The sequence below is a fragment of the Phocoena sinus genome, chromosome 13, assembly GCF_008692025.1.
Source record: "Phocoena sinus isolate mPhoSin1 chromosome 13, mPhoSin1.pri, whole genome shotgun sequence".
NCBI classification, from domain to species: Eukaryota; Metazoa; Chordata; class Mammalia; order Artiodactyla; family Phocoenidae; genus Phocoena; species Phocoena sinus.
The window spans coordinates 36,136,322-36,280,500 of NC_045775.1; the positions used below are offsets into that span (position 1 = coordinate 36,136,322).

Genomic DNA, 144,179 nt, shown 5'->3' on the forward strand with positions numbered 1-144,179 from the left:
CAAAATCAATGGCTCTTTTTAGATTTTCCAGCAAGACATTATTTCATGCCTACCATGTTTAGCATAAAAAGCATTAACAAAGAAATAAGACACGTGGTCATAGCCTCAGGGTCTACAATCTAGTTGAGAAGAGAATACAAAACACACCTAAAACAATTAGAGACTAGAAAAAAACAGTATATAATTAAGTGTTAAATTTCAGGACACAGAAACATTACTATCATACAAGAGACAGATCAAGATCCTTGTGGCTTGAATGGGCAGAGCTGAGAGAGGAGGGGGAAGGGTTCCACAGTGAGCAAACCAGCAGGACTGGAGAAGAGGGTTCCCATGGCTAATTGGTAGGAAATTTGCTTAAGAATAGTTCTCTTATTTCTGATTACTAGCTTCTGGTTGGTGGAGAGTTCTCTTGTAATGTTGGGAAATTATGAAAGCACATTGCTTTAATTGATGTTGTTCTTCTCTGTAATCTCATAGCATTTTCAATGCTCAGTCTGCTTTCACTCACTTCAGCTTAATATAAGGAGATTAAATTTCCTGAGGCCAATCAGCTCTTTGTCCTACTCAATGAAGTATTTTGTAAAAAACATTAACAATTGTGTCTAAAAATCTCACTTTCTTTATTGTATGTTGTCCTGTATGACGATGATTAATCGCAAATAAACCAAATACAGTCATCTAAATATGAACAAACGTGAATATTCATGTAGCAATTAAAATTCACAAAGTGTTTTGCTTTATAAAATAATCACCCTACAGTAAGTACATAGAAGTAACACCAGGAAGTTATAATAAAAGAAAATTGTTACAGTCATTATATATAATCTTCTAAGACACACAAAAAATATAGCCTGGAGAATGAAACAAAAATATATGTACAGGGCTTCCCTGGTGGCACAGTGGTTGAGGGTCCGCCTGCCGATGCAGGGGACACGGGTTCGTGCCCCGGTCCGGGAGGATCCCACATGCCGCGGAGAGGCTGGGCCTGTGAGCCATGGCCGCTGGCAAGGTTAACACCAAATAAAGGTCATTGTTCATTAATTATACAGGTCAATTCTGGAATTCTAATAGTAGTTTCATAATAATGTCATAAAAGAATGTACATATATATCTATTTTTTGCAGCATGTGGGCCTCTCACTGTGGTGGCCTCTCCCGTTGCAGAGCACAGGCTCCGGACGCGCAGGCTCAGTGGCCATGGTTCACAGGCCCTGCCGCTCCGCGGCATGTGGGATCTTCCCGGACCGGGGCACGAACCCGTGTCCCCTGCATCGGCAGGCGGACTCTCAACCACTGCACCACCAGGGAAGCCCAGCAGGCGGATTCTTAACCACTGTGCAGCCAAGGAAGTCCCATATTTGTTATTTTTTAAATGTCATATTTTAAATTTATAATTCAGGCATAAATACTATCTAAACAAAATTTAAAACATATTTAGATTAAAATGTTAATTTAGGGCTTCCCTGGTGGCGCAGTGGTTGACAGTCCACCTGCCGATGCAGGGGACACGGGTTCGTGACCCGGTCCGGGAAGATCCCACATGCCGCGGAGCAGCTGGGCCCGTGAGCCTTGGCCGCTGAGCCTGCGCGTCCGGAGCCTGTGCTCCGCAATGGGAGAGGCCACAACAGCTAGAGGCCCGCGTACAGCAAAAAAAAAAAAATGTTAATTTAGAATAGTAACGCTTTTGTCTTAAATTGTTTTTAGAAATCATTTTACATAAGAAACTCAAAATGAGGGTTCACAGATATTACTTTCAAAATATAACTCAGAAGCAAAGCAAGGTAAAATGTAGTGTAAAACTCCAGTCTGGACTTTCTTTTGCAATTCACTTGGCAACAAAATATTCAAAGAAAGAATCATACATAAGAAGTTTACCAATCTTGAAATACCCCATTCTTAGACAAAAAATAGGGACTTAGGGGAAAGGAACCGGCATTTATTAAGCTTCTATGCTATGCTAGGCATTTGCATAATTATCTCATAGTAATCCTTACTTTACAACGTAGATACGATCTCCTTCTTATGTAGTAGAAAATGAACCTCATAGCAGCTAAATAACTTCCTCAAGGAGTCCTGACTAGTGATTGCTGGAACCCAATTATTATCGTGTAAATTCACAGTTTGCTCTTTTCCCTTCAGTAGCTATTTTATTTGAAACTGTGTCAACCAATGATCAGGTTAAATTTCAAAATCTCAGAATCTCAGAACAGGAATTTCTTTTTCTGTAATCAGATGAAACTGAAAAATGTCTCTCTTATAGAATTATTTAACATTATTAAAACTGTTTCTACAACTCCCTATCTCTTTTAAAAGTCAATGAAATAAAGAAAGAGGGAGGGAGTCAAGATGGCATACCAGGAGGACGCAGAATTCGCATCTTCTCACAACTAGGGCACCTACCAGGCACTGTGGGGGACCACAAACACCTAAGGGGACGGGAGGAACCCCCAGCAACTGGTTGTTTCCATTATAGTTTTACTCTTACTAATATATTCTTTATCTTTCTAATTTTATTTCCTTTTTTACTCTTTGATATTTTACTGTTCCTTTTTTCTTTCTTTCTTTCTTTTTTACTGCGCCACAAAGCTTGTGAGATCTTGGTTCCCAGGATGGAGGCTGGGCCCGAGCTCCTGTGGTGGGAGCTCTGAGTCCAAAGCGCTGGACTAACAGAGAACTTCAGACCCCAGGGAATATTAATTGGACTGAGGCATCCTGGAGGTCCTCATCTCAGCACCAAGACTCAGCTCTATCCAACTGCCTGCAAACTCCAGGGCTAGACGTCTTAGGCCAAACAACCGGCAAGACAGGAATACAGTACCACCCATCAAAAAAAAGAAACGACAAAAAAATATCTTACAGATGAAGGAGCAAGGTAAAAACCTACAAGACCAAATAAATGAAGATGCAATAGGCAACCTAACTGAAAAAGAATTCAGAGTAATGATAGTAAAGATGATCCAAAATCTTGAACACAGTATGGAGAAAATACAAGAAACATTTAACAAGGATCTAGAAGAACTAAGGAGTAAACAACCAGTGACGAACAACACAATTACTGAAACTAAAAATACTCTAGAAGGAATCAACAGCAGAATAACTGAGGCAGAAGAACAGATAAGTGACCTGGAAGATAAAATGGTGGAAATAACTGCCAGGGAGCAGAATAAAGAAAAAAGAATGAAAAGAATTGAGGACAGTCTCAGAGACCTCTGGGACAACATTAAACACACCAACATTCAAATTATAGGGGTCCCAGAAGAACAAGAGAAAAAGGGTCTGGGAAAATATTTGAAGAGATTATAGTCGAAAACTTCCCTAACATGGGAAAGGAAATAGTCAAGTCCAGGAAGCACAGAAAGTACCATACTGGAAAAACCCAAAGAGAAACACGCCAAGACACATATTATTCCAACTATCAAAAATTAAATAAAAAGAAAAAATATTAAAAGCAGCAAGGGAAAAGCAACAAATAACATACAAGGGAATCCCCATAAGGTTAACAGCTGATTTTTCAGCAGAAACTCTGCAAGCCAGAAGGGAGTGGCAGGACATATTTCAAGTGATGAAAGAGAAAAACCTACAACCAAGATTACTCTACCCAGCAAGGATCTCATTCAGATTCAGTGGAGAAATTAAAACCTTTACAGGTAAGCAAAAGTTAAAGCACCACCAAACCAGCTTTACAACAAATGCTAAAGGAACTTTTCTAGGCAGGAAACACAAGAGAAGGAAAAGACCTACGATAACAAACCCAAAACAATTAAGAAAATGGTCATAGGAACATATATATCGATAATTACCTTAAATGTAAATGGATTAAATGCTCCCACCAAAAGACATAGACTGGTTGAATGGATACAAAAACAAGACCCGTACATATGCTGTCTACAAGAGACCCACTTCACACCTATGGACACATACAGACTGAAAGTGAGGGGATGGAAAAAGATACACCATGCAAATGAAAATCAAGAGAAAGCTGGAGTAGCAATCCTCATATCAGACAAAGTAGACTTTAACATAAAGACTGTTACAAGAGACAAAGAAGGACACTACATAATGATCAAGAGATAAATCCAAGAAGAAGATATAACAATTGTAAATATTTATGCACCCAACATAGGAGCACCTCAATACGTAAGGCAAATGCTAACAGCCATAAAAGGGGAAATCGACAATAACACAATCATAGTAGGGGACTTTAACACCCCACTTTCACCAATGGACAGATCATCCAAAATGAAAATAAATAAGGAAACACAAACTTTAAATGACACATTAAACAAGATGGACTTAATTGATATTTATAGGACATTCCATCCAGAAACAACAGAATACACTTTCTTCTCAAGTGAACATGGAACATTCTCCAGGATTGATCATATCTTGGGTCACAAATCAAGCCTCGGTGAATTTAAGAAAATTAAAATCATATCAAGTATCTTTTCTGATCACAATACTATGAGACTAGGTATCAATTATAGGAAAAAACTGTAAAAAATACAAACACATGGAGGCTAAACAATATGCTACTAAATAGCCAAGAGATCACTGAACAAATCAAAGAGGAAATCAAAAAATACCTAGAGTCAAATGACAATGAAAACACAACAACCCAAAACCTATGGTATGCAGCAAAAGCAGTTCTAAGAGGGAAGTTCATAGCTATACAAGCCTACCTCAAGAAACAAGAAAAATCTCAAATAACAATCTAACCTTACAGCTAAAGGAACTAGAGAAAGAAGAACAAACAAAACCCAAAGTTAGCAGAAGGAAAGAAATTATAAAGACCAGCGCAGAGATAAATGAAATAGAAACAAAGAAAACAATAACAAAGATCAATAAAACTAAAAGCTGTTTCTTTGAGAAGATAAACATAATTGATAAACCATTAGCCAGACTCATCAAGAAAAAGAGGGAGGGCTTCCCTGGTGGCGCAGTGGTTGAGAGTCTGCCTGCCGATGCAGGGGACACGGGTTCATGCCCTGGTCTGGGAAGATCCCACATGCCGCGGAGCAGCTGGACCTGTGAGCCATGGCCGCTGGGCCTGCACATCCGGAGCCTGTGCTCTGCAACGGAAGAGGCCACAACAGTGAGAGGCCCGCGTACTGCAAAATACATAAATAAATAAATAAAAGCATGTAAAGAGATTGATGGGATCCAGGGCACACTACCCCAAAACATGGAAAACCATTTCCTCCTCTACAAGATATAACAAACAAATGCAATGCATACAACTTTATTGGATCCCGTTTAGGAAAAAAACAAATAGAAGAGATATTCTTGGGACAATGGGGAAAAATTGAATAAGAACTGGATATTGAATGACATAAGTGAATTAATTATTAATTTACATTGGGTAACATCTTACGGAAAAACCCGAATGAACTTTTTGGCCAACCCAATATTTAAGAGGTAAGTGTTATGATACCTGCAATTTATTTTTAAATGATTCAGCAACAGTATAAAATATGTATAGATAGTTCATTGGTGACTGATGAAATAAATATGGTAAAATCATAAAAATTGTTTGATCTGGGTGGAGAGTATACAGATATTCATTGTAATTTTCTTAAATTTGTCTCCATGTATGAATAAGTTCATAATAAAAAGGTTAGAGAGATAAAAATCAAGTGTGTAAACTTCTGCTTAACCTCAGTTTTTTTTTTTAAGGACACCACAAATTATGTAAATTAAATAGATGAACTTCAGTCAACTGTCCTACAAATTCAAATCAGTTTCATTCAAAAAGTGAGTTTTATTCATTTGTTGAGTATCTACTCAGTTGATAACATTGCATTCATGCAATGCTGATTCAAAAGTGATGGAGAAGACAAGAATACAGCGTTTGGGATTAGGATTAGCACATGTTAAGAAATTAGGATAATAACGAGTGTTGGAGAGTTTAAGAGTAATGGGAGATCTCTGAGGACTGCACTGGTGGGATCTCGAGCCTATCCTTTAAAAATGGGGAGGATTTGAAAAGGAAGAATTAAAAGATTACAGTTGAGTGAATCAAAATGAGCAAAGACATGGAAGTGAGGAGGAGTTTACATGTTTTATAAATCAAAGGTATAAAACTGTCATTCTAAACTTCAGATCTCTTGGAGAATACTGGTACTTCTTCATTGAGTTGGCATAATTCCAGACTAAAAGTAAGAAATGTGGTCAATGCCACAATATTACAAGTAAATGCATGATTTCCTTTAGGTTTTTTGAAATATTGAAAATAGCTATGTTAACCAAAATTTCAGAAATGGAGACCTAATTGAAATTAAAAGGTGCTTATTTGGGGCCTTTAGAAGCCTCCCCCACTTTGTATTTGGGGTTTGTTAGGACTGCAGCCCAGGAGACACAGATTCAAAAAGCACTTGAACTATTATACAAAGCGGAGGAGGCTTTTAAAGGCGAAAACAGCAACGGTACATTAATTACATGAATTGTTTATCAAGAATTATAATTGGAGCTGGCAAGAAGTACAGGTGCTTGTTAAATAAAGATTAGTTGGGGTCTAAAATGGTTGCAGAGTTACAAGGGGAAACTCTGAGACCCATAAGGTTGCAGTTGGCAGGTGCTATTCTGAATATGGCAGGTGGTGTCCTTGGGTCTGGTACAATTCAAAGAAAGTTCAAGGCCTCAGAGATGGTGCAGAGATGTGTCTAAGACTAGATCCTGAATGGCTGCCCAATGCATTTTTGTGTGCCTGAACTGTGAGCTCTTAGGTTCCTTTGATTAATTTTGCACACCATTAGAGGTGTTAGCTACTAATGTAGGGGCTGGTAACTTTCATTGCCAGTAGCTATTAGGTTCTTTAGGTGTGAGGAGATGTTGGTCTGGGCTAATATGGTAGGCAGTAACTAGTGGCAGCTGGTAAAATAGGCCTCATGTAAAAGCTAATCTGGGCCCCTCCACGAGGGGCTCCAACATATAAGGGAGATGAACAGATGATCTCTCTGCACATTGTACGGAGTTAGGCAGGCCATGAAGTCATTCTCAGAAGTATCGTCCCTGGTTCTTTTTTGTGTGTGTGGTACGCGGGCCTCTCACTGCTGTGGCCTCTCCCGTTGCAGAGCACAGGCTCCGGACGCGCAGGCTCAGCGGCCATGGCTCACGGACCCAGCCGCTCCGCGGCATGTGGGATCCTCCCGGACCGGGGCACAAACCTGCGTCACCTGCATCGGCAGGCGGGCTCTCAACCACTGCGCCACCAGGGAGGCCCGTCCCTAGTTCTTATAAACATTATCTTAGCCAATTTTAATGACGTTCTTTTTCACATAAAACTAAGGCCTACTTGAAACCTGCTGAGTTATCGAGGGTTATGGGGTTCTGATATTCATAAGCTAAAATTAGTGATTTGTTAGAATTTAGTGAGGACTAATGCAGTGTTCTTCTAGGAAGATAGGGTGCATGCAAAGCTATAGCATATGCACATAAATGGTTGGTGGAAATTCCCACAATTTTCAGGAAGGACACTTTTGTTATCATTGCTTCATCAGTATTCTTTTAGGTTGGTTATGGTTTTCCAAAGTTGCTGTTCTTCCATTCCATGCTCAATTCTACTGCCTAAAGCTGTCATTGGCAAAAACTGTTTGAGACCAACAGTTCTGTTCCTATTACCTGCTATTCATAAATGCCAGAGCTTTCTCTTTTTATGAACAAAACAGCAATCTAAATTATACAGGGTAAATTTGACAAATACTATGATCTATTAATATTAAAATATCCATCTGTTTACATTTCTTCTCTAGAGTATAAAATTGCTAATCTGAGAAGCAAGACACTGATGGCATTCAGACAACAGAACTTTTCTAAAAGGATTGTTTTAATGGTCAGCCGTTAAAAATCAACCCAATGAAGTGATGTAAGAATTATTTGCTGTAGTAGTAGTTAGAAGTGACAGCATGATCTACTTAGGATATAAATGATGGCTTAATTTTTCTGAGAAACTGCTGTTTCAAAGTGTTAAATTGAAATTTTATATCTGTACATATGTTACATGAATATATAAAATGTATATGAATATTAGCTATTAAGCTTATAATAGATAAAATGGTAAAATGTCTCTTTTTTTTCTTTCATCATGCACTTTAGGATACCTAAACTCCAGAAAATTCTTTGCTCTGTTAAAGATTAAGCCACAGAAATTTAGCATGAGTGATTACTCACTGTTCTGTGTAATCTGAGTTTACGGGTGTTTTTTCAGTTATGAGGATGGACCGTAAAAGATGCCGTTGATAGGCTGATTGGTCTAACACTGGCAGAGGTGTGTTTGGCCCAGGCAATTTTTAAAAAGGAATTGAATTAATTCTTAATATTGGAAAACTGGGAAATTTACATAAAAGTCCAGATGCGAGGTTTCTCTTGGGAAAAAAATAAAAAAGAGGAATGCTTTTGCCACTGGGCCTTTATTCACTACTTAGCCAGAGTGGTGAATTAGCTGGTCCATTAGCTGGATACCTGTTATTCCCTGACATGGATACTGAGGACCAACTGCCATTTAATATCATGCTAGTGCTGTATGTTTTTTTATACTCACGTGCTTCACTCAGTTACTTCTTGGCCTCTGTAGGCATTTGAGTATAGGATATCTGAGTTAACTTACAGAGACCTTGGGATATTTATGGAATTTCACCTACTGTATTATCATGTAGGCTCAGTCCCATATAAAAGTGGGAGACAGGTACCAATTTCAGAATGCTGCCCCTGTATTTTTAATGAAAATCCAACTACAGTTGATTTCTATTCAAGTATAATTTCATTTGTTAGCTAATGTTATCGTGTTCATTAAAAATACACTTCCTTAAACATTTTTCCAGTTATGTTCTGTGGAACTCCAGAAAATGGTGACTGGAAAACAAATGCCTCTCTAGTCAATTAAGTTAGGGAAGCACTGAACAGTAGTGTCTCCTCTTGATTCTTAATGCACAGAAGCGTGTAGAAGGCTCTGAGAAGTCCTGGAGCAACTTTATTTAATGGTTAATCGAATAAACAAACTTATTTGGCAGAGGAAGATTTCTTTCTCTGAAAAATTATTCACTGAAAAATCTTCACTTGGAAAATGCCTCATCCATCCCTCCATTCATTCATTCAACAAATAGATATTGAATACCCACTATGTGCTAGACTCTGTGAATAAGACAGAGATGGCCATGACCAATATTTTTACATTATATAAGCCCCTCACTTCTCATGAAGGCATTAACTGCACTATTTTTTGTCTTGCCAGTAAGAGTAACTTTGTTAATGGAGAGAAAGAAAAAGTTGGAAAGAAACATTGACAAGGGCTTCCCTGGTGGCGCAGTGGTTAAGAATCTGCCTGTCAATGCAAGGGACACGGGTTCAAGCCCTGGCCTGGGAAGATCCCACATGCCGCAGAGCAGCTGAGCCTGTGCACCACAACTACTGAGCCTGTGCTCTAGAGCCCACAAGCCACAACTACTGAGCCCACATGCCACAACTACTGAAGCCTGTGCACCTAGAGCCTGGGCTCTGCAACAAGAGAAGCCACTGCCATGAGAAGCCCCCACACCACAACAAAGAGTAGCCCCTGCTCACCACAACTAGAGAAAGCCTGTGCACAGCACCAAAGACCCAACACAACCAAAAATAAATAAATAAAATTGACAAAACTGGCTAGATATGGGGAATTATATAGAAGACTGAATGGGGAAATCGCAGTGCCTTGAAAGAGGCAATAAACTTGAGCAAGCTTTGGGGAAAAGAAATCTTATTTGGGGCATATGTATCAATTAGGATGTTTTGGGCTATGAATAATAGAAAATTCAACCGAAGAGACACATATAATAAGGAAAATTATTCTCTCCCTTACTGAGAAATTCAGGGATAGAATGATTCCAAGGTTGTTTAATTCAGTAACTTGACATCAGTGATTAAGGTCCTTTCTACATTTCGTCTCATGTGCAGTGAGCTGGTCTTTCTCCTCAAGCTTGCCCCTCCATAGTCACAAATGGCTGCCACAGCTCGAAGCATCACGTCCTTATAAAATAATAATAATTGCTAAAATTTACTTCATACTTTTATTTATTTATGTATTTATTTATTTGGCTGCATTGGGTCTTTGTTGCTGCACGCCGGCTTTCTCTAATTGCGGTGAGTGGGGGCTCCTCTTTCGTTGCTGTGTGTGGGCTTCTTATTGTGTTGGCTTCTCTTGTTGTGGAGCACGGGCTCTAGGCACACAGGCTTCAGTAGTTGTGGCTCGCGGGCCCTAGAGCGCAGGCTCAGTAGTTGTGGTGCACAGGCTTAATTGCTCGGCGGCATGTGGGATCATCCTGGACCAGGGCTCGAACCCATGTCTCCTGCATTGGCAGGCAGATTCTTAACCACTGTGCCACCAGGGAAGTCCCTACTTCACACTGTTGATAGGCCAGATACTGTTCTAAACACTTTACATATATTAATTCCTTTGTCCCTTACAACAACAACGCCATGAATTGTTTCTGTCATCCTATTTTACAGATAAGAAAATTGAGGTGTGGAAGTTATGTAACTTGTTCAGAGTTACCTAGCTAGTGAGTGGCATCACTGAGATACAACTGCAGGCAGTTTGGCTCCAACAAAAGAAGAGCATACCTTTTTCATGTTCCCTTATAAGGGTAAGGACAACTCTTTAGAACCCCCCATTTCCTGCCTCTTGCCCCTCAAGTGTCACTGGCTAGCCTGATTCGCATCACATGCACATTCCTAAACCAAATCACCCTAAGGGGAATGAAATTATCATAGATAGTTTAGACTAACCAAGAGTAATCTCTGGGGCTGGAGGGTAACTAAACCTCCCCCTATACATCACCTAAGTGAGGTTCTTCAAAGGAAGGGGCTTGTGCTCCACATTTGGGGCTCAGATTCACTGAGGCAGTAGCGGGAGTCACAAGAATGGGACAAATTTCTGAGGGAGATGGTATAGAAATCAGAGGGCTAAAAACTGAAACTTAAAGAAGTTGAGGGGAAGGATGGTTGAAGCAATATAGTCCAAATGTTGAGAACTGTTTACGCTATGCGGTAGGTACATGGGGTTCGTTATATAATATCACTGTCTATTTTTGTGTGTGTCTGAAAATTTCCCTAATAAAATTTTTGAAAGACAAAGTAAAACAAAAACCAACCATGGAGACTCTGGAAACTCTCACTTGGAAGGGACTTCCTGTCCTTGCTTCCCCAACCCCTCTGCGGCCTTGTACCTTCCGTAACCCTTGTCTAAGGTTTGAACCCACTCTGGGACTTTGAGACAAGTTCTGGTCCCAGGCAGGGAAAACATAAGAAACCCTAGTTTGGCCTCTCACTGGTTCGGTTTCCATTCATTTCTGCTGCTGATCTCCCCTGGCTGTTCTCGGATTCTCTGGCTTCCTCTCCTGTCGCCATTTCTACTTGGCCTCAGAGCCTGAATTTCTCAACCCTGATCTTCAATCTTTCTGTGGCCAGGTCCTGATAAGATACCTGCCTCTGGACTAGTTATCTAACTGCTGGGGTCTCTGCTATTTTCCAGAAATATAAGGCCTTTATCTAAAGGACATTAAATGTGGGCCTTATTATGAAACATTTTAAACTAATAGCATTCAAGCCCGGCATGTCCCTTTCATCATGAATTTTTCATTTGAGAGTTTTCTTACAGCTATATCCCTCCATACTTGTCGCTAACATACCCAACCTGTGACTTTACTCCTGTGCTCATCACCTTGATGACTGCTTCATCCTGACAGTCTGCTTAGATTCTCAAGATCAGCACTCGTATCCAGCTTTAATAGCAGGAGATAAAGAGCTTTCAGACAAGGTAAACAGGAAAGGAGTACTTGCAGGTGTGGAAGAAAAATAAGGGAAAAGTAGCCCAATGTTTCCCTTTAGGTTTCTGAAACATGAGCAAACTACCAGATTGCATAAGCAAATGGAAGTGCTACCAAGAAGCAAAAGATGAAAAGTTGGCAGAAATGTACAGTTTACTGTAAAAAGAAAATAAAATATAACAAAGCAAATGAATAATGTAAATGAATTTGGGCATAAATGCTCAACATAAATGCCTGATAGTAGTTTTATACAGCCAAGCATTTAAACATTTTGTAGTTTTGCAGAATTTATATCGCTGGGCTCCAAGTAAAAAGTGTTTCTGATAACACCCCCTGTGTTGTAACCATAGTCTCAATGATCTCTTATGCATGACACTCACTTTAAAACACAGAGGCGCATCTAGCTCTGAGGCAGCCAGCTTTGGCCTCCAAGGCTGTGGGGATTGCATGCAGGATGGCGAGAGCTTGATCAACTTCCTCTCTTCAGAGGAAGCAGGGCAGGGCCTGCCCAGCCTTGGCAGAGTGGCATTGAGGAAGGGGAAATCATCCAGTGAACCACTCGAGATCCCCCGAATTCAATTCAGTAAGTGATTATTGAGCAGCCACTGTGTACGATGTACAACAAAAGAAATAACATCTTTGCTGAACTGGAGATTACTGTCTCAGCAGGGTTATTACTCCTGAGAGTTTACCTTTTCTTTTCTTTTCTTTTTTTTTTTTTTTTTGCAAAGGGTTCCTTTGGTGAATCCTGTGGATCCCTTCCCAGGATAATGTTTTAAAATACATAAAATAAAGTTCATAAGATTTCAAAGGAAACCAATTATATTGAAATAGTCATCAAACTTATTAAAGAAGCAAATTTGTGATACAGTGGTATATATATTTCTTTATGAATAAAAAGATGTAATGGTGAGTCTGATAATTCCTATAATTTCAAAATAGTGTTGATTGTAAATATTTTGAGAGCTCTGTAACAACTCTAATATGATATAAAGAGATCAGCAATCTATGATGATAAAGTCACAGTACAATTACTGCTACTGTGGTATGTTGTCTACATTCATAAGAAAGAAAGGCTAAATTTCAGTTAGAGGTTAATAAAAATAAATGTGTAGCTTTTTTCCCCTCCAAATTCATAAACTTGTGAATTCAATCCCTTGGACTCTGGACCTCAGGTTAAGAACTTCTCATTGGGGGTGTGTGTGTGTGTGCACACATGTGCTCATACACGTGTCCTTCAGACGGGGTAGCATGTTGGAATTATAAATTACCTAAATAATTAAAATATGAGGTAGAATAGAGTAAGTGCGGTAGGATTGCAGCAGCAAAGTGCTACAGGGATTCAATAGGGAGAGGAAATCTGAAAAGGCTTAAAAATAGGTAAAGGGGAAGAAAAGAGAGTGGAGAGAAGGGAGGCAGGTATATTAGCTTCTGGGTCATCCTTTTCTTCCCATCCTCCTACTCCTCAGCTCATTAAACTACCACTGGCTTACTTTTGGATCTGGCCCTAGGTGGAGTATGATTTAGAGCAGTTCTCAAACAGTCTGATGTCAGTATCCCTTTGCACTCTTATAAATTATTGAGTATCCAAAGAGCTTTTGTCTGTGTGGGTTATATCTATAAATATTTATTATACTAGAAATTAAAATTTAAAAAATTTATCAATTTATAGTATATGTTACATAAATAGCATTTTTTGGTGACACATCACTATTTTCTATAATAATAACAAAAATATTAGTGAGGAAGGAGACATTGTCTTATATTTTTGCAAATCTCTTTAAACTCTGGCTTAATAAAAGACAGTTGGAGGGGCTTCCCTGGTGGCACCGTGGATAAGAATCGGCCTGCCAATGCAGGGGACACAGTTTCGATCCCTGGTCCGGGAAGATCCCACATGCTGCGGAGCAACTAAGCCCATGCGCCACAACTACTGAGCCTGCACTCTAGAGCCTGTGAGCCACAACTACTAAAGTCCGCCTGCCTAGAGCCCATGCTCCACAACAAGAGAAGCCACTGCAATGAGAAGCTCGTGCACCACAACGAAGAGTAGCTCCCGCTCGCTGCAACTAGAGAAAGCCCACATGCAGCAACAAAGACCCAACACAGCCAAAAAAAAAAAAAAAAAATCCTAGTTAAAAAAACAAAAAAAGACAGTTGGAATCTGTATTTGCTTTTGCATTCAGTATGTTGCAAAAGCAACATACTGTTATATAGCCCCTGGAAAGCTCCACTGTATTCTTGTGAAAGAACAGGAGTGAAACAGGCAAATAATGTCTTAATATCATTGTGAAAATAGTTTTGACCTTGTAGACCCTCAGGGGTCCTCAGACTTTGAGATCTTTGATTTAGGGATTTCTTCTAACATTTTTCTTGTTTTATGACTTGAATTTTCTTCAACTACGGAAAAAGACGAATTCTATAACTAGAAATAAATATGTGTGTGCTTGTTGTCTTCAAATATATGTGTGTTGGATATCTCTTGGTGTCCCTCTAGACATCCAGGTGTCCCTCCATTTCTCCATCTTGTTCTGTGACCTATATGGATAGCATCAACAGGCTCCAGTTGGGTTTGGCCAATGGGTAGCACCTGTGGGAGATCAAAGGGAGGGAGGAGAGTGAGGCTGGGGTATTTATCCCCTACTTGAAGAGGGCTTACTTTGTCCTTCACCACAGGTCAGAGTTCTTTTTTTTTTTTTTTTTTTTTTTTTCAGAGTTCTTGTCATGGAACCCTCTGCATACAACGCTCTCCAGGTACAGGTTTCTGGAAGCCCTTCCTACTCTCATCCCTTCAGGAACAGAGGTGATACCATGCTTCCCTATTACTAGCCTGAGGGGATTAGACTTTATGATTTATCTCTACCCTGCCTGCATCTTTGAAAATAGTCCCTTTATTACACTCTCCTCAAAATTCCTAATTTGGTTGCACCAACTGTTTCTTGCCCAACTCTGATTAATGCAAGCTTTGAGAGTTACATGACCTTAAGGATAAATTTCAGTTAAAGTATCATCCATGGCACCAGATCCACTTAATCTTCATGGAAGTTAGAAAGCTGTGAAGCCCTGGTGTCTCAGAGCCTAAGGTCTTTAATGGCTTGGGAATGAAAGAGCTAGGTGTGTTGAGGACCTACTGGTATCTGCAAAGATTTCTTGGTTTTGCCTCCGCTTGATTTTACTTTCATCTGTGCGTGCATAGATAAAACAGAAACATGGCTGCAAAACTATGTTTGGATGAAGACCAAATATATATTTCTTATTATACCACAATATCAGTTAATTCCACAGGCAGCAATGCCTATCACCTACCATAGTACCTGATTCACAGTGAATGCTTAATACATATTTGTAGAGTGGAGCTGGTGAAATTTTTTTAAGAAAACAGGTTTATTAGTGGAACATTTCCAGTGGTTAAGAAGGGAGAGGATCATTCTGCTCAAATCAGACTACTTGAAGTTTGATTCTGAAGCTCCTTGTCAGAGAATATAGAGAATATAGTCATCTGCATATAACAGGCACGTAAATATGCTGAATGAATAAATGAGATTTCTTCTCTATGACATATATTCTGATTCAACTGTGACAGGCACTGTATTTGGTGCTATTATATACCATATCCCATTTAATCTTTAAAATAGTCACGTGAAGTAGGTAGCACTGGATTACCAAGTGTGGGCTTAGTGCCCCAGCAAAACTGGGGCACCCAAATTTGGAAAAAATTGATATTTGATGTCTTATTTAAAAAATAACTTTAGAATACTATAGTCAACATTGGAAAAATTAGAACCTTTTCTACATTACGTTTAGTATTATTTCCATTTTAAATTATGTATTGGGGAGTGCTTTGTATTATTACTGAGAGTGTCTAAAGCTCTTCATCTGACTTTGGAAGATGTTATGATTGCTATTTTACAGAAGGGCAAACCAAGGCTTGTTGACTAGCTGAAGATAGCTTAGTTACTAGCTGAAGCCACATAGCTAGTTTGTAGAAGAGCCCACTATGATGGTACTCAATGTTTCTGACACATTATATGTTATAATGGTACACATCAATTTTGTGAATCTTCTTGGACCTTCTCTATTGGTTTAGTGTTTTAATTAGATAAAGTATATAACAAAGTTAACCTAAAATCTTTTTGATCCCTGTTATATTCTCAGCACCTAGAACAGTATTCAAAACATCCTTATTTTTAGTGATTGAAAGAATGCATGATGAGCCCACCTAAATGATTGTGCTTTGTATTAATTTTGAGGTCAACCAAGGGAAAGTGAGAAGGACATCAAGCAGACCCAAGAAAATTCTCTGATGCCCTTTGCGGTTGCTTGGATTCTCAAGACAAGGGTCCCTAGATGTCTCCATTTTTATGACCTTTAGCGTTATTCCTGTTTTGGAAGCTGGGATCCTAATTCCCTTACCCCTATATAAGGTGTGTCAGGCAAAGGAGTATGATTTAAAGAAACAGATTTTATAAGTCATTGAAGAAATATTTCCTGAGGACTGTATGATCCCATACTGATAATAAAGGGGACAAGGGAGAGGCAAAATCTAAATGGGCCTACTTCTTTTTCTTATTATTTGTCTTCCCAAGGTGCAGAAGTAGGGAAACTGAATTTTAGTTTATGGTGTCTTCATTACCTATGCTAGAAGGTCTTAATTTTTGGTGTTCATAAAAACCACCTTGGGGAATCGTTTAAAAATTCAACTAAGTCTTGTCCCCAGAGTCCCTGATATTATAGATGTGAGTGGACCCAGGAATCTGCACCCCAGGTGATTCTGATGCTGGTGGTCTAGCCACCATGCTGTAAGAAACACTATCCTTACACAAACTTGAGTAGATCAAGAAATCTGAATTGCAATCAAGTCTTTATTTCTGCCATCCTCACCATGGCTAGGACAACTGCCCTATTCTTAAATTTGCCCTTCTCCCCCAAACACTGACAGCCCTTAAGGTGAACAGCACTCTGTTGGATCTTAGCTTAAATTGTCTACCCAAACCAATTTACACCGAAGTATGAATAAGGTTTAAATTCTTTTTCAGGGAATTTTCATTAAAAAAAAAAAAAGTGTCTTAAGGTACTAGAATGCCTTCATTACACTCTAGTTATCATTCTTTTGTTGGGGGTGGAGGAGGGGCAGATTAACCTGGCAGTACCTTTTAGTCTAATTCAGTTGCGGGAAGAATTAAGTCCACTTCCCTCACCCTCCTATTGAGTCATTCATTCTAGACTAATCCTGTATCTTTGTGAAGCCTTCCTCCGTAAACTTACAGGAGATCCTTTACTTCACCGTCACCACGTTTCAGTTATAGCACCCATCATCTTATACCTAATTGTTGTACTTCAGCTCTCCGAACAGTGCCTGGCAAATAGCAGGCGTTCAATAACTGTGGAGCGAACGAATGTCAAAGACTAGGCCAAGAGTTTCTAAAATCAACGTTGACTAAGAAACAAAACACGGAAATGTCAAGGGCTGAATGCTAGGCAGTGCGGGCCGAGAAGAATAAAAATAACCCCTAACAGCACAGAATCCTCCTGAAGGGATCGCCGGTCTCATTTTCTCACGCCGCTTTTTGTCCTCTCCTGACACCCCAATTTCCCGCTCTCTAACTCATTTTCTTCGCTTCTGGGGACAGGTTAGGCAGGTATCCCAGTTCAGCTGCTCTGATTGGTCGGCGATGATTTCATTGTTAGGGAGCATCCGGGCCTTTCCCCTCCCCGCAACACCTCCTCCAGAGCCCTGCCTCCCGAGGTTCCCTCTCCCGCGTGCGCCCCACCCGCTGGCTAAAGCAAAACAACCGCCTCTCCCTTCATCGCTTCTTGTCCTCACCTGCGCCTTCCCTTCCCGTCTCGACGTCTAAGAGAGGCGTTTATATCCTCCAATGAGGGCCTAGTAGGACTTTGTTTGCCAATCAGCAGCCAACCCCCTGCAATTCCGGGTGGGACTAGGCCTCCACACCTATAATTGGACAGCCCGCTGGCTCCTTTATGGCGTTTGTTTTACGCGAGGCTTGGAGGTCAAAAATAAAGGGACATGGTCCTCACAGAACGAGAAGGCTCCGCAAAGACTCTGGGTTTGACCGTTTCCGAAGACTAGCCAATCGCTTTTCGAATACTTCCCCGCCTTTTGCGCGTTCATTTAAAAAAAGCCGGTGTGACGGACTTGGAAATTGGTTCCGTGACGGACATGTAGAGAAAGCCAATGATTGAGAGTTCGGGCCACCCTTTATACCAATAAGAAAAGACTATCGCTAGGACTCGGGCTTTGAGAGGCGGAGCGCAGGTGGGCGTTATTTGATTGACGACGGTCTCTACGTATGGCTGTTAGGGTGGGTTGGTCCTTGACGTCCGGAGGTATAGCAGAGGCGGGGCTGAATGAAGTAAAGGGTAATGAAGGGTTGGGTCTCACTCAGTGGGCGGTGTTTGATGGATAGTTGACCTTGCCAATTGAAGGTGGTCACTGATGCCCAATGGGAAATTAGGAACACAGAGGCGGGGCATTGTGGGCGGGGAAAACTAAGGACGGCGGCACAGGGCCTGCGGGACTGGGAGGGAGGGCGGTGATTGACGGGCCGTCCAGCAAACCGGGTACAGCGAGATACCGCGCGGCGTCCCAATGGGTGGGAGCTGGGGGTGGGGCTCTCCGAGGGGCGGGGAAGGACAGGGTGCGGGGAGGGGGGTTGCAGAAGGAGCGGAGCGGCTGCTGCTCAATGGCGGAAAAACCGCCGGTGTTCTGACCGCTTCGTCCCCCTAGCAGTTGCGGGGGAGTTTCCTGCCGGCGCGGCTGGAGTCTCTGTTTCTCAGGGTTCGGTGGCTGGAAGATGCTCCAGAGAGACGAGGCTGCGGCGGAGGAGGTGGCGGCGGCCGAATCGGCAACGGCGCTAGGGTGGAGAGAAGGCGGCAGCGGCGGCGGCGGCGGCGTGCGGGGCCCAACGGTGTAAACAGCCCCGGAGGCGGCGGAGGCGGTGGCCAAGACCCTGAGGGGGAAGCGGCGGCTGAGCCAGGGTCGCGCCTCCGTTGGAAGCCTGGGCTGAGTGCAGCAGAGGGGTTCTGCGGCGGGCGCGAGCGGACGCCTTAGACCTCGCCTCCCTCCCTCGCCCCAGGTAAGGCCGCTGGGCGCCCCGCCGCAGGGGGAACGGCTCGCGGGCACCGCCGAGGCCCCGGACCGTTTTCGGGGTGCCGCCGAGCTGCGGCCGGGACCTCTCCCCGCTTAATCCTCGCCTCTTTCCCTCGGCCGCGGAGCCCAGAGGAGCGGAACGCCGGGCCTGGCTCCTGGCTAGGCCCCTTCCCCAGCCGCCGCCTCCGCGCTCGGCCGAGGCTGGGAGAGGTTCGGGGCAGGGAATTTTAGTTTGCTCGAAAGCCTGGAAGTAAACTGCTTGTCCCTGTTCTCTGCGAGCATCTCTTTCACCTGAAAGCACTGGGGCTACTCCAGGCCGTAACTCGTCCCTTTCTGGTGCATGCCTGTTTGAAAACACTACCTTTTCCCGTTTGTTTCCTCATTAGCTTCTGCCTTCCATTTCACTTCCTCGTTAAATCTTCTTTCTCGCTCTTCTGTCTGCGCGTCTCACCACCTCCTTCCTCCTTAGCGACTTTATTTAAATCGTTTCTCTTTTTCTTCTCAGGAGACTCCGGTCTTCTCTTCCCTGTCTTCCGCAGCAGTCCTTTTCGGGTGTCATTCTTTTTACTAGTGAAGTTCTTAAATGAAACTGCTATCGTCAGTATCCCAAATCTACCAGAGGCCCATTAAGAATAGACTCACTAGCTTTAAGTGGCAGATCAGTTTCTGATTTCACCGAGCCTAACACCCTTTTTTAAAAAATTGTATTATTAAATGTAGAGTGTGGAAATAGCCCTGAAGTTATTTTTAAAATGAAGGGCTCAGTGAGTGTTGGAAATAGTTATTTCATTTTTCAAGTTGCATGACCTCTAATGTCAGATTGAGCAGATCTAGAACATTTTTGCCCATCTTGTTTGGCGGAATGCTTCTTAAGCGTTTTGATAGCAGCTCACATTCATCACTATTCAAGTTGGCTTAAAAACAATTTGAAAACTTTAGAAAAAAGACATTATGAGAACAACTAGGAAGCTGTTTTGATGAAGTCACTGTTAAATACCTTTTAAAATAGGCTCCACATGTTTAATGTATCAAAATAAAGTTGGCGGGAGTCTTGTAAAAAGGATTATTTAGGAATTTGAGTAGTCTTAAGAGTTATGTAGCTATTTTGGGAAAAACATTCTTTTTCTGTTAACAAACGTTTACAACTCCTGTGATGTGAGAATTATCAAGGTTTACTGTGGGATTAACACAGGAACTCATTTTATTTGAGCTACTGCATGGATGTGGAAGTGGTAAATTGTTCAGGTTAGCGTAGATCAGTATGTTCTAGGAGATGCAGAAACATGTTATCAACACTGAATGTTAATAGACATTATTTCATTTACTTTCTCCGTTGTGCAGTAGCAAAGTTCCTGTTGTTGGCCTGCTTTTAAATAGAGCATTTCTAAATAAATGGTGAGGCAAGTTCTAATTATTATAGTAGTCTTTTCCAAGTGTATAGCCTTTTAAAAAGATATAGTTGCAGTTTTACTATTAAAATGGTAATTTCTTTTTTAAAAAAAATTATTTATTTATTTTTGGCTGCGTTGGGTCTTTGTTGCTGCCCACAGGCTTTCTCTAGTTGTGGCGAGTGGGGCTACTCTTCGATGCGGTGCGGGGCTTCTCGTTGTGGAGCAGGGGCTCTAGGCACGTGCGCTTTAGTAGTTGTGGCTCGCGGGCTCAGTAGTTGTGGCTCGTGGGCTCTAGAGCTCAGGCTCAGTAGTTGTGGCACATGGGCTTAGTTGCTCCGCGGCATGTGGGATCCTCCCAGACCAGGGCTTGAACCCATGTCCCCTGCATTGGCAGGTGGATTTTTAACCACTGTGCCACCAGGGAAGCCCTGAAATGGTAATTTCTTAAAGGAATAATATTGTAGGCTTCTTGAATGGACAATGCGTTGTTTCAATAGAACTTTTATTTAGTATTTAGAACAGATTTTGTTAGTCAACAGATTTTCTTTCAGGGATAATCCTGATTTTTACTGTGCTTCTTCTCTCAGTGTCTTCTTTTTTTTTTTTTTTTTTTTTTTTTTTTTGCGGTACGTGGGCTTCTCACTGTTGTGGCCTCTCCCGTTGCGGAGCACAGGCTCCGGACGCGCAGGCCCAGCGGCCATGGCTCACGGGCCCAGCCGCTCCGCGGCATGTGGGATCTTCCCGGACCGGGGCACGAACCCGTGTCCCCTGCATCGGCAGGCAGACTCTCAACCACTGCGCCACCAGGGAAGCCCCTCTCAGTGTCTTCTTTATCTTTTTTTTTTTTAAATGGTTGTTTGTGTTTTCTCCTCTTTATTTATTTTTGCTCTCATAAAAAGTCTTACTACAGTTTCTGCAGTGTTTATGTTGCACTGTCAGCATGGAATAATATTTTTATTTGATCTTTCATACCCATTAGTTAAGATTTCCCCAGTTTCTTGGACATTACCCTTTGGATTTGTTCATGTTGTGATTATTCTCTGTGATGTGACCATCAGAGCTTTCAACACCTGTTTTCTTATACTGGGTGTGATTTCTATAAAGACTCCAGGAACAGGTGAAAGCCTTTTCAGTTTGTCTGATAGGTCAGTAAATATTAGCTTATGTTAGTAATTCACACGTAATTACCAAATCCCTTAAGATTACATCATTTGAAGGAATAATATAGTGTCTAAAATATCACAAGTTGACGAGGTCAGAAAAAGTGGCTGTTGTTGAAAGTTTATTTTCTTATAACGTACATTTTTTTATGGAGTTTTTTGAATTAAAATGTGACGCTGATACACTATCTCTTGGCATTCGTGGAAGAGTAGAATTTGCCATTGTATTGTTTAGCGATTGTGGAGTTTCATTGAAAACTGGCTAAGCCAGTAGTGGAAAGATTGCAAACATGTCCTTGTAGATGGATTGGTAAACATTTATTGCACGTGATACTGGGAGTGAATGTTCCCCCCCATACTCAGTGGTGGTAGTTACATATAATATCTACATTATATGAATATTTGTATATTATATGTAATTATTTAAAAATATTTTTTGACATTATCTAGCATAGAAAGTAAATAAAATAGAACTCTACAGTAATCCTTCATAAGATATTAATAAGGTGAATAAAATTAACTTATTAAAATATACATGGCATTTTACTTTTTTGTGAAATATGCCTTTCACAGTTCACTGATTTTAAGCAAAAATTAGTAGGGAAACAACTGAAGTATCAGAGTTCTAGGAGTTAAAATTGTTTTAAGTTCCAAAATTCTAATAGGAAAATTTATTTAAGTAATACTTAGGTTAAAATTACAATGAGTGGTAAGAGAATTTTGGGGAATATGGATTTTTGATGATTTTTCACACTGTGTGGATTAGGAGGATTGAATAATTGGGGATATGAGTAAGATTCCTAGAAACTGAGAAAACTACAAAAGTGTAATCTGGATTACTACCCATCTCACTATCCTGTACTCAAACTGAACAGTGAAGGTAAAATAGTGTCGATTTGGGGAGTATTGATTTTTATAGTTTTTGCTTGACTGTCATAAAATTTATAAAGTAACAGAGCTTGTCATCAGCTTCTAGCAGCTGATCTAACAAGTACAGGTGAAGAAAAAGATACATGGAGGCTTCCCTGGTTGCGCAGTCGTTGAGAGTCCGCCTGCCGATGCAGGGGACACGGGTTCGTGCCCCGGTCCGGGAAGATCCCACATGCCGTGGAGCGGCTGGGCCCGTGAGCCATGGCCGCTGAGCCTGCGCATCCGGAGCCTGTGCTCTGCAACGGGAGAGGCCACAGCAGTGGGAGGCCCGCGTACCGCAAAAAAAAAAAAAAAAAGATACATGGGGTTCATAATCTGTTTTTTATTCTTGTCTTTGTTGGTGATACTTCTTTACATCAAAACATTGATTTAAAATAAAATAACTTTTGATCTTTCCAACTAATTTAAGTATGCTTATATCTCCAATTAGCCATTTTTGAATCTTTTTTTCAAATGAAACATTTCTAAGGTGATTTAACCTCCTTGTTTAGATTTGACTTGAGTTACACTTTTCAGCATTCTGTCTCTCTGGTTTGTCCCCAGACCAGACCACCACCATTTAGACTAACTTGAGTGATTTGATTAGGTAGTTGAATCAGTGTTATAAAAATAAGTCTTCACTGAATTCTTGATAAAGGTATAAAGCTTTCCAAAAGTGTAGTCTATCTACTGTAGTTTCATTTCTCAGACGTTATGAAGATTTTGAGATTTAGTTTTTAGCATCATCTAGCAACCTAGGAAACAGATACCATGTGGTAGCTCATACCTTTTTTTTTTTTTAAGTTTTCAAGTGTTTTATTTCTCCTCTTAAGTTTAATGTTAATGACAGACATAAACATTTTGCTCTGAATTATGGTAAGCCATGACACAGAATTTCTCAAGTAAATTTTTTTCTCTTTTACTACAGCTAACTTCTGACCACATCTACAATATCTTAACATGATACCCTTCGTAATAACTTATTGAAGAACCCAGTAGTTTAACAATCAATTGTAGTATTTTAACTTGTTCATATATTTAGACATTTAACATGATTTGTAACATTTAAAGCATAGTTTGCCAATTTCATGCTTTTATGACTTAATAAGTAGTTTAATAGTAACTTGCTAAAAATGGATTCATAGTTTTCTTTTGGAGTATGTTAAAATATCAAGATTATATTTATTGGCTTTAAATGGATTTATTTCTTGAAAATTAAAGATCTTAAAGTTAAGAAACATAATGGTAGTTGGAAAACTTGTTTTGCATCCTTTTGAATAAAAGAAGATCTACTAAAACATGGTCTGAAGTTTAGATGAGAGAGAAACATTGCAAGACTTGTATTTAATATTAAGGAACTTGTTTTACTTTTAGAGATGGGACCAATTACTGGTAGTAATATAGGAAGGGTAAGACCCGTGTCTGGTATTGCTGGTGCTTTTTGTCTATGTAGAATGATCTCCACTTCAAAATAGGCTGTGAATGAAAAGTGCATTTGTATGAAAGAAACATGAAAAACCTTCTCTTTCATGGAAAACTGTTGTCAAATGTGGTTATGTTATTAGGTATAATCAAGTTTGTTATATAAGAAAAAAGCCAAGTGTACAGATTTTGTTTGATAGGTAGTACATACCTGAGAAGTAGGTTTGATAAATTTGTGAAGTTCTGAAGGATTTCAAAGAACTTTTAAAAGCTTGAGGGTAATGTCACTGATTCTTAAGTATAATTGCGTTTTCTTGGTGTAGGTATGTATAAGAGCACTCCTAACCTTGAAAAGGGATGGTTAAGTTAATAGATGTTCTTATGAATAGGAGAATCTAGGAGTGTCCATATTACTCATGGGTGCTTAAGCTATTTTGGCAAAGAGTTTTTCTTTTTCCCTTTTCTGATTAAAGCAATCAACTCTGAGTTAAGGAACTGGTGCTATCTATTGAACACAGGTGGCCCTTCCTAGTCTCTTAAAAAGAGCAAATAATTAAACTCAAAGCAACTCTAAATGATAGAATGTGTGGGAGATCAAGTTTAGATATGAGAGGCTTCTTGTTACTTTTACTTCTCTAGGCTACCAACCCAATGAGAAGTAAAAAATTCAGTAGAGCTTAATAGTATTTAGTCTGTGGGCTACCCTCCTCTTACCCCCCAAATATTCTTGAATTCACTGAGTGCCTTCTAATATGCAAGGTTCCATTCCAGGCAGGAGGCCCAACAAAATCCCTGCCCTCGGAGATCTTCTGTTCCGATAACAAACTCTTCCTTAATTTACATTACAACTCTGCTTCCTTTGTGGATGATTTAATTATGAGTGGGATTTGGCATGTATGGTGTTTTCTACACTTTGCTGAGAAGCTATGATTAGAGCTTTACTATTTTTGACGAGAGAGGGAAGAAGAGTTTTTCTGTAACTGGACAAAAACTGGAATATGAAAAGAGGAAGTAGGAAGGGGGAAAATATTGTTGTACCTAAGATTAAAACGTGAGCCAAAGACAAAAAAAGAAATCCCTACATTAGGCATGAGGGAAGCTGGGGGAAACACCATGTACTGTCCAACTTTGGATAGAGGGGTTCTTGGACAGGAGAATGGGAGAAAAGATGGGAAAATGGGAGGAGGGTAAACAGGACTTTTAACAAGTCTGGTTTAAATAACTTGGGATGTACCTATAAAATATATGTTATTATTTGTGTTTAGAAAAGACCCTGTTGTTTCTCTTTTGCGAATATAGCTGAAAGGTTAATGGTTGGCCAATAGTGTCTGAAATACTGTCACTGATTTGTGACTGCTGTTCTGTCTTTAGTTATAAGACCATTCTCTTGAAGATAGCTGATGGAGTCAATCTGTCTCTTAGGTTTATTGTGTTCATATTGATCTGTATATAGCCACTGCTTCCCTTAATTCCGTAGTTGTGGTATATTACTTGAAGTTGTGTCTTTGTCTTCCTGCATTGTAAGTTTCTGCATGAGGGTGTCCTCTTGCACTTAGTGATGAAGTAGGTGCTTAGTTTTCTAATTCTGTTCTTTAACTTTACTAGTGATGATCCAGTTTGGTAAAGATGGCTCTTCTTGAGTTTACACAAACATTGCACACTTTTAAGATAAGCATGAGAGATCTTTGATGTTTGTTTTTGTTTTGTTTTTTTTTTTAATTTTATTTATTTATTTTTGGCTGTGTTGGGTCTTCGTTTCTGTGCGTGGGCTTTCTCTAGTTGCGGTGAGTGGGGGCCACTCTTCATCGCGGTGCACGGGCCTCTCACTATCGCGGCCTCTCTTGTTGTGGAGCACAAGCTCCAGACGCGCAGGCTCAGTAGTTGTGGCTCACGGGCCTAGTTGCTCCGCGGCATGTGGGATCTTCCCAGACCAGGGCTCGAGCCCGTGTCCCCTGCATTGGCAGGCAGATTCTCAGCCGCTGCGCCACCAGGGAAGCCCCTGTTTTTGTTTTAATGCATAATGGTCTTTTGCTTTCATTAGTGAGTCATTGAGTTAGAGTTTCATGTGATCTTGCTTGCTGCAGTGAATTGAGATTGATTTTTTTTATTTTAAAGCAAATCAACTTTGTTTATTTCAGTGCCCCAATATAAAAATGAACACTAGTTCCATTCATGACCTAAGATACCTCCTTTATAGCACTCAGATAAGCCGTCAAATTTCTAGTTTCACTTTTAATGTGTTTATCACTTTTATCAAAACTGATGTGCAAAAGAACTTGTACTTTTGAATATATTAAATTTAGTACTGTAATTCAGACCAGGTTCATGAAGCTGTTCAACATTTGGACATCTTTGAGTGCCTGTATTTTAGATGGAAAAACAAACCAAAAACAACCTTACTTGATTTCTTAAATTATCTCTTATAATTGGGTTTGTTTATATGATTCAGAATTTAATTAAAGCTTTGGTGGTTCTAGGTCCTAAATGTAAGGAAACTGAGTTCAACTTCTTTATGTTCAGCTCTTCTGGAGTGTTTTGAATCAAAATGTGAAAGTGAAATGGTAACTTTTAGCTCAGTACATAATAGAGTTAAGTTATACTTTCATTTTGTTTTTGTTTTATAAAATCTAACTCTAGTTCATAAGGGAAGTAGAGGCTTATAAGGATTAAGTGATGATTTAGAATGTTATTGCTCTTATCTTACATCTTGAGTCTTTTTCTCAGAGATAGGTTTGTATTTTAGTTCAGGTTATTTGCTGTTGTACTTTTGATTTGTGTTGCTTTTTCTGCCTCTGTCTTTGCTTACTTGATTTTTATTTAAGTACAGGGTGGCTACCAGGTCTGGAAACACAGATGCATACACAATAAATGGTTTATTGATGTTATAGAATATGTTAAAATAATATTTATGTTTTCAGACTTTATGACCATCCTACAAAGTGGAATTCATGTAGGTGGGTCTTTTGTTTTGGTTCGGATATATATTACATGGCTAAGTTATGGAGTCAGGTATAAGGTATATTTTGAATATAAAGGAGTAGAAATGCATAGTTAATTATAGAGAGCTGTCTGGAATAACACTGACCCTGGGTTTTAAGAGGACTGAAAATGATCTAACAAGGTAAAAATAAGTGTGATGGTTAACTGGTTGTGTGATATTTTGTCTAACAAAGTTTGGGAGATGCTAGATAGCAGTAGCTTCAGGATTATACTTGAACGATGGTCGGAGGTGCTGGCCAAACAGTGATGACATTAAAAGAGTATGTTTTTAGGCCTTAAATCTGTTATTTGTAATTCTTCTTAGTCACCTAAGAATGAAAACTGGTCTACATCCACAGACCTAAGTGAGAATTACTGTTTCACAAATGTGCATGAGGCGTCTTTTCCAAAGATTTAGATACATATTTCTGAATCTTTGCTACTCTATGCTTTTAGGTAATGCCGTAGGATGCTTGGCACTGTTTTGTTGCGTATGTTTGTATGTGTATATTAAGTGTAAGAAAGCTTTGTACTAGGAGTGGGTTATGTTTTTGGAAAAAGTTCCAAAAGGAGGAAGGTGATTGGAAGCATAGACTCTAAAGTCAGACCACCTGGATTTGAATCCCTCTTCTACCACTCTGTAGATGGGTAATTTAAAGCAAGTTACTTAATGTTTCTAAGCCTCAGTGTTCTTGTTTGTTAAGTGAGGATATTTCATAAAATTGTTAGGTTGGGGTATTCCAGGTAGTCATTACCATAGAGCCTTGGAACATTTGAGTGCTTTCTCTTATTGCTATACTAAATGATATATGGTAAACCAGGAGGCAGAAGACCCTGTTTGAGGTTCCCACTGAACCTTTTAATGATCCTGTGATTTTGTGAGTTACTTATTCTTTCTCCAATTTAGTGGCTTTAATCTGTAATGTAATATTTTTGCACTAAGGCAGAGGGCTGGACCATCTGATGTCTTGAGGTCCTTTTGACTCTTCAGTTAAGAGTTCTGGGCTTCCCTGGTGGCGCAGTGGTTGAGAGTCCGCCTGCCGATGCAGGGCACATGTGTTCGTGCCCTGGTCCGGGAAGATCCCACATGCCGCGGAGCGGCTAGGCCCGTGAGCCATGGCCGCTGAGCCTGCGCGTCCGGAGCCTGTGCTCCGCAGCGGGAGAGACCACAACAGTGAGAGGCCCGCGTACCGCAAAAAAAAAAAGAGTTCTGTTTTAAGATTGTCATTTTCTACCAAAGTGTAAGCAACATAGGGACAACAACTGTGTTAGTTTTGTGTGCAGATTTATCCATGTATCTATATTATATTCTATAAATAGTTGCTGAATAAATTTTCCCATAAAAACCGTATCTTTCAGGGGGAGGAGAATAGAGAGTAAGAAGAGGGGAGGGAGGTTTGCATTCCTTCTCAAAGACTTGATGCTTAACGTGTTAAAGGTATGAACACAAATTTCCTGCTATTCAATTTTTATTTAGTAAGTAAATATTGTCTGCTAGTGTTAGATACTTTGGGGGACAAAGATTATCTGAGTCTGCCATGTGTGGTATGAGGAAAGGAGTAAACGTGTATATGAATTATTATACAAAGTGAAAAGTAAAAATGCTATAAAGGAATTATAAGTATGTTTTATATTTTAAGAATCTTTATAAAATGTATAAAAGTCAAATGGCAGTATAATTAGATTGTCTTACCTTATAATTGCCTTGTTCTCACTTTTAGAAATCAGATGCTTAAAAGGAAAAACATCAGGGTTGTGAACTTTAGGAAAGTTTAGGACCTTGAGAGCTTTTAGGGAAACTTAAGACTAATATTTGTGGAGGAGATTGATGAAAAAAATTTAGTAAGTATATAATCTCATTGCATTCTGGCGTTTTTATTATGAAAATTTTTAATCCTATGGAATATTGTAACAGTACATTGAGTTCGTATATGCCACCACCTAAATTCGATGGTATTTTATATTTTTGCCCTATTTGCTTCATCCATAATCTTGCCGAACCATTTAAAAATAAATTATAGGGGCTTCCCTGGTGGTGCAGTGGTTGAGAGTCTGCCTGCCGATGCAGGGGACACGGGTTCGTGCCCCGGTCCGGGAAGATCCCACATGCTGCGGAGTGGCTGGGCCCGTGAGCAATGGCCACTGGGCCTGCGCGTCTGGAGCCTGTGCTCTGCAACGGGAGAGGCCACAACAGTGAGGCCCGCGTACTGCAAAAAAAAAAATAAATAAATAAATTATAGACATCATGTCACTTCACCCCTAAATACTTAAGTATGAATCTCCAAAAAATGACATTTTCCTCAATACTTAAAATATTTTTATCGTACGTAACACAATTATCTAATCCCCAGAAGTCATGTAATCCCCAATCCAGATGTATATAGTTTTTTCCCCTCCATACCAAGGTCCAGTGAGGATCTTGTATTACATTGCATTTGCTGTTGTGTCTCAATTCACTTTTAAATTTAAACACCAGTTTTAAAAAATGACTTTCTCAAGAGACCTATTATTTTGTAAAATGTCCTGTATTCAGAATTTGCCTGATGGTTTTTTTTAAACTTGTTTAAAACTTAACTAAAGACTGCGTTGAATTCAGGTTAAACATTTGGCCGGGATACTTCATAGGTGATGCTGCTTCGTATTACATCACATCAGGAGGTACAAAATGATTGCGTCGCACTATTCGTGGTACTAAGTTTGATTGCTGGGTTAACGTGGTGATTGCTAGATGTCTCCATGGACAAGAAACATTTTCTCTTTTATGATTACCGGGTAATTCATGGCATACTTTGTTACTATAGAAATCCATTTCTCCTTCAGACTTTGACTTAATGGATTTATTGATTTTTAAAAAAAAATTTTTTTTAATTTTATTTTTTGGCTGTGTTGGGTCTTGTTGCTGCGCGTGGGCTTTCTCTAGTTGTGGCGAGTGGGGGCTACTCTTCATTGCGATGGCTTCTCTTGTTGTGGAGCACAGGCTCCAGGCACGCAGGCTTCAGTAGTTGTGGCACGCGGGCTCAGTAGTTGTGGTGCACAGGCTTAGTTGCTCTGTGGCATGTGGGATTTTCCCGGACCAGGGCTTGAACCTGTGTCCCCTGCATTGGCAGGCGGATCCTTAACCACTGCGCCACCAGGGAAGCCCTTGATTTCTTTTTTAAAGACGGATCTTGACAGGGGTTATCAAACCGTAGCTCACTGGCCAAATTTGGTCTGCTGCCTGTTTTTGTAAATAAAGTTTTATTGGAACACAGCCATACTCATTTGTTTGCATACTGTCTGGCTGCTTTCCCACTACTATGGCAGGATTGAGTAGCTGTGACAGAAACCATATGGCCCTGCAAAGCCCCGAATATTTACTATTTGGTTATTTAAAGAATAAGTTTGCTGACCCCTGATTTGTATTCTTCTGTTTTTCTCATTATGTTGATAGTAGTGGTATAAAATTGGTGTTTATATAATTGGTGTTTAAATGTTGCCTCTCCTGCATCCTGATGTTATTCAAGGTATAAAGGTTGCTTTTCGCATGATTAAAATTGTGAAGTTTTTGCTTATGTCCCCCAAACCATAAAGTATACCCAGTTATAGTGCTATACATGGTATACAAAATCATATGTTAAAAACAAATATTTCAGGCATAAAAAGAATAAAGATCATAAAGTACCCACTACTCACTTATTTTAGGGTATGGAACACTATCGGTATAGCTGAAGCCCTTCTGTAATCTTCCTGGATACCATCGTTTCTTTCCCACTGTCTTGAATTTTGTGCCTACCCTCACATATACAATCTCCATGTGTGTATCTGTGTGTAAATAGCGTATAGGACTGTTTTAAGATAGTTTATAGTTGCTGAGCATGATTGTATATGGAATTTTTAAAATACAATTAGCTTTTTTTACTTAACATTTCTGCAGAGTTTTTCCTTGTTGATCTATTCCTCTTTTTAAATAGTATTGCATAGTATCCCATTGTGTGATTATAACACAGTTTGTCTAGTGTTTTTGGATGAACATTTGGATTATTTTTGTATTTATATACAATCGTGCTGAAACATAATTTACATCTTTTTGTATATATGTGTGAGAGTTTCTCTAGAGCACAAAGTTAGGAGTATAACTGCTGAACTGTAGGTTATTCTTATCCTACAACCCACCTAAATATTTTGAAATTCTCTCCAAAGTGGCTGTACCAGTTCATACTCTGACCAGTGGTATATAAAAGTGCCTGTTGCTCTATATCACTATCAGTGCTGTCCTATATAAATATAATGTTGGTCATACATGTAACTTAAAATTTTCTTGTAGTTACATTAACAAAAAAGGTGAAGTTAATGTTAGTGATGTATTTAGTATATCAAAAATGTCATTTTGGTATGTAAACAATAGCAGTGAGATTTTTGCATTCTCTTTTTTCTATTAAATCTTCAAAATATGGCATGTATTTTATGTTTAACAGCAAGTCTCAATTTGCATTAGCCACATTTCAGATTCTTACTAGTCACAAGTGGCTAGTAGCTACTGTATCAGACAGCACAGCTTTATATCCTTGTCTCCATTTGGTACTGAGAATCTTTTCCCCCCCTCAATGTAATGAGAGAGAAATGATGTTTCATTGTGACCTTAATTTTGCATTTTCCTATTACTGTGAGGATGAACATTCTCATATGTTTATTGGCCATTTGAATTTCCCGTTTTGTGTATTTGCTATTATCATTTCCCCTATTTTCTATTTTCTTGTTTGTTTTTTTCTTTTTTTTAAATTTTATTTGTTTATTTTTGGCTGTGTCAGGGCACGCGGGTTCTTCATTGAAGCAGGCGGGATTGTTCGTTGCGGGCGTGCGGGTTTTCTCTTCTCTAGTGGTGGTGCGCAGCCTCCAGGGCATGTGGGCTCTGGAGCTGAGGGCACCGCGTGGGCTTAGTTGCCCCGCGGCATGTGGGATCTTGGCATGTGGGATCTTAGTTTGCTTACCAGTGATAGAACCGGTGTCCCCTGCATTGTAAGGCGGATTCTTTACCACTGGACCACCAGGGAAGTCCCGTTTTTTTCTTAATGACAAAATCTTACAGGCATAGATATGGATTTACTTTGCCATTAGAATGCTGGTGTTTTTGTTAATCGTGTTTAAGAGTTTTTACGGATTAATTAGACAGTATCTCTATAAAATGACACATTAAACATTTTAACCTAAAGCCAGTTTTAAAATGACTCCAGAAGTATTTGGATTGAAGTGAATGCTTGGAAGAATAATGCTTGAATGGTTATATGAGGGAGAGAAGGGGGACACAGTGATTGCTTTATACTTAACAATCCTTTGTGTATATTTGTTTTTCTTCCCTTTGCTCGGGGCTTAGTCTTGCTGCTTCTTTCCTTAACTCTAATCTCAAGGACCCTTAGGAAGAGCTAGGGGTGGATTCTGGCCTAGAGCCAAAGATGCTTTCAAAAAGGGCTGTAGGGCTCCACTGAGGTAGGAGTTGGGGATACTTTATGCTGCATCTGGAAACAAACCAGGTGACAAATTCATTAGTGTGTCCTCTGTCTGCAGTTAAGTGGATATAGTTGTCTGGGTGCTTTAAATGTGAAACGTAAAAAGTAAAATTCCTGGAAATCCAGAACTGCCTGTACTTAATAAATGTTACAGTGGATGATAGGGGTTAATCAGTCTTCCAATATAATATTTTTGTGAATGTTGGAATGGCTGACAGGATATCTTTTCTTGAAGAAGTATTTTTTAACTTACTGTGTATTTTACTCAATACTTGCTAGGTGCCAAGGTCACAGATTAGGATGTGAGGGAATAAGGAAGGTGAAAATGTTGAAAGGAATATGAATGATTGTATAGGAATGGTGAGAGGGTGGGGTGAAAGGTTGAAGAAGGCATCAAGGAGGAGATGTTATTTCATAGGCGTGTTGAATGATTTGGTTAGCTTAAAGAGATAGGGCAAATTGTGAGGTGGGAGTAAGCATGATGTACGTGGCCTGTGTAAGTCCTCGGCTGGGCAGGTTAGAGAAGAAGGTTCCAGACTGGATATTTTGTACTCAGTTTTAGTTGGGGAGTGGGAAGCAGCTTTATCTTTTGGGAACAGGTAAGGTATGTTTTAGGGAAATCAAGTTGGTGGTAATCTGTAAGGTGGATTGAAGGAAAGGGAGATTGAAGTCAGGGAGACCAATTAGGAGGCTGTTAGATAATCCAGAGAATAGGTCATAAGGCTCAAGATTATGATGAAGGACAAGTGAGGTACTTAAATGGAACATGTGTTGGGACATGGTGTGTAGTGACTGGATTTATATAAAAGATTTATGGTTTCTAGTCCAAGTTACTAAAAGAGAGATTACGAATGGGTAGATTAACAGGTAGTTAATACAAATAGTAGTTAGATTGGGATATGAAGGTGGTTTGGGAACAGAGATGAAGATTTTGGTTATGTTATGTTTGAAGAGCTGTGTACAGCTGTGTACAGCAGCCAAGCTTAATGATTAAAATCTAGACTAAAATTCATCCGAGAAGTCTACAAGTGATGGTTGAAGCAATGAGATTGGATCAGAGGGCAGATACTATGTTTTGGGTTGAAGGCTAAATACTGTTTTGGGGGGCCCACTTCCCTCTTGAATTTAGGAGGCTGAAGGAAAAAGTATGAACATGAATGATTGTGAGTGTTTTGAATTTGAGTGTTTTGAAAGTCAGCAGAAGTGTCAAGAGTTTCAGGAAGGGAGGAATTATCAGTAGTGTGAAGTGCCACAAAGTACCTTGTCTTGAGAAGCCTCCTTTTTAGGACCAGACTGATATATGAGCTAATTTTATTGAGCAGGAGCCAATTCTACCAAGCAAAGCATCAGTGTTTGAGTTGTTTTGCCAGGAATATTGGGGATTTTTGTACTGATATGGTTATATATTATTTTTTTTCTTATAAATTTATTTACTTTATTTATTATTTTTGGCTGCGTTGGGTCTTTGTTGCTGCGTGCGGACTTTCTCTAGTTGCGGCGAGCGGAGGCTACTCTTCGTTGCGGTGCGCAGGCTTCTCATTGCAGTGGCTTCTCTTGTTGCGGAGCATGGGCTCTAGGCACGCGGGCTTAGTAGTTGTGGTATCTGGGCTTTAGAGCTCAGGCTCAGTAGCTGTGGCACGTGGGCTTAGTTGGTCTGCGGCATGTGGGATCTTCCTGGACCAGAGCTCGAACCCGTGTCGCCTGCATTGGCAGGAGGATTCTTAACCACTGCGTCACCAGGGAAGCCCTGATAATGGTTGTATATTATATCTTGAGAAAATATTCTCTGTATGAAACATTCTAGATAAGTTGTTCATACTATGACCATGTTCCAGGGTAAAGTAAATTCACTTTGGTGAATATTAGGATTATGATTGTACTTTAGAGTCATGTTCTGTTCCACTTCACTAACTTCTTATAAACATCGCACTAAAATGATTAGATAATCAAACCTGCAAATAAAATTTTCGCCAAAAGCTTCATGAAACCTTTGCTCTCTGATTTCTTTTCTTTTTTTTTTTTTTTTTTTTTTTACTTTTTGTAATCTGGAGTCATTTATTTAGGATGGAGAAGAGGACAAAGAACAACCAGAAGTAAAATCATGTAGCCCTGAGCTTATTTTTTGTCATTGCTAATTGAAAAACTATTGGGATTAGGAAGAGCAGTTATTTTATTCATGAGCTGCTTTGCTGAAGTTAAGAAAGGTCATTTCTGTCAATATGTATGAAGTCAGTCTTATAGTAAAATGAACAAGCATACAATCATGACAAAGTCCAAGCTACCTTTAGCCCTTGTTTCATCATCCAGGTAGTCAAATACAGGTAGGACATGAACCCCCTCTGATTTCAGCAGCTTGAGCTGAAAAGGACAGTGTTAGGGTCAAGGGAGAAAATGCTTTAACCTTATAATATCAAGCTTTTAATGGACACATGCAGGTAGCTGGTGATGTGTTCTTTATACCAGCCTAAACTACTTTCTTTGGGCTTTCCTCAGCCTTCTTCCAAATCTGTGAGGGCCTGAAATTTTCAAGAGCCATGGAAGCAATAAAAAGGAACAAGCTAATGATAAACACAACATGGATGGATCTCTGAAACATTATGCTAAGTGAAAAAAGCCAGACACAAAGGAGTACATACTGTATGATTCTGTGTACATGAAATTTTAGAAAAGGCAAAACTACTCTGACAGCAGATGAGTGTTTGCCTAAGTCTAGAGGTGATGGGGAGATTATCCTCAAAGGGGCACAGAGGAACTTGTTGGAGTGATAGAAATGTTCTGTATATTGTGGTGGTGGTGGTTACACAAGTGTATACGTTTGTCATAGCTCATCAAATTGTATATGTAAAATGGGTACATTTTATCATACGTAAAACAACAGCAGCCGGGGTCTTCAGCAACAAGGACAAGTTGGGCAGCAGAATGGAACTTTATGGATTGGACTCTAATCCGAGGCTTTCGTAGTGAAGTGACCTGTTTTTTGACAGTAAAGCTATCTAACACTGGTGTTACCTCTTCATGTGTCCTAATAGGGAGTTATACATATGAGAAGGTAATTCAGACAAATGCAGTGGTTTTACTATGTTGGGAATATAAGTAAACATGTATATATATAAAATCAACTAAAATGGTCTGATAATATCTAGTTTATTAAAAACTTTTTTCTGGTTTGCTGGTTTCAGAAGTCATTGAAAGGATTTCAGAAATGAAAAAAGCTTTTTTTTTTTTTGCGGTATATGGGCCTCTCACTGTTGTGGCCTCTCCCGTTGCGGAGCACAGGCTCCGGACGCGCAGGCTCAGCGGCCATGGCTCACGGGCCCAGCCGCTCCGCGGCATGTGGGATCTTCCCGGATCGGGATACGAACCCGTGTCCCCTGCATCGGCAGGCGGACTCCCAACCACTGCGCCACCAGGGAAGCCCGAAAAAAGCTTTTAAAGAATATTTAGTATAGTTTTGCCTAGTTGGAAAAACTTGAGAGTTCAATACATTATCCATGGGACCGTCATTCTCTTAAACATCAGATATTTTCTAATGTCAGTTTATATATGAATAGTTGATCTGGGACATAAAGTGTACTTTTTTTTTTTGCTATTTGAACAGATCTGATTTTTATGTATTATGTTGCTTATGATAGACTAAGGTATGATTTGTGGATTATAATGATAGTAATAGGTAATACTTGTAAAGCACTTTATGCCGGACACTGACCTATGCGGTTAACCTGCACTGTCTTTTTCAGTTACTACAACTGCTCTGTGATATAGATGCTTTTATTACTCCTGTCTCTTAGATGAATACATCGTGGCTTTGAGGAAATTAAATAATTAGGTCAGGGTGACACAGTAAGTGGTTGAGCTGGCATTTGAATTCAAGTTTACTTCGTTTTAACGCCCATACCTTTTTGTTTTTATTTTTTTTAATGTAAAAAAAAAGTCTTGAGGGGGGAGTGGTAATTTAAAAGAGAGGGCATGACTTGGGGTTTCTGCAGATCCTGTGACTCATAATAAGTGTACCTTTGATACCAAAGAATCTGACATTTCTAGCTTTTGATACCTCATGATGGCAGGCAGTGCTTCATGGATCTGGTCATGATGGCCGTTGGGAATGAGGTTTCTGTCATTCCTAAGGTCTTTCGTGCAACATTCTGGCTCTGTGCCTTCAGGAGACCCTTTCTCCTCTTTCGCTTCCTCATCCTCACGTGCTTATGTCATTGTCTCAAATCAGGTTCCCCTGGAAGGCCTCATGGGAACAATATTTCCTGAGTTCTTGCATGTTCATAAGAGTTTGTTTATGCTCTTGTACTTGAAAATCAGTTTTGCTGTATGTAAAATCTATGAGAAACATTTCTTTCTTTGCATATCTTAAAGTATCATTGTTTTCTGGCATAGAGCATTGCTGTCAGTTTGATGAAAATCTGACAAAGCCTGAATGCATATTCTTCACAGTTCAGATATGCATGTAGTCTAATTTTTAGAGTACACTGTACATATCCAAGCAGTGATATGTTTTTGTTTTCTCATTAAATTGGCAGCTAAAACGAAATGCCACTGTCAACAAAGCTGTTTCCATTTTATGACCTACTTTTTCCTTACTGAAGGACTATGGGAGGGATTAAGAACTGGTACTGTTACCCCAAATTTGAAATTTTTAGCTATGGTTTTGAGTTAGAACAAGAAATCTAAGTTATTCTCGTATATGGTGAACTTCACTTATAAAATCATTTCACAAAATCTGACTTACTGAGTTGTTTTCATAATCTAATCTAGAGCTTTAGTTTCCAAATTTGGGGAGATTCTTAAAACTATGCAGCATATTTTCATCAGTAACATCTCTTTATTACTGGAGCTGGGTGTAGTCAATGCCTAGTTACCCAACTATAATGAAAACTGTTAAAACTATCAATTTAACAATTATTCAGACCCTTTTGAACTTTCCATATCTACTATTATTTCAAAAATCTTAAACAAATGCCACTCATATAAGAATTCACCAGAGTTGATTTGGAGGCAGAGAGAACTTTTGATTTAATTCTGAAAGCATTAAGAATTGGAAGGAAGGATGAGAGCCAAATGTGTTTAGTGAGAGGGAAAAGTATTCTTCCTTAGCTGCTTATTCAGAGACTAGTGTTTAGGATTTGATGCAGATATTTGTGAAAGAATATGTTCTTTAAGGCTCTGGATTGGTATTAATACTGTGTGACTCACAAGTCCCAAGCAATAAGCTTTGTGGGGGTTTTTTATTTTTATTTTTTTAACATCTTTATTGGAGTATAATTGCGTTACAATGGTGTGTTAGTTTCTGCTTTATAACAAAGTGAATCAGCTATACATATCTATCTATCTATCTATCTATAGCTATACACATATATCCCCATATCCCCTCCCTCTTGCGTCTCCCTCCCACCCTCCCTATCCCACCCCTCTAGGTGGTCACAAAACACCGAGCTCATCTCCCTGTGCTATGCGGCTGCTTCCCACTAGCTATCTATTTTACATTTGGTAGTATATATAAGTCCATGCCACTCTCTCACTTCATCCCAGCTTACCCTTCCCCCTCCCCATCTCCTCAAGTCCATTTTCTACATCTGCATCTTTATTCCTGTCCTGCCCCTAGGTTCTTCATAACCTTTTTTTTTTTAGATTCGATGTTTGTGTGTTAGCATACGGCATTTGTTTTCCTCTTTCTGACGTACTTCACTCTGTATGACAGACTCTAAGTCCATCCACCTCACTACAAATAACTCAATTTCATTTCTTTTCATGGCTGAGTAATATTCCATTGTATATATGTGCCACATCTTCTTTATCCATTCATCTGTCGATGGACACCTAGGTTGCTTCCATGTCCTGGCTATTGTAAATAGAGCTGCAGTGAACATTGCGGTACATGACTCTTTTTGAATTACTGTTTTCTCAGGGTATGTGCCTGGTGTGGGGTTGCTGGGTCATATGGTAGTTCTATTTTTAGTTTTTTAAGGAACCTCCATACTGTTCTCCATAGTGGCTGTATCAATTTACACTCGCACCAGCAGTACAAGAGGGTTCCCTTTTCTCCACACTCTCCAGCATTTATTGTTTGTAGATTTTTTTTTTTTTTTTTTTGTGGTACGCAGGCCTCTCACCGCTGTGGCCCCTCCCGCTGCGGAGCACAGGCTCCGGACGCGCAGGCCCAGCGGCCATGGCTCACGGGGCCAGCAGCTCCGCGGCATGTGGGACCCTCCCGGACCGGGGCACGAACCCGCGTCCCCCGCATCAGCAGGCGGACTCCCAACCACTGCGCCACCAGGGAAGCCCTGTTTGTAGATTTTTTGATGATGTCCATTCTGACTGGTGTGAGGTGATAACCTCCTTGTAGTTTTGATTTGCATTTCTCTAATAATTAGTGATGTTGAGCATCTGCTCCGTATTTCTTTCTCAAGATTGCTTTGGCTATTCGGGGTCTTTTGTGTTTCAGTACAAATTGAATATACAATTCAATAAAATTCAATACAAATTGTGCCATTTTTTGTTCTAGTTCTGTGAATAACGCCATTGGTAGTTTGATAAGGATTGTATTGAATCTGTGGATTGCTTTGGGTAGTATAGTCATTTTCACAGTGTTGATTCTTGCAATCCAAGAACATGGTATATCTCTCCATCTGTTTGCATCATCCTTAATTTCTTTCATCAGTGTCTTATAGTTTTCTGCATACAGGTCTTTTCTCTCCTTAGGTAGATTTATTGTTAGGTATTTTATTCTTTTTGTTGCAGTGGTAAATGGCAGTGTTTTCTTAATTTCAGTTTCAGATTTTTCATCATTAGTGTATAAGAATGTCAGAGATTTCTGTGCATTAATTTTGTATCCAGCTACTTTACCAAATTCGTTGATTAGCTCTAGTAGTTTTCTGGTAGCATCTTTAGGATTCTCTATGTATAACATGTCATCTGCAAACAGTGACAGCTTTACTACTTCTTTTATGATTTGGATTCCTTTTATTTCTTTTTCTTCTCTGATTGCCGTGGCTAAAACTTCCAAAACTATGTTGAATAATAGTGGTGAGAGTGGACAGCCTTGTCTTGTTCCTGATCTTAGTGGAAATCGTTTCAGTTGTTCACCATTGAGAAGGATGTTGGCTGTGGGTTTGTCATATACGGCCTTTATTATGTTGAGGTAAGTTCCCTCTATGCCTGCCTTCTGGAGGGTTTTTATCATAAATGGGTGTTGAATTTTGTTAAAAGCTTTCTCTGCATCTGTTGAGATGATCATATGGTTTTTCTTCTTCAATTTGTTAATATGGTGTATCACATTGATTGATTTGCGTATATTGAAGAATCCTTGCATCCCTGGGATAAATCCCACTTGTTCATGGTGTATGATCCTTTTAATGTGTTGTTGGATTTTGTTTGCTAGTATTTTGTTGAGGGTTTTTGCATCTGTGATCATCAGTGGTATTGGCCTGTAGTTTTCTTTCTTTGTGACATCTTTGTCTGGTTTTGGTATCAGGGTGATGGTGGCATCATAGAATGAGTTTGGGAGTATTCCTCCTTCTGCTATATTTTGGAAGAGGTTGAGAAGGGTAAGTGTTAGCTTTTCTCTAAATGTTTGATAGAATCTGCCTCTGAAGCCATCTGGTCCTGGGCTTTTGTTTGTTGAAAGATTTTTTTTTTTGTTTGCGCTACACGGGCCTCTCACTGCTGTGGCCTCTCCCATTGTGGAGCCCAGGCTCCAGACGCGCAGGCTCAGTGGCCATGGCTCACGGGCACAGCCGCTCCATGGCATGTGGGATCATCCCGGACCGGGGCACGAACCTGTGTTCCCTGCATCGGCATGCGGACTCTCAACCACTGCGCCACCAGGGAAGCCCTGTTGAAATATTTTTAATCACAGTTTCAATTTCAGTGCTTGTGATTGGTCTGTTCATATTTTCTGTTTCTTCCTGGTTCAGTCTCGGAAGGTTGTGCTTTTCTAAGAATTTGTCCATTTCTTCCAGGTTGTCCATTTTATTGGCATATAGTTGCTTGTAATAATCTCTCATGATCCTTTGTATTTCTGCAGTGTCAGTTGTTACTTCTTCTTTTTCATTTCTAATTACTGATTTGAGTCTTCTCCCTTTTTTCCTTGATGAGTTGGGCTAATGGTTTATCAATTTTGTTTATCTTCTTAAAGAACCAGCTTTTACTTTTATTGATCTTTGCTATCGTTTCCTTCATTTGTTTTTCATTTATTTCTGATCTGATCTTTATGATTTCTTTCCTTCTGCTAACTTTGGGAGTTTCTTGTTCTTTCTCTTATTGCTTTAGGTGTAAGTTTAGGTTGTTTTCTTGAGTTGTTTCTTGTTTCTTGAGGTAGGATGGTATTGCTATAAACTTCCCTCTTAGAACTACTTTTGCTGCATCCCGTAGGTTTTGGGTCGTCGTGTTTTCATTGTCATTTGTTTCTAGGTATTTTTTGATTTACTCTTTGATTTCTTCAGTGATCTCTTGGTTATTAAGTAGTGTATTGTTTAGCTTCCGCGTGTTTTTTTTTTTTTTTTTACAGATTTTTTTCCTTTAATTGATATCTAGTCTTACAGCATTGTGGTCAGAAAGGATACTTGATATGATTTCAGTTTTCTTAAATTTACCAGAGTTTGATTTGTGACCCAAGATATGGTCTGTCCCGGAGAATGTTTCATGTGCACTTGAGAAGAAGGTGTATTCTGTTGTTTTTGGATGGAATGTCCTATAAATATCAATTAAATCCATCTTGTTTAATGTGTCATTTAAAGCATGTGTTTCCTTGTTTCATTTTGGATGATCTGTCCATTAGTGGAAGTGTGGTGTTAAAGTCCCCTACTATGATTGTATTACTGTGGATTTCCCCTTTTATGGCTGTTAGCATTTGCCTTATGTATTGAGGTGCTCCTTTGTTGGGTGCATAAATATTTACAATTGTTATATCTTCTTGGATTGATCCCTTTATCATTATGTAGTATCCTTCTTTGTCTCTTGTAATAGTCTTTATTTATTTATTTTTTAATAGTCTTTATTTTAAAGTCTATTTTGTCTGATCTGAGAATTGCTACTCCAGTTTTCTTTTGATTTCCATTTGCATGGAATATCTCTTTCCATTCCCTCCCTTTCAGTGTGTACGTGTCCCTAGGTCTGAAGTGGCTGTCTTGTAGACAGCATATATGCGGGTCTTGTTTTTGTATCCATTCAGCCAGTCTTTGTCTTTCGGTGGGAGCATTTAATCCATTTATATTTAAGGTAATTATCGATATGTATGTTCCTATTACCATTTTCTGAATTGTTTTGGGTTTGTTATTGTAGGTCTTTTCCTTCTCTTGTGTTTCCTGCCTAGAGAAGTTCCTTTAACATTTGTTCCAAAGCTAGTTTGGTGGTGCTGAATTCTCTTAGCTTTTGCTTCTCTTGTATTCAGATCCTTTCTTGGTAGAGTAATCTTGGTTGTAGGTTTTCCCCTTTCATCGCTTTAAATATGTCCTGCCACTCCCTTCTGGCTTGCAGAGTTTCTGTTGAAAGATCAGCTGTTAACCTTGTGGGGATTCCTTTGTATGTTATTTGTTGTTTTTCTCTCGCTGCTTTTAATATTTTTTCTTTGTATTTAATTTTTGATAGTTTGATTAATATGTGTCTTGGTGTGTTTCTTCTTGGATTTATCCTGTATGGGACTCTCAGAGCTTCTTCAACTTGATTAACTATTTCTTTTCCCATATTAGGGAAGTTAACAACTATAATTTCTTCAAATATTTTCTCAGTCCCTCTCTTTTTCTTTTCTTCTTCTGGGACCCCTGTAAGTCGAATGTTGGTGCGTTTAATGCTGTCCCAGAAGTCTCTGAGACTGTCCTTAATTCTTTTCATTCTTTTTTCTTTATTCTGCTCTGCAGTAGTTATTTGCACTATTTTATCTTTCAGGTCACTTTTCCATTCTTTTGCCTGTTATTCTGCTATTGATTCCTTCTAGAGAATTTTTAATTTCATTTATTGTTTTCATCATTGTTTGTTTGCTCTTTAGTTCTTCTAGGTCCTTGTTAAATGTTTCTTGTATATTCTCCATTCTATTTCCAAGATTTGGGATCATCTTTACTATCATTACTCTGAATTCTTTTTCGGGTAGACTGCCTATTTCCTCTTCATTTGTTTGGTTTGGTGGGTTTTTACCTTGCTCCTTCTTCTGTGTGTTTCTCTGTCTTCTCATTTTGCTTAACTTACTGTGTTTGGGGTCTCCTTTTCGCAGGCTGCAGGTTCGTAGTTCCCATTGTTTTTGGTGTCTGCCCGCAGCGGCTAAGGTTGGTTCAGTGGGTTGTGGAGGCTTCCTGGTGGAGGGGACTAGTGCCTGTGTTCTGGTGGATGAGGCTGGATCTTGTCTTTCTGGTGGGCAGGACCACGTTCAGTGGTGTGTTTTGTGGTGTCTGTGACCTTATTATGATTTTAGTCAGCCTCTCTGCTAATGGGTGGGGTTGTGTTCCTGTCTTGTTGGTTGTTTGGCATAGGGTGTCCAGCACTATAGCTTGCTGGTCGTTGAGTGGAGCTGGGTCTTAGCGTTGAGGTGGAGATCTCTGGGAGAGCTTTTGCTGTTTGATATTACATGGAGCTGGGAGGTCTCTGATGGACCAGTGTCCTGAACTCTACTCTCCCACCTCAGAGGCACAGGCCTGACACCTGGCCGCAGCACCAAGACCCTGTCAGCCACACGGCTCTCTCTGGGCTTCTATTTTGACAGCAACAACGTGACTCTGGACAGTGTAGACCACTTTTTTCACCAATTGGCTGAGGAGAAGCGTGAGGGCGCCCAACGTCTCTTGAAAATGCAAAACCAGTGCTGTGGCCGCGCCCTTTTCTAGGATGTGCGGAAGCCTTCTCTAGATGAGTCTGGTAAAACCTAGGAGGACACTGTGGAAGCCACCATTCTTAGGGAGAAGAACCTGAACCAGGCAGTATTGGATCTGCGTGCCCTGAGTTCTGCCCACGCAGACTCCCACCTCTGTGATTTCTCTAAGCAATAATCTTTGAGTATTTGTGTCTTCCCTCAGCTTTGAGAAATTGTTTTTCTTGTATTCCTTCTTTGTTAATTAGTTCTCTTGTTCTGTTTCTGGAATACTTATTTCGTCCGTTGTTGTACTTCCTAGATTGAACCACTATGATGTGCACTTTTTTTTCTTTGTATTTGTCATACAGTCTGGGAGGTTGCTTTGACTTATTTAAACTCCCAAACACTCTCCAGCGAGGGTTATTTTGGTGTGGGGGTGGGAGTGGGGGAGTGGTAGAGGTAATCACATATTTAAATCTGAAGATCTATTTCTCATCCTGTGTTCCATTTTCATAGCATCCTGTTCTTGTTTTATGGAAACAAGAACCAATATCTTTTTCAGTTTCTAAGGATTCTGATTTCTGAAAAATCCCCTTTTGTTGTTGAAATTCCCTTTACAGTGGTGTCTTTGTCCCCTCCCCTACTGTTTATCATGGTCTTTGCATTTCATACTGCTAGGTTTCCTTATATGTCTAATTATCCTTGGCTGTCTGTTCATTCTTAAATATGAGTAGAAAATTCATCTTAAGTTTCTGATTTTTGTTTGGGGGTAAAAGTCTGACAGAAGCTTTTCTGCAAACGGACTAGGTGTGAACAGAGGGTGAGGTTAATGGTTCTCTATAACTTTCACTCGCTCCCCCTATTTTCATTCATGTACAGTCTCCCATTTTACTGTGTCCCTGCGCAGGCTGTGTCTGAGTTCTGTCCAGGAGTCTCTCCCCACTTCTAATTTGTTACTGGCATATTCTAACTGCCAATCCTTGCATTCTGTTTTGTTAATCACCATGCTTCCATCTGCTTTATACCTTCCAAAGATTTTTAATATCTCTTCCCATGGATGGTGCACCTCTTACTTCCCTCTTCTGCCTCCTAAGTTGTCATTGTTTTTTCTACTTTAAAAAATTCTTTTACTAATATTTTGATGGTGTATTGGGAGGGATTGGAGAAAATGGCTGCATTCCATGTCTTGAACTAGAAAATCGTTTATCACTTGGGTTAATATATCAGTATGAATCATTATTTTCGTTACAAAAATATTTCACTAAAGATTAAGCTACCATAGGGCATTTGTTTGTGCACAGATCATTATTTGAAAATAGTAGTATAGAGAAATTTAAAAATACTGTATTTTGAGAAAATATTGAAACTTTTAAGTCTCATGTCTTCTTTCCTATAGCACTTTTGAAGCTTTTCTCCCATTTACTTTTTCCCATTTTTTGAAAGATTTTTTCTTTTCTTTTGAAAATAATTTTAAAGAACTCTCAAAATTTAGTAGGCTGATGAAGTTAAATGAGTTAATCTCTTATTTATAAGTGTTAGACCAGGCGTCTGTTAAGACAGAAGTGACATTTATTTTGGCTAAACAGTTTCTGTTCTACATATGTGTTTACATAGCATTTTCACACTCCATAAATTGAACAGAGCAAGTGGGTTGACTAAATTTTACTGTAACATTTGTCAAGGAAATGGGTATAGATGACCATTCAATAATAAGAGAAATTGTTGCAGAATTATTCTGTTGAAATTTTACAGGGGTGTGCAGCTTTTTGAACAGCATGAAAATTTTCTTGCAGCGTGAAAATTTAAATTGATTCTTGACATAAGGATTTATGTGCCCATCATCAAGATTTAATGGACATTAAATTTTGCTGTTTGCATCAAACTGCTCTCATAAAGAATGAAAATGTTACCAGCTTTATCTGAGTATTATCTCACCCCATCTCCTCTTTCCTAGAAGTTAACTATTATCAAGTGGGTCTTGATAGTAGTTTTAGTTTTTATACTGCTTAAGCGTGTTTTTAATACCTTTGCTGTTTATTCACGCATCTAATCTATTTATTGGTTTGTAAGTTGTATAATTTTACATAAATAGCATCACACTGTATGCATTTTTTTCTAGCTAGCTTTGTTTTTGAGATTTATTCATGGTGATACATGTGCATGAAACCCATACTTTTAACTTCTGTATATGTTACATTGCATCAGCATCACTGGCTGCTTCTCCTTGCATAGAGATGAGAATTTCTCTAGGGTGAATAGTCTGTAAACCAACAATTCCATGGGAAGTTATGTGCATCTTAACTCTACCAGATATTACTCTGAGATTTCTGATGCTGTCTGGTTCCTGATTCTCTATGTGTGACCTGTTCTTTTCCCTCTGGGAATTTTCAGGGTTTTTGTCTCACCAGTGTTTTGAAATTTCGGTTACCTTTTTTGTTGTTCTTGTACTTCCATCAGTTACTAGGCACTTTCAGTCTTGACATTTATACCTTTTAGTGCTGGGAAACTTTTCTGAATCATTTCTTTGATAAAGTTCTTCTCTTCGTTTTTCTTGTTCTCTCTATTAGTTGGACTGATCTGAAAATTTTCTTAGTTTCATTCTCTCCTATTTTAAGTCTCTCTGTTGTTGTTTTTGGCTGGGTGTGGGGGTAAGGTGCAGAGAATCTTTTTGGGGTTGTTTTTCCAACTTGATTTTGTGACCTTTTATTGAAAAACGTCTGTCCTCATTTTAGTTCCTAAGAGTACTTCATTTTTCTCTGAAAAAAATTTTTTATAACATCTCATTCTTGTTTCATGAATACAATACTCTTATTTCTCCTGATGATTTTTTTTTTCTACTCTCTTTTCTCTCTGATTCCTTTTTGTTTCTTTCTTTGATTCTGTTTTTCGTGTTGTATGTTTTCCTTCTATGTCTGGTAATCTTTGGATGCCTATTCATATTTAAGTTTGGAAGCCTTATGTGAATGGATGGGGACTGTCATCTGGCAGGCCTCCCTGTAGGGTGACCTGACGATTTTGTAGAGTGTTCCTGTAAGTAATCTGTAAGGGATTTTACTGAATTTTCCTCAGAGAACAGTAGAGCTGTTGCCTGCCTGAGGTTTATAACATTTCTGGAAGTCGAGTTGAGAAAGAAGGCTGAGGGTTTCACTAAGACTTTTTTACTCTGACTCTCAACTCAATCTGTCTCTGAATCCAGAGCCTTTGTAGTTCAGCCTTTTCAAAGTAAACCTCCAGTCTTTTCCTGTGTGTAGTAGTTTTTTTTTTTTTTTAATATTTATTTATTTATTTGGCCACACCAGCTCTTAGTTGCGGCGTGTGCTATCTTTAGTTGCAGTATGCAGGGTCTAGTTCCCTGACCAGGAATCGAACCTGGTTCCCTGCATTGGGAGCATGGAGTCTTAGCCACTGGACCACCAGGGAAGTCCCCCATGTGTAGTACTCTTAGTACATGTCTGCAAATTGTTTTTTAATCCTCCTGTGTAAGAGGTGTGTCCGTGTCCCTCTGCACTGTCCTTAGTAACTTGCTTGTAACCTACAGCATGTAGCTCTGGTGACACTCAGAAGAGGCCATGCAGCTTCTGCTTGGTTCTCTTGGGACATTCCCTCTGGGGAAAGCCAGGTGCCATGTAAGAAGTCTGACTACCCTAACCTAGTCAAACTGGAGAGACCACTTACAAGCACTCCTGGGGACAAGTCCCACCTGAATTCCTAGCCAAGCGCTTCTAGCAGCTGCTAATCATTAAATGAGATTTCAGGTGACTACCGTCATCCCTTGGTATTGGGGGGTGGGTGTCGGAATTGTTTCCAGGACTGCTGACCAAAAAATGGTGAAGTATTGGCATATAACCTATGCACATCCTCCCGTATATTTTAAATCATCTCTAGATTACTTATAATACCCACTACAATGTAAATACTATGTAAATAGCTGCCAGAGCATGGCAAATTGAAGTTTTGCTTTTTGGAACCTTCTGGAATTTTTTTCCCCCAATTATTTTTAATCTGCAGTTGGTTGAATCCACAGATCCAGAACCTGTGGACATGGGGGACTGCCTGTGTCTCCCCAGCCATTATCTGTGTGCAATAATATGAGAAACCCCAAGTGAGAACTGCTCAATTGAGCCCTTACAATTAATGAGCCAATATTGGTTATAAGAATAACTAAAGCTCATACTTATTCAGCATCCCATTTAAGATATACCACATTACATTTAATCATCATATCTCCTTAGGCCCCTCTTGGCTATGTGAGTTGCTCAGACTTTTCTTGTTTTTTTTGACCTTGACAATTTTCAGGAGTACTGGTCAGGTATTTTGTAGAATGTCTCTACTGAGATTTGTCTGATGCTTTCTCATGATTAGACTGGAGTAATGGGGTTTGGGGAAGAAGACCACAGAGATTAAGTGCTATCTTCATCACATTGTATCAAGAGAACATACAGTGAACATGATTATGACTGTTGATGTTGACCTTGATCACCTGGCTGAAGTAGTGTGTCAGATTTCTCCACTGTAATTACTCTTTTTGCCCCCCTTTTCATTTCATGCTCTTTGAAAAGGAAGTCTCCAAGCCCAATCTACACTTAAAGGGTGGGACGTTAAATAGTCCATCTATTTGAGTGTGGAGTATCTACATAAATTACCTGGCATTTGTCCACGCTGGAGATTTGTCTGTTCTCTTATTTATTCATTTATTCAACCATTTATTTTTATCAGTATGGACTCATTAATATTTATACTTTGGGTTATAATCCAATACTACTTTATTTTGTTGCTCAGATTATTCTAGCTTTGAAGAAAAAAATTTTTTTTTTTTTGTTTGATCTACCATAGGCCAGGAGTGGTGAATTAATTCTGTTCTGTTATTTCTGGTTCTTTACCCTTGTGTTACTGGTAGTTTTTACTTATGTATTTTGGTGTAGTGTTATTCCACTTATGGAAAAACAGAAGACTTTTAGGAAAGACAAATAGGTCTTTAGGAAAGTAGATGGGAGTTACGATAGTCTTTGACAGTATTTGATTTCTCATCTCAGGTGATAGGAGTCAATGTCCTCTATTATTGGAAACCTCCCTTGAAAGTGGCATTTTTGTCTAGTTAAATTCTTTTGGAAGACTCTGCTTTTTAGGTAGATAAGGGGAGTGGGGTTTAGACAAAGCCTCTTTCTGCATCTATTGATTTTCAGATGTCTCGAAATAATTTTTATGCCACTGGGAGATAATTTGCATCCCTTCACATGTTTGAAAGAACAACAGTTGAGTTAGTGATAAAACACTCTGTCATGCTTTGCTTCCTTGAAGTCTGACACTGTGCCACTTCCCTGTGCATAGCACTTTGGAAGACTGAAAACTAGCCTGATTTATCTTTTCCTCTCCTGCTTTAAGTGGCTTTATTTAGAAGGGTGTGGGAGAGTGAGGAATTGAATTCTCATGGCATTCTTTAATTGCCTTTAAAATCAAATAGCTTAAATATAGCGGCTAGTTTTTCCTTAAATTGTAAATACGTTTCCCCCACATCCTTTGTAGACGTGGCTGTATGATATTTCATCCTGTAGATGAGGGCTTATTAGCCTCAGCACTGTTGACATTTGAACTGTTCTTTGCTGCAGGCCTGTCCTTTGCAGGGTAGGACGTTTTACAGCCTTCTTGGACTCTTATTAACTAGATGCTAGTGATATTCCCTCCCCACATCAGTTGTGACAATCAAAAATGTCTGTAGACATTGCCAGATGTATTCTGGGGGCCAGAATCTCTCCTGGTTGAGAACCACTGCTATAGATATATTCCATTCCTCTGTTGTTAGAAATGCAAGTTATTTTTATATTCAGTATAAATAACACTGTAATGAACATCATTATACACAAAGATTTTTCTCTTTTGATCTGTTATTAATGGTGAATTACATTAATTTCCAAATATACAACTATTTTTCTATTCCTATTATAGAGGATTTTTCACATGCTGATAGATTCTATTTGCTAGTATTTTTAATATTTTAAAATAATAACACGATATTTATGTACAATTGGGGTTGTTTCTTTAGGTAACTTCTGAGAAACAGAACCACTGAGTCAGAGTTTCCAATTTTATAATCTTGGTATTTTTAGGATGCATTTCTAAGCCACCCTAGCATGATGGGCAAAGAGTCACAGGTAGAAAGATTTTCCCATAGCCAATTTATAATCCTTGTTTTATCCACACTTTAAATTTTGAAATAATTTTAGATTTACAGAAAAGTTACAAAGATAGTAGAGACAGTTCCTGCATATCCCTTAACCACTTTGGTCAGTGTCAACTTCTTACATTACTGTGGTGTATTTGTCTAAACTAAAAAACCAACATTAGTACTATTCTATTAACTGGACTCCAGACTTTATCTGGATTTCACCAGTTTTTCTGGTAATTCCCTTTTTCTGGGCCAGGATTCAATCTGGGTACCACATTATATTTAGTACCCTTGCCTTTTAGGTCCCCATACATTTGTATAACTATCTTTGATTTTTAAAAAAGAAGGAAAAGTTTGTAATGCATCAACTACTTAAGCCTTGAGTTTAAGAAGATGAATTCTAGGCTAGTCTCCTTTGGTTTGAATCCTGACATGCCACCTAAGTTGTATTGTCTGGATGCACTAGGTATCTCACTTTTCTCAATTGTAAAATAATAATATTAATAGTGCTAACTTTACTAAGTTGTTATTCGATTTAAATGATACAGTGCACATCAGTCTCTTAATGTAGAGCCTGGCGTGAAGAGCTAACAAAAAAACTAAGCATTTTTATTATTGCTGTTTATATTAGTTTTTTAGTCAAAAGAACAACATACTAATCTTTAGAAACCCTTGGGGAAAATCTTGTCCACGGGCCTTAGGCATCCCTGACACTACCTCTTCTGTTTGATAGGAAGCAGATGGGATTGACAGATTGTGTTATTCTTGTGCAGGGCTTGCCAATGTCCATGTGCCCCCTCTAAGAAATAGTGTGCCAAATGTAGAAAGGAGAGGGGGAATTTTGCAGTATCTGAATGTCCTTTGTTGAAATTTTATGATTTGCTTTGTTTAAAGATTTTTGGTTAAAGGTCTCTTTGAGAATTCTTTGCTTTTTTGATATTTGTTTTTTTAAAGGGTAGAATTTAAATGAGTTAATGTTTGTGAAGCATTTAAAACAGTGCCTGCCACAGAATGAGTGTTGTGGAAGTATTTACTTATTCTTCAGTGCCTCAAATAAAATAAAAGCATATTATGATTACTTGTTATAATGAGCCTCTGGAGCAAAAATTAACTGAAATAAGAGGTGAGGGACCATTAACCCTCTCAGATTAGTCACCTGGTTGTCCTTGAAAGGGTTTGGTTTCTGACCAAAGCTCTCTGCAGTCCATCCCCTCATGCTGTTGAGACAGCAAAAGATTCTTACCTTTGGCCAAGAGCCTGATAAAAGTGTGAGAACTATCTGGCATTTGTAATTATGAGGGGATAAAGGCAGAATGAAATGGTTCAGGCATTTTTTTTTCTCTACATGGCCTGCAATTTAAATATCATTACAATTAAAAGTATCTAAGTGTGGTTGCTCAGGAATAAGTGGTCTTAATTTTGGTAGAACCTAGTGAGACAGCATTAAATTAGTTTTGAAACATTTTGGTTATGGAAAATTTCAGGCATACGTAAAGGTTGAAATAACAATGTAAATTGAGCCCCCATGTACCTATCACCCTACTTCAACAGTTATTAACATAGAGCCAATTAAAGATAGTATTTTTAAATTGCTGTGAACTCTCATAACATCATCAGTCTAACAGCAATCATATTCATTTTTTGTATATTTTCCTTTATATGTACAAATTTTACATTATTACATGAGTACAATTTTTGTATTATTTATGTTTCTTTCTAAGTAGTATTAGCAATAATCATTTTAGTGGGGATCACAATTTTTATTTTATGCCCCTGAACTCCCCCTTCTTTATTAGCTCCTCTTTCCATATTCTATTTTGACTTTAGCTTAGAAAGGGCACTCATATTTTTATGTTGCAGTAGATGCCAAGATGATGCATCTTGGTTTCTATGTATTTATAAACAATAGACATCTTCTAATATAGAGGTGTCTTTTTCTCTTTAATCTTTGGTGGGAGTAGGTGAGGAGTGCGTGTAAATTTTTAAAAGTTAAATGATTGAAGGACATCTGTACTCCAGTTTTTAACTTAATTGCATCCTTTCAGCATCCCTAATAAATAGCAATCTTTTAAGAAATGTCTTAATGTTAACCAGACACCTGCTAGATCTGCCCTCTGGAATAAATGAATATGCCATTTCTTCTTTTACAAGGACACGGGGACTTATTACCTCCTCTCTAGTCTAAGCAGTCCCAGATTCTTCAGATGTTTGTTATATGATGTGTTTTTTGAGCTGCCTGCTGTTCTCATTCTTCTGCTTGGGATATATTTTAATTTTGTCAATGTTTCTCTTAAAATGTGGTACTTCAGAACAGAATGTGTTGTTTTATATCTTTGGTAAGTCAGAGTACTGAACCTTATAGCTTTAATGAGCTTGACTTGGGAACCATGGTTCAGCCTCCCATAATGTGAGCATCGTCAAATGCAGATTATTTCTAGTAAGCCAGCTACTTCATTTGGTGCTACTTGCTCATTCAATCATTCCATAAATATTTATGGAGTGCTTACCATGTGCCATGCGTAGTTTTAATCATTTTGTCAGTGAGCAAGACAGATGTTTCTCTTCTCTTGGAGCTCACATTCTGGTTGGTATCAGAAAAGTAAAGAATTTAATGAGAAACTGTTTCAGGAAGCTATGAGTAAAAGAAAACTGGAAAATGAGCTGTGATGTTATTAGGGGAATGCTTTAGATTGGGTAGTCAGGAAAGGTCTCTTCGAGTTGACAGCTGGGCTGAGATCTAAATGTCAAGAAGGAGCCAGCCATGCAGGTATGGGGGTGGAGAGGTAAGGGCGATTCCAAGAAGAGAAAACAGTAAAAACAGGAGTCCAGTGATACGGGAACAAGCTTGACATGTTGAGTGAATAGAAAAGTCCACAGTGGCTAGAGAGTGTAAGGTTGAAGACCTAAACAGGGGTCAGATCATAGAGGGCTGTAGTAAGTTTGGGTTTTCTTTTAAATTCAATGGGAAGTCAAGAGTGACATGATTTCATTACATTTTGAAGAAAGATCACTCTGGTGAATGAATTACAGAGATGCAGAAGTGGAAGCAGGACCACTAGTTACAGTAGTATTCTAGGCAAGAGACGATGATCACTTTGGGATGGTGCAGCTGCAGCTACAGATGAGAGATGTGGACTGATTCTGATTCTGGATATATTTGCAGATATAACTGATAGGATTTGCTAATGAAATAAATGGTGTGTTTGAGAGAATGCAGAGTCAATGTTCTGACATACAGATATTTTTGTTCATGTGAGGAAACAGATTTGTTTCAACTCTGGAGGAAAAAACCTGGCATATTTTATTTTATTTATTATTATTATTATTTTTTTTGCGGTACGCGGGCCTCTCACTGCTGCGGCCTCTCCCGTTGCAGAGCACAGGCTCCGGACGCGCAGGCTCAGCAGCCATGGCTCACGGGCCCAGCTGCTCCGTGGCATGTGGGATCCTCCTAGACCGGGGCACGAACCGGTGTCCCCTGCATCGGCAGGCGGACTCTCAACCACTGCGCCACCAGGGAAGCCCCACTGGCATATTTTAAATATTTACTATGGTGTGTGTTGTTGATGGTTAAGAGAATGGACTCTGGAGCCAGACAGCTTGGTTACAATAGCTCTTCTGCCTACCTTGGACAAGTTACTCAGCCATTCTTTGGCTCAGCGCCCTCATCTATAAAATGAGGACAATAATAATATCTACCATATAAGGTTGTTGCAAAGATTAAATGAGTTGATTGATATAGGTGTATTAGGCTTCAGTGGCTGCTAATATTAAAGAGCCTATGTAAATGTTAACTTTTATTATTTTAAAGGTTTTTGCAAGGGTAATTTTGAGTCGACATCATGTTAGCCATATGCTGACTTTATACACTGATCCCTATGTAAGATACAGTTCTCTTTAATTGGAACTTTGTATTTTTTGTTTTTCCTCAGGGACATCTGTAATTTTTTGTTTACTGCCATTGTGAAAATATGAAAAAATTTTTTTTTGTTTTCCTGTGGCTCTGTGTTGCTAGCTAAAATCTGCTTAATACTGCATTTGTACCAAGTCTCTTTCAGAGTGTGCTTATACTACAGTATCTTACACTGAAGAAATGTCTTGCAAGAGGTACCAGAAATATTGGGTTTTTGCTAACATGCCTCGTAATACAGATTTTATATTCCTGTTTAGAGAAGTATCTGTTAATCCTATTTCTGTAAAATTATAAAGTACACCATGAGAATTTTGTTTTCACCTTGTCTCTTACAGAAGTGCAGTTCATTTAAGTAGAATTTGATACTTTTATTTATATCATAGCAGTACTAAATATTCAGTCTTGTTCTAAATTCTTTTCAGAAAGGGGCTTTTCTGTCTGTTAGTGGTATATACATCTCTTTATGAATTTATGATATGCTTTGCCCTAGTTTGATGCTAACTTATAGAGACCATTAATTACATCTCAGTTTTTATCTTGCATTGAGTGTAGAATTCATGCTTTTTATTTATTCTTTTTAATAGCAGGATTCACCAGTGGGTTTACTACTTCAGGGAAATGACAGTATATTAAAATGAACAGGATGTATCTGCTAGGTGTTAATGGCTCACTCACCATGTCAGTATGAGTGATTGTTTCTTTGATTTGTTTGCAGGGAAAAAAAAACCTTTGGGTATCAATATATTGATATTTATAATGGTTTACATTTTTATAGATTATAGCTTTTGATTGCTAAAGAAGGATTCACTATAAAGGAATTTTCCTAGTTGAAATAACATTCATTAAATGTCATTAAATTTGTTATTTAATTTTTATTACATTTACATGGTTTAAAATGGAAAAGGTACAACATAGTGTATAATGGAGAGTATATCTTTCATTACTGTCTTCCAGTCTCTTGATTTTTCTTTCCCAAAAGTATCAGTTCTTTGTATGCTTCCAGAAAATGAATACATACATTTATGCATGAATATATACAGCTATGCATTGTACACACGTGTATATATTCTTTTTAGAAAACTGTAGGGTGTTATGATTTATGTTTTATCATTTAGTATGTATCATAATTCATCCCTATTAAATAAAATTATCAGTTCCCAAATGAGTGATACTAAGATTTTTTTGTGTGTTTTACTTCTGCCTACATATCATTTTGTACATGTAGGAGTAAACCTGTAAGTAAATTTTTAGAATTTGGCTGAAGATTATGTGCAACTGTAATTTCTGGTAGACTTTATTAAATTGATTTCCACTGAGATTGTACCAGTCTGTTGGTGCCAGCAGTGTATGTTTCTGCATCATCTCGTCAAGAGAATGATTGCCAAACCTTTGATAATCTGACACATGAAAAATGTTACCTTAGTGTAGTCTTAATTTTCATTTCTTTTTTGAGTGTTGGGTGCAGTTTAAGATCCATTTGTGGGTTTTTTTGGTCCATTTTTCTATCATGTTGGTCATTTTCTTACTGATCTATGGGACCTTTTTTATATTAGGGAAATGAGCTCATGATATGCAATACGGTTCTTTATTTCTTATCCACGTAGTGTGCTTTTGTTTTACTTTATGCTTCCTTAATTTAGTGTGTTTTCTTTTTTAATTAAAATAAACATTTACACAGTTTAAAGAACCAAATAGTTCTATAAGCTCCTCTTCTTGGAGAAGATTCCCCAGACCCATTTCGAACTCTTGCAGCTGATTCCTTTGGAATTTATCTTCAGATTTCTAAACAGCTGTGCTTCTTGATTTTTTTTAGTTCTAGGAATTATCTATCCCATTATGGAAGGTGAGATTTAATCACTCCATTACCCCAAACACACACACACACACACACACACACACACACACACACACACACACACACTCCACATACTCTTCTCCCCCCCTCCCCGTTCTTCCTCATGTTTTACAGATAGGATTACTTTTTATTTCCTGCACAATTTCTTGTTTTTCTTGGAGTTAATAAGTTTTGTTTGGTGTACTAATCATTAATTTAACCCCTAGTTTTCCCCCAGTTGAGATCAGTGCCATTCTGATTCTTGAGCTTTTGTATGAAACTTTTTTCTTTCTCTCTGAAAGCATATAGGCTCTGCCTACCTCCAGTGTTCTGAAATTTTTGATAATGTGCCTTTGTAAGTATCTGTTTTCATCCATTGTGCTTGGCACAGAGTGGGTCCTCTCAGTCTTGAAATTGATGCCCTTCAGTTTGGAAATTTTTTTAGATTATTTAAAAAAATTACTTCTTCTCTTCAATTTTCTGTGTCTCTTACTCCTGTTATTTGGCTCTTGAACCTCCTGGACTGATCCTCTACTGTTTTACCATGTCTGCCTTGTGCTCTAATTTCTGGGAGTTTCCTTCAATTTTTATCTTCCCAGCTTTCTCTTCTATGATTATGTTTTTACTTTACAGGAGCTCTTTTGTTCCTCTGAATGTTCTGTTTTTCCTTTTAATAACATCCTGTTATTTCATGAATTCAAAATCTTATCTTTCTGAAAGGAGTTTGCTCACTTGCTTCTTTCCTCCCTTCTTTCCTTAAATTTTCTTTTCCTAACCTCATCCCTTTCTCTTCCAAATTGCCGTTTTCTGCTTGTTTTGGCCCCCCTCTCTTCTTCTAGGGAACTTCTTCTGTGTTTGTCCATGGACTGTCTGCTTATATTTTAAAGTGGGCATTGAATAGCTGATTGGAAGCTCTGTGCTTGTCCGTGGGATTTGTTGGCTGTGGGTTTCACTGTAGGGTGATTTAGCTGAAATATTTGTTTGAGTAACCTCCATTGTTAGCACCTTTTGATCTTCCTTTTGGGCCAGTGAGATTCTAAAGAGTAGAAAAACAAGGGTATACATTTGATTGCCATCATTTTGAAAATCAAGTGTCTGAAAAAGGTTAGTATGTCAAATAATAAGTATAAACTTTCACTTATGTTTTTTAAGTGTAGCTTCCAGCTCTCATCTCTGCCTGGTATTCTTCAGTTCCCAAAGTCCTGTTTTACCTTCTTCAGAAATAAGCCTTCTTTTTGGGGAGTGAGCGTTGTATTCATTCATTCTGCTACACTGAACGGGAGAGGAGAATTCTGGGGAGTCCAACTACTTCTTCAGTACACTTTCAGTCAGTGCTCCAGTTTGTAGCCCCAGCTTCACTTCCACTTCCAGAGGAGTTTAATCTAGTTTGCTTTTTTCTTTCCTCGCAGCTGGCTTAGTTTGTAACTTAGCATTCCACTAAGGGTCTTGGTTCTTCTGCTTCCCAGGCTTCACGTGTACTTGTTGCTGTCTCCACTCCCATTAACTTTATCTTTATGGATATAAAAGGTCCCTTATGAAGTGTAGCAGAATTTTAGAAGAGAAACGAATGTTTATGTTCAGTCCTTCATCTTTAACTGGAAGTCCTTTACGTGAGTCGTAAAATATTTTAGCTCATTCAGAGATAAGCTTGGATCAGGTAGAGCTAAATGTCTCAGCCTTTTTGTGGCTGTTGTTTTTCATCTGTTTGTGCTATCAGAAAGTTCTTTGAGAATCTGATGAATGTTTCGAACTTCCTCTGAGAAAAAATATTTAAAATAAATACACAGTATTTTGTATACATTTTATTTTTTAGAATTTACATTCTATGAGTTAGGGGTATTCTCTACTGAAATGTTAGTCCCTTCTTTTGTCAAACAGTGCTCAGCAACATGGAGAAGCATTGACTTCCTTTATGTAGAATGTAAAACTAAAATTCCCCCAAAGATAGCCGTGCCAAACTAGTGACTCCTTTAAAAAAAAAAGAAAGAGAAAATCCAAATTGGGTAAATAAGAAAAATATAATAACAAGCAAGTATAATTCTGTGAAAAGGTAAATTTCAGCAAGAAGACTGCTTTTGGTTTGAATAAAATGTTGACATTGAAACTTGGTTCCACATGACATGAGCACATTTAGAGTGGTGTAAATGTTAATATTTAAGGCTTATCATAAAACAGTATATAGTTAATTGCCTTGTGTGTGAGAGACGCTACTTCCAAGAGTTCAGAAGGATGATAAATACTTTTGATTGGAGTGTTTTATAAAATTTCATATAAGAGGATGTGCTTGACTTGGAGGTTTTGTTTTATTTTTTTTTTAAGTTGGAGTAGAGGATATGGTTGCTATCATTTTGGAAGCTTTGGGGAACAAGCCCACATAACTTTTAACTTTCATTTAGAAATTGAGAAATCTGGTTCAAGTTCCTAAATCCTTTTTTATTCTTTTTTTACATTAATCAGGTATTGCATATGAAATATGAACTTGGCCAGTGGTACTGTTCTATTATGGGTTGTATTTTGGTCTTACAGTGTCATATATAATCTTTTACCTGTTGGTAGCTGGTAATTCACTTACTAATCAGACTCCCAAAACATAGAATTTCAGAACAGTAGATGTTCAATATTGTTGTGTATAGCTTTTTTTCTAAGAAAACAGATACTTGGTAGAGCAAGGAATCAAACCCAATGTTTAGGCATTCTTGTTTCCTACAGTTCACTGTCTTGAGATTATGTTTATTGTATGTGTATGTATTTTGGGTACAAGTTGGTACTCTTATTTATTATCAGAAAATGTTTAATTTTTTAGGTGCTATAGGTTTCTTGGTTCTTTTGATGTCTAGATAGATGTGTGTACTCAAACGCATAGTTTTCTAGGGTTTCTGTTGCATGAAGGTTTCCCAGATCATTTCAGTAAAATATGGCACTTGGTCCTAATAATCTCATCTAATAGATACTTTTGTAATTCATATGAGGAAATATTCACGGCCAAACCTTATAGTTGATTCTATGAAGGGAAACTGTTAAATGTCATAACTGTTAAAATGACTTTATGAGTATGTGAGAGTAAACTGTTACTTCTTTAAAAAAAAAAAAAAAAAAATCCAGGTCCAAGCAGGTAGAGGTCAGTCCTCTCATTCCCAGCTCTTTTTCTTAAGCCAAAATTTTTCTCTCCTTTGGGAGACTCTGTCCCTTTTTACTATTGCCCCTCAGTATTGACTGAGGCAGAGAGCATTCAATTTACCTTCAGTGCCCTCTCTAGAACATGGACATGAGACTTTTCCTACTTAATTTGACATGAGATAATTGAGATAAGAACTTTTAAACTTTATTAAAGGTAGAGGAAATCCAAGGGGGAAATAAACATAGAGCACAATAGCCAAATACATAATCTAGTCTGTGCCTAGCCTGTGTACAGCTTCATTCATATGGTATAATTCTTGGATTGCCTTCATGTAGTAGACACCATTTAAGCATCCATTATTCCAGATTCCACTCCTGGATGCTGTCCTCCCTGGAAGTCTTCCTTTGAGAGAATGAGGGTCTTCTATAACACAGGAGTGATGAGTTTCAGGGATTTTTTTTTTTTTTGGCTTGAGTCCTTTCTCTTTTCGGTAATGTAAGAAATGTCTATTTTCTTTATGGAATCTACTCCAGTTCTAGGGGGTGTATGGACTAAGGGTAAAGGCCACATAAGAAATTTATCACATTTATTGGGGATGGAAATGTTGCTTTGTTAAACCACTTCTGTCAAACTAATTAAAAAAAAATCTTCCAACACTAATTTAGTATTTGTTTTGGCAGGAAAATAAAGAAACAAATTACTGTTTTGGGAAATAGGTATACACAGAAGGACCGTTAATTATGCAGAGCAGCATGTGCTAAGTGCTAAGTGGATGGTAAAGAACTGTTAATGAAGTTTAGTAGAGCACCTTGGGGGAAAGGATTTCTGGGAAAGATAGGACCCAAATCTGACATTTCAGGAAGGATGTAACTGTGCAAGGATGGGAGGAAGTTAAGGAAGGGGAGGGCACAATTTTAAAAATAATTCATTGTCTAAATTATGGTAGACAAAATAGTCCTTTTTTTAAAAAAAATATTTATTTATTTATTTGGCTGCACTGGGTTTTAGCTGCGGCACGCGGGATCTTCATTGCCGTGTGCGGGATCTTTTAGTCGAGGCATGCGGGATCTAGTTCCCTGGCCAGGGATCGAACCCGAGCGCCCTGCATTGGGAGCACAGAGGGAAGTCCCAACAGTCCTGCTTTTGATTTTAGACTATATTAGAATCAGTTAGTACAAATGTTCAGTACGGTAAGTGTTTTTTCCTTCACCTTTATATTTCTAAGTTACTTGTTATTTGAAAAAATGAAGCTATATTCTTTGAGGACCTATTATTGTTTCCTACTGTGCTGTCAATTTTGTTTATAAATATGTAATATAGGTGGGCTAGATTGTAAACTGAGGACAGCTTTGAAGTAAGTTGGTCCCTCTTACTTGATTGATGAGAACAAATCAGCCAGTCTGCCAGCAAAGGCAAGGGAACTAGAACTTTAAATTCAAAAGAATTTTTAAAACACAATGCTTCAGATAATTTTTCTTGTTCTTTGTCAGAGTTTATCATCAAAATAAATTATTAGCCAAGTGCACTATGTTTAATGTTTTTAGGAATAGTAGAGAGTTTTATCCAGGGAATCTGGTGTTTTGTAAGTCGAGATTAGCTTTTGTTCTTCTCCAGCAACTATGAATCCACTTCTTTAGATGAAGTTCTAGTCCCTAGATATGTTTAGAGGGAAAGGGAGAAAAAAACCTCTGTTATATGGATCATTTGACTTAAGGAGTAGAGATGACTTTGAGTGAGCTAAAGAGGGTTTTAGAAAACGGGAACCTAATACTCAGTTTTGAAAGTGTTTCATCTAGTGATGAGTAGTGTTAGTATCTTAGCTTTTGCATGTATTTGACCTTATTTTGAACATTATAGTAATATTTCAATTTGAGTATTTAAACAGCCCTTTAAGTTTCGTTTAACCTAATTTTGGCTTGTTATGTGTAAAGATTGCCCACCCTCTTCCCTCACCCTCTTTCAGAGTTGGTTTGTAAGCAAGCTCAAAGGTATCAGATTTTTTTAATGTGGAGGCTTATTCCAGAAAAAAATGTCAACTCCAAATCTACCTATCTAAATTTTAGGGCCTCTAGAATTTTTTTTCCAGATTTGTTCTTCTCAATGAAAAGCAGTTATTATCAGTTTGGTTTGCTACTTGCTTAGGCAAGAAGGGCATGACACATCTTTGAGTTCCCAAATCTGTGATTCTAAGATAAGTAGTCAGTGGACATCTCAGTAGGAAATAGTGTTATTCTTAGAATTTCAGTGCTCCTACTTTGCTCCTTGAAATGCTCATGTACACACACACACACACACACACACACACACACACAACCATACCAAATTAATTGTGCTCTTACTCTTCTTCTCGTCTTTGTATATGCTGGCTATTTCCTTCTCCCACTTACACCTTTTAGGTCTCAGCTTAGGCTTCTTCCTTTGGAAAAATTTTAACTACATAAGACTTTTTTGATACCTCTTCTTGGCATACCTGTATTTATCCCATTATAGCCCCTGTATCACAGTGTGCCTTCAAAACCTGTGCACTGGTCTTTGTCTTCCACCAGACTATACATTCCTTTAGGGATGGGGGCATCTTATTCCTAGTACTTAATACAGTGCCTGGCAGGTAGTAGGCAGTCAGAAAATGCTTGAGTGAGTGTCTAATGTACTGTTGTTAAAGTACGTTTAAGGTATTCCTGTGGCAAATACAAGTATGTATGATTTATTGCTGTATTTTATGTACTGATTCTGAATGAAAAATTTTAGAATCAGCCCAGAATGGAATGCTATATACTATATACACACATGTGAAACCTTTTAAGTGATTATTAAAAATGTGATTACTTAAGGTGATTATAGCAAACTACTTAAATAAAAAAGACAGCCAGTAGTCCCCAGTCTTCCGTGTATAACTCCTTTTAAAATACCATTTCTCAGGTGCTTACTTTATAGTACAATTACTGTGTTCCATTGATTAAGCAAGTAAATAATAACATTATGCTGCTGTGAGTTCAGTAATGTATTCATCTCAAAGAAGGCAATGGAAAAAGACAGATGTGCAGAGAATATTGCTCATTCAGTCTTTAGACAATGCTTGCTATGCATATATTCTCTCTCAGTCTTGTAAAACCTCTTAGGCCCACAGAGTTGTATAGACCAAGTGGTCTCTACAGGGAGTATGCAGGACCATCCATCAGCATTAATTTTTTAAAGATTAGAACCTTTGTTTATTGTCTTTCATCTTGAAAAAGGCAAATTACATTTAATATAGTGATTGACACTGGCTTCCCCACACTGTTAGTATGTCAAATGGGCTGGTGAGAGATTCTAAGGAACGGTAGAATTTTTACTTCCTCACTTGTATTCATTGCTGTATCACATTGAAGTTTACATGTGATTACATTGATTTCCATGTGATCCAGTTTTTTGTTGTTGTTGTTGGTCATGTTTTGGTTTTGTTTTTTTAATTTGTCTTTGGCTGCATTGGGTCTTTGTTGCTGCGCACAAGCTTTCTCTAGTTGCGGCGAGCTGGGGCTACTCTTTGTTGCGGTGTGCGGGCTTTTCATTGTGGTGGCTTCTCTTGTTGTGGAGCGCAGGTTCCAGGGGCGCAGGCTTCAGTAGTTGCAGCACCCGGGCTCAGTAGTTGTGGCTTACGTGTTCTAGAGTGCAGGCTCAGTAGTTGTGGCTCGCGGGCTCTAGAGCGCAGGCTCAGTAGTTGTGGCACACGGGCTTAGCTGCTCCGCGGCACGTGGGATCTTCCCGGACCAGGGCTCGAACCTGTGTCCCCTGCATTGGCAGGTGGACTCCCAACCACTGAGCCACCAGGAAGTCCCTCCATGTGATCTGGTTTTAACTAAACAGTCTTCAAAAAATGAGCAAGTGACTGTAAAAGATTCCTATCAAAACATTAGATTGATTTTAATTATAATAGAGCACATACAAGCACACAGCGTAAAAAATGTTAGAACTCCTAATCCCAGTATGGGCTCTTATGGGGTAAAACCTATAATATAATCAGATCTCAAATATCAACCTCTCAAAATTTGAGATTGTCAAAGATTATTTGAAATGTGGATCTCAATTTACTGTTGTTGAAACCATAGCTTGCCTAAGTGTATAGTGTGCTTGACATATGGCTAAATCATAGTATAAAATTATAGCAAATTAGCAAGACATTTTAAAAATTGCATTCTGAGGGTAAAAACTAACCTTTATGAGTTTCCCCCCCCCACAGGTGTTTGATAGAGCCATATAATATTCAATACAGTAACTACAAAGTTTCACTAAATTTAATTATAAATGTTTACAAGGCCCTTTGAGGTTTCTTGCTGAGTAGTAAAAGACAAAGCATACCACTGGGGAAACACTAGTTTTTCCTGCCTTGGTCAAAATGACTGAAATAATATGTAGAATATATGGCCCCAAATTAAAATACATTCCTTTTTCATCACATGCCTTTGAAACATGTAGTAATCATTGCCAAGTTGAAGAAACCAGTGTGAGAACTATTACACATGGGAGATTTAAGATTGACTAAAATATAGGTGTTTGTAACATACTTTCCTCTTGGTATTTGCTAAATTTTGTTTCAGTAATAAAATCTGTTTTTTGGGGGGAGTGAAGAGTAAAAGCAAAGAGATGCTAGACAAATGTATCTCAACAGTAAATGCTTCTTTAATAAAGATAACCTTTTTTGGAAGAAAAATCATAGTCACTTAAGGTGAAAATTGTTCACTGCAACATACATAGGAAAATTACTGCAGCAAAGAAATTGAACCAGGAGTTCAGAGCTATTAGGGTGTCATCAGTGTAGTTAATTTTATAAAAACAAGACCTTTAACTTTAAGATTCAGTGAGCTATTTACAGTGGTGATGCCAAAATATGCAGATGCTCAAGCCCCCTATATAAAATGGTGTGGTATTTGTATACAACCTATGCACAACCTCCCCATATACTTTAAATCATGTCTGGATTACCTAATACAATATAAATCCCATGTACAAGTTGCTGGTGCAAGGCAAAGTCAAGTTTTGCTTTTTGGAACTTTCTGGAATTTTTTTTCCCTGAGTATTTTCAACTTGTGGTGGGTTGAATCTGAGGGTGTGGAACCAGCTGATACTGAGGGCTTACTGTGAATGAAATGAGAAATGACCAAGAAGGTACAGTCTGCCACATAGAGTTTTGATGATTATCTCATAGCAAAGTTTTTTGCTTTTGAAGAGTTAGAGAACTTAAAATAGTAATTGCTGATTCCTATGCAGATATTTTTGGATAAAAGAAAATACACTCTTAATCATGCCATTCAAGATGAAGCTTACTTACTAAGAAAGTAATTGTCTTAAAGAAAGTAGTGTTAGTGAAAGAACAGTTGAGAAACAAATGTTTGGAGATGGTTTGTTTTGTGATTTTTGTTGGAAAAAAGATCATCTATATAAACTTTAAGCACTTGGGAATTTAGGTATATGTTCTAGGAAAACACATATGTGTACCACGATTGTTCAAAACAGCTCTGTTTTATACTTTAAAAAATGAGAAATAACTCATATTGATAGTGGAATGGATAAAAATTGTGGTGCAAACATACAGTGGCATATAGTGAATGAACTACAGCTCTATACATCAATGTAAATGAAATACAGTGTTGAGCTGGAAAAAAAAAGTACTAGAGTAAAACATACTGTATTTTACATCAGTGTGAGGTGTCAAACATATAAAACTAAACAACCACACATGAATATGGTTAAACTAGAAGAAATACTAATTAGAAAATTCAGGATAATAGGAGGCTTCAGTGGTCTTGATAATGTTCTACTTCTTAAACTCTATGGTAGTTTTAGTACTCTTTAGCTGTGTGTATACATTATATAAAATATGTATGATATTTCATGATGTTTAAAGAATTAAATCATTATGGGACAACCGTAACTTTAAAATGAGATCAATATTGAACGTAAAAACATTTTTACTAATTTGTGAAAGAATGCAGTCCCAGTTACAGCCAATAGGTGTGCTGGTGACCAGAGCTCAGTCAATTAGATACTTAGATACCTGTTTCCCAAACTTTGAATCTTGAGAAAGTGACTTTCAGAAAGAAATTAGACGGAACGTAGACGATCACTGCAGCAGCAGGCAAGGCTGTTCTTGGTGTAACTTTCACAGTGTTTGGCTGCCCAGCCTCAGGGCTCCTTTGTTTCCTGATGGTTTTCCAAGCTGGCGTTCCAGGCTCCCTTTGATTCTTCGGGTCTCCTATAGCTTTTTATTGAAGACTCCTCCTTCCTTCTCTCTTTATCCCTAAATTAAAAACAAATTTGGAAATAGAAATTTCCAAACTATTTTTAAAACTCTTCTAAATGAGGAGCTCTTGTGAATTTTGAGCCCATTTCGTGAAATGTGAAACAGCAGAACCTTAATTCGAAGAACATCAAGATAAGGGAAATGATAACAAATTTTTTTTATAATTGGTAGTTGGGATTGAAGAGTGGGTGATAAATACAGTCAACAATTCAGTTTCATTTGCGTTTAGGTATCTTTATAAGGGTTTTTTTTTTCCAGGTGAAATAAGCATTAAAAACAATCTAAATTAAAATGTGCTTAGAACTAGGCTTTCAAATCATTGTATCAAAATATCAAACCAATGTGCTAACAAATAAGCATATTCTATTACATTGTTCTCAATACAAAATATAATTTTTTATCATACTTGAATGAAATTAATTTTTAGGTCTGAGTAAAATCTTGTCCTTCCAAAATTCCTTTTTATAAATATTTGTGTTTGTAATTTATTAGTACAGTATTATATATAACTCATGAAAAGTTATAAAATTGCTGTAATTTATAAATATTATATGTGGTGGTTCATTGGGTTTTTAGGAATAGGAATATTTAGTTTTATTGTAAAGTTAGGTAATGGTTACAGCTGAAAAAGATATCTCACAAAGATACCTAGATCCAAATGAAAGTCAGTTGATCTAGACCAGTGTGTCTCAAAATGTGATTCTTTAGTCACCAGCATGCTTTTTTGAAGATCCCATCCGAGATCTACTGGAAAAAAAAAGAAAATTGAGGGTGTGGGGATAGGGCCATGGAATTTGCATTTTGAGCAAATAATAACAGCAAACATTTTATGGTGTTTACTGTGTCTCAGGAACTGTTCTAAGCACTATATGTTAACTCATTCTTCACTGCAACCCTGTCAGGTGTAGGTACTATTGTTATTATTCCCATTTGACAGAGAAGGAATTTGAGGTACCAGTGACTAGGAAACTCAAGATCACACAGCTAGCAAGCGTTAGGGCCAGGATTGTATGTGGAAAACGTACCAGGCATTTTCATCCCCACTGTTCCAGTCCAAGTCATTTGAAATTGGAAAAGCCTTATTCTAAAGTAATAGTAAAGCTGAGAGGGAGGGTGATGCATAGTGGTACTTTACAGTTCTCTCTATGGGCTTTAAGTCTTTGTCAGCCAGCACTGAGTAAAAGGTGTCCTAATGCTACTTCATGGATTGTGAAGCACGGCAATATTAAGTAGTATGTTCTTTAGCACATCATTAAAGTTATATTTATTTTTATGGGTTAATGGGCTTCAGTCAATCCAAGTAAAGTTTTTTATTTGATGTGCAGTAAAACCTAAGTAAAATCACATGTTTGTTAAAACTGAGATTTTGTGTTTTAATTAATTTGGGGGGTTGTCTTCAGGATTACTGGGGGGAAAATACCTGATTACAACACTTGCTTTTGGAAGTCTTTCTAAAATGTGTTAGCATACTTTTCTACCTTAGTAGATTGAACAAGATGTTGCAACGTTCTGAATATTCTCACTCCTGCGTCTTATATATTGAGCCCTAGAGTTATCTTATAAATTGAATTAAAAAAAAAAAAAAACTTAACCAGGTTTTGTTTCTTGGTTTCCTTTCTCCTAGAATGGTGGTTCTCAACTTGCTCTACGGACAAATCACCAGAGAGGCAGTTTTAAAAAGATATTGATATCTGGGTCTCATCCCCAGAGACTCTAATGTGCTAGGATTGAGAAACTACTATTCTAGAAGAAGGGTATATGGGGACATTTTCTTGGTTTCTTTTTTGTTGTTGTTCCAGTAAATTTTGATAGTACTGAAAAATATACTTGATCAGGAGTTACTAGAAAATAGATAAAATATTGTAGATAAATGCTCTATCAAATTTAAACATGTAACACCTACAATTTTTTTTTTTCCTTTCAGATTCATTACTAAACATGGGTGCATTTTTGGATAAACCCAAAACTGAGAAACATAATGCTCATGGTGCTGGGAATGGTTTACGTTATGGCCTGAGTAGTATGCAAGGATGGAGAGTGGAGATGGAAGATGCACACACAGCTGTCGTAGGTATTCCTCACGGCTTGGAAGACTGGTCGTTTTTTGCAGTTTATGATGGTCACGCTGGATCCAGAGTAGCAAATTACTGCTCAACACACTTATTAGAACACATCACTAATAATGAAGACTTTAGGGCAGCTGGAAAATCAGGATCTGCTCTTGAGCCTTCAGTGGAAAACGTCAAGAATGGTATCAGAACTGGCTTTTTGAAAATTGATGAATACATGCGTAACTTTTCAGATCTCAGAAATGGCATGGACAGGAGCGGTTCAACTGCAGTGGGAGTTATGATTTCACCTAAGCATATTTACTTCATCAACTGTGGTGATTCACGGGCTGTTCTGTATAGGAATGGACAAGTCTGCTTTTCTACCCAAGATCACAAACCTTGCAACCCAAGGGAGAAAGAGCGAATCCAAAATGCAGGAGGCAGCGTAATGATACAGCGTGTTAATGGTTCATTAGCAGTGTCTCGTGCTCTGGGGGACTATGATTACAAGTGTGTTGATGGCAAGGGCCCAACAGAACAACTTGTTTCTCCAGAGCCTGAGGTTTATGAAATTTTAAGAGCAGAAGAGGATGAATTTATCATCTTGGCTTGTGATGGGATCTGGGATGTTATGAGTAATGAGGAGCTCTGTGAATTTGTTAAATCTAGGCTTGAGGTATCTGATGACCTGGAAAATGTGTGCAATTGGGTAGTGGACACTTGTTTGCATAAGGTATGTAAGTCTTTTTTGTTATAATTAAAATGCCCTATTAATTTTGAAAAGACACGGTAAGTAAAATTAAGCAAACTTAGTTTTAAAGCTTTTAATATTTTCATTGGGGAAGACCTATATATTTAAAAATTATTTTCTTCACCAGAAATGAAAGCTTTTTTTTTTGGTTGCCGTCCTCATTTGTCTTAATCTTCTAATTTGCAAATTAAGTTTAATAAATTTGTGGCATTTGTTGTCATTTAAATAATTTATGGCTTTTTGTTGTGGCAGAGGCATCTATACACAGTTGTGACTTTTGATTAAAATTCTCAACATTGGCAGTAGCCGTCTTTTTTTTTTTTTTTTTTTTTTTTTGCTGGGATGGGGGGCCGCACTGTGCGGCTTGTGGGATCTCAGTTCACTGACCAGGAATTGAACCCAGGCCCCCGTAGTGAAAGCCCAGAATCCTAACCACTAGGCCACCAGGGAACTCCTGGCAATAGCTGTCTATGCAGCAGTTTCATAAAAAAACATGTACAGAGGGTATGATTCTATATTAGATATACAAAAGATCAAGAGCCACATAGTATTGGAAGATACACCAGAAGCCTAGACTAAGTAAAGTTTTGTAATTTAGTTCTGAGCCCACTAGCAGCTAAGACAAATACTGAAGTAAGAGTTGTATATTTCTTATTCTATAGTAAAAGAAGCTTTTTCCTAGCATAAAATCTAAAAGGAATTTACATGTGACTCTCTATAAATAATATATGACACGGTAGATAATATTTTTAGAGGAGATAATCAGAATTCTTTTCATACAGATGTTTTTATCATTACTGATTAAAAAACCAAAGACTAATATAAAGTGCAATCTTGTTAAGAATTCCTTTGGAACACAAAAGTTTAATTTACATTTGCAATATTTTATGAATCTTAACTTGATACAATAATAGGGAAGAAAGTACAAACTAACAGATAATTAGCAGTTTCCTTGGATGTCTTTAAAATGTTCAGTAGTTTCAACTGGGTTTTTGACAGCGTCTACATAGCAGTCAATTAAAATTTGAGTTATCTGGCCAGTGCCTAGAATATATAAGTATTCTGTGACTCGGAAAAGCTATCAAGACAAAACCAACCTTTGGTTATGTGATACAAAGGTTTTGCCTTACTTATTCTGTCTAGATTAGAGCCACTCTATTTCCTCACCATGTAAGATGCTGTGGAAGATACAGGCATAGCCAAAAAAAATTTCAAAGGATCTCTGAGTCTATGGAAATGCCCAGCTTTTGTTGAAGTATCTACTTCTTTTCCATAGAATGGGAAGAGACAACTTCAAAAAGAGAAAATGTAAGGGCTGGTGTTTCCAGCTTTTTTCTTTTTTTTTTTTTTTGTTTTTTTTTTGTTTTTCTCCTTTTTTGCGGTACACGGGCCTCTCACTGTTGTGGCCTCTCCCGTTGCGGAGCACAGGCTCCGGACGCACAGGCTCAGCGGCCACGGCTCACGGGCCCGGCCGCTGCACGGCATGTGGGATCCTCCCGGACCGGGGCACGAACCCGTGTCCCCTGCATCGGCAGGCGGACTCTCAACCACTGCGCCACCAGGGAAGCCCCTCCAGCTTTTTTCTGAAAGGATTTTCATGATGGTGTCTCTAGCTCTTCTGTTTTTTTGTTTATTTGTTTTTGTGTTGTATCCTTTTTGCTTCTCTAGATGAATTAAATACAGAAATATTGATAGTTGTCAGTGCTGGAATGGTAAGTGGTTCTAAAGATGTCTATCTCCTTGGACTCTATATGGAGAGAGTCTGACCTGCAGCTTTTTGAGACAAAAGCAAGCATATGTTTTTGCCTAACTAGGGAGTGAAAACAACATTTTCCCGATTATTAAAAAAAAAAAATTATTGAAAAGCAAGCCAGATAATACAGAATTTATATATTTTTTTAAATTTATATAATACAGAATATGTAAAGAAACACTCAAAAATTTTGCCACCCACCTAAGTAGGCTATCTTCGTAATTGCAGTGTTTATTTTTTCAGTTTTTTGCCTGCCTCTGAATGTGTATATTTTTATAAAAATGAGATCATTATATTTGTTGTTCTGTAGTCTGCTTTTTCATTCAACAATATATTGTAGAAAGATCTCCATGTCCGTATGTGTCTATCAAAATCATATTTCATGGTTGCATAGTAGAGTGTCATGTAGTTTTGAGGGAATAGCCAGAAATCTATTAGATCTGTAATTTGGAGTAAAGAAAGAAGTTTATATTGTAGATAAACTGCACTCTCCCTTCCATTGAAAGGATGTTAGTTTTCAGGAATTTTGACCCAACCCTTCTGAATGGGGTTTGAATGATTCTGGTGGTATATCTTCATTTGATAGGTTTCATCAGTTTAAATTGATTAATTTTTTTTGTTGATGGTGTTAAAAGATTCTAGGCAGAATCCCAGAATCTCAGAAATGATAAGGGGTTGGAACACAAGGGGTTGGAACACCAACCTCTTCATTTAATTTAGTTGATTGAAGTTGACCATCGTAGTTCCCTTTGAATGAAGTTGCATTTAAATTGAAATCAGTTTTGAGAAGCTTAGTTAGCTGTTTTGTGTTGAAACACAACAGACATATGAATTTTTTGAACTGCCACATGCTACTTATGGAATTAGATAAGCTTCTTATCCATTCCTGTTTTTCTGACTCCATAATTTTGTCATTCCACTTGTTTGTATTGTAAAACCAAGGGTTAGCAATATTATAAAACAATAGGATTAAAATAGAACATATGATTGCTTTGAATTTAGTCTGAAAGATTGAATTTAAATTTTAAAATCCATGGAAAGCAGGTAGGCCAGTGCTAGCCGTTAGCAATTGCTCAGTAGGTGTTAGCTGCATTTTTTTTTAATGGTGGAATAAATTTATTTTAAAAAAAAAATTTAATTTTTTATTGGAGAATAGTTGATTTACAGTGTTGTTAGTTTCTACTGTACAGCAAAGTGAATCAGTTATACATATATATATCTCCACTCTTTTTTAGATTCTTTTCCCATATAGATCATTATAAAGTATTAAGAAGAGTTCCCTGTGCTATACAGTAGGTCCTTATTAGTTATCTATTTTATATATAATAGTGTATATATGTCAGTCCCAATCTCCCAATTTATCCCTCCACTCCACCTTTCTCCCTTGGTAACCGTAAGTTTGTTTTCTACATCTGGGACTCAATTTCTGTTTTGTAAATAGGTTCATTTGTACCATTTATTAAGATACCACATATAAGTGCTATCATATGATATCTGTCTTTCTCTGTCTGACTCACTTCACTTAGTATGAAAATCTCTAGGTCCAGGTGTTAGCTGCTTTAAGAGAAAAGATAGAGTAGATCAGGTTTTTAAGTAGGTTTTTTAAAGATATTTTCCTGATAATAGATTTAAATTAAGTGTTGGGAATTCCCTGGCGGTCCAGTGGTTATGACTTGGCACTTTAACTGCCAGGCCCTGGTTCGATCCCTGGTCAGGGAACTAAGATCACACAAGCTGCATGGCGCAACCAAGAAATAAATAAATAAAATAAAATAAAAAATAAATAAATGAATTAAGTGTTAAAAATTTTCTAGCACTTCTAACGTTTGTCATTCCCTAATAGTTTACAGGGACTTTTATATGTTAACTCATGAACTCTTGGGAGATTATAACCATCAAAATCACAATAGTATCAAAAAATTGCTTTTTATGAGCCAAATGCAGTATACTCTAAGCACTTTACACATATTTTAATTTATTTTTTCACAACAACCATAAAAGGTAGCTAGCATTATTATTGTTAAGGATAATTTTTCAGAGTTGCTATTTAGCAACATGAAGCTACAAGTGTTGGATGACTCTGGTCAGGTATTACCCTATTTAGATGATTAACTCTAGGGAAGAATGGTTCCTAAGAAAGCAGCTTTCCCATTTTACTGCCAGGGCTGCTAGCATTCGTGGTGTTTGTGCTAACTAATTTCAGGTCACATAGAATATGTGACAGCTGTTTGCATAGCCTTTCATAACTTACAGATCACACTCGTTTTATTTATCCTCATAGTAACCTTCTCAGGTGAAAAAAAATTAAAATTTTAATTTCCAGTTTGCAAGTAAGGAAATGGAGGTTTGTCATTAAAAGACTTTAAGAAAAATAAAGAAAAGGAAGAAAGAAAAGCTGTAAGTCAGATATTTGGTGAGTTTTGAAGCAGAGTCTAGAATCCAAGTTATCTGACTTAAGTTTTGTATATATGTCGCCAAACTTTCCCAGAGGATTTGATGAAAAATTTTTTCCTAAGGGAAACATTAAGACTTTCCTTTTCTTTTTTCAATAATTACAAGATTAAAAAATTTTTAAACAAATGCAGTGATGTTTGAAGTAAAGTTATTAATCTTTATGTCCCTCCTTGTCAGTCTCATTCCCCTTAGGTAACCACTGTTTACAGTTTGCTATGTATCCTTCCAAATAATTCTCTGTGTTTATTCATACAAATAGAAGTATAAAAACAAGGTTTTCTTTCCTTTTTAAAAAAATTTTTTTATATTTTATTTATTTTTTTATTCAGCAGGTCCTTATTAGTCATCAGTTTTATACACATCAGTGTATACATGTCAATCCCAATCGCCCAATTCATCACACCACCACCCCCACTCCCCCGCCGTTTTCCCCCCTTGGTGTCCATTCGTTTGTTCTCTACATCTGTGTCTCAATTTCTGCCCTGCAAACCGGTACATCTGTACCAATTTTCTAGGTTCCACATATATGCGTTAATATATGATATTTGTTTTTCTCTTTCTTACTTACTTCACTCTGTATGACAGTCTCTAGATCCATCCACATCTCAACAAATGACCCAATTTCATTCCTTTTTGTGGCTGAGTAATATTCCATTGTATATATGTACCACATCTGCTTTATCCATTCGTCTGTTGATGGGCATTTAGGTTGCTTCCATGACCTGGCTATTGTAAATAGAGCTGCAGTGAACACTGGGGTGCCTGTGTCTTTTTGAATTATGGTTTTCTCTGGTTATATGCCCAGTAGTGGGATTGCTGGGTCATATGGTAGTTCTTTTTTTAGTTTTTTAAGGAACCTCCATACTGTTCTCCATAGTAACTGTATCAATTTACATTCCCACCAACAGTGCAAGAGGGTTCCCTTTTCTCCACACCCTCTCCAGTATTTGTTGTTTGTAGATTTTCTGATGATGCCCATTCTACCTAGTGTGAGGTGATACCTCACTGTAGTTTTGATTTGCATTTCTCTAATAATTAGTGACGTTGAGCAGCTTTTCATGTGCTTCTTGGCCATCTGTATGTCTTCTTTGGAGAAATGTCTATTTAGGTCTTCTGCTCACTTTTGGATTGAGTTGTTTGTTTTTTTTAATATTGAGTTGCATGACCTATTTATATATTTTGGAGGTTAATCCTTTGTCCATTGATTTGTTTGCAAATACTTTGTTCCATTCTGAGGGTTGTCTTTTCGTCTCGTTTATGGTTTCCTTTGCTGTGAGAGAGCTTTGAAGTTTCATTAGGTCCCATTTGTTTATTTTTGTTTTTATTTCCATTACTCTAGGAGGTGGATCAAAAGAGATCTTGCTGTGATTTATGTCAAAGAGTGTTCTTCCTATGTTTTCCTCTCAGAGTTTTATAGTGTCCGGTCTTATATTTAGGTCTTTAATCCATTTTGAGTTTATTTTTGTGTATGGTGTTAGGGAGTGTTCTAATTTCATTCCTTTACATTTAGCTGTCCAGTTTTCCCAGCACCACTTATTGAAGAGACTGTCTTTTCTCCATTGTATAACCTTGCCTCCTTTGTCATAGATTAGTTGACCATAGGTGTGTGGGTTTATCTCTGGGCTTTCTGTCTTGTTCCATTGATCTGTGTTTCTATTTTTGTGCCAGTACCATATTGTCTTGATTACTGTAGCTTTGTAGTATAGTCTGAAGTCAGGGAGTCTGATTCCTCCAGCTCCGTTTTTTTCCCTCAGACTGCTTTGGCTATTCAGGGTCTTTTGTGTCTCCATATAAATTTTAAGATTTTTTGTTCTAGTTCCATAAAAAATGCCATTGGGGGCTTCCCTGGTGGCGCAGTGGTTGAGAGTCCGCCTGCCGATGCAGGGGACACGGGTTCGTGCCCCGGTCTGGGAGGATCCCACATGCCGCGGAGCGGCTGGGCCCGTGAGCCATGGCCGCTGAGCCTGCGCGTCCGGAGCCTGTCCTCCGCAACGGGAGAGGCCACAACAGTGAGAGGCCCGCGTAACGCATAAAAAAAAAAAAAAAAAAAAAAAAAAAAATGCCATTGGGGCTTCCCTGGTGGTGCAGTGGTTGAGAGTCCGCCTGCCAATGCAGGGAACACAGGTTCATGCCCCGGTCTGGGAAGATCCCACATACCGCGGAGTGGCTGGGCCCGTGAGCCATGGCCCCTGAGCCTGTGTGTCTGGAGCCTGTGCTCCGCAACGGGAGAGGCCACAACAGTGAGAGGCCCGCGTACTGAAAAAAAAAAAAAATACTGTTGGTAATTTGATAGGGATTGCATTGAATCTGTAGATTGCTTTGGGTAGTATAGTCATTATCACAATATTGATTCTTCCAATCCAAGAACATGGTATATCTCTCCATCTGTTGGTATCATCTTTAATTTCTTTCATCAGTGTCTTATAGTTTTCTGCATACAGGTCTTTTGTCTCCCTAGGTAGGTTTATTCCTAGGTATTTTATTCTTTTTGTTGCAGTGGTAAATGGGAGTGTTTCCTTAATTTCTCTTTCAGATTTTTCATCATTAGTGTATAGGAATGCAAGATATTTCTGTGCATTAATTTTGTATCCTGCAACGTTACCAAATTCATTGATTAGTAGTTTTTTGGTGGCATCTTTAGGATTCTCTACGTATAGTGTCATGTCATCTGCGAACAGTGACTGTTTTACTTCTTCTTTTCCAATTTGTATTCCTTTTATTTCCTTTTCTTCTCTGATTGCCGTGGCCAGGACTTCCAAAACTATGTTGAATAATAGTGGTGAGAGTGGACATCCTTGTTTTGTTCCTGATCTTAGAGGAAATGCTTTCAGTTTTTCACCATTGAGAATGATGTTTGCTGTGGGTTTGTCATATATGGCATCTATTTTGTTGAGGTAGGTTCCTTCTATGCCCACTTTCTGGGGAGTTTTTATCATAAGTGGGTGTTGAATTTTGTCAAAAGCTTTTTCTCCATCTATTGAGAATATGGTTATTCTCCATCTATTGAGAATATGGTTATTCTCCATCTATTGAGAATATGGTTATTCTTCTTCAGTTTATTAATATGGTGTATCACATTGATTGATTTGAGTATATTGAAGAATCCTTGCATCCCTGGGATAAATCCCACTTGATCATGGTGTATGATGCTTTCATTGTGTTGTTGGATTCTGTTTGCTAGTATTTTGTTGAGGATTTTTGCATCTATATTCATCAGTGATATCGGTCTGTAATTTTCTTTTTTTATAGTATCTTTGTCTGGTTTTGGTATCAGGATGATGGTGGCCTCATAGAATGAGTTTGGGAGTGTCCCTTCCTCTGCAGTTTTTTGGAAGAGTTTGAGAAGGATGGGTGTTAGCTCTTCTCTAAATGTTTGATAGAATTCACCTGTGAAGCCACCCAGTCTTGGACTTTTGTTTGTTGAAAGATTTTTAATCACAGTTTCAATTTCATTACTTGTGATTGGTCTGTTCATTCATATTTTCTATTTCTTCCTGGTTCAGTTTTGGAAGGTTATACGTTTGTAAGAATTTGTCCATTTTTTCCAGGTTGTCCATTTTACTGGCATAGAGTTGCTTGTAGTAGTCTCTTAGGATGCTTTGTATTTCTGTGGTGTCTGTTGTAGCTTCTCCTTTTTTATTTCTAATTTTATTGATTTGAGTCCTCTCCCTCTTTTTCTTGATGAGTCTGGCTAATGGTTTATCAATTTGTTTATCTTTTCCAAGAACCAGCTTTTAGTTTTATTGATCTTTGCTATTATTTTTTTTGTTTCTATTTCATTTATTTCTGCTCTGATCTTTATGATTTCTTTCCTTCTGCTAACTTTGGGTTTTGTTTGTTCTTTCTCTAGTTCCTTTAGATGTAAGGTTAGATTGTTTATTTGAGATTTGTCTTGTTTCTTGATGTAAGCTTGTATAGCTATAAACTTCCCTCTTAGAACTGCTTTTGCTGCTTCCCATAGGTTTTGGATTGTCTTGTATTCATTGTCATTTGTCTCTAGGTATTTTTTGATTTCCTCTGTGATTTCTTCCGTGATCTCTTGGTTACTTAGTAACGTATTGTTTAGCCTCCATGTGTTTGTGTTTTTTACATTTTTTCCCCTGTATTTCATTTCTAATATCATAGCGTTGTGGTCGGAAAAGATGCTTGATATGATTTCAGTTTTCTTAAATTTACTGAGGCTTGATTTGTGACCCAAGATGTGATCTATCCTGGAGAATGTTCTGTGCACACTTGAGAAGAAAGTGTAATCTGCTGTTTTTGGATGGAATGTCCTATAAATATCAATTAAATCTATCTGGTCTATTGTGTCATTTAAAGCTTCTGTTTCCTTATTTATTTTCATTTTGGATCATCTGTCCATTGGTGTAAGTGAGGTGTTAAAGTCCCCCGCTATTATTGTGTTACTGTCGATTTCCCGTTTTATAGCTGTTAGCAGTTGCCTTATGTATTGACTTGCTCCTGTGTTGGGTGCATATATAATTGTTATATCTTCTTCTTGGATTGATCCCTTGATCATTATGTAGTATCCTTCCTTGTCTCTTGTAACATTCTTTATTTTAAAGTCTGTTTTATCTGATATGATTATTGCTGCTCCAGCTTTCTTTTGATTTCCATTTGCATGGAATATCTTTCTCCATCCCCTCAGTCTGAAGTGGGTCTCTTGTAGACAGCATATATATGGGTCTTGTTTTTGTATCCATTCAGCAAGCCTGTATCTTTTGGTTGGAGCACTTAATCCATTCACGTTTAAGGTAATTATCGATACGTATGTTCCTATGACCATTTTCTTAATTGTTTTGGGTTTGTTTTTGTAGGTCCTTTTCTTCTCTTGTGTTTCCCACTTAGAGAAGTTCCTTTAGCATTTGCTGTAGAGCTGGTTTGGTGGTGCTGAATTCTCTTAGCTTTTGCTTGTCTGTAAAGCTTTTGATTTCTCCATCAAATCTGAATGAGATCCTTGCCAAGTAGATAATCTTGGTTATAGGTTCTTCACTTTCATCTAAGTATACCATGCCACTCCCTTCTGGCTTGTAGAGTTTCTGCTGAGAAATCAGCTGTTACCCTAATGGGAGTTCCCTTGTATGTTATTTGTTGTTTTTCCCTTGCTGCTTTCAGTAATTTTTTTTGCCTTTAATTTTTGCCAGTTTGATTACTATGTGTCTCAGCATGTTTCTCCTTGGATTTATCCTGTATGGGACTCTCTGCGTTTTGTGGACTTGGGTGGCTATTTCCTTTCCCATGTTAGGGAAGTTTTCGATTATAATCTCTTCAAATATTTTCTCTGGTCCTTTCTCTCTCTCTTCTCCTTCTGGGACCCCTATAATGCAAATGTTGTTGCGTTTAATGTTGTCCCAGAGGTCTCTTATGCTGTCTTCATTTCTTTTCATTCTTTTTTCTTTATTCTGTTCCGCAGCAGTGAATTCCACCATTCTGTCTTCCAGGTCACTTACCCGTTCTTCTGCCTCAGTTATTCGGCTATTGATTCCTTCTAGTGTAGTTTTCATTTCAGTTATTGTATTCATCTCTGTTTGTGTGTTCTTTAATTCTTCTAGGTCTTTGTTAAACATTTCTTGCATCTTCTCAATCTTTACCTCCATACTTTTTCTGAGGTCCTGGATCATCTTCACTATCATTCTGAATTCTTTTTCTGGAAGGTGGCCTATCTCCACTTCATTTAGTTATTTTTCTGGGGTTTTATCTTGTTCCTTCATCTGGTACATAGCCCTCTGCCTTTTCATCTTGTCTATCTTTCTGTGAATGTGGTTTTTGTTCCACATGCTGCAGGATTGTAGTTCTTCTTGCTTCTGCTGTCTGTCCTCTGGTGGATGAGGCTATCTAAGAGGCTTGTACATGTTTCCTGATGGGAGGGACTGGTGGTGGGTAGAGCTGACTGTTGCTCTGGTGGGCAGAGCTCAGTAAAACTTCCATCTGTTTGACTGCTGTTGGGTGGAACTGGGTTGCCTCCATGTTGGTTGTTTGGCTGGAGGCAACCCAACACTGGAGCCTACCTGGGCTCTTTGGTGGGGCTAATGACTGACTCTGGGAGGGCTCACATCCAGGAGTACTTCCCAGAACTTCTGCTGGCAGTGTCCTTGTCCCTACAGTGAGCCACAGCCACCCCCGCCTCTGCAGGAGACCTGCCAACACTAGCAGGTAGGTCTGGTTCAGTCTCCCCTGGGGTCACTGCTCCTTCCACTGGGTCTCGATGCACAAACTACTTTGTGTGTGCCCTCCAAGAGTGGAGTTTCTATTTCCCCCAGTCCTGTTGATGTCCTGCAGTCAAATCCCACTAGCCTTCAAAGTCTGATTTTCTAGGAATTCCTCTTCCCGTTGCCAGACCCCCAGGTTGGAAAGCCTGACGTGGGGCTCAGAACCTTCACTCCAGTGGGTGGACTTCTGTGGTATAAGTGTTCTCCAGTCTGTGAGTCACCCACCCAGCGGTTATGGGATTTGATTTTACTGTGTTGCGCCCCTCCTTCCATCTCACTGTGGCTTTTCCTTTGTCTTTGGATGTGGGGTATCTTTTTTGGTGAGTTCCAGTATCTTCCTGTCGATGATTGTCCAGCAGCTAGTTGTGATTCTGGTGTTCTTGCAAGAGGGAGTGAGAGCATGTCCTTCTACTCCGCCATCTTGGTTCAGGGCCTCTTCTTTCCTTTTTTTGTTTTTTGCTTTTTACAGAAATGGATCATGTTATGCATGTTACTTTGCCACCTGCTTTGTTTTTCTTAAATCATAAAAGTCAATATTCCTTTAAGTTGTTTTTTAAAAATAACAATTTGATTTCCCTTAATTCAATTTATATATCGCCTGTTAGAAGCTTATTTATTTTAAAACATGAGATATAATACCTGATAGTTGGATTAAGTTAGGGGAAATTAATAACATTTTCCAAAGGCAATATCAATCCAAATTATTGATAAAACATGGAAAATGTACTTAATTGTATACCCCCCAAAATAATTGTTTAGCCCTGAACTCAGGAGTTTTTCCATTATAGTTTTCAGAAAATATCATAAATAATGCTACTTTAAAAGTAGACATAGATAATATTAGAGTGGGGTGTGGCTGGGTTTTTTGAAGTATGGAAGAGAAGGATGTAAAAATACAGTATATGTAGTGTAGACATCCCCCAGCTTTCTTTGTTGATGGTGTCTTGAGTATCTCGGTAAGTTTTTTTACAGTGCTACTTAGCCGTATTAATACGTAATAGTTATGAGTATTAAGTAGTTAGAGCCAAACTTAATGAGTATACAAAGTAATTAACAAATAATACACATACGTTGAAAAAACGTTTTATTTCATTCTTTTAAAAACTACAGTTACATACTGATGACATGTGTGCACCTGTTGGACAATGCACAACTTCTCAAACCTTGGAATCATTAGGCACTGTCACACTTGTTTCCTGTATCACATTGATTTTTATGAGGACTTGCTTTTTAATCACAGTAACTCCCAGAACCCCAGCTTTGGAAAAATAGGATGTCATTGAGAGGAATATAGTGCTGTCTAATGTTAAAAGTGTGAACTACCTTGAGCTGGTTTGTGAGGTGTCCACAGATGTTGAGTATCACTGTGTCGTCTCCTTCCCCCCCTGCATTTAAAATATCTCTGAGTACACTGTGGCATCCTGGGGCTTCTTGGCACACTGTTTAGAACCACGGGTTTGGTATTAGAACCAGACAGCTGGATTTTGAATTATGCTCTGCCACTTAGTGCAAAGCCTGAGTTTGTTCATCTTATAAAATAGAGGTAATAATATCTTCTTCATGGAGTTGCTGAGAGTAAAGCTTTTGGCAAGTGCACGAACAGTATCTGGTTTACAGTCCTCAATAAATTTTAGTTCTGTTGATGATGGTTATGAAACAGAGGTAGATTTGTATGAAGGGAAATATAGGTTCAAGCAATAAAGAAATGGTGGGAGAATTGAGTATTCTTGAAAGGAAGTGATGATAGGATGCATCTTTCATGGATGGCTGAAAATTTGGGCTATTCCTTAAGTTTGGCTGGTTTTTGAGCTCTGTGTAAATGAGATAACTGCAGTGAGCTGCAGGTTAAAAAATTTGATTTAAAAAATGAGGAATATTTATGGTTCACTTATCAGATACTCATTTACTAACTTTGGTAGTGTTAGAGATTCTGTTCACAACCTATTTCATATGCTGTGTAAAGACTTGATCCAGAACACTTCTTTGTAACCATGCAGCATTCATCTTTAAAGCTAACAGCATCAAATTATTTAATGATTAATTTTAGATACCCTTACTTATAGCAGGGGCACTGGCTACTTTGATCTATAACTGTCTATTAAAGCTCTGATTCCTTAGAGTACTACTGCTGTGCTATTGTCAAAATTAAAAAATGAAAAGGGGCTGAAATAATTAGTTTTAAACATCTGGCTAATTGCCTTAGTTGTTCAACTTGATTTTTTTTTTTGAATCACATTTCAATTCTGGAATTTGCAGAAAATTTATACTGAATATGCAAGGATGATTTATCTCTAGAAAACTGAAGAGGCATAAAGGGAAGTATCTTTTTCAATTGCTGTATAAAAATTACTGAAACACTCATACTTTGTGTTTAGGGGAAAATTCTCTTTATGTAGAAATAGAAACACCATCATTGAAATCACACGTGCCAAGGTGTTAATCTAAATTATTTCCTTTAAATATCTTTGGGTACTTAAACTTCTTGAAACTATCTTTTAGTTAATTTTCCAAATGATAAGATGTATGTTTTATAACTTATAAAAATCTAATGGAAATTATATAGATAGATTGATTAGGAATGGCTAAACAATCATGCTGTTGTTAACAAAATAGAGAATGGTTAGAAGAAACTGGATTTCTAAAAATGTAAGGTGTGAATTCTGTTTATTCATGAAATTGCTTTAAAAAATAATCATTGGTATTCAAGTGATGCTTGATTCTTGAATATCTGTGGTATAAAGATTTTGCCTGACCTGAATTTATATGGTAAATCCTGATTCCTATGGAATGTATTGCTGTTTGGAACCATAGGGTTTATATGTGGGATATGTGTGTGTATATCTTCATATATATATATATATATTTTATTTTATTTTTTTTCATATAGCCAGTGTAGTATTTCTAATATTAAGTCATTATGCAAGTTTTGGTGGGTTTCATTAAGGAGTAAAATTCTTTTGGGCCAATTTGGAAATCCTAATTCTTTTTCCAGATATTGAGAACTGGGTTATATACTCATCATGATTCTTTCTACTAAAGCATAAGAATTCTGTGCAGAGCGTTACTCTTTTTGAAGCCTTCTTAAGACCCAGCCTTTAGTGCCTTCAAACTTTGCTCCACTGAGTTTTAGGAGATTGTGGCAGAAGTTTTTCAAGACCTGCCTATCTTTGGCTATGTCATGTGGGTCCCAAAAAGGTAGCGAGTCTTAACCAAACAATGCTTGCCTAGATTCTGGCCATGATGACTGAAAAGACTAGACTAGCATGGGTGTGGCCTTGGCTCTTTTCACTTGGGTTGGCAAATCCCACCGCCATTGACTTAGTTTTTTAGAGTGGTGAATAAAATTTTAAAAAGGGAGTTAATGGGCTTCCCTGGTGGCACAGTGGTTGAGAGTCCGCCTGCCGATGCAGGGGACACGGGTTCGTGCCCCGGTCCAGGAAGATCCCACATGCCGCGGAGCGGCTGGGCCCATGAGTCATGGCCGCTGAGCCTGCGCGTCCGGAGCCTGTGCTCCACAACGGGAGAGGCCGCAGCAGTGAGAGGCCCACGTACCGCAAAAAAAAAAAAAAAAGGAGTTAAAAAAATCACTATTCCAAGAACAGTTTCTTTCTGTTCTAAAAAAAACTCAATAAAAGTAATATACCTATAAGAAAACTAGTGAGAAAATGTTTTAAATTTATTGCTTATAGTCTCACAGTAATAGAGTACTATATATTGTTTCCTTTTCCTTTTGTGATGGTGTGATTAAAAAGGCAGCAGTAAAATTTGTCCTTAAATTAGCAGTTTTAGCTGCTCTCTACAAATCCTGACACTGTAATTCTGTGTAACAGTCTGATGTCATTTCTTCAAAAGTTATTACATCTGACTACAGTGTATCTCAGTTTAATTGTTTGATAGTGTACCCTCAGAAGAGTTTCCAGTTTAACTTTTCTTCTCTGCTTGTTCATTTTAGTGTCTTGGGTATCTAATGATCAACAATTTTCAGCCATGTCAGTTCAATAGAGTTTCAGTAGCACTGCTCTGATGCAGGTTAATTAGCTAGGAAAATAATGTATATTTCTTTGGGAGGATGCATTTGGGGCTTAAGTCACTTTGGGAATATGCAATCTTGAGTGGGAAACAAAGTTTTTAGAAGATTTAATATATGTGAAGATATCTTTTCTCAGGTTGTGGAATGGTGGTGGATAAGAAAAGGTACACGGAATCAAAAGTCATAAAATAATTATGATCTATGCATACCTGGAGTCCTTGTTTCTTCAGGGTGTGCTTCAAATAGTTCTTTGGAATGAAAATGAATGTGTTGAAGGTGTACATTCTAGATGATTAAATAAGTAATTGCTTATTGTAATTAAATCTGTTTTGAAGTAAATAATAGAAAGTTGGTAGACTATTGAAGTATAATTTTTCTTTTTCTTTTTTTTAATATACAGGGAAGTCGAGATAACATGAGTATTGTACTAGTTTGCTTTTCAAATGCCCCCAAGGTCTCAGATGAAGCAATGAGAAAAGACTCAGAGTTGGATAAGTACTTGGAATCACGGGTGGAAGGTAAGACAGATGCTTTTTTTTTTTATTATTTAGAAGGAAAGGAAGATTATTATTCCTTGTTTATCAAATAGTTCTTTTAAAATTTCCTGCAGCTTTTGGACTAAAAATCAATTCTTATTCAGGAATGAGGGGGAGGAAAACCTAGTCTCTTTATCTTCAACATAATTTGCTAATTTGTTTGGGTTTAAATCTGTTATCTTACTTGTTTACGTATGTTCCATCTGTTCTTTTTCCCTTTTTCTCCTTCCTTCCCTTTTGGGTTAATCAGTATTTTCCATTCCATTTCATCCCTGCATTTGCTTATCAGTTATACATCCTTTTAAATATTAATTTAGTGGTTACCCTGATAGAGAATACATGTTAGAGTCTATGACAGGATCTCCAACTTAATACTTCATTTTGATTTTATACGTGCTGATTTTTAGATATAAAATTACTTTTTATGAAGTTATATTATGTCAGTTTTATTTATTTATTTTGCCTTGATATCATTCTTAACAAAGTTCTTTCCTCAATTCAGGGTTACATTTTTTTTTTGAACAAAATGTAAAATTTTGTTTTATATATTTTTAACTTTTTATTTTATATTGGAGTATAGTTGATTAACAATGTTGTGATAGTTTCAGGTGTACAGGAAAGTGATTCAGTTACACATGTGCATGTATCTATTCTTTTTCAAATTCTTTTCCCATTTAGGTTGTTACATAATATTGAGCAGAGTTCAGTGTTACATATTGACCTATATTTTTTCCTAACACCGTTATGGCTTGATTATTATTATTTTTTAATAGTACACTTGAATGATATAATTAATGATTATGTTGCAGTCAGCTTGTCAAATTTGGCCTATTACGAGTCATGTTTTAGATGAACAGTAGCTATAGTAATTGGTAATAGTTTGAAATGCAAAAATTTGCAATTTCAAATGTGTAATTACCAAAGGAAAACTACCTTCTCTTGCAGATTTAGAGAGCGGGGACAGATGTATCTTTTCTACCTTTACAGCTGTCTAGCCACACACCATAAACAAAGGTGCATAAAGGTTTTGTTTTTGTTGGTCTGCAATTTCTTCAGCTCTGAATTGTCAGTGAGTTCTGTTTTCAGGGTAATGGAAAGATAAGAAACGTGAGAACACTTTGAAGACAATGTCAGAGGCACTCTTATTCCTGTTGATAATATCATAATTATTAAGAGGAGCTGTTTATAGGAGTTTTTAATAATACACGTTTTCTAAAAGGTCTAGTGTATTTGGGTGGGGGATTGCTGGCTCAAATTTACCAGAAGGCAAGAAGAATTTTCTTCCTTTTTTTTTTTTGAACATCTTTATTGGAGTATAATTGCTTTACAATGGTGTGTTAGTTTCTGCTTTATAACAAAGTGAATCAGTTATACATATACATATGTTCACATATTTCTTCCCTCTTGCATCTCCCTCCCTCCCACCCTCCCTATCCCACCCCTCTAGGTGGTCACAAAGCACCTAGCTGATCTCCCTGTGCTATGCAGCTGCTTCCCACTAGCTATCTATTGAATTTTCTTATTGTCCTATTTCTTCATTCACAAAGAAGAAGCTAAATAGTTTTCATTTGGGGAAGAACTCTAAAATTTGTTCAGTTACTAGTTGTATGATCTCAACCAACTTGCCTAATCTCTTAAGGCTCCAGTTTCTTTATTGTGAACTAAAGGTAAAAACACCAACCATACAGTTTGTTTTAATAATAAATGAGATAACTTTAAGTACCTGGTACGGTGCCTAAGTCCTCAGCAAACTGTAGGTTTTATAAACTCTTCTATAACAGCTAAATTTTAATTTCTTCTGTTTATTTGTTTGTTTATTCATTCATTCATTCATTTATGGATGCATTGGGTCTTTGTTGCAGCACGCAAGCTTCTCATTGCAGTGGTTTCTCTTGTTGCAGAGCATGGGCTCTAGGTGCGCAGGCTTCAATAGTTGTGGCATGCAGGCTCTAGAGCGCTCACTTGCTCCGCGGCATGTGGGATCTTTCCAGACCAGGGCTCGAACCCATGTCCGCTGCATTGGCAGGTGGATTCTTTTTTTTTTTTTGTTTTTGTTTTTGTTTTTACGCGGGCCTCTCACTGTTGTGGCCTCTCCCGTTGCGGAGCACAGGCTCCGGACGCGCAGGCTCAGCGGCCATGGCTCACGAGCCCAGCCGCTCCGCGGCACGTGGGATCTTCCCAGACCGGGGCACGAACCCACGTCCCCTGCATCGGCAGGCGGACTCTCAACCACTGCGCCACCAGGGAAACCCTGGCAGGTGGATTCTTAACCAATTTGTCACCAGGGAAGCCCCCTAAATTTTAATTTCTTAAATGTGTGGTCAGTTCAGCTCAATGTGGGTTAACATTTAATATTAATTTTCTTCTGTATAGTTTTAAAGTTTCCAAAATATATGTTATATGGCAAAGATGACAGATATGTAATAATATGATATGGTCTTGGGGACTGTGGTAGATACTTGATTATTAATCATTCAATCAAAAAACACTTAAAAATCCTTGAAGAAGCAGCCACTACAAATCAATATGCCTTGGTACCTAACTTCTTTTTCATAAGGTAGCGTTGTTCAAGAGCATTATATTTCTATTAGGGTTTTAGATCATGTAATCTGACATTAAAATTTTGAGGTGAAATCATTCTGTGTATTGGCAAGTCTTTGTATGTGTTTTTATTGGGAATGCAGAGGGGAGGTATATGTTAACCAGGGAGTAGCCTTTAACCTAAATTGATTAGATATTTGGTGAATACCTTCTACATGTATTCATTTCTTCAGCTGTCCCTGAGCATGTGTGTTACTGGGAATGCAGCAGAAAACAAAACAAATACATTCTTGATCTCATGGAGTTTATAATGTGGTAGAGACCTTTTTTTTTAATAGAAGAAAAACAACAGTAAGCAGACAGTAACAAGGAATATTGGTTAGGCAGGTCTCTGAGGAAAAACATTTGAGCAGATACCTATATATGGCTATCTGGGGAGGAACATTCCAGCAAAGGGAGCAACAAGGACTGAGGAGGGAATATGCTTAGAGTGTGTGGCTAAATGAGAATGAGCTGGTGGAAAAGTGAAAGATGAAGAGAGATTGCTAAGAAGCAGATCATGTAGGGCTCTGCAGACTAAAATGAGGTCTTTGGACTTCATTCAAATGGTGCTGGGAAGTCATTGGAAGAGTGCGAGAGTGACGTGATCTGACTTTTTTTTATATAAATTTATTTTATTTATTTATTTTTGGCTGCATTGGGTCTTCGTTGCTGTGCGCAGGCTTTCTCTAGTGGAATGCGGGGGCTGTTCTTCTTTGCAGTGCGTGTGCTTCTCATTGCAGTGGCTTCTCTTGGGGCAGAGCATGGCCTCTAGGTGCGCAGGCTTCAGTAGTTGTGGCATGCGGGCTCAGTAGTTGTGGCTCGTGGGCTCTAGAGCGCAGGCTCAGTATTTGTGGCGCATGGACATAGGTGCTTCCCGGCATGTGGGATCTTCCCAGACCAGGGGTCGAACCCATGTCCCCTGCATTGGCAGGCTGATTCTTAACCACGGTGCCACCAGGGAAGTCCCTTGATCTGACTTTTAGAAGGATCTCTCTCAGTTGCCATGTGAAGAAGAGATTGTCAAGAGTGGACAAGAGAGGAAGCCAAGAGACCAATTAGGAATCATGCATTAAAGCAGGTGGCAGATGATGGTGGAGGAGTGGACTGCAGGGGCACCAGTGGGTTGTGAAAATTGGCTGGTGAAGTGCTAGACTGCAGTGGTTCTCAGCGGCCGGTGTGGGGAGGAGGATGGATTTTGTCCCTCATGAGACATGTGGCAATGTCTGGAGACACTTTTGGTCTCATAACTGAGAGGGTACCACTAGCGTCCAGTGAGTGAGGCCAGGATATTGCTTAACATTCTGCAATGCATAGGACAGCCTTCACAACAAAAAAATTGTCAAAAACATCAGTAGTGCTGAGGTTGAGAAACCCTGCACTGTAGAGATACAAGTGTAATGTAGAAAAATTACAATCCTGCCTTCAAGAAGCTTGCGGTCCATGATCTAGTAAATATCATGTACAGTTGGAGTATCTAGCAATACACCTATGCCAGGTGTGGGTCAGAGAAGAATTTGAGAAAGTGACACATAAAGTTGAAACCTGAAGTATAAATACACTTTAACCATACAAAGAGGCTGGTTGGATTGGTGTAAAAAGTGTTCCAAACCAAGGGAGGAAGTATATGTGAAAATATAGAAGGTTTCTTTGAATAGCACCTTTGGAGATACAGGTAGGAGTCGGAGCAGAGTTGAATGGGAGCAGTGAAGATCAAGGTCACAGTGAAGTCCCTGTGAGGGACACATGGGAAACAGTTTGGAGTTTGCATCTTGAGGGCTGCTTAGGACTCTGCTTTTTTGTTGTCTTAAAAGTAAGTTTGCTGTTGTCTGATTTTTGAGGATTTTATGTCTTAATACTGGCCAAATGATCATGCTTTAAAAATCTGTTTTCCATAAATTGTAAATATAAATGAAACATGGAAATGTTTTATTTTGTTCTGAGTATTAGCAAGTTCTGAGATTTATTTTCCTTTTCTGTTTTAAATAAATTGTGGAACACAACTAGGTATCAAAAAACCTATAAAACAGTTTTTAATTTTCCCCTTCTTATAGTCCTTATCTTTCCATTGCTTTTGTTTTCCTGTAATTATAGCATTAATAACGTTTATATTTTTATATAAAATAATAGATCAAAAGTGTTTTTCCATGTGGTTGTGCTGTGCTCATAGGGATCATTTTTACTGATTATAAACCATTTCACTCAGTGGCTATACCAAAATTTTCTTAACTGTCCTTTTATTGGACATTTAATTTGTTCCAGTTTCTGCTTTTATGAATAATGCTAAAATGAGTATATATATATGCAAATAACTTTTTATCTTACTTTTTTTGTTCCTTGTGTGATAGTAAGGTAATATTTGCATTTTATATTTTAAAATAGGTACTACCAAATAGGACCTCTTGTTTCACTGTGTGAATTCTGAGTTATCACATTAATTTAGGAACTCTTTTTAAAAACCTACAGAAATTATGGAGAAGTCTGGTGAGGAAGGAATGCCTGATCTTGCCCATGTCATGCGTATCTTGTCTGCAGAAAATATCCCGAATTTGCCTCCTGGGGGAGGTCTTGCCGGCAAGTAAGTAGAAGGAAAAGAACAAATTTTGACTTCATTTATAGTTAGTAATTAAATAATTTTTGGTAAGAAGTACATCAATTATCTAAAGATGAAATGGGTTGATAGTTCTTATACTAGAGAAGAACTCTAAAATTTCATCGAGAAGAGATTTTCTTTTCAAGGCATTATTTATTATACTCTTTGAGGATGAAGGTCCTTCTTTCCTTGGTAAATGAGAACAAATGGATTGTGCAGGATCAAGTTCTGAGTGAAATGCAGATATTATGTTCTTGGCAGGTATTTAATGAGGCAATTAATTTTTGAGTGTAGTTAAGATATGAAGTATTATTTAAAATACTCAGAAGCTTAACAACTGTATGTAATTTAATAAAACTAAAGCATATTTCTTTTTAGGCGCAATGTTATTGAAGCTGTTTATAGTAGGCTGAATCCACATAGAGAAAGTGATGGGGTAAGCTTTATTTTATTTCTTAAGTATTTTAAATAATTTTATAATATAAATACTGGAAATTATGACTGCTTTTTGTTTTAAGGAGTTAGTTAAAATTAAAGGAAATATATTGAAGTGGAAGGTAGAGATAAAGTTCTGTTTTGTAGATAGGTTTGTTTTCATTTAATGGGCATCAGATACCTTTTTGTGTGGGCTGTACTTACTTCTTCCCTGTATGTCTGCCTTTCCTTCTCTTTCTCCCTTAAATCTTAATTTTGAGGCAAACAAAGAATGTGCTTTTAAATATGTCAATTTCTCCTCCAGCAGGCTGTTAGCATCACTGGAAGTTAGCAATAGTGATGTTATTATTTTAAAGAGTAGACCTTTCAGTGCCCCTTTGTGCCCAGTTGAACACCTGAGGATAATTTTTTAACGTTCTTGTTGTGCTGTGGGTATATATGTTGAACTGGGATAACCATTTTGTTGTATCCTGCTGTGCTTCATCAGAGCAAAACTCTTTGTCCCTTTACCTTCCTTAGAAATACTGATCAGCTGCTCCTGTGTAAGTTTTTTGTTTTATTTTAATACTAGTACGAGCAGGCAAAACAGTGTCCTTTTTAAAAAAAACTGCCCTAAATTTCAAAGTCAGTAATTCAACTAACTGTCTTCTCATAGACAAGTTATGAGTTTTCAATCAGAGACAGATTATGAGTTTTCAAGTTTTTGGGCATCTAAAAATGAACAACTTAATTTTAACATGTATGCTTCAGAGATTTAAGGGAGCCAAACATAGTAATGAAACTTGTTGAGAAGAAATAGACTCATCTTCCAAGTCTCTAGCTCCTCTTGGCAGGTCTTGAGAGAGACATCAGCCACTGGTAGAAATTATGTATCATCTCAATTGCATTTTTTCCAGTGTTCATTATTGTACAGCAATATCATATAATTTTTTTCTTAACAATGAAAGTTACACTGACAAAAGGAAATTTTTATAATTAATGCATTTTAGTTAGTTGAATGAATGATACTATATATTGCTAATAACAGAATTTATACCTTGTCCTGGAGCAGTGATTCTGAGACTTTCTTTTGTGGTACGTCCCTTAAAGTATTAAGAATTGTATACAAAGATGTGGAAATTAAAAATAAAGATATGTCATGTGATGGATTGAAAGAACCCTAAATCAAACAAGTGAGAATAGGATGTTGATACAACTAAAAAGATGGTAGTAATTGGGAGGTAGAGTAAAGAGAGTCTTACCTCTTCAGCTAGATTATAGGTTCCACACAGCATCCATCACCAGGTTTGGAGGAAATGAGACCTCAAATAGTTATTGATTCATTATTAGCTATATAAATACTCCTGTTCCCTCATGTGTTTGAAAATGCAACCCCAGTGTGTAATCTGAAAAAATTATTTCATAATATACTTGCTGGATTTCTTGGTTTCTCAAGAACGTTGGCAGCTTTTACTCCAAAAAAAAAAGAGTTTATAACCCAGAATTTCTGTTTAACATCTACCAAGGATGAATTTTAAACTTTTTTAAAAAATAGAAAATACTTATTATACATAGTAGCTATATAAACAGTGAATAAACAGGCAACAGAACCATGAAACTCAGAAGAGATGCTTGGATATAAAACTGGCCTTAAAGACCATTATTATATGACTATAAATTAAGGAGGTGTATAGTTAATCACCTTTATATATAAGCTTTCTAAGACTAAACACTGACAGTCCACTGTGTAATGAATTGATGTGGGAGGAGACTATGAAACAAGGCATGGTCCCCCATCCCTACTCTCAATGCACCTGGCAAAGTAGATATAAACATACAAATTAATTAATAAAAAGGTTTCACATCATTTACTAAAGGATAAAAAGAAATGACAAAATACAGAATGTGATTAATTGCCATGTGAATTGTACAGTGATTGCTTGGGAAGTCAGATTTTCAGAGAAAAGATTGGTTTTGAAGAATGGTTTGAATGGCAGAAAGTAAAGGAGGAGGATGATAGTTCACATGGATGGTCAAGGCAAGAACAAAGTTTAAGCTATCTTTGAAAGAGAGGACATCGTTTTGGCTAGAGCAGAGAATTGCTATGGTGAAAAGTAAGAATTCAGGATGCCAGAAGTATTTGTGAAGAGACTGGACACACCTTTTGAACTTTGTATTTTAGAGTGTAGAGCCACCCTGTGTTTGCAGCATAAGAATGACAGACCCAAAGGAGTATCTGGTATTTTAATCTGTTAGAAACATATGCAATATTAGATTAAAGAGATGCTGTAAGTCAAGTAGTTGTGAAATGATCACAGAGATGATAAGTATAAACTCATCATTAGTACATAGATGTGTGGATTAGAGAAACTTCCTTGTTTACTGTAAAAACTCACTTTTGCAGCCCAGAATCCTATTTTGGGAAACATTACTTTACCCTTTCAGAATAATCACAACCTTAGAAAAATGTTGAACCATAATCACAAGTAGAAGAAATGTACTAAAAATTACAAAAGAAACAGAAAACTGAAAAACTTATAGAGGTTTGATTAAATTCTTAGCTCTTAACTTTACCTACTATAGCAGTGAGTTAGACACAGAAGTGCTCCATAAATGCTTCTCAGCTTGGTTAGATCCGTGCCATGCGGAAGATGCTGCCAGGAAGTACACAGTGGCAGGGGCTTACTTGCAGAATGGGAAAGACAGAGGTATGGTAGAAATACAGAGGAGGAGACAGTTGGGAGGTGTTATTTTTTAAAATTTTTTTAAATAACAAAAATAATTTTTTATTCAGATATTTTTAAAAAATGAATGCTCGTCAGAGTAAATCAGAGATTATTTAGATTCCTAAAATGTCTACTTTATGTCCAAGATAGAATTGTTCTGCTGTGAATGCCTATAAGTAGTACCATTAGAAATAGGGATTTATTCATTTTTCTTATATTAAAAAAATCTTTTGATTAATAAAAGTATTTTTAAAAGCTCAGTTGGGTATAAGTCAATCATTTAAAATATATTCAGAAAGTTCATTATTTAGGGGACTCTTCTTAAGTTGCTTTACTAAATTTTTGTTTTTTATTTCAACTTTCTGGAATATGTTCAGTCTTCTTAATATAAGCAATATTGATATTTTCCCAGCTTTAAAATCAAAATCTGTGGAAAAGAGTTAAGCATGGATTCTTAATAAAGGGGTTCGTGAATCCCCCAAAAGTTTTTGCAAATGTATTTATGTGTGTGCATACACATTATTTAATGATTTAGAGTAAGTCTGTGGTTTTCATTAGTTCCTCAGAGGAGTCTGTGACTCCCAAAAGAATAATCACCCAGAGGATCAGAAAAAGTAAAACTGCATTTTGCTTTAAGTTGTTATATAAGGTAGGGCTCTGGAATCACCCCCTCCCCCGACTGCCCTTCTTTTAAAATGCTAGTTAGCTTGTTTTTAATGGAAGAATAGTTGATTTACAGTGTTGGGTTAGTGTTAGGCGTAGAGCAAAGTGATATACAGTTTTCTGTTTTGTTTATGTATTTACATATATATATTCTTTTTCAGATTCTTTTCTGTTATAGGGTATTATAAGATATTGAATATAGTTCCCTATGCTATACAGAAAGTCCTTGTTTATCTAAAAAAAAATGCTAGTCTGGTTTTATTACTAGAATTTAAATTCTTTGCGATCTGGGACTTCATCTGATTTGTTTATGGCTATATCACAGCACCTACAGCAGTGCTGAGTTCTCACCTGGCATACAATGAGAGCTCAATAAATACTAGTTAAGTTAGAAATATTTCTGTTTCTTTCTTTCTAGTAGTTTGCAAGACTATCTTTTTTTTTTACATCTTTATTGGAATGTAATTGCTTTACAATATTGTGTTAGCTTCTTCTGTATAACAAAGTGAATCACCTGTATGTACCCATATATCCCTATATCCCCTCCCTCTTGAGCCTCCCTCCCACTCTCCCTATTCCACCCCTCTAGGTGGTCACAAAGCACCTAGCTGATGTCCCTGTGCTATGCAGCTGCTTCCCACTAGCTATCTATTTTACATTTGGTAGTGTATATATGGCTAAGACTATCTTTAAGTCATGTATTTTAAAAAATAATATGAGGTTACTAATTAGAAGGAAAGTTTATTTTTTGAGCTTTATTTTTCCATGCCAAAAGGTTCACTTCTTCCCTCAATGGAGACTTAAGATGCTTTAGAATCAGTATACCACTGATCAGGTAGCTATGTAAGTTGATGATTTTCCAGTGATAAAGGGGGAACTTGTATTTACCCAACTCCTACTTGTGCTAAGCCATATCTATATCTAAATATTAGTTATAGGTAATCTCCTCAACACCCTTCTCTTACAGAGAAGACTAAGAATTGGTGCAGAGTAGCTTGCCCAGCTTGCAAAGCTAGATAAATCGAGTAGCCAGAATTTGAATATAACTCAGAATGACTCCAAAAACTATTCCCTTTACACCTTTCCATGCAGCCTTTCTAAGATATTTAGAGATTACATATGTGTCTGTACCCCCACCTCTGTCTGTTGTGCAAGAAAAATCATTTCCCGTTCTTTAGTGAATCTCATGTTTAATAGTCTTAAAATACTCTGTTTTTTGATGAGGAATATTTTATAAACTTGTTGAGACTAAGTAGTGAAGCCCAGTGTCTTATTAGTTATTTTTCATTTAAATACACATTTTTATTCTAACTAAAAAAACTTTTTAAGGCATTTGGATTTTGAGAAGGGGAGGGAAGACAGGACAAAAGCCCCCCAAAATCTCTCTGTTCTGTTTTCACGTTATTAAGTTTTATATACAGTCTTCTTTTTAATTTTATTTCAAAATAGATCAGTTATATCACAGTTTTAGGATTTTGTGAATACTAGGTTTTTTGTAAATTGTTTCTTGTTTACTTTTTCACTTGTCAAAGCATTTTATGGAGAAGACCTACCTACACTGTTTGAAAATGCACTAATTTTAGTCACTATTTTTTTTTTTTTTTTTTTTTTTTTTTTTTTTTTTTTTTTGCGGTACGCGGGCCTCTCACTGTTGTGGCATCTCCCGTTGCGGAGCATAGGCTCCGGATACGCAGGCTCAGCAGCCATGGCTCACGGGCCCAGCCGCTCCACAGCATGTGGGATCTTCCCGGACCGGGGCACGAACCCGTGTCCCCTGCATCGGCAGGCGGACTCTCAACTACTGTGCCACCAGGGAAGCCCTAGTCACTATTTTTTAAGGTGTCATTTGACATACCACTTCTTGTAACTATGTGGTCTTGACCACTTAAGTGACTTTTTAAAATTATTTCAGATTGATTGAAGTTTACATGATCCTTGAAGATAACATAATTTATTAGATTCTTTATTAGTCACTGTTAATTGTATCTCATGAAGTCATATTTGAGAATCTTCTAAAAATTATTTTTAACCTGATAAGCAGGGCATGGGACTCCAAAAAACATAGTAAATATACTAGCATTCTTCACTTTCTCTCCACTGTTTTAGCTAATCATTTGAAGAATTTCACTAATGACAACTATTTTTAAAAAATTGCTGCAAATAAATATTAGCTAGTTAAATTCCATTAAAAAAAATTTTCCCCCCTTCTCTTTGCCCTCTGCTTGATTTATCCATATTCCTGTGTCTTATTTGGTGTAAGGCAGTGTTTTCATAATGAGAAATTTGATTCTCAAGCTGTGTAAGTCTAGATGACAGTAAAACCTTAAAAACAAAATCTGAGGGAAAAGTCCTAAATTCCCATTTCTGTAATTGCCTTAAATTTATTTTGCAGAATAATTTAAATCATCCCATCTAATATGATTTTTTTGTCCTATAATTTTATTAATTTTTCTGTGACAAGGAAATGCATTATAGACTTCAATATGAAATAATTTGTGGTCCAATTCTACAATAATTTTAACCAATATTTATTTAGTAAGTATCTATTTATATGAGGCACTTAGTATGCAAAAACTGTTACCATAGTGTATTCAAAAGAACATTCAGAGGGACATTGATGTTAATTAGACCTGTACACAAATCTGAGTTCTGTCACTTACTAGCATTGTTACCCTGACAAATAACTTAAATCTTTCTGAGCCTTAGTTTCTTCACTTATAAAAACTAGAGTTGCAGTATCTATTACGTAGGGTACCTGTAAGGATTAAATGAGATTATGTATATAAAGTTCTTAGCCACAGGCATTAATTTTCTTCTCTAGGTGGTAGGGAGGATACAGAAAGGAATTGAAATTTTCTTTATCTCAGAGATTTTACAGAGATTTGGAGAGACTTGTGAACAGTTAGTTGCAAGGTGGAATTAATTGCTGTGATAAATCTATAAACGTGATGTGCTTTGTGTGTGAATTCAGGTAAAGAAGGTGCAGCTAAACAATAGATTCCTTTTCTGATATTAATGAGAATCCATGAGAGAGTTGTATAACATTATTTTGAAGAATCAAATGAAATGGCTGGGGAAGAGGTTTCACCCATCCATTGTCTATCTAGCACAATAGGAAAATGTAATTTGCTATAATATAAAATGACTTAAATGTGGTCATTAACTCAAATTCTTTTCAATTGGCCATTGTAAATCCATCCCTACTTAATTTACAGTTTGGGTTCTAATGTGTTTTTTATAAAGCAAATACTTTTCTCTCCCCAACTACCACTATTACAGCAATTCACAGAAACAGATGATTACTGTAATAATAAATGTGTCAGATGGAGAGTGAGATACATCCAAATACAACAACCTTTGATCCAACCGTATCAGTAAGCTCAAAGAAGTAAGACAGTTTATCAGTGGTTCTCAACCTTTGCCGTATGTTAGAATCACCTATCAGGCTTTAAGAAAATCACCCCAACCCACTGAATATGAGTATCATGGGATGGAGCTTTGGCATCTGTATAATTTTGAAAATTCTACAGGTGATTCTGATGTAAAACCAAGGTTGAGCTCTCTATGTGTAACTGTCCACTTGAAGCAGATTTTGTTTGTGTCCTAGGGAGTTGTCAAAGGGAGTTGTTGGTTTGAGGGGTTTTTATTTGGAGGGCAGAGAGGAGTCTTATGCCCTCCATTAAAAGTTCTTTGTGATATACTCTCAAATAGAAAATTTCCTTTTGGCAGACCTGATTAAAGACTGATAAGGTTTACGACTAGCAAGCATTTATCTCATTGTTCCATCTTAACCTTTCCTGAGTAGATTCAAATGAGAAACTTTATTTAGGGAAATAACATTTATTTAGTACAGAAGGAAAGGTAAGGGGGGAAAAAAGAGAAAAATCTTAACAGAGAGCACACTTTATTATGTTCTCTCCACACAATAAATTTTGCAAATTAAAAAAAGTTATTTTGATAGTTAATATGCTTGATGTAGAAAATTGGAGAATTCAAAAAAAATAAAGCTTCTGAAACTTCACTACCCATTATTATCATTTTTATATTGCTGTATTTCCTTTCTTCCCAGACATTTTACATAATAATATCCTAAAAAATATGGACAGAACACACATATACCTACACATAAAACATATGTTGTACACAGTATCATCTCTTGTTTTTTGCCACAGGGGCGATTTAAAAAAAAATTCAAGTGCTCTGATTTTTCTAATAAACATTGCCATTTATTATGTGGTTATAGTAGTATTATCTTTGTTGTAGAATTATAGAGTAACAGCCTCCAAAGATGGTTAAGAGTTTGTAACAGATCATCTATATCAGTAACCTTTTTGTATTTTATTTTCCCAACACTTTATGATGAAAACTTCCAAACATATAGAAAAATTGAAATAATAAAGTGAACACCTGTACACCTTGTACCTAGACTCATGTTTTAACATTTTACTGTATTTGCTTTCTCTCTCTCTATACGTAGATGACTTTTTTTTTTTTGGACTGAACCTTTGACAGCAAATTGCAGATATAATATTTTAGCTGTAAATATTTTGGCATGCAGCTCTTGAGAATGAGGACATTTTTCTGTATACATAACCATAACATTATTATTATACCTAAGAAAATTGATAATAAATTTAATATTATCTAATATTGAGTCCAAATTTTCCCAGTTGCCCATAGAATGACTGTTATAATTGTTAAATGGTCTAGTCCAGTTGTTACCAATCAAGCACATTAAGCAAGCCTTTAATGAAGCTCCCAATTTTTTTTCCCATTAACACTGAATATGAAGAGTCTAAGCCAGCTTTTTATAGGATGTCCTACATTCTGGATCATATGATTGTTTCCTTGTGGTGCCCTTTCACGTGATTCTTTATTCCCTGTTTTCCTGTAAATTGGGAATTAGCTTTATTAGAGTCATATTAAACATTTTCGGCAAGAACACAGGACATAACTTTGTACTCCCTAACGCATCACATCAGGAGTCACATATTACAAGGTTGACTTGCTCTTAGTCTGTCAGCATATCAGTATGATCAGCTTGGATATTAGAGCTTGTTCTGTAAACAAGATTAAGTAGCTACTATTGTAGAAACCTGTAGGTTTTACAAAATTCAATAAAATATAAAAGAATTGAGTAGTTTACTATTCATATCTTATTATAATGATTAAAATGATTATCTATTTTAATCTAGAGATGTTTTTAGTAAAATATTTAAAGACAAAAAGTAAATAGAAATTTTATCCACAGAAGCTTTACAGTTCCCACAAAATCTAGTTTAAATTTATATAATTTTACATTTTGTATCTCCTCTCCTTCCTGTCATTTAGCAGAAATGAAGAATCTGATGGCTTGCTTTTCTGTCCTTTCCTATTGCTTTAAACACTAATTTCCTTTTGTACTAAATAATTATAGCCAATTATTTTTTTAATTAAGTAAGTCAGTTTTAGGAGATGCTTGTGTTGGTGTTGAATTTTAATAGCCAAGTAAATTTCAGATTAAGCTTCAAATATCGATGTGAAATAAAACATAAACTAGTTCATGATCATTTGCTAAAAATTACTTGAGATATTTCAATTGGAAATTTTGTTAATTGACACAGGTAACACTTGATACTTATTTAACGAAATGTTCTCGTTCTTAGACTATATTACTCATGGTAGAGAAATGAGTGTTTTGCTGTGATATGTTATGAAATACATGTGATATCCTAGTTTGTCTACTGACACTGGGGTCTTGAATCTTAAAAAAAGGCCTCCGATGAAGCAGAGGAAAGTGGATCACAGGGGAAATTGGTGGAAGCTCTCAGGCAAATGAGAATTAATCATAGGGGAAACTACCGACAACTTCTGGAGGAGATGCTGACTAGTTACAGGCTAGCTAAAGTAGAGGGAGAAGAAAACCCTGCTGAACAAGCTGCTACAGCTACTTCTTCGAACAGTGATGCTGGAAACCCAGTGACAATGCAGGAAAGCCATACCGAATCAAAAAGTGATCTTGCTGAATTAGACAGCTGTACTGAAGATGCAGGGACAAAGATGAGTGGTGAAAAACTATGACTTTACTTTGTGGTAATATTTTTGTGATCTTTGATTTGATGGTTTTTACTTAGGAAGTATAATGTATGCATTTATATAACCGTTTTGTTATTTGAATCTTGGTAAACTAGTTTTATTATAGTCATAGCCTTGTTTTTTAAGAAGGCCTTTGCATACATCTTTATCAGATAGTTTAAAATTGGCTATTTAGAGTACTTTGAATTTAATAAAATTATATGTCATTTCATATTGTATGCCAGAAATGAGGCTACCAGTTATTAAAGTCAGTAGTTAAATTCATACTCGATAGGATTAGAGATTACCAATTAGCAAGATTACTTTACGTTGTGGAAGAACTTGTTAATGTAGAATTATACTGCTTCACGTATTAGTAGACTCATAGTTAGCTTTGTAATAAATTTATGTTTTCTTTAGTAATTTCAGTTCTTCAAAGAATGGCAGATGCTGGCCTGTAATTTCTTTTTTCAAGGATGATAATTTGTGTGTTCTTTGACTTGTTTATATTTTACATCTCTGTAGTTTATTTTTTAGTAGTTCTGAGGTACTGGTTGTGTGGTTATTTTTCCTTTCTGTATTCTTTATGAGACATAATTTTTGAAAAACCTATGTATTATTCATACAGCTTTGGTTTGTATATTCTGTATAGCCTAACTACATACATCAAAATGTATGTCAACCAAGTGTTTAGAATGAAATTATAAGTGTTTAAGTCCAAATAAAGCATGTGATGTGGAATAACCTATGCATGTTGTACTTATTTTTAAATTAATTTTTTGAAAACAACCAGGTTTGGTATATTGGAAAAATACTCATTTGAATTTCATTTGTATGTATATAAAATTTAGAAAACTTTGGCTAGGTGCGGTTTTCATTAATTAAAAGGAAAAGATTTTTGAGAAGTCTTGCTTACTCAAAGTAAATGTATTCTGTTTTTTATCCCCTTTTTGTGATACAAAATATTAATCTTTGGACACAGTATGGACACTTGTAGACATGTCAGAAAATTGCTGTGATGAGCTTTTTAAAGATTGTAAGACTGTGAGTTTTGCTATAAGTATTCATCAGATATAAATGCAAGAATTTTAAGATATTTTAAATAGTGGCACATATGAGTTTGGCTTTTGCTAAAATGAATTTTTAAAATACAGATGACTCAGTCACATGGGAAAGTATTTTTAAAAACAATTATTTTGTGTATGTAGAACAATTTAACTTATCTTTTTCATGTTTTATATTTATCATGTGTCTAAAGTTGCTTAAGGTACCATAAGTTGAAACTTTGGAATCTTCGGATGTAGCTGTTGTTTTTTTGATCTATTTTTCCAATGCCAGAATATTTTTAAGTGGTTTGAGAAAGAGGAAGGCATTTGGTGGAAAGGGGAGAAAAAACCCAACCAGTTATCTGTCTATGTTAGATAGATCCATGTGTGTATACACACAATAAACAGTACACACACCTCTATGTAAAAATTACCTTTTCAAACAAAGAAAGGAAGGTAACTTGTTCATCTAATTTTGTTTTCTTTTGAAGTTCAATCCAACCTGGAAGTGGTGTAGGTAAATAATAATAATATTCTTCCTTTTCTCTTCCTGTAGGGTGCTGGAGATCTAGAAGACCCATGGTAGCCTTATAAGCCTTCTAAAATGCTTTTGATTCTGAAAATTGGGGGAAAAAAACTTAATCACAATTTTCTTCAGTACAAGGGAAAAAATATTCTTGTGGATTCCCAGCGTTTTGTGATATGAGCAGAAAATCATTAGCATTTCCCATCATTTGTTCATATTTGTGTTTTCTGGTAATTGCCACTTGTAGCATTGCCTGTACTACAGTATTTTTTGCCAACCTCAGGCATACTGGTTACATCTATATTGAACTTTTGACCCTAGAAACCAATGGAGTTATTTCATCACAAATAACGAATATGCCTGAGGTGCATGGGAATATAGTTAGCTGTACTCTGAAGATACATTATGTGTTTTTTTTTTTTTTTTTAAACAAGACACACAACATATAAGCATGTAAGAGTAAAGAATTGTATGAGATGTTCCTTTTTTCAGTTCACCAAGTTGGAAGCCTTTTGCAGCTCTGTGACTTAAAATTTCATTTGAGCAATTTACTATAGGATTTATATTTATTATTAATTGTTATTTAATTTTTTTCCAATTTTACCTGTATTACCAAACTGGGTTCTCCAATAATGTCCAAATTGTAATGTTGCCTGCTTCAAGATAAAGTGTATTTGGCAATAATATTATAAACCTTTACAAATTTTATGCATGTACCTACCACATCCTTCAACTCTCAGTAGAAAAACCTCTTGAAACCAAATGGATTAATTTATGGCTATTTATAATTTGCTTTGCCATCTCACTGCTGCAAATTTTTTTAAATGAGATTTGCCTTTATAATGTAAATTGTGATTTTTGTTTTACATGTGGGTTTCTATAGTTTTAATTTTTCAGCTTTTAAGATACAACAAGTTTTGTGTAATTTGGTATAATTTTTAATTGTTTACGTTATTTTAAAAGCTCAGAATATCACTGAAATGACTATAAATACATTTAAAATTATCTATTTTAGATCTAAGGAAATATTACAGAGATATTTTCATGGGTTCAGTAACCTTTCATTTTATAACATTGGGCACGGTACGGAGTGGCTGTCACATAAGGTACTTGAAGATTATTAGTTTAATTCTATTTTTACAATAACCTTGAATCCTTGAATTCTTTTGAGTTTTGCATGTATCCAGTTAATGCTGAACATGAAGAGTGAAATATTTATCTAAAAGAAGCTATTGGGGTAGGAGAAGCAATGAATGTATCCATTTGTACATGGTTTACATGTTGTGGATGCTTTGTAAACATTTTCTATCTGTTTAAATTGTGTTTCAGCAGGATGTAATTGCCCTTGTGTGTAGTTAAAATGAGTCATCATCTGGTCCTGTGTGAAATGGAATTCATGGTATTTTCTGTAACATTTTCCTGAAGCTGTTTCTGGAGAGCCACACATTTGAATACAGCTTTCTTGATCATTTGATTTATTGTGCACCTGATTTTTGGTCTAAAAAGGAATTATTGCCACAACATATTTTATTTATTCTTTAGATTTTAGCCTTGTAAGTTGAAGTGCTTTACATGATAATGTTAAAAGCTGTTTGTCCCTTGACTGGGTTTGGGGGGTTGTTAAAAGCTAGGGAATGAAGAATGCAAAATGGTTTGTTGTTCAAACTGTCCACTCTGATCCAACCCTGTACTGATAGTACCTTTCCAGTATGATATTGTGATGTTTCATACAATGCAGTGAACATAACCAACTTGTTACCTAAATAAAGAATTGATAAAAACAGTGTGACATATTACTATTTCATATGATATTTAAAAATAAAAGTCCAGTTTTGAATGTTATTTTAAACATTTTATATAGTTAGAATATTTATTGTGAAAATTTTCATACAAAACCATGTAGGTGAATTATAATTCTAAGTAAGAATTAACCAAACTCTAAAGGACAATACTAAGTAACCCCTTATCCACTCCAAAAACATTTTTTATACTACTTAAAAAAATCTTTCTTAGGGGGTTTGGTGGCCCTGGAAATATAAATAATGTGTGAGTTAGCAAAAGAAAAACCCATATTCAATACTTATTAATCTGCATTCCCTAGTCTAGCTGTTCTCAACCATTTTGGTATCAGGACCCATTTATATTTCTAAAAATTCAAGATCCCAAAGGACTTTTGCTTTTGTGGCTTATATCTGTTGATATTTATTGTATTAGAAGTTAAAACCAAGAAATTTTACATTACCTGTTAACATAAATAGCATTGTTTTATGAAAATAATTATTTTTTTTTTTTTTTTTGAAAATAATTATTTTGTAAACAATTTAGTGTGGAAAGTAGCACTGGTTTTCATTTTTGTAAATCCTTTAATGTTGTACTAGATTCTCCTATCTGCTTCTGCATTCAATTTGTTGCAGTGTGGCACTGTGTTCGAAGTATATGAAGAAATCTGGCCTCACACAAATATGTATTGAGAGTATTTTAATAGCTTCAGGTAATTGTGGATATTCCTCTTTGATGCATCATCAAAACTTCGGAATGGGTAGTTTCTTGAAGGTTAGTTGCAGTGTGAAATCTGAAACTTTATCAGTTTTGTTCTCTGTTACATTAAAATCCATTTGATCTGTCTTGCAGTGTGAATAGTAGATCTTTGACTTTTGCGTGATTTTATAATATCATGCATTGGTCATTTGGAAAATACTGGTTCATTGAATTATGCAGTTCTTTAGAACATTGACATCTTACTATGCTATGTTTATAATGTTAATATAACTGATCTCATCAGAACAATCTTTTAAGTATTAGAAAGCTGTCAAGCTCACAGTGATGGATACAGATTTTTCAAAATTCTAACTTTCATTTGAAAGGGGAAATTTTATCATTGGCAACAAATATTGTCAGTTGTTTTCCTTAAGTGACAGGGCTTTCTTCATTCATTTCAGAGAAAATGTCTGCTGAACAACCATAGTCTGTGCGTCATTCTTTCAAGTAAAAACAGTTTTCATGAAAAGTGGCTACTAGTTCAGCACACATCTCAAATAATCACATAAGAGGCAGCCATCACACTTCAGCATGCTGTATAGCCAGTACTTCTCATTTCATCATATAGGATATTAAAAAGATGTGTACTCAAGGGTAGAGGTGTAATGAAATTTTTACTGCTAAAGAACATTGTTAACTGAAATTGACTAGTTTGATGCTACTTTTTTGGTTCATGCTGGAGTGCCTATAGTTTTGCCCACCATTTCTTTTGCACAGTCAGTGCAAATGTCAGTACTTTGAAAAAGAATAAGTGTTAGTATTATTAAAATAGTTTTGATTTCTTGGACCTCCTTGAAAGGTTCTCTGGGACCCCCAGACCTTCAGAGTTGCTGCCTCATCCTTTTGGACAACTTGACAACGTCATTTATTCCAAATATTAATGTTATAGTAAGTGAATCTTAAGACATACAAATCTGACATAAAATTTACTTGGGGGAGAGAGGTAGTGTTTATATCTTTACTGTTACACTGATACTTAGCAAGATAAACAAGGTGGAGGCTTTAATATTATGTTGGGTTTTTTTTCTCAGAAAATTCCTATGATGGGTTTCAATTGGAAAATTCATGACTTAAGATTGTTTAACAGTAGAGTTTGACTTTTGTATGGCATATATTTGAATTATTTAAATCTTTTAAGAGGTCTTCAGTTGAAGATTTGTGTTATTTCTTTGAGAAGGTCTCACTTCAATATTGAATTTTTAAATTCATATTTTAAATAAAATCATTTTACTATGACTGAGATGTCATTTCAGGTGGGCCAGATAAAGACAGGACTTTTCTTTTTTAATGGTGATTAAGTGGGTCAGGGTTTTATGCTGAATTTTTTTTGTTGTTAGATTTTAAAATTTTCTGAACATTCAACAAGGTTGAGGAAAGTTACCATAGAAGTGTTTTTTTTTAAAAGCACTCTTGGGAATTTCCTGGGGGTCCAGTGGTTAGGACTCTGCACTTCCACTTCAGGGGGCATGGGTTTGATCCCTGGTTAGGGCGGACAAAAAAGAAAAAGCACTCAATTTCTGTTACACATTTCTTGCCCAGTTATGAGGCATGGTAATTATAATATTTACTTAAGATACTTGTTACTTGACTTTTTGGTTTTAAGTGTGTTTGGATAGCGAAGAATGACTGCAACTCTCTTTTCTCCCTAAGCCAGGTTTATTCTCAGATGTGTAGGATTCAGTCGGGTCTTGTCTTTTCATGGTCTATCAAGCAATTTATGTTGCTTGAGTTAAACTGAGTTTTTATTCAGCTTCAGTCATTGAAGTTAACCTGAAGATGTCCACTGAATTTCTTTTGCTAGCCAAATCTTATCCTTCTCCTGAATTTAGATTGCATTTTTAAATGATATCTCGTATTTATATTTCTTCTTCCAAATTGCCTTTATTTGTATTTTGAAATTAGTCTGGTTTGATAAGGGAAAGCATTTGATAAAGATTTTAGGACACATTCTGTTTTGGGTAGCTAAATAGTATTATTGAAAAAATACCATGTGATTTTCACATATTAAAACAATGCACAGGGCTTCCCTGGTAGTGCAGTGGTTGAGAGTCCGCCTGCCGATGCAGAGGACACAGGTTCGTGCCCTGGTCCGGGAGGGTCCCATATGTGGGCCCGTGAGCCATGGCCGCTGAGCCTGGGCATCGGAGCCTGTGCTCTGCAACGGGAGAGGCCACAGCAGTGAGAGGCCCGCGTACCGCAAAAGAAAACAAACAAAAAAGCAATGCACAATGTGCGTAAAATCTGTAAGATAGTCAAAAGCTAGTGTAATCATTAAGACTAGAATTTAAGTTATTTCAAAGCAATCCTGAGCGTTACTTGCTTTTGCAAATAAATTATTAGGTTCACATTATAACAATTTGCATTGTCGTTTTGTTTTTGTTTTTTATGGCCACACCATGTGGTTTACGAGATCTCAGTTCCCTGACCAGGGATTGAACCTGGGCCCACGGCAGTGAAAGCACCAAGTCCTAACCACTGGACTGCCAGGGAATTCCCATGCATTGTCATTTTTTTATGCTCAATTGCTGTGTAAGATTTTTTTTTTTCTATTCAACTTTGGGGATTATTCTGTAAACCTTAATGAAAATGATAAGCGTTTATTTTTGCCCATTGTTCTGGTGACTTATAGATGTTACATTGTAATTGGAAGTAAAACAGTGCAGCTACTAATACAGAGTAAGTTGCTTTTCAGGCCGCATCACTACTGATTCTCGCTTCTTGCTGGCTTTTCTGGCAATGGTATCTTCTCTCCCTTATTTTCTTTTTTAAAATTAATTAATTAATTAATTATTGGCTGTGTCGGGTCTTCGTTGCTACGGGCGGGCTTTCTCTAGTTGCAGCAAGCGGGAGCTACTCTTCGTTGTGGTGCGCAGGCTTCTCATTGCAGTGGTTTCTCTTGTTGTGGAGCACGGGCTCTAGGCACGCGGGCTCAGTAGTTGTGGCTTGTAGGCTCTAGAGCGCAGGCTCAGTAGTTGTGGCACACGGGCTTAGTTGCTCCACGGCATGTGGGATCTTCCCGGACCAGGGCTCGAACCCTTGTCCCCTGCATTGGCAGGCGGATTCTTATCCACTGCACCACCAGGGAAGTCCTTTCACTTATTTTCTGTTTGTTTTATTCTATCTGGCAAACATTTCTATTAACTATGTACATTGTTTCCCACTCAGGCATAGCTGGTAACTGTGCTTTTCTAATTCAGGAGTGAGGGGGTGCATGATCTTGGTGTTAAGAGATTAATTATTTCTTTTATTTCTTAGTATCCACAGCTCCAGTGGAGCACAAAAGAACCATAACTTCTTATACCTAGGTAGAAGAAAAAGGTTTGGGATTTTTTCCCACCTTGACTAAAATCCCTACTCTGTAATATTGGCAATATTCATCTTTAGTGATTGTATACCAAATGTATTCTTACTCTTCCCGTATAATATCCACCTGCAGTTAAAATACTTGGGCATGTATATGAGGTGAAGAACACCAGTGCAATCCAAGAATTACTCAAATATATGGGTCTGATAGCTTCTTTCCCTTTCCTGGGTTGCTTATGCTTATTTTCACCTGTGCACTGATGAAGTTTTGCTTCATTTCTAAGTCTTGAAGACATGAAGTGCAATTTATTTTGCCAATGTTCCACAGTAACATGATTTAAAAGACCATGAAGTTTATTTTCATGAGGTTTTGCCTATGAATAAGCATCTTATAAGTAAATTGATATAGTATAAAGCTTGTAGATATTTATATTTAATATTTGTTATTAAAGCTAGTCTTAGAGGGACTTCCCTCGTGGCGCAGTGGTTAAGAATCCGCCTGCCAATGCAAGGGACACGGGTTCGAGCCCTGGTCCGGGAAGATCCCACATGCCGCAGAGCAACTAAGCCTGTGAGCCACAGCTACGGAGCCTGCGCTCTACAGCCTGTGAGCCACAACTGCTGAGCCCACCGAAGCCTGCGCACCTAGAGCCCGTGCTCCGCAACGAAGAGTAGCCCCCACTCGCTGCAACTAGAGAAAGCCCACACGCAGCAACGAAGACCCAACACAGCCAAAATTAAATAAATTTATTTAGAAAAATTAGTCTTAGATAAGAATGGTTATAATTATTGTAACACTTCGATGCTATTGAAATATACTCCTGAATAGAAAGTCAGTGGATTTGTTATAGTTTCTTTTGGAGTCTACAAAGCTTTTCATGAAGAGTTCCCATTTTTAAATTATGTATAGTCAAAAATAAGCTAATAGTCGTGAGAATTTTCATGTAGTTTAATCTCTCCCTAAAATGCTATGATTACTAGAGGAAGTTCTAGGGTACCGGTTCTCCAGAGTGGTTCTGCTTTTTTTCTGTTATTTGTTGGGATTCCACCTAAGATTTCATTTGAATAGAGGTTCTTTGGAAAGTTTGAAGATCAGTCGGCTCAGAGAGTGTATACGTGACTTAGGCAAAGGAAACAAGACACTACTCTTTTACAAGAAAGGAAACTCGATAAGAACAGTGTTTGAGCTGTGAACAATATTTACAGGCTTTGATTTGGTGATCTACCGAAGTATTGTTATTCAACTATATTTATAAAGGTGGGGAAGGGGGTTTTGGGTTGGAGCAAGAGTCAGCTACACAGCCACATACCACGTTTGGTTAGCTTTGATTTTTCAGGGAGTATTATGGGGGAGGAAAGGGTGTTTTTCCCAACGTAAGATTTGAGTTTATCTGCTCACATTAGTACCTCTACATCCCACTCTTCCATAAAACAAGCTAATGGTTCAAAAAATAAATAAGCTGGTGTAGTATTCCTTTGTGTGACCGCACCACAATGTGTTTATCCATTCCCACATTGAGAGAGATTTAGATTATTTACAACTTTTTAATATTTAAAAAACGAATGCAGTGGGCATCCTGGCATATGTCCCTTGAGCACGTGTACTAGTGTTTCTCTAGTATTTGCCTAGAAATACTAGAGATGTAGAGTATGCATATCTTCAAGTTAATATTGCAAATGCATTATACCAAAGGTGTACTAACATACTTTCACTAGAAATGTATGAAATTCCTGTTCCTCTGTCCCTCCCTATCCTCAGTAACACTCAGCAAATATTGTTAGGCTTTAAATTTGCCAGTCAGTTGTATGTGAAATAACATCTAATTTGCATTTACAATTACATGTGAGGCAGACATCTTTTCCTGTATGTGTTGGCCATTTGAGTTTCCTCTGAATTGAATGCACATGGCTTTTACCCATTTTTCTTTGGGGTTGTTTTTTTCTCATTTATTTGTAGTTTTTTTGTGTGTGTAGTGAGGATACTAGTTCTTTGTTACATGTTTTGCAAAACCCAGTCTTTATTCTTTTACTTTGTGTATGGAGTTTTTTGTTATTTATCCATCTTTTTCTTTATGGTTTGTGTCATTGTCTTAAGAAGTCATTGTCATCTCAAGTTCTGTATTCTCTGTTTTCTTTCAGGAGTTTTAAAGTCTTCTTCCCACCTCCCAAGCACATATATTTAGATTTTTATTTCACCCTGAACTTACTGTTGTATATGGTAGGAAATAAAGAATCCTTTCTTTTTTTTTTTTTTGCAAACAGGTTAATTGTGCCAATACCATGCCAGCCCTGTCCAATACCAATTTCCCATACGTATATGATCCATTTCTAGTTTCTAAGTTCAGTTCTATTGTCTTTTTGTCTAATCCTATGCAAATGTGATACCATTTAAATTACTGTAGCCTCATAAATGCTGATACCTGGCAGGCATGCATTGTCTTCATCTTATGTAAACCTAGTTACTTTTAATAATACAATCAATAATCTACATTCTCTAATTCTTAGTAGCCTGCATCCGTTTTGGGAATCTAATACTGAAAACTGTTCACCTTACCTCTGAAAATTACTTTGTGTGTTCCTGTTGCATATTTACATTTTATCTTTTTATTTTTGGCTGCATTGGGTCTTCATTGCTGCGTGTGGGCTTTCTCTAGTTGTGGTGAGCGGGGGCTTACTCTTCGTTGCGGTGTGTGGGCTTCTCATTGTGGTGGCTTCTCTTGTGGAGCACGGGCTCTAGGCACACGGGCTTCGGTAGTTGTGGCGCACGGGCTTAGTTGCTCCACGGCATGCGGGATCTTCCCAGACCATGGATCGAACCCATGTCCCCTGCATTGGCAGGTGGATTCTTAACCACTGCACCACCAGGAAAGTCCCGCATATTTACATTTTAAACTGTAGACTGGTATCACATGCATCACTCTGACCTCCTTCCTTCATCCAATAAGGTTGGACCAGTAAAAGTGCCCTGGCATGCTCTGTTGGAGCTTAAGGCAAAAGGAAAATTAAGTAATAATTGTCACTTTAAATTTTTTGATATTTCGTGCGTCATGGTTTTTGCATTCATTTTGATTCTTGTAACTGTTGGCATTAAAATATTTATCTTGATTACCGAATTTAGGCACCCCTTATATTTTGTCTTCAAGGCAAGTGCCTCACTTGTATCACCTTAGCCCCAACTGATAAATATGTTAATTCTTGGGCCTTTGAAGTGACTGTCTCTAGACAGTTTTCCTGTTTAAAGGCAGACATTACCACAGAGGAATGACTCTCCCTACTAGTCCTCTTTAGCATAGATCAATTTTTTTTTTTTTTTGCGGCACTTAGAGAAATGAGGGAAAGGCTGGTATAAGAAGAGAATCCTGTGCTCTAGAAGTGGCTAGTTGCTACTGAATTTGCTTCCTTAGGCGGTGAGCCATCTTTTTATAGTTTGAAAATGTAATGCTGAGGGAAATAGCAAGTTCCAAAAGGATGTCATTTATGGAAAAGCTTAAATCTCCAAAATATATTTCTAAGTGAACTTTTTAAAAAAAATATTTTAGTATCTTTGAAATTGAGAAGTGTCTTAAGTCAATGGCATCTTACAATTGCCATTGGCTAGGCAGCTGTCATGGCATAGTTGCACCAACTTGTCATAACTTCATATTTTAATTTCATAATTAGGTTTTGTCAAAGTCTAAGTCTTAAAAACCTCTGTTACAATAAGTATAAAATAATCCTAAGTGTTATTAAAGCATTGTTTCATGGTTTAATTGGCAGCATTTTTTCTTAGTTATACATAAAGGAATGGTGCGTAAAATAATGAAATCTTAAAGTTGATGAAGTATGGTACATAATTTATAGACACATAATATGTATAAAACATGCATGGGAAAAATACACATTAATTTAGGACAGTAGTTACTTCAGAAGCATTGGGAAGTGTGAGAGTTTTATTTTCTCCTCCCTCAAAAATAAAGTTATAAAAATGTTAACATTGTTATATCTGAGTAGTAAGTAAGGGTGTCTTACATTCTTTTATGTAATTTTCTGTATGTTTGAATTTTTAATAAAATTTTGAATTAAAGAGTAAAATACAGAAACTAAATGAATTCAGTTGTTCTGGGTTGCCTTCGAGGAAGCAGGCACCAATTTATAATCCCAACAGTATACAACAATGATGCTCATGTTTTATGCTTTCTTGCCAGTATTGCACATTGCCAATCTTGTGGGTAAAATATTGTTATTTGTGATTTTCTTGATTTAATTCTCAATTATTTGATTACTACTGAGATTGAAATTTTTTCTCATTTTTTTGGTAATTGTATGTCTTTTATCAAAGCTTGTTCACATAAGTTGCTTATTTTCTGTTAACACATTGATCATTTTTTATTGATTTGTGAGAGCTCTTTATGTATTTAAGAAATTAGCCATTATTGTTATATATGTCACAAATTATTTTCCTGAGTTCACCAGTTGCCTTTCAATACTGTTTGTTTGTGTGTTTGTTTGTTTAAATAAGGATGTCAAGGCATGGATGGGACCAAACAAAACACATCTAACTGATACTGAAACCTCCTAATTCCTCGAAAAGCTACAAGCTCAATGACAGGATTTTTCCCCAGAAAATCTTATATCATGCTACTCTGTGTCTGTGCTTTTTCTTACACAATAACTTTTTGTTCCTATGCCAGCTTTTCCTGTAGGCAGAATAAAGGCTTTCTAATCACTATGATTGGAGAGTCACTAGAGAGAGCTAAGATGCTGTCATCTGAAGAGTACTGGATAGTTCTCCTTGGTCAAAAATAATTATCTTTTATTCTCCATATGCTGTTTTAAGAATAGAGTGGGGTGTATTTTTTGTTTTACTTTTTAAAAAAAATTGAAGGAAAATTTACATGAAGTAAACTGCAAAGATGTTGAATTTGATGAGTTTTGAGAAGTGTCTCTTGATTTTTACATTGAATAGTGTTAGAATTGTATCCTTTTCTTTAACAGTTTGAACCTTCAGTTGTATACTTAGACAGCCTTTTCACATTCTGAGTAAGTATTTACATATATTTTCTTTTACGATTTTGACCTTTTTATTGTAAATATATAATACAAATGGAGTATCCATCCACCTCACTACAAATAACTCAATTTCATTTCTTTTTATGGCTGAGTAATATTCCATTGTATATATGTGCCACATCTTTATCCATTCATCTGTCGATGGGCACTTAGGTTGCTTCCATGTCCTGGCTATTGTAATAGAGCTGCAATGAACATTGTGGTACATGACTCTTTGAATTATGGTTTTTTCAGGGTATATGCCCAGTAGTGAGATTGCTGGGTCGTGTGGTAGTTCTATTTTTAGTTTTTTAAGGAACCTCCATACTGTTTTCCATAGTGGCTGTATCAATTTACATTCCCACCAACAGTGCAAGAGGGTTCCCTTTTCTCCACACCATCTCCAGCATTTATTGTTTGTAGATTTTTTGATGATGGCCATAAGCCAGTCTTTTTTGTTTTACTTATTTGAAAGTGCTGTTTTACTATATATTCTTGTATATACTTGTATTTTTATGGACATTCTGTTTCATTATTTTGTACTGTGTATCAGTATGTCATCTTAATTATCATAGTTTTATTTTACATTTTATCTGGTAGGGAGAGTGCTCCCTTATTAATCTACTTAAACAAAAATTGAATGTTTATTCTTCCAGATGAACTTCTGAATAATTTGGCCAAGATTTCCCTGCCAAATAAAAATCCTGTTAATTTTGAGTTGTTATATGGGTAGATTAATTTGGGGGTCTTTAGCAGAGATGAGTTCCATTCCAGAAAAATGCTACATCTTTCTATTTATACAGGTGTTTTTTAATGCCCCCAGTAAAGTTTTATCATTTTCTCCATATATTCTACACATTTCTTTTTTTTTTAACATCTTTATTGGGGTATAATTTCTTTACAATGGTGTGTTAGTTTCTGCTTTATAACAAAGTGAATCAGTTATACATATACATATGTTCCCATATCTCTTCCCTCTTGCGTCTCCCTCCCTCCCACCCTCCCTAACCCACCCCTCTAGGTGGTCACAAAGCACCGAGTTGATCTCCCTGTGCTGTATGGCTGCTTACACATTTCTTAAGTTAATTCATTATCTTATATTTCTTATTGTGTTATGAATGAACTATTTTTATTCCCATATATATATTTTTAAACATTTTTATTGGAGTATAATTGCTTTACAATGGTGCGTTAGTTTCTGCTGTACAACAAAGTGAATCAGCTATACATATACATACATCCCCATATTTCCTCCCTCTTGCATCTCCCTCCCACCCTCCCTGTCCCACCCCTTTAGGTGGACACACAGAACCAAGCTGATCTCCCTGTGCTATGCGGCTGCTTCCCACTAGCTATTTTACATTTGGTAGTGTATATATGTCCATGCCACTGTCATACAGAGTGAAGTAAGTCAGAAAGAGAGAAACAAATACCGTATGCTGACAGATATATATGGAATCTAAAAAAATGTTTAAAAGGTTCTTAGAATATATTTTTAATTCATACCTTCTTAGTAGACAGCTGACTTAATCACTTACAAAAACCATTTCAATTTCTATCATTTCCACCAGATGGCAGTCTTGGGCACATCCACTTGTAAACCTGTTGAGAACTATGGTGACAAGAAAGGCAGTGGCTGGCAGACCTTACAAGGCCTTAAAATTACAGGAACAAAAAGGTTTTTTGTAAACATGAAAGACAAACGAACCCAACATTATGTAATTATAGTATTTATACTGCTATTAACCTTTAATCTTACAGCCTATTCATTAATGGAGGCAGAGAAGAACATCGCTGCACCCTTCAAAATCGTATTTTGCTCTGTCCACGTGTTAATTACCTGTGGCTTCTTGGCAGTACTTTTGCTTTTATTCCAGGGACTTTCATGGTTAAGGGCAGGCTTTAATAAAAGTCATTATTGTTTCCCTTCTAAAAGCACCATTTAAATCAGAAGTTACTGGATTTCTAAATGTTTATGTAAGAGCATCTTGTGACTCTGATTTTATGACGCCCAGATCTCATCTGAAATATGAGGTATAGTGTTTATAGTTAATGTAAAGGGAAATAGATTTGTAAGTGGCTTATTCTACATGAATACAAATCTTAATAACCCCCCTAAATTAGACACTTTTTAGCCTAACTTTGATGACTCCAAAGACCTGCCTTTAGGAATATAGAAGGTAGTGAATTTCTTGATCAGGCAAGGAATTGGCTCAAGTATTTTCTCATAGATGCTTTTTCCAGTGGCCAAAAGAGAGTCCTTTTGGACGACAATACATCATCTAGGTAAGCTCCCCTTTTGTACCTTTTATTACAATTCCATTTGCTAATTTACTTATTTTATATTTCTTATTGTGTTATGAATGAACTGTTTTTCTTCCAATATATTTTTAATTCGTACCTTCTTGGTATAATCAGGGAGTAGTAATTGACTGACTGAAGAGTAACTATGTACATTCCCTTTCTGAGAGATTTTATTTCCACTCTGAGATTGAAAGGTACGAAAAAGTATAAGAACAAAAAGAACAGGTTCGGTCCTTATGCAGAATGGTATGCCAAGGTTAATTCTTGCTTTTCCAAAGAAAATTGATGTAAATATTCTAGGAGGTAATATAGAAAAAATGTTGACCGTAAATAATTTCTTTTAGGGTAAATCATGAAAAAGTTACCTTTTTAAATCCCTGATGATTCTAGGATATAGTTATGTGGAACAGCAAATTTCTTTCATGTATTACATGGATTTATTCATGTTTTGTGTGATCTCTGAGAATGAATGTTGAAATGGTCTTAAGGGAATCTCAGCTATGCAGTAGTTATGCCTAGAGCTTTTGTGTAGTGTACCAAGACATACCTTTAACTAAGACAAGTTGAAATCAGTTAGAATTAGGTTCATGCCACATATTTTCAAATAGTTATGGGTAATCTAAATTATATAAATAAAGCCATAAGTTAAATACAGCTGGAAGATTGGCTATGTAAAATTATCTGTGAAATGGAAGCAGTTCCCTTCTAAGAACCCATGTTTGTATATATTTATATAATATTTTTTAGGGCTCTTGGCTTTTTCAGGGTGGGACACACATGAATCGGGCAGTTGAGACAATGTTCCCTATTATAGTATAACAGCATATACAGTAGGCTAGTCAAATGTCTTTTACAATCAAAAGTTTACATGTCAATGCTGACTGCTTTAACACTTGGGAAAATTTCACTATCAGAAAGCAACACACAAATGTTTGTCAATTTGAGAGAGAAATTGTGGCCCATAAAACAAACTGAATGTTTTGTAGTTTTACATCCTCAAAAGTTTTAACATAGTAGTTCTGAAGAATTGTCATTTGTGTATTCTTCAAAGAGAGTAATTTTATAACTGGACAGATCTTTAAATACATATTTATGAAATCTCAAAGCTGGAAAATCCCTGAATACCAAATGGGCCGCTGATCCAATTCTCCGGGGACCAGAATCTACCTCCATTTTGGGGGCAGCTCTGCCTGTCCTGGTTGGTTCTGTTTCTTCCTATCATTTGTCTTATGAACCCCTTGGGGCCAAGCATTTAACCATGGCTGTTATGACTCCCAGTATCTTCTCTTTTCTGTCACCAGTTACTTCACTGATACATTGTGGCTTCAGTTGCCTTTACCATACAAACCCCAATTCTGCAAAGGCTCTAGTTTTCTGTATCTTAAAGTATACAACCCAGAACTGAACATTTATAGGTAGTAGAACTGTTGTCTCTTGTTCTAGTTAATGCTCTTCTGTTCTTCTATTTAACACTCAAATACTGAACTAGCTTTTCTGACACCCACATGAAACTGTTTCAGTCTCTGAGGTTAATTATTTTTACTGATGTTAATAGTCTTTCCCCATCCTACACTTGTGCAGTTGGTGTTTTGTTTAACCTGCTTTGCAGGACCTTCATTTATTCTAAGTTTTCTTGTGTTAGATTTATTAACCTTTTGAAATGTTTTTGGATTCATCTAAGATATATATGCTATCTTATTCTTTTTGGTCACTCCGAAGTTTGATAGGTAAACACTCAATATTGAATGAAACAAGTCTGAGGACAGTGGCCTGAGAAACTTCTCTTTGATGTGATACAAGTTGCCCAATCTATTAATCAGCACCCATTAGGTAAGAATTTCAGCAATTTACTGATTCATCTATCAGCCAGTTTCTCTCCAAGTTTGTCTATAAGAATATCATGGGATCTTACATTCCTTGCTGAAGTCCTGCATTTCCCAAATGTTAGTCAAGTAACTGCCCCCAAAAGTTCATGAAGTTAAGTCAAACCTGTTGGTACGTAGTGAACAATGTTCTCTTCCAAAAGACTTAAAAAACATTATCATTATAAATAAGGATCTATTCTAGGGCCTTTCCTGGCCCTAGAAGTTGTCCCCATTTTTTACCTCTTCCAAAACTTGGAACGGCATTTACCATTTCTGATATTGTGGCCAACACCCACTCCACACTTCTGTATAACTACAGTGGGCCACCCAGAAATATTCCCAGATTTTCAGTATCGTTGCCTTGTTTTCCATTAACATAAAATAGGAAATCGAGTTCTTATTGGCCCTATCACTTGTGTGTAATTCAACTTATTTGGAATTTTCACTTTGACCCTATTCCTGTAGGCCCATGCAAATTTAGGTGTTTATTTTTACTTATGGTGTTTCTTGTATCATTTATGTGTTTTTGAGATTCTGAACTTGTTACATTTCTTCCTGTGTAAACTCGTGGTTCTTGTTTTGTTGTTTTACTTCTTTTAGGTACATCTCCCTTTTAATTCTGTATGTATATGATTCTTCAATTTTAAAAGTATTTAAAAAAATAACCCTGATGCATTTAAAAAAAAAAAAATCAAATCTACAAACTTGGCCTACAGCCTGAGGCCAAGTGTAGCATGCGGACTGGACAGAAAAGAACAGTGCCACGTCCAGAAGATGCTATTCACATCACAGACATTGGGTGCTCTTCTATACAACTTTCTAGCAAGTGACAGGAAGGTGTTCTTACGAATAAAATTAATATAGTTATATTACAACAAATATCTGTCAGGTGGGAAGTAAGGTGACTTGAGAAAGGAGTCCTTTTTAGAGAGTTTTTTAAAAAAATTTATCAAGGATGCCACATGGGCCAGCAGCAGCGCTGGAGCCTGGTATTTATTCTAGGAAAGGAGGTGATGTAGCTTCTCTCTTTACATTCTTCCCTACCTATATTATATCCTCTTTCCATTAAAAAAAATGGGAAAAGGTAGCACTGTAGGAGTGTGGCAGAGGAACTGAGGAGCATATAGGTGATTGTAAAGGACCAACTTCGGCTTTCTAGCCTTGAGTTCAGACTTCTTGGAAGAGCCTCTCTGTGATACACTCTGGCCGCCTTTTTTTTCACTTGTTTTTCTTGACTTTTTTGATTACTAGGGCCCCAAAAATAGCAAGTAAGAAAGAAGATATTGGAATGGAAGAAAATGCCCCAGTTGTAGACAGCTTTATAAATTTCTGCAGATATATGAATTATATATAATGTATATATAGGTAGTATATTTCTTGGCACACAGTTCTGTGTACATGCTATACTTCAATAAAAATTTATTTTAAAAAAAGAAACTTGGCTGGTGCAGTAAACTTCCTATATATTTATTTTTATTTATGTGAAGGTTTTGTTTGTTAATGGAAGACATGAAAATATTGAGTAGATGTGATGGGTATGCTTTAGATAGTATGAACTGAAATATAGATTATGTGTTTTGTGAAAAACTCAGGGAAGTGGGAGGTAAAGGGGAGCCTTCAAAAAATAGGCAGCATTTTAATCAGGGTAAGCTAAACTGATACAACAAACAGAACCAAACCTGTAATGGTTCAAAAAATAGGTTATTTCTTGCTCATGTATAGACCAAGTTGAGTGTTCCAGGTAAGTGGCTTCTTTCTTCCATGTAGTGATTCAAATCTAAGACTTCTTCCATCTTGTGGCTATATCATCACCCAGGGCCTTGCTATCTGTATCCAACCAGCAGAAGAGGAAAGTGAGCAAGGAAAAGGTACACCTGCTTCTTACAAGTCTCACTAAACTTAAGGGGCATTGAAATCATACAAGACATATATTTTCTGACCACAATGGAATTAACCTAGACATCGATAAAAGAAAAATAAGAACAACACATTTAAATAATCAATATGCCTAAAAATAAATTGTAAGGGAAATTAGAAAATATCTTGGCTAGAATTAAAATGAAAATCACAACATATCAAAATTTGTGGGCTACAGCTAAGACAGTATTTAGAGGGAAATTTATAGCTTGAAACACGTATTAGAAAGAATGTAGGGTCTCTAGCTAATTAACTTTTACTTTCCAAATTAAGTAACTACAAGTGCAAGAAAAGAAGAATAAGAACAGAAATCAGTGAAATAGGAAACAAAAAAAGAAAAATCAGAAGCTGGCTCTTTGAAAATATTGATGAAATTGATAAACTTCTAACCAGACTGATCAGGAAAAAAAACAGAAATTATCAGAAATGAAAGGGGAAATCAACTATGCTCCAATAAAGAATTTTTAAAAAGGAAACAAAAGGGGAGATACCAGCATGGGTCCTACAGACATTAAAAAAAAAAGGGAATACTATGAAATATTTTATGCCCATGAAATTGATGGCGTAGAGGAAACATTTGAAAGTTAGTGTAATTCCACCCTGGGAGTGAAAAAAGAAAAACCGTATCTCATTACATTCAGAAAAAGCATTTGACAAAATTCAAGACCCATTCCTGGTAGAAATTCTCAGCAACCTACGAATAAAAGGGAACTTGCTCAGCCTGATAGAGGGTAACTATGTAATACCTAAACCTAATACCATAGTTAATGGTAAAAGACTAAATACTTTCCCTCTAATACACCAAACAAGGCAAGAACGTCTGATCTCACCACTTGTATTCAATACTGACTGGAGATTTTAGCCAGTGCAACAAGACTAAAAAAAAATAAAAAAAGGCAAAACAAAACATACAAATTGGAAAGAAAGATACATAAAACTATTTGCAGATGATGTAAGTAGAAAATGATAAGCTATAAGTAAGATACTACAACTCAAGCTTAGCAAGGTCACAGGATACAATGTCAATGTTCCAAAATATATTTCTATATATACTAGGAACAAACAATTGAAAATTGAAATGAAAAAATAATGCCATAGCATCAAAAACCATGAAATACTTGGAGATAAATTTCATGAAGTATGTGCAAGGCCTGAACGCAGAAAACTACAAACCATTTTGAGAGAAGACCTAAATAAACGGAGAGATACCACATTATTGGGTGAAAGTTTTAATATGGTTAAGATGTCAAAGCCAAATTGATTTATAGATTAAATGAAACCCTAATCAAAATGCTTAGCCATTTTTTGGGTAGAATTTAACAAGCTGATTCTAAAATTTATATCTAAATGCAATTGGATCTCAAGTAGTCAAAACAACTTTGATAAAGGATTAAATTGGAGGATTTATAATGCCTGATTGCAAGAATTACTCTAAAGCTACAGTAATTAAGATAATGTGCTTTTGGAATCAGTGTATGTATATATATATATATATATATATATATATACACACACATATACACGTGTGTGTATATATATATATATATATATATACATATGTGTGTGTGTATATATATATATAATCTATGGAACACAATAGTCCAAAACTAGACACTGTAACTATGTAACACCTATATGGTCACTTGATTTTTCACAAAGCTGACAGTAATTTGATTGGAGAAAGGAAAGTCGCTTCCACAAATAGTTCTGGAATAAACACATACCTATATATTTTTTAAAATCAACTTTTATCCCCTTATGTCACACAAAAATTAACTTGAATCACGGACTTAACTGTGAGAGCTAAAACTAAAGTTTCTAGATGAAAACATTGGAGGAACTTGGGTTAGGCAAAGCTCAGATAAGAATAACTTCTGTTCTTTCACAGAGAGACACTGTTAAGAAAATGGAAAGGCAAGCCTAAGGCAAAACATCTCTGATTAAGGAGTGGTGTTTATAATATATTTTTAAAATACGTAAATATTGAAAAATTGAGGATTTTACCAAGGAAAACATACAAATAGCACATAAGCACCAATGCTCCAAGTTACTAGTCATTAAGGAAGTGCAAATTGTAATACTGCTACAACTCACTAGAATGACTATAGTTACAAAGACTGGCATTGCCAAAAGTCAGCGAGAATGTGGAGTAAGTGGAAGGCTCACATATTGCTCATGGGTAGGTAAAAGTCCAACCGTTTCAGAAGACAGTTTGGCAAGTTCTTATAAACTTAAACATTATACTAACCTTATGACCCAGCAATTCCACTCCTCAGTATATACCCAAGAGAAATGAAAACATGTCCACACAAAAATCTACATGAATGTTCATAAAAGCTTTATTATGGTCCCAAACTGGAAACACCTCAAAAGTTCATCATTGGTGAAAGGATAAACCACATACATACAATGAATGCTAATTAGCAATAAAAGGAACAAACTACTAATTCATGCAACAACATGGGTGAATCTCAGAAGCATTATGTTAAGTGAAAGAAGACAGACACAAAAAACATCATACTGTATGATTTCATTTATCTGCAATTTGAGAAAAGGCAAAATTTAGTGACAGCAGATGAGTTGTTGCCAGGGGCTGGTGGGAAGGACATGAGGGAATTTTGGAGGCTATGGAACTGTTCCATACCATGATTGTGGTGGTGGTTACATAACTAGACATTTGTCAAAACTCATCCAATCATACACCTAAGAGTGGTTAAGTATGTATTTTATATGTCATGAATCTGACTAAAAGAAAAAAATAATAAAAAGAATAAGAATGTGTTAATGTAAATTTGGGTTTATGGGTATTTGCTATAATATTCTTTCAGATCTGTTTTATATTTAATAATTTTCACTTTAACATATTTCCAAAGATATGAACTTGAGATAAAATTCACAAGAGAAGAATAGTCCAAATTTTATACCGAGTTACTTTTCACATGCGCTCCTCTATGTGACCTGCTTAGGGTAAGTAACACCAGGGATTTACTATTTATGTATTTATTTAGTAGTTATCTGTATATATGAATGTATTTTTTATTTGATTACTTAATGGTTTTCTTGAGCAGCTGCTGTGCTGATGGGGTTGGATGATCAGGAAATTTTGCCAAGTAATCTATTTAAATGGACTGAATTATATGATGTTGATGGATATAAATTGATCAAGTCCACTTTATTATATAATCCCATCTGCTACCCTCTCCCAACAATCAGGAAGGCTTACTAATAAAACATAAAGTTAAAATTTTGTAAGAGTAATTAAAATTTTTATTGAAATCCAGCTATAGAAGATGCCCATAGTTGATTTCCTCAAGAGCCACAGTTTTGTAACCTTTTAGAACGCTCTCTTTTGCATGGCATCCTCACTAATGCAACATTCCCCAAACCAAAAACAATTTCATTTACTACGTATAAGGAGTAGAGTGCCTCCATTTTAATTTTGACTTTCATTTTGGTGTTTCCTCAAGCTTAGGAAAGTAGAATTCTACTTTTTAAAGCAAGACTATTGCTTTTCTGGTACAAAGGTATATAGGCTTAGGGTTGCATCCTTAGAGGCTTTTGGAGTGATAACTTTTTCAATTTATTTTATTTTTTTATTTTTGGCTGCGTTGGGTCTTTGTTACTGCGCGCAGGCTTTCTCTAGTTGTGGCGAGCGGGGGCTACTCCTTGTTGCGGTGCGCAGGCTTCTCATTGCGGTGGCTTCTTTTGTTGTGGAGCACGGACTCTAGGAGTGCGGGCTTCAGTAGTTGTGGCACACATGCTCAGTAGTTGTGGCGGAGTCTCTAGAGCTCAGTAGTTGTGGCGCACGGACTTAGTTGCTCCGTGGCATGTGGGATCTTCCCAGACCAGGGCTCGAACCTGTGTCCCCTGTATTGGCAGACGGATACTTAACCACTGCGCCACCAGGGAAGCCCAGAGTGATAACTTCTTAAAAATAATAATCCCTTAACATATTTAGTTATTGCTCTTTATTTGTAGGTCTAGGTTGACAAACTTTGTAAAGGTCCAGAGAGTAAATATTTTAGGCTTTGAGGACCAAATGGTCTCTGTCTCTCAACTCTTCTATTGTGGCAAGGAGCCACAGATATAAACAAGCGCAAGTGGATGTATTCAAATAAAACTTCATTTACAGAAACATGTATTGGGCTGGATTTGACCTGGGATAAAAGTTTGCTGACCCTGGTTGGAAATTATAAACACCCCCCAAAGCAAATCCACTACTTGTTTTGACAAAGCGTTCGTAGACTCAAATAACATAGGTACTTCTATGAAGAGAACTAATAATGGTAATTATGGGGTTCAGGACATGTTACCCCAAAATATGGCACCTTGGCATATTGAACATTTTAAGCTGAAGGAATTTGAGAAATGGCACATGCAGTAAGGATGTTCTGACCTTCCCTGAAGCAGGTCATAAAACCCTCTTGTGAGAGATTTATGCCCTCCCCATACCAGGAGGGAAGGAGCATCTTTATCTCTGAAGACAAAGGGACACAGAGAGGACTCTGAATAGATATTAGCCTTGCTAAGTTTCTCCAGTTTCCTACACTTACCTCATACCCTTTGTCCTATTATTTCTTTCCATTCTTCAGCAAACTTAGCATAAAAACCCGTTTCTTCGGGTTCTCATTCCCCTATGAAGGCCCTTGTGATAAAACTTACATTATATAAGGGCTTCCCTGGTGGCGCAGTGGTTAAGAATCCACCTGCCAATGCAGGGGACATGGGTTCGAGCCCTGGTCTGAGAAGATCCCATGTGCCACGGAGCAGCTAAGCCCATACGCCACAACTACTGAGCCTGTGCTCAAGAGCCTGTGAACCACAACTAATGAAGCCTGCACGCGTAGAGCCCGTGCTCCGCAACAAGAGAAGCCACCGCAATGAGAAGCCAGCGCACCACAACAAAGAGTAGCCCCCTCTTGCTGCAACTAGAGAAAGCCCGCGCACAGTAACAAAGACCCAACTCAGCCAAAAATAAATAAAAGAAAATAAATTTATAAAAAAAAAAAACTTACATTATATGAATTTGTGTGCTTCTTTCTTGTTAATATGCCTTTTGTTACAGGGGTCTCAGTCGAGAACTTAAAAGGGTAGAGGAGAAAGATATTATTCCTCCCCTACAATAATAAAGTGTTCATTAGGAAGGCTCCATATCAGAAAATCAGGGTATGCATATTCTGTGACTCTGTGTGATGAACTGTGTACAAAAAATCTCTCATTCCTAGAAAATATGAAGATATTTGTCCAAGATAGCTAACAAAATATTTCATGTATTCGATTATGACTTTGCTTGGTAAAGTTTGCCTTAGTTACAAGTGTAAATTTCAGAGAGTAGGTTTTACTTCTGTTTTGTTTCCCCTTCTATAAGACTATACTTTTTTATATTTAGCAAGTAACCAAAGATGACTACTACTCTTGTTAAAATAGTCCAACAAATCAAATTCACTTCTGTTGAAGATTTAGTTCCACAATTTTTCATTCTTGGTTATAAGGAGTAGATAAGGACATGACTAACATCAGTGACTAGAACCTATACAACTTGTGGTGCTCCCTATATTGAGATCATTTCCCCCGATTTAAAGCTGAGTTACTAATTAAGGACTAACAAATGATCAATTATGAGTCAAGTAAAAGTATTATCATTAAGTAGAACTTGGAAGAACTAAGAGTCCTTGTCCTCATGGTCTTATTCAAATTAAACAAATATATTTTTAAAGTGGAAATAGAGGAAATAGAAGCAAGAAGTATATGATGGTAGATATTATGAATTGCCGCTTCTTGCCAGTTTTTACTATGAAAGAGAACTAATATTTATTAGTTTTAGTACTAATATTTTAGAACTAATATTTATTAAAACTAGTATTTCTTATTTAGTGAGAGAACTTTCCAGTTGCCTCTTGGGATAACTGAGGATGGAGGAATTACCTTTAAGCAGATCATTCTTGTTTTGTGAAGAATAATTTGAGAGGTTCCCCATTGTCCTGATACTTAATACTTGATAGTAATTGTTATTATTATAATTATAATGGTAACAGTAGCAACTTTTATCAGTGACATAGGCCTTGCTCTGCAAAGCTCTTTGCTGGGGAGGAACCTAACCAACCTTTACAGGAGGAGCCTATTGCCACTGGTAGGTAATTTGTATATGCTATTTAATTAAATTTAAATCGTTTAAATTTAACTAAAATTTATGTGTATTTTATTTAATCTTCATAACAACACTATGAAGTAAGTGTAGCCGATGAAAAAGCTGAGATCCATCTAAAGAGGCTGAATGAATTACCCAAGACCACAAAGCTTAGAACTGGCTGATCTGGGATTCAAACACATGTCTATTTGGCCCCAGACTTTCCCATTTCACTGTGCTAGTGAAGATAAGTTACCATGAAATTGTAACTCTACCCACAAGAAGAGAGGAGAGCACTTTACTGAATTTATTGATGAGTTCTAGTAGTTTTTTTGTGGCATCTTTAGGATTTTATATGTCATGTGCAATGACCGTTTTACTTCTCCCCTTCCAATTTGGATTCCTTTTATTTCTTTTTCTTATCTGATTGCTATGGCTAGGACTGCCAATACTATGTTGAATAAAAAGTGGCAAGATGAGGCTTCCCTTGTGGCGCAGTGGTTGGAAGTCCGCCTGCCGATGCAGGGGACGTGGGTCCATGCCCCGGTCCGGGAGGATCCCACATGCCGTGGAGCGGCTGGGCCCGTGAGCCATGGCTGCTGAGCCTGTGCATCCAGAGCCTGTGCTCCGCAATGGGAGAGGCCATAACAGTGAGAGGCCCGCGTACTGCCAAAAAAAAAAAAAAAAAGTGACAAGAGTGGACATCCTTGTCTTGTTCTTGATCTTAGAGCAAATGCTTTCAGTTTTTCACTGTTTAGTATGATGTTCACTGTGGGCTTGTCATATATGGTCTTTATTATGTTGAGATACATTTCCTCTATACCCACTTTGTTAAGAGTTTTTGTCATAAATCGATCTTGAGTTTTTACAAAACCTTTTTCTGTACCTATTGAGATGATCATATGATTTTTATTCTTCATTTTGTTAATGTGATGTATCGTTTGATTTGTGAATACTGAACCATCTTTGCATCCTTGGAATAAATCCCACTTGATCATGGTGTATGATCTTTTTAATATACTATTGAATTCATTTTGATGAGGATTTTTACATCTATGTTCATCAGTGATATTTGCCTGTAATTTGTGTTTGTGTGTGATATCTTTACCTGGTTTTGGTATCAGGATGATGCTGGCCTCATAGAATGATTTCAGAAGCATTCCTTCCTCTGCTTTGGAATAGTTTGAGAAAAATAGGTGTTAACTCTTCTCTAAATGTTTGTTAGAATATTCCTCTGTTGCCTCATTTTGCCTGATTCACTGTTTTTATTTCTATGTATTTGGTAGGTTGGTTGCATTTTCCAGTCTTGGAGAAGTGGTCTTATGTAGGAAACACCCTGTGGGGCTCAGCAGCACACTCCCTTGTGGTCACCAGAGCTATATGCTCTAGGAGTTCCCTCTATGTGAGCTGCCTGAGTCCTGTTGTGTCAGAGGGTACTGTGGGTGTGCTGGTAGGTGTGGTTGGCCTCTGGTCCAGCTGGTGGTCAGGCCCTGCCTAGTGCAGAGGCTGCCAGGCTCTGGTGGGCAGGATTGGGTCCTGGCATGACTGGCTGCATGGCCAAGGGAGTCCTGGTCTTGGTGCCAGCCCACTGGTGGAGCAGGGCGATGTCACAAGGCAGCTGGCTACAGAGCTCGTGGGAGGGACGGGGGTGCTTGGGCTAGTGCTGGGTCACTGGTTGGCAAGCTGGATCCCAGGTTAGCTGGCTGTAGGGTCGGGGGTCCTGGAGCTAGTGTCAGCCTGCTGGTGGGTGAGGCTGGTTCCTGGCAATGATGGCTGTGGGATCCATGGTGTCTTGGAGCTGGTATTGGCCTGCTGGGTAGGTGGGCCAGGTCTTGACATGGCTGGCTATGGGGCCACTGTGGCCCCAGGGCTCATGTAACCCCACTGGTGGGTGAGGCTGGTCCCAGGGCTAGTGCTGGCCCACTGGTGAGTGGGGACAGGTCCTGGGCCCTCTGGTGGGCAAGGCCAGGTCTCAGGGAGACTGCAGATTCAGGTGACTCTCAGCAGCCAACCTGCTGGTGGGTATGGCCGTGTCCCACCCAGCTAGATGCCTGGCCTGGGGTGTCCTAGTACTAGTGCCAAATGGCTGGCGAGCGAGACCAGGTCCCAGAGCTCATCAGCTAGAGGGAGGATTCCAAAATGGCACTTGCCAGTACAGTGTCCTCATGTTGGGATGAGATCCCAGAAATGGCTGCTGCCAGCATCTATGTCCCCAGGGTGAGTCCCAGTTGTCTCCTGCCTCTCCAGGAGGCTCTCCAAGATCCACAAGTGGGTCCAACCCAGGCTCCTTTCAAATTACTACTTCTACCCTGAGTCCTTGAGCATGTGAGGTTTTGTGTGTGCCTGTTAAGAGTGGAGACTCTAGGGGCTTCCCTGGTGGCGCAGTGGTTGAGAGTCCGCCTGCCAATGTAGGGGACACGGGTTTGTGCCCCGGTCTGGGAAGATTCCACATGCCACGGACCGTCTGGGCCCGTGAGTCATGGCTGCTGAGCCTGCGCGTCCGGAGCCTGTGCTCCGCAACGGGAGAGGCCACAACAGTGAGAGGCCCGCGTACCGAGAAAAAAAAAAAAAAGAGTGGAGACTCTTATTTCCCACAGCCCTCTGTTCTCCCAAAAGTAATCCCTGCTGGCCTTCAAAGCCAAACGTTCTGGGGGCTCGTCTTCCTGGTGCAGGACCCCCAGGCTGGGGACCCCAATGTGGGACTCAGACCCCTTGCTCGTTGGAGAGAACCTGTACAATTGTGATTATCCTCCCGTTTATGGGTTGCCTACCCTGGGGTGTGGGTCTTGACTACATCGCGACTCTGCCTCTCCTACCTGTCTCATTGTGGTTCTTTCTTTCTTTTTTTTTTTTTTTTTTTTTTTTTGCGGTATGCGGGCCTCTCACTGTTGTGGCCACTCCTATTGCGGAGCACAGGCTCTGGACGCGCAGGCTTAGCGGCCATGGCTCACGGGCCCAGCCGCTCCACAGCATGTGGGATCCTCTCAGACCGGGGCACGAACCCGTGTCCCCTGCATCGGCAGGCGGACTCTCAACCACTGCGCCACCAGGGAAGCCCTTTGTGGTTCTTTCTTTATATCTTTAGTTGTAGCTCTTTTCTGCTATTCTTCGTGTGGTTCTCATCCGTAGTTGTTCTGCAAATAGTTGTGATTTTGGTGTGCCAAACTTACATGGGAGGAGGTGAGCTCAGGGTCTTCCTACTCTGCCATCTTGACCTGAATCCTAGATTATTTGTTAATATCTTTATTGAGCAAAATAAAATGCTGGTACCATATTTTGATTTCCAATTTTTTTTTTTTTTTTGGAATTTTCCTTGCCTATAAAATCCCAAAGTTTGGGCATCATTGTTCTAATTACACACAAACTAGCTGATGGAATATTTATTGTTTAGGACACAGATTATTTTTTTCAGGACTTCCCTGGTGGCACAGGGCTTAAGAATCCGCCTGCCAAGGCAGGGGACACGGGTTCAATTCCTGGTCTGGGAAGATCCCATATGCCGTGGAGCAACTAAGCCTGTGCGCTTCAACTACTGAGTCTGCTCTCTAGAGCCCACGAGCCACAACTACTGAGCCCGTGTGCTGCAACTACTGAAGCTTGTGTGCCTAGAGCCCGTGCCCTGCAACAAGAGAAGCCACTGCAATGAGAAGCCCATGCACCACAATGAAGAATAGCCCCTGCTCACCGCAACTAGAGGAAGCCCGCGCACAGCAACGAAGACGCAATGCAGCCATAAATAAATAAATAAATAAACAAAACAAAACAAAAAAAACACTGTTACAACTCAACAGCAAATAATGATTTATTTGCTGATTTTTAAAATGAGCAAAGGACTTGAACAGACCTTTCTCCAAAGATGATATGCAAATGGCTAACAAGCACATAAAAGATGCTCAATATCACACATCATCAGGGAAATGCAAATCAAAACCACAGTGATGTACAGCTTCACACTCATGAGGATGGCTACTTTCAAAAACAAAACCAGGGCTTCCCTGGTGGCGCAGTGGTTAAGAATCTGCCTGCCAATTCAGGGGACACGGGTTCGAGCCCTCGTCCGGGAAGATCCCACATGCTGTGGAGCAACTAAGCCCGTGTGCCACAACTACTGAGCCTGCGCTCTAGAGCCCACAAGCCACAACTACTGAAGCCTACGTGCCTAGAGCCTGTGCTCCGCAACAAGAGAAGCCACCACAATAAGAAGCCCTTGCACCGCAACAAAGAGTAGCCCCCGCTCACCACAACTAGAGAAAGCCCACGCGCAGCAACAAAGACCCAATGCAGCCAAAAATAAAAAAATAAAAATAAATTTATTTTTTAAAAAAGTATCGTAAAGGTACATGATAGATTAATTGCATTAAAAGCCCAATTAATGGCTTCCCTGTATGTCCTTTGCTCTGTAACTTCTCACACGGGCTCTGGCCTTGGTACATCAAGTACAGTCAAAAAGATGCTATGTGACTTCTGAGGCTAGGTCACGAAAAGGATGCAGTTTCTGCCTTGCTTTCTCTCTTCATCTGGGACACTCACATTTGGGACCATGCCAGAATGCTATGAGGAAGCCCAAAGTAGCCAATGTGGAGAGACAGCATGGAGAGACCCATGGGTAGAGAACTGAGACCCCCTAGCTGACCCCCTAGCCAGCATCAACTTCACCAGAAAGATAATGGGTGGCAAAAAAGCACTGAAAAGATACTCAATATCATTATTCAAAAGGGATGTGCAGGGCTTCCCTGGTGGCGCAGTGGTTGAGAGTCTGCCTGCCGATGCAGGGGACACGGGTTCGTGCCCCGGTCCGGGAGGATCCCACATGCCGCGGAGCAGCTGGGCCCGTGAGCCATGGCTGCTGAGCCTGCGCATCCGGAGCCTGTGCTCCGCAACGGGAGAGGCCACAACAGTGAGAGGCCCGCGTACCACAAAAAAAAAAAAAAAGCGATGTGCAAATTAAAACTGCAATGAAATACCACTACCTACATACTAGAATCACAAAAATTAAACAGACTGAACATAGCAAGTGCTGGCAAGGATGTGAAAGAACTAGAACCTCAGACGCTGCTGAATGTAACGTACGATGGTGCAAGCACTTTCTGAAATAGTTTGGCAGTTTCTTACATGGTTGAACATAGACAATATACACCTTCCATATGATCCAGCCATCTGCTCCTAGGTGTTTACCCAAGAGAAAAGAAAACTATATCATTACAAAAATTTGTACATGACTGTTCACAGCAGTTTTATTTATAACAGTACAAAACTGGAAAAAATAAAACATGTTCAGTTATCAACAGTGGTGTATATTCATAGAGTGGAATACTACTCCATGATAGAAAGGAATTAACTAAACACTGGGATACCACTGTAATCATATTAGAATGACTTATATCCAAAACACCGACAACTCTAAACATTAGCAAGGACATGGAGCAACAAGTAACTCTCATTCATTGCTGGTGGGAATGCAGAATGGTACAGCCTTCCAAAATAGAAGACAGTCTGGCAGTGTCTTGCAAAGCCAAATAGAGTCTTACCATAAAATCCAACCATCACACTCCTTGGTATTTACCAAAAGGAGTTGAATACTTATGTCCACACAAAAACCTGCACGTGATGGTTTACAGTAGCCTTAAAATTGCCAAAACTTGGAAGCAACTAAGATGTCTTTCAGTAGGTAAATGGATAAAACTCTGGTACATGCAGACAATGGAATATTATTTGGCACTGAAAAGATCTATTAAGCCACAGAAAGACCTAAGGGAAACTTAAGTGCATATTACTAAATGAAAGAAGCCAGTCTGAAAAGATTTATACTGTATTATTCCAACTATATGACATTTTGGAAAAGGCAAAGCTATGGAGACAGTAAAAAGATCAGTGGTTGCCAGGGGTTCAGGGGGATGGAGGGATGAATATGTGAAGCACAGGGTATTTGCGAGAAAGTGAAACAATTCCATTATGACACTATAAAGGTGGACACATGACTGTGCATTTGTCAAAACCCTTAGAACTGTACAACGCAAAGAGTGAACCTTAATGTAAACCAGGGACTATAGTTAATAATGTATCAATATTGGTTCATCAATTGTACATCAAATGTACCACACTAATGCAAGATGCTAATAATAAGGGAAACTGCAGACGTAGAAGAGAAGAGGGGGGTATATGGAAACTCTGTAGTTTCTGTTCAAGTTTTCTGTAAAACTACAGCTTCCTGTAAAAAAAGTGTTAGTTAATAAAAATGAATGAAATATTGATACACACATGTTGGATAAATGTCCAAATAATTATGCTGAGTAAAAGAAACCAGACAAAAATTACATACTGTATGGATGATTCCGTTTATATAAAAATCCAGAAAATGCAAACTAATCTATAGCGATAGAAAGCAGATCAGAAAGCAGGGACAGGCATAGGCTGTGGCGGGTGAGGGTGAGGTGCAGGGAGGGGTAGGAGGGAGAGACTACGAAGGGGCAAGAGGACACTTTTGCAGGTGATGGACATGTTCATTATTTTGATTGTGGTGATGCTTTCATGGGTATATACACATGTTAAAACATCAAATCGTATACTTCAGAGTGCAGTTTATTGTATGTCAATTATCCCTCAATCAGTTTTTTAAAGGTCAAAGCCAAAAAGTAACCCAACCATTTACTAATTTTCATGACACTACAGTTCATAGGCCAGTTTGAACACTGATCCTGGCTGGGCTCACTCAAGCATCTGTGGTCAAACGGCTGGCTGCCTGGGGACTGGCTAATCTAGAGGACCCTCGATGGGAAGGTTCCAGAGTCCTTCCCATTATCTCCCACATCCTGCAGCAGACCAGCCTGGACCTAATCTACCGGTGATGGCAGTGGTCTAGAAGAGGAGCACTTTTTTTTTTTTTTAATTTATTTTTTATTGAAATATGGCTGAATTACAATGTTGTGTTAATATGTGTAGTTGTTGTTGTTGTTTTGCGGTACGCGGGCTTCTCACTGCTGTGGCCTCTCCCATGGCGGAGCACAGGCTTCAGACGCGCAGGCTCAGCGGCCATGGCTCACCAGCCCAGCCGCTCCCCGGCATGTGGGATCTTCCCGGACCAGGGCACGAACCCGTGTCCCCTGCATCGGCAGGCGGACTCTGAACCACTGCGCCACCAGGGAAGCCCGAGGAGCACTTTTTAAAGCCTCTTTTTGTGTCAAGTTTCTTTTTGTGCCATTGACCATAGCAAACCATATGTCTAAGTCCAGACTCTGTGTGTCAAGGGACTAAGGAATGATGGGGCAAAAGGCCATTAAGGGATACAGGGATGCCATTAATTAGCTACTAGTACAATTAATCTATCATGTACCTTAATGTTTTAATTTGTATTTCTTTAATTCCTTCAGAAAGGTACTTTTATTCAGTAACTTTTATGTGATGTTAATTTCTTATATAAAATTTGCAATCCTTTTTAATCTTATTGAATGTAATTTAGCTATTGATTTTAAAGATTTGCATTCATTCTTTATATGTAGAAATAGTAAGGTTTTGTCCTGACATCTGTCACATTTGCACGTTCTGTTAACATTTCTTTTACTATTTGTTTTGTTATACTTTGTTACAAAAATGTTTTAAAATAGTTTAACTTCCAGCAAAAACATGTTTAGATATTTTCCTTTGATTTCAATGGTTATATAAATTGAACTTCCTTCTCTAGCTGGGACAAATCTATTTTAGTGTTTCCTTCTACTTAAAACTGTTTTACAGCTGAGGTAACAGAGGCTCAGAGAAAATTTTGTCCAAGATCAAACAGAGAGCAAGTAGTGGAGGCAAGCTTGAATCTCACCTCCTCTGACTTAAAATTTCACTCATCAAACTGTATCAAGGTAAGAACATTTGGCTAAGTGATAAAAATCTACATTTTTGTGCAGAATGTACTTTCCACTTTTCTCTTTTTCCCCCCTCCCCTCTCCACCTCTTCCTTCTAATACCCCTGCTCCCCCTCCTCGCCCCTTTTTTCATCCCCCCCCTTTCTTCAGCATAGGGTTAGGTCTATCTATCTTTAAGTAACTACTTTTATTCATTTAATAATCTACCAGGCACTGAACTGGATGCTGGGAACTTAAAGATGACTATGCAGCACATCCTACCCTTAGATCACAGAGGCTATAAACAGGTAAATGCAATATGGAAAATCTTTCTATTTTAAATGTTTACTAATCTGACAGGTTATATACTGTAAGTTATTTTGGTGGGTTTGCTGCTGAGTGGAAGTCTTTATGAGTGAATGGCTTTAAAATTCATTTAATGAATCCTAGTACATATATATTTTAAAATACATATATATAATATAAAAATACATTTTTAAATTGATTACTGCTTTCTATATGTTTGTTTCTGTTTAATTGCAGGATGTTTCTGGGTCCTGTGATAGCCTCCATTGTTCTGTTTTCTAGATAGTTCATTCTTCTTTGCTTTATTATTGTGATTGTGTAACTCACCTGGGATTTGAATTTACTGAGAGAGATTATCTTCATTATCTCTGATTCTTTGTTTTGATTATCAGAGTTAGCTCTTAAAGCTTCCTTAGTGTTCTTGTTCCTTATTCATGTTTAGAAGTTTTAACAGTCAGTGTGTTTGGCTTTCTACAATCAATATTTTCTCCGAAGTCACCTTGAAAGTAAGTAATACTGATACTTTGTATGTGCTGGGAATTCTTAACTTTGTGGCTATCTTTTCCAAATTGCCGCCAACTTCCTCTTCTCTCCAGTGTTTTCATACTTGTTCATTGAATCCATGTTTTCTTTCTGCTTTTTGAAGTTTGCTTTTTTTTTTCTCTCTTTAGTTTAAATCTTGAGTATGGGATATTTATGCATTTTGAATGGCTGATGTTAGGAGGAGTCACCTTAAACTGAACCCTAGCGCCTGACTGGAAGTTCTAGGGAGACTCCAAACTCAGGGTTTCCTAACTTACTTTTTTTCTAATGGAAGAGTAATACATATTCATTACAGAAAAATTAGAAAAATCGGAAAAAGTTTAAAGAACAAAATGGGTATCATGCATAATCTTAGAACCCAGAGATAAACACTGTATACACTTTTTCTAATAGGATTTTACAAATCTACACGAAAAAATTTTTTTTACATAATTAGGACAACTACTTTATAGCCTGCATTTTCCCCACTCAATGCAATAATGTGAGATTTCTTCCATGTTATTAAAAATCCTCGAAAATATGCTCAATGACTAATATTCTATAACATGGATGTACAATAATTTATTTAGCTAGTCTTGTGTCATTGAACATTTTGGTTGTTCCCAATATTTGTTGTAATAAATAACACTAATTAATAAGCCTATTATTCATAAACTTTTGTCCCTGTCCTGAATTATTTCCTTAAGATAGAGTTTTTGAAGTGGAATTGCTGAGTTAAAGGATATGAACATTTTCTCCCCTCTTTTTATTATGAAAGTCATATATAATAAGGACAGATAACTCAGGGTAAAGTATAAGTCCAAGTATAGGTACAAGAAAAGCGTTAAATCCAAGGATTCTCATCCTCATTCTCTTATTCTCAGCCTCCAGGCAACCACTAGCTGAAATTCAACATGCATGCACAAATGTGTGTGCTATTTTTTTTTTTTTTTTTTTTTTTTTGTGCGGTATGCGGGCCTCTCACTGTTGTGGCCTCTCCCATTGCGGAGCACAGGCTCCGGACGCGCAGGCTCAGCAGCCATGGCTCACGGGCCTAGCCGCTCTGCGGCATGTGGGATCTTCCCGGACCGGGGCACGAACCCGTGTCCCCTGCATCGGCAGGCGGACTCTCAACCACTGCGCCACCAGGGAAGCCCTGTGTGTGCTATTTCTTCCCACATGATTCTGATCATATTATACTTCCTCTTCTTATCCAATTGTCCAACATCACTTACTAAAAAATCTCTCTTTTCCTCACTGACTCCCTCACTTTTCATATTCTAAATTCCCTTCTGTATACGGAGTAGGGGTCCATTTTTGATGACTCCAATCTGTTCAATTGATCTTTTGACAATTGATCTTATCCTTCTTCAGTAACAACTCTTGATTTTTCTGGAGTTTTTATTTTAAAATCCAGTAGAGCTAAGCCCCATTTATTTATTTTTAGCCTCTGAAAATGTTAAAACGCATGATACACATTGCCAGATTACTTTCCAGAATTATGATGTCAATTTACACGGGATCCTTGTCAGGACTATCATCTTTTAGAAATTCTTCGCCAATGTGATTGAAAATGCTTATTTATTCCTCTAACGTTAGTGAGTTGATTTGTGTTAAATATGTTTACATTCTTTTTTCAAGTTTCTTACTGACATTTTAAAATTGATATTATGAAATTTCATATATGTAAAAATATGTCAAACACTATATACATATCTTTAATGTTAAAAACATAAATGATTTGGCATATTTATTACCAATGCATTTCCCAATTTGTCATAAGCTCTTCAATTAGTAATGCTTTGTGATATAAAAAATCCAAAAATTTTGTTCAGTCAATTCAGTCTTCTTTTGTAATTGCTTTTATGGTTTAAATGATCCTCCCACCAGAGACCAGATGATTATTCCAGATTGTTTTTTAAAAGATTCTAGTTTGCATATTCTAGAAGTTCGAAGTATTGTTGTTATTGTATTTTATTTATAAATTTATTTATTTATTTTTGGTTACGTTGGGTCTTCATTGCTGTGCGTGGGCTTTCTCTGGCTGCGGTGAGTCGGGGGTGCTCTTCGTTGCGGTGCACGGGCTCCTCGTTGCGGTGTCTTCTCTTGTTGCAGAGCACGGGTTCTAGGGGGGTGGGCTTCAGTAGTTGTGGCACATGGGCTTAGTAGTTGTGGCTCGCGGGCTCTAGAGCGCAGGCTCAGTAGTTGTGGCTCACAGGCTTAGTTGCTCCACGGCATGTGGGATCTTCCTGGACCAGGGCTCGAACACATGTCCCCTGCATTGGCGGGTGGATTCTTAACCACTGCACCATCAGGGAAGCCCCTGTTATTGTTATTTTAAATAAAATGTGGAGAGGTCAAAATGGGACATTTCTGTCATGAAATTGTATTGTTATGATGTAGAGTTTTCTTTGTATTTGTATGATTGAATACTTAGAACTTAAGTATTTATAATTAAAAGTTATTTTTATAATTTAAAATTATTGTAAAACTAGGGGTATTTTTGCATTTTGTTTTTTATCCCCAAATAGTAACTGCATTTCAGTTAGCGTCTGTTGTGAAAATTAGCATTATGTGTTTGAGTGATGAAGCAATTTGAAGACATAAAAGTTAAATTCCTTTAATTAAAAAAAATATACAACATGCCTAATTAATAATGATGAGAGATGCCACTTATTGGATGCATTCAACGAGCTAGATATTGGGATTTACTCATTTTTAAAAATAACTTAGTGAAAATCAAATAGCTCATTCCTCTGTACCAATTACTGCTTCTCAGTAACTCTACAAAATAACAATAATATTAGGAATTCATATAACTTTCCTCATTTAAAAGAAAAAAATTCTTATTTGATCAAATGAGTCATAGAGCTGTTTATTATATGTGCCACTGATTAAATGGAAGCCATGAATCATTGCATTCTTTTTTTTTTTTTTTGTAGTACGCAGGCCTCTCACTGTTGTGGCTTCTCCCGTTGCGGAGCACAGTCTCCGGACGCGCAGGCTCAGCGGCCATGGCTCACGGGCGCAGCCGCTCCGCGGCATGTGGGATCTTCCCGGACTGGGGCACGAACCCGTGTCCCCTGCATCGGCAGGCGGACTCTCAACCACTGCACCACCAGGGAAGCCCCATTGCATTCTTTTAAGGTTTGATAATCTCCTAGGAAAGCACACCTAACTTTAATGCAGTTTCCTCAGGGTTGCAAATTTGTATTTTATACTTGTCAGTGATTCAGCAACTCTTAATGCTCGCATTAAGAACTGTTTACCTATAATAAAGCACTTGAACTTGCTAGACATGGAATTCCTCATTCTGCCACTCCCACTTTGAAAAGTGCTTCCAAGAATGGACAGCCATTTCCTCTTCTGAAAATAGGAAAAACTGAAAAAACTGAAGGCACCTGGGGTCAAACTGAGCATACAAATAGGTATTTATCAGGTTGGCTTGAATTGAGATAAAATAAAATAGCTTTAGTAACAAAGGTTTTGTTGTTCCCTGCCTCCAAATCCTCTTCCTCTTGCATTTATAGGAGAAGAGACTTTCAAAACAAAAAATAAAAAGCCTGTTTCCCCTTGCAAAATTTGGTGTTTGTTTCTTTTTCTCAGAGCTAGCTAAAAAAAAAAAAGAAATGTAAGCTATTTTTTTTATTGTGGTAAAATATACATAATATAAAATTTACCACTTTAAGAATCTGTAAGTGTACAATTCAGTGGCATTAAGTACATTTACATTGGTGTGCAGCCACCTCCAGAACTTTTCATCAGCCGAAATGGAAACTTTATATCCATTCAACAAAAACTCCCCATTACCCCCCTCCTTCCAACTCCTGGTAACTACAGTTCTGCTCTCGGTCTCTATGAATTTGTCTAAGTACTTCATATAAGTGGACTCAGACCATATCTATCCTTTTGTGTCTGGCTTCCTTCACTTAGCATAATGTCTTCAAGGTTCATCCATGTTGTAGCACATGGTCAGAATTTCCTTCCTTTTTAAGGCATATGTCACATTTTGTTTCTCCATTCATCCATTGATAGACACTTGGCTTGTTTCCACCTTTTGACTGTTGTGAGTAATGCTGCTTTGAACATCTGTGTACTCGATCAAGTAACACCTTAAATTGCAATGGAACCCCGTGTCCTCTTCCCATGTCCCCTCCTCTATGCCCATGTCCCAGTCCAGAACTGAATCCCTCAGTGTAGTGACTATAGTTACATCAGCCTCACAGGTGTAAAGAGAATTTTTTAAAACTCCCTTTACCTTTACCCTTTCTTCCTTGGCTGGACAAAGTCCAGCCAAGTTTATTTATAAACCACGCAAAGCTCGTTAACACAACCAAGCAATTCAGCGAGTTCCCTTCCCACTTTTGTTACTGCAGGAAGGCACTCCGCAGGGATAAGATTGTGAAACATGGCTGAGGATAAAGGCAAGAGAGATTCCATTGGAATGAGTATGAAGGGAGGCCGGACAAACAACGGGTTTGTACAAAATGAAGACATCCTGGAGATGGGCCCGGACCCAGGCAGCCCAGAGGATAGCCCACAGCACAATGCCGTGGACATCTTTGGCCCTGCGGAGCCCGACTTGAAGGATGTCCGGCCCTACGCGGGGATGCCCAAGGAGGTGCTGTTCCGGTTCTCGGGCCAGGCCCGCTACCGGGTGCCCCGGGAGATCCTCTTCTGGCTCACCGTGGCTTCTGTGCTCGTGCTCACTGGGGCCACCATAGGCATCATTGCCATCTCTCCGAAGTGCCTGGACTGGTGGCAGGCGGGGCCCATGTACCGGATCTACCCGAGGTCTTTCAAGGACAGCGACAAGGATGGGAACGGAGACCTAAAAGGTGCGTGCCTTGAGAGTTTGGGGCGTGTCCGAGATGAGGTTGTAGCGGACTCTTTCAGTTCTTGAAGGGCATTATGCCTGGGTTGTGCGGTAAGCACGTTCCATCCAGTATGACTGGTCACGCCACGTTTCTCCTTGGTTATGATGTTTAAAAGCCCCTCAGCAGAACCCAGCAGTTCTTCCCATATGATGAAAGGTTACTTGCTGGAGCCCTTTGAGCCCCCAAAGAGCTGTTTAGTTTATTGCCTGCTAGGAACCTTTGCGTAGTTGGTCATCCACTCTAACTTCCTACGTGGGCAAGTTTCCTCTTGAAATGTGTCCTGCTTCTGGGCACGTTAGAGTTGGTTATCTCAGAGTGACTGTTTAGCATTCCTTTTCCAGTGTGCACAGTGGCTGGTCTGGCAATCTGGTGGAGAGTTTCTGATTAGTGAACAAAGCATAAATAATATTTTAGAAAAAGATTAAGTGATGTCTTTAAAATGTGTAGGCTGAGTCTCTAAAGCTTAAATTCTGAGAAATGAAGGAAAGAAGAAAAGGCATAGAGTGGGTTGGTCATTACTTGAATTAAGGATTATTTAAAAACAATATCCACATTAATAAAAAAAGTTAAAAAAATTTATAGTTATGCTAATAATTTCCTAGTGTGTTATGTGTGGAATGTCCTAATTATTTATTGTGTAAACAAGGACACAAACCATACACAGGAACTGTCCCAGGCAGATTGGTTGATACGGTCACCCTCGTTAAGGGCAACAATAAGGAACAAATAAACTAATAAGGTAATTTTTGATAATGATATTTGGCTTGAAGAAGACAAAACAGAATGCATTAATAGAGTATGGGAAGTGGAAATGAGCTTAATCAAACTTTAAAATGTTATAAATACACTCTTGAAATCTCCAACTTTCCTGACAACTAATAAAAGGCTTTTCTTTTTCACGCTCATATAATTTTTCTCTTTTTAAAGTCATCCTGCATCTTAGCTATTGAAATATTAAAAATATTGAAATATTTTCTGTCCTTCAAGATGCAGTTCAAACCCACTTCCTTCATTACTCTGTCCTTAACCTCCCAGTCAGTGGGCGCGCTCCCTCCCCAGAGCTCTCGTGGTGCTTTGCAGGAGCAGCACCTCTGATACTGCCTTGTAAGTGCCTGGGTGAGTTTCCTTCCAACCCCCGGCCCCCAGCATGGTCCTAGCACCTGCTTCTTACAAAGGAAATGCTTTGCAAAGTGATGTTTTGATGGAATAGAGCCCAAAACCCTAAACCCAAAAATACACTCCCCACTTCCTGGCCCTCCCTCTGTAATCTCCATCTAAATTCTCCTGCAAAGGCAACTTCTAATCACCTCTCACATTTGCGATTTCCAGTAACTTTTCCTTGAAGGACTGGCTGCTTCCTGTAATTAATAGGTATTTTTCCTCGAGGTTGAGGGTTTTTTTTTGTTTTTGTTTTTTGAGGGGGTTTTGTTGTTATTACTTGAAGAAAATGTTCCAGGTTTCAGTTCAGTTGACTGCCTTCTGTCCCCTGGAATGTGGGCCTGGGAGATCCCTTGTTTACTTTGTGTCTGTTCAGCCTCTGTTTTTATCATCCTGTTCCTTTGTGCTGGTTTTTGATATAAATCAAAATTCTGACTTAAATCTGCCTTAAAATTCTTTTGTTGCCTTTTGACACTCTGTGTGGTCTGACAGCCACCCACATAGGGGAACCGAGGTACAATGAGGACAAAGATAAGCAGCCTGTTACAGGGGAAGAGCCCCAAGGCCAGGAGTCAGGGGACTTTGTGCTTTGGTCTCTGTGACCTCGGACAGGCTGATTGTAGGAAGCCACATAGAGTCCCACAGAAAGTTACTGGAGGCTGAATACTAAACTCAACTCTGGCTCTGCATTTAGGACTCTGAACTAGAAGCACCGCCCCCCCACCCCACCCCACCCCACTATCTGCTAATTATCCTACGAGGTCCCAAGTACAGTTTCATTCCCATATCTCTTCTCAGCCAACTCTAGAATTCTCTTCTGTATAAATTCTTGGCTTCAGCAATATCCAAAGGAAATAGAATGTGGATCACATAGGTAATTGTCAGTTTTCTAGAAGCCACATTAAAAAAGTAAAAGAGAAACGAGTGAAATTAATTTTAATAATATACTTTGCATACTCCAACACATCCACTGTATCACTTCAACATATAATCAACATAAAAATATAAATGAGCTATTTTACATTCTTTCTCTTCATACTGGGTCTTCAAAGTCCAGCATGTGTTTTACATTTACAGCACATCTCAATTCAGACTAGTCACACTGTAAGTGCTTGATAGCCACATGGCAAGTGGCTACACACTGGGCAGTGCAGCACAGACCACTTGACCATCGGGGCCATGTATTATTCTTCTTCGTACCTTGGCACTTAGCCCAGCATCTGGCCTGGATTAGGTGCTCAAAAACCATGTGTAGAATAAATTAACAATAGTGTAGTCTTGGTTTTAAGTATAAAATATGAACAAGCCACAGACAGATTTTTTTAAATGTTATGCATCGATGTTAAAGGTCAAAGGTTATTGCTAGAAGATTAATTTGCTGTTGTTTGTAGAACTAGACCTTGCTATTTGAATTTCACCCATATTCAACAAATTCTAAATATTTCTGTCTCAATATAAATATTTCCATCTTAGACCTATTGCTTTTATTTTTAATCCTTCAACTAAAAAAACCCAAACTTTATTTATTTTTCATTCAGGTATTCAAGATAAGCTAGATTACATCACAACTTTAAATATAAAAACTGTTTGGATTACTTCATTTTATAAATCATCCCTTAAAGATTTCCGACATGGTGTTGAAGATTTCCGAGAAATCGACCCCATTTTCGGAACAATGAAAAATTTTGAGAATCTGGTTGCAGCCATACATGATAAAGGTAAATTGAATGGAAGGTGGGTGGGATGGGTTAAGAAAAGCATTTCTCCAAATGCTTAACTTAAAGCATTTTTTCCTTCACTGTTACATTATTCTAATATAATCTTGTCCTAACATTTGAAATGTTTTCATTCATCAGGTTTAAAATTAATCATTGATTTCATACCAAACCACACCAGTGATAAACATGCTTGGTTTCAATGGAGTCGGAACCGGACAGGGAAATATACTGATTATTATATCTGGCATGACTGTACCCGTGCAAATGGCAAAACCATACCGCCCAACAACTGGGTAAGTACCGATGTGCTTGATTTACAGAGGGAAAATGGGCAACTCTTTAGTGATTAAACTGGTTATTTACAAAGCCCTGTTAAAAGAAAAAAAAAAGATGGGTATAGTTTATGGGAAGGGGAACAAGTTTCCCAAAGAAATAGAAATAAAGTCCCAAGCCTCCTAATCATTTGATTTTGGATTTGGATTTTTCATTTTATTGTAGAGCTGATGTATTTCAGCAAATTAAAACCTATGCTCTCTATTAATGTCTTCTTCCTTTACTTCCCACTCTGTCCAGCTTAAACTCCATGTCCTATTTTTTCAGTAACTGTCTTGCTACTCTTCAGACCCCTTTGCCTTTCTGGCTTTTCGACTCCACTGTCGAACAAAAACACTAGCCATAAATAAACCCAACCATCCATTTTCTCTTTACCTGAACCTCGGTATCTAAGCCTCTGGACACACTCATTGTCCCCACCTGAACTGATCCAGCCATTCGTTTGGGGGAAGTTTACTAAATCCAGCTGATCAACATACCCTCCCGCCTCTTGCCTTCTCCCCATCTTATCACTCTCGGCAGCAAACTCTACTTTAAAGAAAGAACAGAAGCCATCACACCTGCCCCCATTCCCACCCTCTTCCTAGTCACTTCTTTTGCAGCTGAGACCATGTCTCTCCTGTCTGGGGTTACCAGACTTACAAATGAAAATTCAGGAAGCCCAGTGAAATCTGAGCTTTAGATAAACAGTGCATAATTTTTTAGTGTAAAATATTGCATGGCACATACTTACACTAAAACAGTATTTGTTGTTTACCTGAAATTCAGATTTAATTGGATGTCTTATATTTTATCTGGCAACTCTACTCTTGTCCCAGGACAGTCCCTCTGCCCACTCTAGTTCACCTTCTCTCCTGCTTTCTGCGGAGCCTTTTCCTCTGGATCATCTGTCCCCCGTCCAGGGCCTCCTTCTTGACCTCCATAAACATTTAAAGAGGCTGACTCCTGGGCATCAACTTTTAGATGACCCAAGGGCACTCAAAGGACAAGTGTCAAAGCCGACTGTGTGATCTTCTCCTCCAGCCTCCCGTATCCCAGGTTCCATGAATGGCACTAATGTGCAGCCTGGTGAACAGGCCTTTAGCAAGTCCTGGCACTTTCATGTCCCTAATTTTTCTTTTCCCTGATCCACCACCTTTGAAAGTGATGATGACATTAGCAAACATTTGCTAGACGCTTACTGTGTGCCAGGCTCTGGGCTAAGTGTTTTATATTCATTAATTTATTTAATTCACCTTACAATCTTATGAGTTAGGCTTTAATTCCTATTTTGCAGATGAATTGACCAAGGCAGAGAAATGTTAAGCGCATTGCCCTGGTTCACAACTAATACATGAAAGGGCTGTGGACTGGATCTAGTCTAATTTTTACCGAGTGAACATAAATTGGTCTCAATTTTACATTTCTCTAATTGCTAATGATTATTATCTAATTACACTGAGGTCTTAATTTTACATTTCTCTAATTGCTAATGATTATTTATCTAATTACTAGTTATTAATGTAGTAGTTGCCTAATTACTAATGATGTTGAACACCTTTTCATCCATTTATTCACTTGAGCTTCCACTTCTGTGGAACACCTGTTTAATGGTTTCTTTCCCCAGTTTTTTGTTGGATTGTTTGTCCCTTTGAAATAGATTTGTGGAGTTTTTTTTGTTTTTTTTTTTTGTATTTTGTATACTGATCTTTCTGTATACTGATATATACTGTAAAAATCTTATCCTGGTTTGTATCCAGGTGGGCCATGAGGTGATCTGGCGAGAGTATGTTTCCTCAAAAGGCATCAGCTACTACTTAGCTTGGGCCAATTGTTGCCATGGAAATGTGGACCCAGTGTGACTAGGTCTTCCAACTAAAAAGAAAATATTATGCAAAATCCCTCAGTTTGTAAATGCTGTCCAGATGTTCTCTTTAGTGTGAAATGAACAAATGGCTCAAGACAGAGCCCCGAGGAACCCTCACACAAGTTCCTCCTTCTGGAAATGCCACGGACATGAACATTTCTAGAAGGAGGAAAGCCGCACCCATGTCAAACGCAGCTGGGAACCAACGCTTGAAGTTGCTAGATTTCTTTTATTCCCGAGGACTGTAGAGTTTTTTTTTTTTTTTTTTTTTTTTTTATAGATTTATTTATATTTATTTATTTATGTATTTATGGCTGCGCTGGGTCTTCGTTGCTGCGCGCGGGCTCTCTCCAGTTGTGGCGAGCGGGGGCCACTCCTCATTGCGGTGCGCGGGCGTCTCACCACAGTGGCCTCTCTTGTTGCGGAGCACGTGCTCCAGGCGCACGGGCTTCAGTAGTTGTGGCTTGCGGGCTCCAGAGAGCAGGCTCAGCAGCTGTGGCGCACGGTCCCAGCCGCTCCGCGGCATGTGGGATCTTCCCGGACCAGGGCACGAACCCGTGTCCCCTGCATTGGCAGGCGGACTCTCAACCACTGCGCCACCAGGGAAGCCCGACTGTAGAGTTTTAATTTGAATGATTCTAATACTTTTCTAAGGATACAGTTTAAACACTTGCTCTCTCTGGATTCAAGCTCCAAGACCAATACAATATGTTTTTCTCCCAAATTGGCCACCATTTGCTTTTCTTCACAAACAGGATTCCAGAGCCTGGATAGAAGATTCAAGAAAATATATTAGAAATGTCTGCTCCTTAAGCTGGCCTTTGTCCTGCCTTTGAGAGCATTGGTTTCATGTTGTGGTTGTTGGGAACAGCTTCTGTACAAGCACATCACAACCACACTTGTGGGGCATTAGGCCAGTGGATGGCATTTTTGGGAATTAATTTACCTAGTGCTCCCGCTAGAAAAAAAATTCTGGGGATTTGTGCACTCAGTCCTCAAGGGGCTGGGATGGCAATGATCATTCCTTTGTGGGCGATACCATCATAGGAACCGTGCTAAGCAACTGATTGGCTATTTTCTGTTTGCTAGTTAAGTGTATATGGAAACTCCAGTTGGCACTTTGATGAAGTACGAAACCAATGCTATTTTCATCAGTTTATGAAAGAGCAACCTGATTTAAATTTCCGCAATCCTGATGTTCAAGAAGAAATAAAAGTGAGTATAGACACCCACGCACACTTCTCTGTTACATGGGTGCTTAAATGGTTATTCGATATACTTCATGTGAAAAAACAGTAATTATGCGGGCTAAATCAAGCAGTGCAATTCAGTTCCGGGATTAAGGTGTCTGAAGCAAATACAGACTCTTAGGTATGTCAGTGGCTCCTTCCTTCCTCTAACCCAAATAATCGAAGTGGGAGGGAGGCAGAAACGCCTGTTGCCTTAGCTCTGAGGGGCTCATCTGCCTGTGACAATGAGCTGGTGCGGTGAGGCGGGACCAGAACGGGGGCTTGGGGGTCCAGCTCCTGTGTCCGGACCCAGCCCACCACTGGCTGCAGGGGGCTTCTGGGCGAGTTATTTGGCTTTTGTGTGTCTTGGATCCCTCATCCATGAAACAGGATTGATTGCAGTCTTTGTCTCAGAGAACTTTTAGGAACATTAGATGAGATAACCCATGCAAAACACTTCTGTATTCACCCAGTAAATATCAACTTATTGTCTGCTCCATGCCAGGTCCTGTTCTAAGCAATGGGAATGCAGCAGGGCATCAAAGCCCTGCCCTCAAGGAATTCCCAGTATCCTGAGGGGAAGGCAGACGATTAACAACTAAACATATAACATGTCAGGTGGTGATGAAGGCTTAGGGTAAAGAGCCTCGGAGTGCCAGGGAGAAGTTGGCTCAGAGACACCACTATATTGAGGTCCCATTTGCACAAGAACCTGACATTTGAAAGGGAGTCATGTGAACATCTGGGGGAAGAGAATTTCCGGCAGAGAGAAGAGCAAATGCAAAATTCTTTGGGGGAGACTGAGCTCCACATGTTTTAGAAACGGCCTGGGGGCCGGTGTGCAGGGCTGCCAGATACAGCAAGTAAAATTACAGGACACTCAGTTAAATATTAATTTCAGTTAAACAGAGAAGTACAATATTTGAGACATTCTCCTACTAAAAAATTATTCACTGTTTATCTGAAATGAAGACTTAACTGGTTGTCCTGTATTTTATCTGGCAACCCCACCAATGCACTGCAGTGAAATGAGGGAGAGAGTAAGGGAGCTGGGGTGCAAAAACGAGGGTGGGAGCTGATGCCGCGGGGCAGTGGATGCTGCTGTAAGGGACGCGTGCTGCGTTAGAGACAGGAGCCGATGGGGCTCACACCTGTGTGGCGGCAGTTCCAGCAGCACATGGCACATAATTCACAATAAACATTAGCCATATTGTTGTCTCCATTATTGCTGCTGCTTCGGCTCTGATGGGCGAGAATTTAGGTTAGTGGGTAGTGCTCTGAGGTAGGTCAGGAGGAGACCCAAACAGAACGGGACAGGTAGCCGTGGGTCCCTTTCTACAGTTCACCACATCAGCCAAATAGAGAGGATGCAGGCTGCCAAGTTGGAGTCACTGACAACACCTGCACCCCTTAGTCAGTTCTTGTTTTGTTTTTAAATAACAGCTTTATTGACGTATAATTCACATACCATAAAATTCACACCTTTCAAGTATATAAGTCAGTGGTTTTAGTACTTCACAGAGTAATGCAAGTATCACTACTGATTTCAGAACATTTTCATCACCTCCAAAAGAAACCCCATACCACTCCAAGTCACTCCCATGGTCCCCTCATTTTCTCCCCCTGGGCCCTGGCAACCACTAAGCTACTTTCTGCCTCAATGGATATGCCTGTTCTGGACATTTCATATAAATGGGATCATACAGTACCTATCTAAATGTCTATGATTTGTATCTATATTTATAATTTGTATTTAACTATTTGAGAAACTGTTTTCCAAAGCAGCTGGACCATTTTACATTTTTACTGGCAGTATATGAAGTTTCCAATTTCTCTGCATCCTCACCAACACTTGTTATTGTCTGTATCTTTGATTACAGTCATCCTAGTAGGTGCGAGGTGGTATTTCACTGTGGTTTGGATTTGCGTTTCCCTGATGGCTAATGATGTTGAGCATCTTTTCATGTGATTATAGTTTGTTTGTATATTTTCTTTGGAGAAATGTCTATTCACATCCTTTGTCCATTTAAAATTGTGTTATTTGTCTTTTTTGTCAGGTTGTAAGAGTTCTTTATGTATTCTGGATATGTGATTTGCAGTTAATTTTCTTCCTTTCTGTAGGTTGTCTTTTTACTTTCTCGATGGTGCCCTTTGAAGCACAAGGGTCTTTAACTGTTATGATGTCCAACTTATGTTTTTTTCTTTTCTTGCTTATGCTTTTAGTGTCGCATTTAAGAACCATTGCCTAACCCAAGGTCATGAAGATTTAACTCATGTTTTCCTTGGGAGAGTCTTGTAGTTTTAGCTTTTACACTTAGGTCTCTGGTGCACTTTTGTTCATTTTTGTATATGGTGGTAGGGAGTCTAACTTCATTCTTTTCCACGTAGCTATCCCGTTATCCCGGCAGCATGCGTTTACAAAAGATTATTCTCTCATCATCGAACTGTCTTAGAACCCTTTTGAAAATCAATTGATCATAAATGTCGGGGTTTATTTCTACACTGTCAGTTCTGTTCCATCAATCTATATGTCTGTCCTTATGCCAATACTGT

General features: G+C 37.8%; 2 protein-coding genes and 1 long non-coding RNA gene across 7 annotated transcripts in view; all 3 read left to right on the forward strand.

Annotated features, from left to right (window-relative positions):
- The first annotated feature begins 18,399 nt into the window (after positions 1 to 18,399).
- On the forward strand, positions 18,400 to 101,350 carry PPM1B (protein phosphatase, Mg2+/Mn2+ dependent 1B). Of its 5 annotated transcripts, XM_032652304.1 has the most exons (7): positions 18,456 to 18,891; positions 28,126 to 28,204; positions 66,265 to 67,124; positions 81,989 to 82,106; positions 87,171 to 87,282; positions 87,676 to 87,733; positions 96,855 to 97,898. In XM_032652304.1, the coding sequence occupies exons 3-7, from the start codon at positions 66,279 to 66,281 to the stop codon at positions 97,158 to 97,160; spliced, it is 1,440 nt and encodes a 479-aa protein (XP_032508195.1). In that variant the 5' UTR covers positions 18,456 to 18,891; positions 28,126 to 28,204; positions 66,265 to 66,278; the 3' UTR covers positions 97,161 to 97,898. The 5 variants fall into 5 exon arrangements, with proteins under 5 accessions (XP_032508199.1, XP_032508195.1, XP_032508196.1 ...); XM_032652305.1 differs by lacking the exons at positions 28,126 to 28,204; positions 96,855 to 97,898 and adding an exon at positions 98,757 to 101,350; XM_032652307.1 differs by lacking the exon at positions 28,126 to 28,204 and having other exon boundaries at positions 66,265 to 66,407.
- Positions 101,351 to 118,199: 16,849 nt separating this feature from the next.
- LOC116764095 lies at positions 118,200 to 129,945 on the forward strand. Its single transcript, XR_004352722.1, has 3 exons — positions 118,200 to 118,648; positions 129,537 to 129,655; positions 129,869 to 129,945. It is a non-coding gene; the product is annotated as an uncharacterized LOC116764095 (long non-coding RNA).
- A 4,540-nt stretch (positions 129,946 to 134,485) lies between these two features.
- The window catches only part of SLC3A1 (solute carrier family 3 member 1), a 32,284-nt gene continuing 22,590 nt past the window's right edge, over positions 134,486 to 144,179 (forward strand). Inside the window, exons 1-4 of the mRNA XM_032652518.1 lie at positions 134,486 to 135,303; positions 138,039 to 138,218; positions 138,357 to 138,511; positions 141,487 to 141,612. Coding sequence (XP_032508409.1) covers positions 134,874 to 135,303; positions 138,039 to 138,218; positions 138,357 to 138,511; positions 141,487 to 141,612 — 891 coding nt within the window. The 5' untranslated portion in view covers positions 134,486 to 134,873. The remainder of the gene's footprint in view (positions 135,304 to 138,038; positions 138,219 to 138,356; positions 138,512 to 141,486; positions 141,613 to 144,179) is intronic.

Excerpts from the sequence above, each read along its gene's own strand:
- PPM1B (XM_032652304.1), top strand. The coding sequence starts at position 66,279 with ATGGGTGCATTTTTGGATAAACCCAAAACTGAGAAACATAATGCTCAT. Across the intron at positions 87,283-87,675 it reads GGGGGAGGTCTTGCCGGCAA|GCGCAATGTTATTGAAGCTG; the intron begins GTAAGTAGAAGG and ends ATTTCTTTTTAG. Across the intron at positions 87,734-96,854 it reads CACATAGAGAAAGTGATGGG|GCCTCCGATGAAGCAGAGGA; the intron begins GTAAGCTTTATT and ends TCTTAAAAAAAG.